This window comes from Manis pentadactyla, chromosome X, assembly GCF_030020395.1.
Source record: "Manis pentadactyla isolate mManPen7 chromosome X, mManPen7.hap1, whole genome shotgun sequence".
In the NCBI taxonomy this organism is placed as follows: Eukaryota; Metazoa; Chordata; class Mammalia; order Pholidota; family Manidae; genus Manis; species Manis pentadactyla.
In genome coordinates, this window is record NC_080038.1 from 142,704,039 (window position 1) to 142,820,176 (window position 116,138).

At 39.0% G+C, this 116,138-nt stretch overlaps 1 protein-coding gene and 1 pseudogene across 1 annotated transcript; one reads left to right on the forward strand and one right to left on the reverse strand.

Annotated features, from left to right (window-relative positions):
* Positions 1 to 5,595: 5,595 nt before the first annotated feature.
* Positions 5,596 to 84,205, forward strand: LOC118923998 (ATP-dependent RNA helicase DDX4-like). Its single transcript, XM_057495665.1, has 14 exons — positions 5,596 to 5,792; positions 6,371 to 6,456; positions 15,078 to 15,138; positions 56,959 to 57,006; positions 57,639 to 57,781; positions 58,355 to 58,507; positions 59,763 to 59,917; positions 63,037 to 63,166; positions 64,535 to 64,701; positions 74,386 to 74,531; positions 81,396 to 81,495; positions 82,263 to 82,533; positions 82,688 to 82,795; positions 83,490 to 84,205. Exons 2-14 carry the CDS (start codon positions 6,385 to 6,387, stop codon positions 83,574 to 83,576), a joined length of 1,641 nt encoding a protein of 546 aa, XP_057351648.1. The 5' UTR covers positions 5,596 to 5,792; positions 6,371 to 6,384; the 3' UTR covers positions 83,577 to 84,205.
* On the reverse strand, positions 70,823 to 72,787 carry LOC130681898 (protein downstream neighbor of Son-like; annotated as a pseudogene).
* Positions 84,206 to 116,138: the final 31,933 nt, after the last annotated feature.

Consider the following 116,138-nt stretch of genomic DNA (forward strand, 5'->3'; position numbering starts at 1 on the left):
CAGGAACAGGGGTCACAAACCAAATATCTGTTTCCTATTATAGATCACATATCACTGGCACATATTTGTCATCACTGATGATGAGTCTCTAAGCTCCTCAGTGAACCGTATCACCAAGTTTCATGGCTTCACATATTCCTCTCATTGAGTGCCCATTGGCTTTGTGATTTTTTGGTAACTGATAGAATGAGGCATATGTGACCATGTTTCTTCTGCTAGGCTTAAAGAAGCCTTGCAGCTTCTGACTTGGTTTCTTGGAATGCTGTCTTCAGAATGTTTGTTCCTTTGAAATGCTCCCTCTAGGCGTAGGCAGCCGCCACAAGAAGTCTGACTGAGACCTGCAACCTGTAAGGAAGCTCAGGTTAGCGGCTTGGTGAGAGATGCCTGGCTACCACCCAACCGTTCCGGCCATTCCAGCCCCCAGGAAACTGAGTATGAAGCCATGTTGGATATTTAACCAAACTGATACTGAACCTTCAGATGAAAATAAGTCCCACACAACATCTGACTGTAACTGTGTGGGCGATCTCAGCTGAGCCCACTCAATCTGCAGAACCATCAAACATAGTAATAAATTGTTTTAAGCCATTCCCTTTTGTAGAAGTTAGGCAACAATAGATAACGAGAATACTGACTTCAACACTGATCCCTTGGTTACGATAGTATCTGCCAGGTTTCTCCACTCTGCAGTTACTACTTTTTCCTTCTAATTGATATATAATATGTGAGGAGATGATACTTTAAGATCTCCTTAATGTCTTTTCTTTCATCAAAGTTTGAGCTACTAGCTTTAGTAAGCCAGAATCAAATGTTACTGTTTGATGGTTGCAAAACCGTGATAAAAGTTTCATTTGGTTTTTCTATATGAATTGGCATTACGTAATTAGCGTTCTGCCGCAGGAAGAAGCTTTGTCTGATTTTCTTTTTTCTTTTCAGTATATATGCGTGAATTCTTATTTTAGTAAACGAGTTGTAGTCTGTTACTAGCATCGTTTATTCTGATGCCCAAACTGTCCCAGAGTTGTCCAGTGGGCGCCCATTTCAGCTGGCTCCTTGGTGCTCTGGTAGTTTCTGAAAGCTTCCTTGCTTTTTGCTATGGACTGATGTTTTAGGCTCATCTTACATATTTCCTGCCCCAGACGTGGTATGTTTTCTTCCCAAAGATGCTGGTTTCTTGTAATAGGAAATGGGATTTAGAGACCACAGTCTGTGCCAGCATGCCCATTGCTAATGGGTTGGTCATTGTTTATAGGCTTTTGTAATGGACAGAGCTAGGAAATCTTTTTTTTTTTTTTTTAGATAATTTATCATGAGTTCATAGTGATATTTCTAATTCAAATTTAGGAGTATACTGCTTTTTTCCCCTTGTTTAAAAATATAAGTATCACTGATACACAATCTTTCAAATGTACAACACAGTGGTTCCAGTCACCCACATTATTAAATGCTCACCTCCTCTAGTGTGGTTACTATCTATCAACATAGAAAGATTTTGCAGAATCATTGACTATATTCTCCATGCTGTACTACAGTCCCATGACCAACTTATACTGTGATTGGGAATTATCGTGCCCATTTATCCCCCTCAACTTCCTCACCCACCCACCCCAACCCCTCTCCCTTGGTCACCACTAGTCACTTCTCATTGTCTGTGAGTGTACTGCTGCTTTGTTCATTTTATCTTGCCTTGTTTTTATATTCCAGAAATAAGTGAAATCACATGGTATTTGTCTTTCTCTGCCTGGCTTATTTCACTGAGCGTAATACCCTCTAGATTCATCCATGTTGTTGCAAATGGCAGGATTTCTTTTCTTTTGGTGGCTAAATAATATTCCATTGTGTCTATGTGCCACCTCTTCTTTATCCATTCATCTATTAATGGGCATTTAGCTTGCTTCCATATAAGTGAAATCACATGGTATTTGTCTTTCTCTGCCGGGCTTATTTCACTGAGCGTAATACCCTCTAGATGCATCCATGTTGTTGCAAATGGCAGGATTTTTTTTCTTTTGGTGGCTAAGTAATATTCCATTGTGTCTATGTGCCTCCTCTTCTTTATCCATTCATCTATTAATGGGCATTTAGCTTGCTTCCATATCATGGCTATTGCAGATAGTGGTGGTAAACATAGGGGTGCATATGTCTTTTTGGATCGGGGATGTTGTTTTCTCTGGGTAAATTCCTAGGAGTGGAATTACTGGGTCAATTTGTATTTCTGTTTTTAGTTTTTTGAGGAACCTCCATCATACTTCCCGCAGTGGTTGCACGAATTTAAATTCCTACCAACAGTGTAGGAAAGTTTCCCTTTCTCTACATCCTCACCAACACTTGCTGTTTTATGTCTTTTGGATAGTTGCCCTTCTAACTGGTGTGAGGTGATCTCTCATTGTGGTCTTGATTTGCATTTCCTGCTAATTAGTGATGTGGAGCATCTTTTCTCGTGCCTATTGTCCATTTGTGTTTCTTCTTTAGAGAAATGTCTGTTCAGGTACTCTGTCCATTTTTAATCCGGTTATTTGTTTTTTGGGTGTTGAGGTGTGTGGGTTCTTTATATATTTTCGATGTTAACCTCTTATCAGATGAGTCATTTACAAATATATTCTCCCATACTGTAGGATGCCTTGTTGTTCTGCTGATGGTGCCCTCTGCTGCACAGAATTTTTTTTGTTTCATGTTCATTTTTGACGGAGTGTACTTTAAAACAAATCTCTTTGATATTCTATTTTGATCTCTTTTCTCACACTGAAAATCTTATTTCATAAACAACATTAACTATATACCATTTTATTACTAACAATATGATTACAGAATTGGTTTATTTTTTGCAGTTGTTTTTTCCTTATTATATATTCCAGTAGGGACGTATGGTTAAATTACTATATTTTAAATCACTTGAAATGACTCTTCTCTTTTGTGGTTAAGCCACTAACTGAATAGATATTTATTTATGTGTATTTGTTTCCTTTTGCTTTACATTTTCATATTGCTTTCTAAATTTTGATTTAATGTTGTTTTATAATTTTGCAGAGCAGTCGCATGGCTTCACACTCAAGTACATTCACTCAGAGAAGTGTAACATACATACTTATTCTTCTTAAGCTCTTCCCTCTTTTCTTTCCCATAGGTATTCATTTTATAAATTTTTGGTTTATCCTTCATTTAAAAAAATATGAGCAAATGTGTCTCTCTTTAGACATAGAGCACTGGACACATTACTCTGCACCAGGCTTTTTTCCAGTAACATATGCTAGTGATCACCGCGCAGCAATACATGGAGATAATCATCTTTCCTTTCTACAGCTGCAGAGTACTCTGAAGGGGAGCAGAATATGCCCTTCCAAACTATGCCACTTTGGCATATTGATTATTTTGAATTAAAGGTACTTGAAAAACAGTCAGTGCAAGAAGGACACTCAGCCTCCTGGCAGCCTCTCTAACAGAGTGCATTATCAAACATTTGCCATTTTTGTAAGCAAAAAATTGTGCTTTAGCACAGTTGTAATTTGCATAGCTCTTGAATGAAATTGAGCGTCTCTTCATGTATTTAAAGGCTGTTTGCTTTTCTTTTTCTGTGATTTCTTTGTTCATATCTCTTGTTATGTTTTAGATTTGCTGACCTTTTCCTTTTTCACTTTTAGATGCCCTCTCTGTATTACAGACATTACCACATTTTCTGGATTATGTTGAAAATAATTTTTCCCAGTTTGTCATTTTTCTTTGGCTTTATTATTTTTTTGTTTGTCTTGAAAAGTTTTCATTTTTAATCTTTATGTAGTTACACTATATAAAATTATTGCTTCTGGATTTTGAATCATAGGTAGAATGTTTCTCCAAGTAAAGGACAGTTCTTTTTTCTTCCAGTGTTTTTTTCTAGTACTTCTAGTAATTCTAGTATGGTTTTGTTGTTTTCACATTTGAACATATCCTGTTATATGATGTGAAGAACAGATCCAATTTTATCTTTTTCCATATGGCTATTCAGTTACTTATAGAGTATTTTTGTAAAGAATATGAATCAACAGTATCAAGGGCTGTGAAGAGATCTTCTAGATTAAGAATTGAAAACTGCCAATTCTGTTTAGAAACAAGGAAGTCAGTGTTATTGAGCTTGCCAATAGCAATTTCAGTGAAGCAATGAGGCAGAAGCCAGATTTCAGTGGGTTCAGGAATGAAAGAAGGTGGGGAAGTGGAAAGAGCAAGTGTTGGTGACACCTTGTGAGGTCCTAAATAATAAGGTCTTTTTATTAGGCGTCATATAAAAGAATCAGAGTTCTAAAAGACAGATTGCAGACAAAATTATTTTCAGTAAAATCCCTGTGTCAGTCAGGAAACAACCAGGACAATAGAAGCCATTATGAATATTTAAAACAGAGGGAATTTAACCTCTGTGAGAATTAGAAAATTGAACCTCCTGTAGGCACATGTGACTTTGCAGGAGCACCACTTGGCAAGTGGAGTGCAGGCTGAGTTTAGCTCCTTGTTGCCTTTTGGCTTTGTGCCTTTGGGTAGGACCCAATCTTCAGCACTCTATCTGGTAGCCCTGTTTACTCCCATTTTACAAAGCGAGAGATTAAATAACTTGCTCAGGGTCACATGGTTAATAAATGGACAACCAGAAATTACAAATGCTGACTTGTCAGCCGATTGCTAACTATTTGAAAGCTTCCTCTCTGTTTGAAAGCTCTTACTCTTCAGTCTTAGGAGGGGTAGACGAAATGAAGTTCATCCCTGGTCGAGGTTCATTGGCAGGACCTGCTCCTTACTTCTCCTCTTGAGGTGAAATGCTTCCCTCTTTTATAACCAGGATGACTGACAGTGATGACACTCACAAAATCAGTTTTCCTTTGCCATTTGGGACACAGAAGAGTCAGTTTTCTTTGTTAGGTATAGCTAGAATTATACTATGCTTTCGTAGTGATTATTCACCACCTTCCGTAATTCACTGATAAAATATTCTTTTGAAACAAAGGGCCAAGAAGACCCCTTAATTTTAGGAAGAATTGTCCAAAGTACCCTGGCACGGTATCTGACTTTTCCTCCTTCACCCATTTTACGTTGACATTAAAGGTACTTGTTAGAGTGCTCTGATAAATGACCTACCCAGCACAATTCTTCTTCCTTCTGGATCAGAGGGCTTCTCCTTCCCCAAAAGTTGGAACCCCTACTCTACAAGACAGGCTAATTTTCTTTACCACTAACTGGGTACAAGTGGGAGAGTCTCATTCCTGCCCTCATCGGGAGCAGAAGGAAACGCACCATCTCCGTGGGTGCCAGGGGCGCATCGAGACCCCGGGGAAATCCCTGAAGTGAAGCAAGTGCTCAGAAATAAAGAACCAGAGGGGCCCACTTTGAGGGATTGCTGTACGGAAAGAGGAGAGAACTCTAAAGGGGTAAGAGGGAGGGCAGTACTGCATTTTCGGCTTACTTTTATTAGAAAAAGGGGGTGGATATCGTTGCAGGACATGCACAGGGAAAATCTACAGCCTCTCAAGATTGAGGGCGCCATACAAGAAGGGAGAGACAAGAGGCCCACGGCCAGCCTCTTACCCACAGGCTCATCGTGCCACTTTCAAAACAGGCACGGCGACGATGATTGCTTGTAGGGAATGAGCGCTGGAGACAGGGGCGGGACGATGCTGGTCTTCTGAGCGCTGATTGGCTGATGGCGCTCGTCGCCCGTGCCATTTGTTGTCGGAGCTGAGCTCCTGACGCAGTCTGCGTCGCCCTGCACGTGCAGCCGTTGAAGCGGCGTTGGCGCCATTGAGAACCGCCGGAGAACAAGCCGCGGAGAGGTGAGTAAGCCGTCTGCTTTATCTGGGAGACGGGCCTCAACCCAACTGTGTGGGCTTCCCAGAAGCTGGAATTTTGGGTCAGTGAAGAGCGCGAGGAGCCGCCTGGGTTTTGAAGCCGTGCTTTGGGGCCTTTCCGCCTCCCGGCCGAAGGTCCTGAAGCCCGCTGGGCGACCCAGATCTGGGCTCAAGGCCTGAGGAGGAGGGGAAGGCGCCTTTTCGCCCGGCCCCCGCGCGCCCTTTTCTCTGAACAGGGAAGGCTGTAGTACCATTGGTGTAAACGCGCCTTGGTGAGACCGCCCTTTATTGGAAGACTTTGGGCCACCTAACCCGTCGCCTTTACTCGCCAGACTTAAAGGCCGCAGTCCCCAGCTTCTTGTGCTCCCAAGAAACGATACAAAACCTCAAACCAAACATTTTTACCTTTGAAGGAGGGGCGCGAAGGGAGAAACCTCAAACAGTCCCTGAAGGACTTCTCCCCTTACTATCCAGGTGTATGTGAAATGATGATAGTTTATGCTTCTAAAGGTATGAGTCTGATCTAATTGATTTGTGCGTCTATTTTTTTTTTATAAAAATAGAACTGGAAGCCACAATGGGAGATGCAGACCGGGAAGCAGAAATGATCAAATCTTCTATGTATTCTCATGTTCCTGTATTTGAGAAGGTAGTAAATTTAAAGTTTGCAAACCTAGAATTTAAATGTTACAAATTTGATCGAAGTTGAAAATCACAGTGGTGGCCAAGTTTTTAATTACAGTTTGTTTCCGTGTGCCGTGCTTATCTCCATCTGATTCTTACTAGTTTATGGGGAATGAAGAGGAGGCACTCTAAGCCTCAAATAGAATAAAATAGTCTGAGGTAATTTGATAATTAAAAACTAAAATGTATGTCATAATTAACTTGATTTAAACGTAAATGGTTCAGAACTTATTGTGGGTGAAGGCAAGCTTGTACAAATAGAGTTGAATGTGTCTGAGAAACATACTGTAAATTGAAAAATGTAATTTGGTTCTGGGTGAGATTTAGAATCCTGAACACTGGTTTCATATAAGGGGGCTTTCAAGATAAGTATGTCAGGCTGATTCAGATGGTATTACCAGTTGGTGTTCAAATGTACAAATCATCAGACCTTTTTCCTTAATGTCATTTAGAGAGGTACGTTATACTTCAGAAGGGGCCCTGGAGCAGGTTTCTGGGTTTCTGACTGGAAAATTGACCTAACAGAACAGTGAGGATTCTACTTTAGAAAATAATATATTTGAGGGAATGTTTTTGCATGTTATCGGCCTGCAAATGTCTCCCAAGAGATTTATTTTTCCTTTAGACTTTACAGTTTGCGTTAATGTTAGTCAATTCTAGCACTTTTTGATTCCAAGTGATGTCTCAGTGGAAGTTCTTATTCACACACAAGTAGAAAATATGCAGTCCTTTGTCTTACTTGGATTTCATGTGTATGTAAAGTTGACATTAAATTACCTAAGATGTTAATCTGAATTTATTATGTTTCTTGTTTTGGAACTTATTTTAGGAATAACACCTTTTGTATGGATTTTTTAAATAGTTGCCTTCCCATCATAAAAGTATTATAACAGTATCGGGAAAAGAGGAGAAAAAAAGCACCTGAGAATCTTGCTCACTAGGAAAAACACTGCTGTTAAATTCTTATTAAATTTTCTTCTGTTTCTGCCAAAGATAATAAACAGTAGTTTTTAATTCTGGCCTTTTCACTCTTCAGCACTATTCCATATTCCAACGGACTTCCTAAAAATAATTTCTTACAGTTACATAATATGTATTCGACTGGGTCTACCACAATATTGCTTTCCAGCTCGTTGGGAATTTAAGGTGTTGTTAGCTTTTCACTGTAATGTTGTCATACATATCTATAGCTTATTTGTTTTAATTTGGGAGTATTTTTTCAAAAATGTAATTAGTTGGTCAAAGGATATTATATGGTGGTACACCCGATTCTAGTTCTCCATAGATTTGTTATAATACAAAGTTTAATCACAGATACAGACTTTCTTCCACTTGGCCTTTAATAATCAATCACCTGTCTGAATTTTTATTTTTTCTTAGTCTAAGATTTTTGACTTGTTATTCTTCAAGTAGTACACTGCACTGTTTCATATGGTACATATTTGTTGCCTAAGGTGTTTGAAATTGAGGGTGGCCAATTATAAAATCTTTAAAATTAACTTGTTTGGAATCTTTGTGCTACTCAGTAATATGCCTTGTTTTGTGATATTGGGAATATGAATATTAATTTATGTTAACAATTCTACATTATGACTCTTAATACATATTTGTGTAGGCCCAATGTGTAAATTTTTTGCATTTGTCTCCAACCTTAGCACTTGGCTCTGGTTGTCCACTTAGTTATTTGGCTTATTTGACTTGAAGGAACAGGGTCCAGTCAACAGCTTTGTTTGTCTGCTGTGGTTGAATAAAAAGGACAGAAACTAAGGAAGAATACGTGACATTTTTACGTAGGAGAAATTTGGGGTCTTTTAAAGCGACCATTTTGGTGGGTTGGTCCAATAGAATTTCCACTTCAGGGGACTGCTGGGCTTCTGCAGTTGTGTGGCTCTGAGACTGTCTTTGATCAGTATAGCTTAAACAATTACCTGTCACAAGCCATTTCTGAATGCTTTTCAGGATCTTTATTTAGAGATTTAATATTTTTGACTTATGTGTACATAATTTTGAACTAATAAGCCATGTCTCTGGTAGCTGCTGGAACCTCCTAGTTCTAGATTTTGAAGTGAGTTCACAATCTACCTAGGGTTAGAGCAATGAAAGATGTGTGGTTAAGAAACATCTCATGATCAACAATTATGTAGTGCAGACATCCCAGTGTTGAGGCATTTGTACGTTGCATCAAACTTGCTGGGATGGGTATTGGAACGGGTGAGTATGGTGAGTGTACGGGGTTTGCTCACTAACTGTAATGTGTCTTCTTAGACGACCATGAGACTAAGTCTACACAGCGATCACTTCTGACCTGACCTGTTTACCTTTTTTTTTTGGTGGCATTTTTCAGAAGGTAAATACTCTTCTGATGAAAGTGGCAACAGCTTGAGATAACTAGTCCATCCTGAACTGTAATTATTATTATTATTTTGTTACCATTAATCTACAATTACATGCAGAACATTATGTTTACTAGCCTCACCCCTTCACCAAGTCCCCCCACAAACCCCATTACAGTCACTGTCCTTCAGCATCAGCATAGTAAGATGGTGTAGAATCACTACTTGTCTTCTCTGTGTTGCACAGCCCTCCCCATGCCCCCCCCCACATTATACATGCTAATCGTAATGCCCTCTTTCTTTTTCCCTGCCCCTATCCCTCCCTTCCCACCCATCCTCCCCAGTCCCTTTCCCTTTGGTACGTGTTAGTCCATTCTTGGGTTCTGTGATTCTGCTGCCGTTTTGTTCCTTCAGTTTTTTCTTTGTTCTTATACTCCACATATGAGTGAAATCACTTGGTACTTGTCTTTCTCCGCCTGGCTTATTTCACTGAGCAATAATACCCTCTAGCTCCATCCATGTTGTTGGAAATGGTAGGATTTGTTTTCTTCTTATGGCTGAATAATATTCCATTGTGTATATGTACCACCTCTTCTTTATCCATTCATCTACTGATGGACACTTAGGTTGCTTCCATTCCTTGGCTGCTGTAAGTAGTGCTGCGATAAACATAGGGGTGCATCTGTCTTTTTCATACTGGGATGCTGCATTCTTAGGGTAAATTCCTAGAAGTGGAATTCCTGGGTCAAATGGTATTTATATTTTGAGCTTTTTGAGGAACCTTCATACTGCTTTCCACAATGGTTGAACTAGTTTACATTCCCACCAGCAGTGTAGGAGGCTTCCCCTTTCTCTGCAACCTCGACAACATTTGTTGTTGTTTTTCTTTTGGATGGTAGCCATCCTTACTGGTGTGAGGTGATATCTCATTGTGGTTTTAATTTGCATTTCTCTGATGGCAAGCAATGTGGAGCATCTTTTCATGTGCCTGTTGGTCATCTGAATTTCTTCTTTGGAGAACTGTCTGTTCAGCTCGTCTAAGAATTTTTTAATTGGATCATTTGCCTTTTGTTTGTTGAGGTGCATGAGCTGTTTATATATTTTGCATGTCAACCCTTTATCAGATCTGTTATTTAGGAATATATTGTCCCATACTGTAGGCCGCTCGCAGATTTTACTTTTCCATTTCTCTAATATCCAGCACACTATGCAATGTGTGTCTGCGCTCCAGGTGTGGATAACTGTAGCTGGTTATTCAGCAGTCCTGCACTTCCACTCCCTGCCTGCTCCGACTCCTTTCTTCCCTCCAGGAAGCTGGGGTAGGGGAAGTGCTCGGGTCCCGCTGGGCCGCGGCTTTTCTCTTACCCCCTTTGTGAGATGCTGAGTTCTCGCAGATGTAGATGTAGCCTGGCTGTTGTACTGTATCCTCTGGTCTCTCTTTTAGGAATGGTTGTATTTGTTGTATTTTCAAAAATATATATGGTTTTGGGAGGAGATTTCTGCTGCCCTACTCATGCTGCCATCTTGGCTCCTCCTCTCTTCAGTATGAGTTTTGATGGTAAAGTGTTTTTGCTTGAGGAAAAGAATGTAACACTTTTATTTCAAGAATGCTCTCACATACAGAAATTTTGGCCTAGGATGTAAACTCTTGGAGCAGTCACATTTGTTCCTGGCTTTAGTTATATCTGAATTTTGAGGTGCCTTGCTCTTTTTTGTGTGACCTGATAGCTTCCAGGGTTTGTGTGTGACACATGTGACTCAGAGGTGGAGTTCTGCAGCTCTGGAGGTGCTGAAGGAGTTCCATTAATTTTAGAAGAGGACTCCATGCAGCAACGCTGGAGAAACTGAAGAAGGGACCAGAGTTCAGCTGGTGATCTGAATAGGGCTGATTTCTAGCTGGGACTAGCTACTCAAATGAAGGGATGAAGGAAGATACTGTTTGCATTTTAGGACTTAAACTTCTGGGTGGGACTAAAGGAGGAAAGAGCGATTTTCCTCATAATTCTAATTTTATATGACTCACTATCTCATGTAAGCTGTCTGATCAGTTTATTTGGACAACCTAACTCAGTTTTATTTGACATGGAGCCTAGAATAGAAGACGAAATCTTGGTATTCTGTAAAAGTTGATGAAATACTCTGATACATTTCAGAGGATTCTGAGCATAAAATGAAAGAGATATTAGTAAAATCTTTTAAGGGCTAGGGAAGGAAAATGTGGAAGTGTCCGAATGGTACCCTAAACTGGACAGTGAAGAGGCATTTTCAAGGTTCATAAATTGTCCAGTAAGTTCATTTGAATAGCAGACCTGACAGATATTTGAGCAAATCCCTACCATGTTAAAACAAAAAAACCTCTACAAGTATTCATTTCCTTGAGAAGATAAAAGACCAAAAGAAGTGTATTCTAGTATACCCTAACCCTAACCCTAAGACCTTTCTTTTGTCCCAGAGCACCTGGATGTGGATCCCTGTTTTCCACAAGCAGCTGGAATCTCAGTCTCTCCCCGTATTCCACCTGTCTTAGCTTTCCAACCCCACTAATCTCCAGAGCACCATGCCATGTAGGTTCCTGCTTCCAGAGCAAATCTCTAGGGCTGAGTTTTCAGTAGTCCTAGGCCTCCACCCCCTCCCCACTCCGTTTCTCTCCTTCCTGCTGGTGAGCTGGGATGGGGGAAGGGCTTGGGTCCTGCCAGATCACAGCTTTGGTATGTTACCCTGTTCTGTGAGGTCTGTTCTTTTCTCCAGGTCTATGCAGTCTGGTACAGCCTTCTTTCCTGTTGCTCTTTCAGGATTACTTGTATTAACTATATTTCCATATATGTGGTCTTGGGTGGAGGTTTCTGTCTTACCTCTCACACCGCCATCTTTAATCCTCCAGAACAAGCACGTTTTTAAGAACCAAATAATAATATAAATAGTGAAAAGGGCTGTGAAAAAGAAATTAGAAAATGTGTGTGTGTGACTAGGGTGACGTGGATTTAGATTAGGTAGAGAGGAAAAGCTTCCCTGAGACAATGACTAATGATCCCAGACCTGAAGGAAGCCCAGCCAGACATCACATGCTGAGGGCCTGAGTAGGGAGCAAACTTAAGATATCAGGATAACAGGAAGAAATACAATGTGTTAGTTTCTTACTGTTGCTGTAACAAATTACCACAAACTAGGTGGCTAAAAGCAATAGGAATTTGTTCTCTCACAGTTCTGGAGGTCAGAAATTAGAAATCAAGGTGTCAGTAGGGCTGTTCTCTTTCTGTAGGCTCTAGGAGAGAATCCATGCCTCTTCTTCTAGCTTATGGTGGCTGTTAAGTATTCTTTGGCTCATAGCTACATCTCTTTCTGCCGTCTTCATCTGGCCTCCTGTGTTCCAGTTTTTACTGTATGCCTGTCTTAGAAGGGCATTTGTGATGACAATTAAGGCCCATCCAGATAATCCAGAGTAACTACATTTCAAAATCCTTAATTGTATCTGTAAGACCCCTTTTTCCAAATAGGATAATATTTATAAATTGCAGGACTTAGCGTTTCCTATCTTTGGGTGACATTTTCAGCCTACTACAGTTAGTACGGCTAAAAAGCAGGGAGATAAGATGAGTGGTAGACAATGAAGGCAGAGAAGGAATGGGAGAAGGAGAAGGAAAGGAACCTGGAGGCAGTTGTGGACAGAGTTAATAGGACTGGATGTACTAGGTAAGGGCGGGGGAGTAAGAGTAATCAAGGGTGATTAACATAAGCAACTAGATGGACGATGGTGCCAGTAACTGAAATGGGGCATCAGTGGAAAATGAACAGATTTGGGAGGGAATAAAAAAATGAAGAGATCTGTATTTGCTATGTTTGAGATGCCCATGAAAGCAAGTGAAGATGCCAGTCAGTAGGTTATACGAATTTTTTGCTTAGGAGAGGGATCAGTGCCATAGATATAAATTTGGGAGTTTTCTGCATGTTAATGGATTTAAAGTTATGGGATTAGGTAAAGTCAGATGGTATAAAACAGATTTAGAGGGCTTTGCCATGAGTTCTGGGACACTCCACCTTAGAGGTCCACTAGAGGAGCTAGCAAAGGAGTTCGAAGAGGGGTTGGCTGATGGGGAGTGTTTCTTAAGCCAAAAAAAAGAATGCTGTAGAGAGGAAGGAAATAGTCATTTCTAATGTGGCTGAGAGCTCTGGTTGTATGAAACATAAAAGTAGTAATTCTATTGCATGATTTCCTTATTAAATGCGTTTTCAGTGCAGAGCTGAGGATAGAGGCTAGACTAGAGTGCCTTGAAGGAGAAATGGGATATGAGAGAGAGGAGGGCAGCAACTATAGACGTTTTGTTTTCAGAGGGGCAGAGAAGTGGTGCAATAGCTGAAGAGAATATAAAGTCATTTTTAAGGTAATGAAAAAGGTTAAGAATTTTTTTATGGTGAATTGTGAGAAAAAAATTCAGATGTTTTATTTCAAAATTTGACTTGGAATTTATAAATTCCATGTACGTGGGTTGTTAAATTCCATAGCTTGAAGATCATCTAATAATAGTAGGTTTTCATTTTTTTAGTGCCAAAGTGTTTCGTTACCTTTTGTCAGCTTTATAACACTTAACAAAACCAGCCCTTTTTGGTTCTATTCACTCAATGATACTTTGGCTACTAGAAAAGAGAAAGAAGTCCTCAGGGTTTCACTTTAAATAGGGAAACTGGGTTACTCTTCTTATTTGTCTTATTAATGTCTATGGTCACCATAAATTGGAACTTTGAACTGTAGTAATTAACAAAATCCCAAGGCATTTTAAGGATGCACTTTCTGTTTTTAATAACAGAAAAGTAATTGGGTGACTCTAAACCTTTATAAAAGTGGTGGTGAAGTCATTTTAGTGTCTTTTGTGAAAGAAATTTTAGAAAAAAATCTTACCTGAAGATACCTACCTTAGTGCACTCCCTCCAGCTTTGGGTTTATTTAAAGGAAATTATTTGAAGGAATATCATGACCATTGTAATGCAGTCAGTTAATTATAAGGTATCATCTGTAAATTTTAGGTCACTTTTCATTCTTAAGTTATTGAATTCTGATTTTCATGTGCAAAAATTTCAGAGTTCTATTCTGAAAGTTTTGCCCTAAATAGAAGCTTATGTGAAGGGAAATAAAGGAGTAGATTAATGATGATAAGGACACCGTAGGAGGTAAAAGTGAGAGAAGAAAGTTACTCAAGGTTTGTTAACCCAGACACACCCTAAGAAATGTTGGAAGAGTCCAAAATTAAGTTGACATTTAGCTGCTGATGCTATTCAAGTTGAATTTTCTGAGTCCAACAGCCATTTTACTATTGTAAAATGCATAAGCAATAATAACAAATAAATTTGGAGGGGGGACTAAAGAAGAGAAAAAGGGCCAGTCAGTATTTAAGATCAAGGGCAATCTCCAGCTATTGCTGCAAAAATTTTGATTGAAATTAACCATGAGTATCCTGACCCTGTAGGTGACATACACCACTTCACTGCATTTGTAGTGCCCCTGCAACATACATGCACACACTCAAACACACATGGTTTTTAGTGCATGTGTGAGGTTTTATTTTAGAGTGAATTCCTTCTATAAAAATGTGAACACAATTTGTTTCACTTTATATAAACACAACTGAAAAGTTTTAGGAGTAGATTTCTGTAGTACTTTACTATAGAAGTTGTCTGCTATTCTCCTGTGCAGTGCTGATGAGTATACTGTGAAACACCAAACTCTGTAAACTGTGTTGCATATTGGCAGGCATTGATTTATTCATGTATTTCTTTGGTCATATTTTATTTAATAATAGTATTTGCTTGTACTTTTCAGGTTTTTGGGTGGCTAAACCTAAGTCAAGTGTCAGCAAACTCTTTCCAGAAGGGCCAGATTAGATTTTGCAGGACTTCTGGTGTCTGTTGCAACTTTGCTATCGTAGTGAGAGAGCAGCCGTAGGTATACTGAGGGTGGCAGTGTTCAAGTAAAACTTTATTTACAAAAACTTGTGGCCCACCAGATTGAGCTCATGGCTGCAGTTTGCCGACCACTGTTTTCAGTGATATATGAATATGCTATACATACAATGTTAAAGTTAATGAATGTTAATTTTAAAGTTATTTATGTTAATAAAGGAATATCCAGTGACCCAGAAGATCTTCACTCTGCTGTTTTGTTTTGAGTAAAACCCAGTTGTTAAATTTTTCTAGTATTTGTGAGTTAGATGACCCATTCTCATTATTCAAAGATATACTGGTATTTCCTTCCTTGTTACAGGACACATATTCTTCTGGAGCAAATGGAGACACTTCTAACAGGACTCCAGCTTCATCACCAGGTATGTGTTAAGCCAAAAAGGTGGAACCCTTTCTAGGTTAAGGCTTCATCTAGTTAGTGAGCAGAGTAGTAGACATCTTGTCGAGGCTATTTAAACAATTTCCTAGTGAGAATTCATTCTGACGTGGATATTTAGGGATGGGGGCCACTTGTAGCTAGAGAATTGTACAGTGGAGAGAGTGTAGTACTATGAACTATGTTATTTGATTTAGTGGGTTTCCTGTAAACCTCTTTGCCCAGCTAGGAAGTTGCGTATTTGGCTTTCAGGTTGCTAGGGAAATGTTAGGGTTCCTGACACAAGGGAGGAGGAGATTGAACTCTAAGTTTGATGAGGCAGTGGTAGTGACCTGTCAGGATACCTGTTATTTAAACCAAACCTGCCATACCATCGAGATTTCCTGACTTTGGGATCTGAACACTGATTTGGGAAATGTCCTAGGAGAATAAGAGAAGCAAGTCAGGATAAGGGAGCCACTGGTTTTCCCCAGCCTGTTTCCACTGGGTTGCCTCAATATTTTATAGAGTTGATGTGGATGGGAAGAAGGGTGCAGGTGGTAAAACTTGGACTAGGAAGTTAAACTCATGGCTTAGTCTTCCATTTTGTTGAAGTCCAAAGCAGGCTGAAATGCTAGTTCTAGTATATATTTTCAATTTTTTTTTGCTGTGGCAAAATACACGTAAAATTTATTAACCATTTTTAGGTATACAGTTCATTGGCATTGTTTATTCACATTGTTGTGTAACCATCAACACCATCCACCTGTAGAACTTCTTCATCTCCCCAAACTGAAACTTCACACCTGTCAAACAATAACTGTCCATTCTCTTCACTCCCCAGCTCCTGGCAAGCCGCCATCCTACTTTCTATAAATTTGAGTTACTGATGAACTTACTACGAGTCTCTGAATTTGAGTCACTACTACTATTAAGTCTTCCTAGTGCAAGAGAGAGGGCCTGGTACACCAGGTAGTTTCATCATTTCCTTCATCCAAAGGTAGTGAATGAAATAAAACATTTGATACTCCGGGGAGCTACTGGCTCACTGAAGCCTGTCTTAAAGTGAAAAAACCTGTGGAAGGTAGTTTCTAAATGTGAAGGGGGGTTTGAGAATAGAGTTCATTAGGTTAAAGCAAATTTCATTCCCGTGCTCACCTTAATTTCAGAGTAATTCTCTTGATAGAAGTTAAGTTTACAAGAGATGCTTTTGCTATTGTCAAGATACATTTAACTTTCATAAACACTTAAATGAAGTGGTTTAATATGGAATATTAAGATTCTGAAAAGTTCCTTCAAATTGCTGCCTGCTGAAACCTCAGTAAAAGGCTAAAAACCCTCAGTAAAAGGTTCTACCATGTGAACCACATGCACATGTGTGTAGCTGAAATACATATGGGTGAGAGTAATCCACACCTTTTAACATGTTTATCTGTGTCAGGAGAAACCTTGTTCTTTGAGGTGTCAGAGGCCAATTTTTGTAAAGGAATGAAAGTTTAGGTCTATAGTATATTAAAGCATAACATTGTTTTGTGGCGAAATCTTCAAGAAGCTAGACTGAAATTGCCACCAACCAAGAGCCAAGGCTTAGCATTAGATCTCTGACTGTTCAGGCTAGTGAAATGAAGTCAGGTAATGAAAAATGTAGATTGCCTGCTTACCTTCTTCTGGATAGCAACTTCTTTAGTAGCTTGATTGATTAATTGATTGACTTATATTTATTTATATATCTATTTATTTATTTATTATTTTTATTAAGGTATGATTGATATACACTCTTATGAAGGTTTCACATGAAAAAACAATGTGGTTACTACATATACCCGTATTGTCAAGTCCCCACCCGTACCCCAATGCAGCTACTGTCCATCAGTGTAGTAAGATGCCACACATCCACTGTGTGCCTTCTCTGTGCTTGTAGCTCTTTTTTAATTAAAAATTTTTTCCATGGAAATAAATTTTCTTATTAAAGAAATACATGGGAAAGCCACAGATTTCTGTGTGTTAATTCTGTATCCTGCAACTTTGCTGAATTCTGATATCCGTTCTAGTAGTTTTGGAGTGGAGTCTTCAGGGTTTTTTATGTACAATATCATGTCATCTGCAAATAGTGACAGTTTAACTTCTTCTTTACCAATCTGGATTCCTTGTATTTCTTTGTTTTGTCTAGTTGCCGTGCCTAGGACCTCCAGTACTATGTTAAATAACAGTGGGGAGAGTGGGCATCCCTGTCTTGTTCCCAATCTCAGAGGAAAAGCTTTCAGCTTCTCGCTGTTCAGTATGATGTTGGCTGCGGGTTGGTCATATATGGCCTTTATTATGTTGAGGTTCTTGCCCTCCAGGCCCATTTTGCTGAGAGTTTTTATCATGAATGGATGTTGAATTTTGTCGAATGCTTTTTCAGCATCTATGGAGATGATCATGTGGTTTTTGTCCTTCTTTTGTTGATGTGGTGGATGATGTTGATGGATTTTCGAATGTTGTACCATCCTTGCATCCCTGGGATGAATCCCACTTGGTCATGGTGTATGATCCTCTTGATATATTTTTGAATTCAGTTTGCTAATATTTTATTGAGTATTTTTGCATCTACATTCATCAGGGATATTGGTCTGTAATTTTCTTTTTTGGTGGGGTCTTTGCCTGGTTTTGGTATTCGGGTGATGCTGGCTTCATAGAATGAGTTTGGGAGTATTCCCCCCTCTTCTATTTTTTGGAAAACTTTAAGGAGAATGGGTATTATATCTTCTGTGTATGTCTGATAAAATTCCAAGGTAAGTTCATCTGGCCCGGGGGTTTTTTTGGGGGAGTAGTTTTTTGATTACCGCTTCAATTTCTTTGCTGGTAATTGGTTTGTTTAGATTTTGTGTTTCTTCCTTGGTTAGTCTTGGAAGGTTGTATTTTTCTAGGAAGTTGTCCATTTCTTCTAGGTTTTCCAGCTTCTTAGCACATAGGTTTTCATAGTAGTCTCTAATAATTCTTTGTATTTTTGTTGGGTCCGTTGGGATGTTTCCTTTCTCATTTCTGATTCTGTTGATGTGTGTTGATTCTCTTTTTCTCTTAATAAGTCTGGCTAGAGGCTTATCTATTTTGTATATTTTCTCAAAGAACCAGCTGTTGGTTTCATTGATTTTTTTCTATTGTTTTGTTCTTCTCAATTTTGTTTATTTCTTCTCTAATCTTTATTATGTCCCTCCTTCTACTGACTTTAGGCCTCATTTGTTCTTTTTCCAATTTTGATAATTGTGACGTTAGACTATTCATTTGGGTTTGTTCTTCCTTCTTTAAATATGCCTGGATTGCTATATACTTTCCTCTTAAGACTGCTTTCGCTGCATCCCACAGAAGTTGGGGCTTTGTGTTGTTGTTGTCATTTATTTCCATATATTGCTGGATCTCCATTTTAATTTGGTCATTGATCCACTGACTATTTAGAAACGTGTTGTTAACCCTCCATGTATCTGTGAGCCTTTTTGCTTTCTTTGTACAATTTATTTCTAGTTTTATACCTTTGTGGTCTGAAAAGTTGGTTGGTAGAATTTCAGTCTTTTTGAATTTACTGAGGCTCTTTTTGTGGCCTAGTATGTGGTCTATTCTGAAGAATGTTCCATGTGCACCTGAGAAGAATGTATATCCTGTTTTATTTGTATATAGAGTTCTATAGATGTCAATTAGGTCCATCTGTTCTAGTGTATTGTTCAGTACCTCCATGTCCGTCCTTATTTTCTGCCCAGTGGATCTATCCTTTAGAGTGAGTGGTGTGTTGAAGTCTCCTAAAATGAGTGCATTGCATTCTATTTCCCCCTTTAGTTCTGTTAGTATTTGTTTCACATATGCTGGTGCTCCTGTGTTGGGTGCATATATATTTATTTTGGTTATGTCCTCTTGTTGGACTGAGCCCTTTATCATTATGTAATGTCCTTCTTTATCTCTTGTTACTTTCTTTGTTTTGAAGTCTATTTTGTCTGATACTAGTACTGCAACACCTGCTCTTTTCTCCCTATTGTTTGCATGAAATATCTTTTTCCATCCCTTGACTTTTAGTCTGTGCATGTCTTTGGATTTGAAGTGAGTCTCTTGTAAGCAGCATAGAGATGGGTCTTGTTTTCTTATCCATTTAGTGACTCTATGTCTTTTGATTGGTGCATTCAGTCCATTTACATTTAGGGTGATTATTGATAGGTATGTACTTAGTGCCATTTCAGGCTTTAGATTCGTTGCTACCAAAGGTTCCAGGTTACTTTCCTTACTATCTAAGAGTCTAACTTAACTCACTTAGTATGCTGTTACGAACACAATCTAAAGGTTCTTTTCTATTTCTCCTCCTTTTCCTTCCTCCTTCATTCTTTATATATTAGGAACCAAATTCTGTACTTTTTGCCTAATCCTTGATTGACTTTGGGGATAGTCAATTTAATTTTGCATTGCCTCGCAATCAGCTGCTCCACCCTCCCTACCGTGGTTTTACTACCTCTGGTGACAGCTATCCAACCCTAGGAACACTTCCATCTATAGCAGTCCCTCCAGAATAGACTGCACAGATGGTTTGTGGTAATAATGTCTAGCTGCTTAATAGCTACAAGCTGCATGTGATGGTTGAGCACTTGAAATGTGACTAGTAGAACTGAAGAACGGAAGTTTTAATTTCATTTTAATTAATTTAGTTTGGAATTTCAGTAGCCATAAATTTGGGGAGAGCCTTGCACACATTAGAAGCTAGCATTTGGAGAATTATTAATTTTTCTGTCTGTGTCCTTGCCTGGAATGTTCTTGTCTTTGTAATGTCACTTTCCCCTTCCTCTCTACTGTTTGCCACAAGCTTGGCTCCTTAGTGATAGTGAAACTGATCCTTCCTTCATATTGGGATCCCTTGAACGTTGGATCAATTACATTTTGAGTAGATCTTTCTCAAGTTGGTGTCTTCCCAATGGGTTTCACTCCTGGACAAGTTTACCATGGATTCAATGTGATCAAAGAATTGACAGCAGAATGTTCTTGGGGTGAAAGGGTTATACCCAACTTTATTTCCACGGTGGCACATCAATCACTGGAATCCCGTCCACTCAGAGGGAGTCTGCATGCAGCAAGCCGGTCTTTGCCTCTGGGCCTCTATACCCCCGCAGCCGCCTCAGTCTCTATCCTTGTGGCACTGCCACCACTCCAGCCTCTGCTCCTCTGTCCTGCAGCCTTGCAGCTGTACCACTCTGTCGCCCAGAGCACTGGACAGAGCTCTTTATATAGAGTCAATAACCACATATATCGCCCACGTATGTGTAGTGAGCTAGCCAGCTACAGCTCGGTGAGAATTCTGGCTACAGGAACCTTCACTCTATCCAAGTTGGTTTGGGCTTTCCATGATCTGAGAGCATTTCAGTGTAACCTGATTACTGCCGCCTAGAACTCAGCATGCTTTAGGTTACTTGATGAAATGTGTAGCCTCATCAAGGGAGAAGGAAACTGGTATGAGTTATGATGTGAGAATCTAGCTAGAGGAGGACCGTATAGAAGAGAGGGATATGTCACTTAAATATTTTTTAGCATTTTTTATTTTTGGAGAGTTTTCTTACCCTGTTAAATATGTGGCAACTAGTAAGAGTTAAGAATTCAAAGAATAATTGTTGTCTTGTGGTTTTATTGTGGAACGTTTATTGAAGACCTTTTTATAAAAAGAAATACCTACTATATTTAAAAATGTCACATGCATAAATTATAAAGCTTTGTAAATATTTTGAACCACCACCCATTCTAAGAACATTACTAATATTGTTAGATAGATTATGTACTCTTAATCTGTCCTGTCCAGTCCCCATCTTGCACTGTTTCTTTCCCTTCCGTTTTAAAACGTTATCACATATGTATATCCTCCCAAACACTGTATTTAAGTTTGCTTCTTTGAGTTTTATAAAAATGACACCTTAATAGTCTTTGTTTTGCAATTTGAATCTTTTATTCAATATTGTTACTAACGCTTATGTATGTTTCCAGTTAATCATACTCTAGTGTGCAAATATACCACACATGTATAATGTATATAATACTACATGATATAGAACACAATATAAATAGTACTCTGTTGTGCAACTGTACCACATATTTTTATTCTCTTCTTGATGCACATTTGAGTTTTCTTTTTTGCTGTTATGAGCAAAGGTGCGATGAATATTCCTTTTTTTCCGAGCTTGTGTGCTTCTGAGTTATGAATGGTGTTGAATTATATCATATACTTTTTTTTTTGAGAGGGCATCTCTCATATTTATTGATCAAATGGTTGTTAACAACAATAAAATTCTGTATAGGGGACTCAGTGCACAGTCATTAATCAACCCCAAGCCTATTTCTCAACAGTCTCCAATCTTCTGAAGCATAACAAACAAGTTCTTACATAGTGAATAAGTTCTTACATAGTGAACAGTGCAAGGGCAGTCATATCACAGAAATTTTCGGTTTTGATCACGCATCATGAACTATAAACAATCAAGTCAGATATGATTACTCGTTTGATTTTTATACTTGATTTATATGTGAATCCCACATTTCTCCCTTATTTTGTTATTATTTTTTTAATAAAATGCTGAAGTGGTAGGTAGATGCAAGATAAAGGTAGAAAACATAATTTAGTGCTGTAAGAGGGCAAATGTAGATGATCAGGTCTGTGCCTATAGACTAAGTATTAATCCAAGCTAGACAAGGGCAACAAAACATCCACGGATGCAGAAGATTTCTCTCAAAACAGGGTTGATGAGGTTCTAAGCCTCTCCTCTGTTGATCCCCAATTTCTCTCCTGATGGCCCCTCTGTGACTGTGCCTGTCTTAGGCTGTTCCTCCCTTGAGGAATCTTACCCGTCTCTGGCTAACCAGCCATCTCCAGGGGCCATACAGAAAAATGTAAAGTTGGTAAGTGAGAGAGAAGCAATATTGTTTGAAAAGGTTAGCTTTTTACTTCTTTGCAGATTTATGCCCTGTGGCTTCTATGCCCAGCATTTGTCTTGAGGTATCTTTACCACTTGGAAGAATTATGATACTCGGTAATTTTCGATATGAGACACGAATTCTACTAAAGGGTTGTAATTAGGAAGGAAGAAGAAAAGCTATAGAAGTAGCATATGGAAGAAAACATGGGAAGATTGATTGTTTCTTTGACATATCTTCTTGTAGAGAATCATAAGCATGTATAGTTTTTAAACTACTAATTAAATTGCACACACACATTAACATAATAGGAAAACAACTACATAACAAAAGCAGACCTACAATTACCAGCCATATCCAGTGAAACCAAGAAAACCAGTTAGGTACCCTAGGCATTTGTGAAAACTTATCAATGATATGATGGATATTGTCTAACTGAATTTGAATAGTTTGAGAAAAATCAGACAAATTAAGACAACACATTCCTGGGAACTCTTCACATCCAGTATGTTCTTTTAACAGTAGATAGTCTATAGTTGCACGATTTTGGAGCACTGCAACTTGCACTTCTCCAAATTCTTGGTTGAGTTCCGACAGTATAGATCCAGTCAAATTTGTTGTTTTACTGTATGCACAGGCCAGCTTAGATATCTCCTTCTTCATTCCAATGGCAAGTCCAGGAACCGGTGGGATGAATGCTGCTACAACTGCAGCAGCGCCAGGATCTTTGTTGAAGCTTTTTGATGATCATCTTCTGGAATGACTCTTCCAGAAGATGTTGATGTTGGAAGTTCTTCTTCATATCGTATCTTAATTCGTTTTCTGTGTAGCCAAATTAGGCTTTGATCCTCCGTATAGACACAAACAAACCCTTTGCCCACACTTTGATATGACCTTTATACCATTGTGAAGAACCTATTGGAGATCACCACACAGGAACTGCCTTTTTTTTTTTAAGAGAAAGGAATATTATCAGAAAAATGTACTTCCTTAGCTGATCATCTGACACCCTTTAAAAGATCAAAATTAAGGATATGTAAAGCATGCATTACTCGTTGATTTGCAGTTAGTTTTATCCATTCAGGGAGTAATCCCCCTTTTCTTTCTCTTTTTTTTGTTTTTATTAATCTACAATTATATGAAGAATATTATGTTTACTAGGCTCTCCCCTATACCAAGTCCCCCCCACAAACCCCATTACAGTCACTGTCCATCAGCATAGCAAAATGTTGTAGAATCACTACTTGTCTTCTCTGTGTTGCACAGCCCTCCCCTTTCTCCCACCCCCAACATTATGCATGCTAATCATAATACCCCCTTTCTTCTTCCCCCCCTTATCCCTCCCTACCCATCCACTCTCCCCAGTCCCTTTCCCTTTGGTACCTGTTAGTCCATTCTTGGGTTCTGTGATTCTGCTGCTGTTTTGTTCCTTCAGTTTTTCCTTTGTTCTTATACTCCACAGATGAGTGAAATCATTTGGTATTTCTCTTTCTCCGCTTTGCTTATTTCACTGAACATAATACCCTCTAGCTCCATCCATGTTGTTGCAAATGGTAGGATTTGTTTTCTTCTTATGGCTGAATAATATTCCACTGTGTATATGTGCCACATCTTCTTTATCCATTCATCTACTGATGGACACTTAGGTTGCTTCCATTTCTTGGCTATTGTAAATAGTGCAGCGATAAACATAGGGGTGCATCTGTCTTTTTCAAACTGGAGTGCTGCATTCTTAGGGTAAATTCCTAGGAGTGGAATTCCTGGGTCAAATGGTAAGTCTATTTTGAGCATTTTGAGGAACCTCCATACTGCTTTCCACAATGGTTGAACTAATTTATATTCCCACCAGCAGTGTAGGAGGGTTCCCCTTTCTCCACAGCCTCGCCAACATTTGTTGTTGTTTGTCTTTTGGATGGCGGCCATCCTTACTGGTGTGAGGTGATACCTCATTGTAGTTTTAATTTGCATTTCTCTGATAATTAGCGATGTGGAGCATCTTTTCATGTGTCTGTTGGTCATCTGAATTTCTTCTTTGGAGAACTGTCTGTTCAGTTCCTCTGACCATTTTTTAATTGGATTATTTGATTTTTGTTTGCTGAGGTGTGTGAGCTCTTTATATATTTTGGATGTCAAGCCTTTATCGGATCTGTCATTTACAGATATATTCTCCCATACTGTAGGGTACCTTTTTGTTCTATTGATGGTGTCTTTTGCTGTACAGAAGCTTTTCAGCTTAATATAGTCCCACTTGTTTATTTTTGCTTTTGTTTTCCTTGCCCGGGGAGATATGTTCAAGAAGAGGTCACTCATGTTTATGTGTAAGAGATTTTTGCCTATGTTTTTTTCTAAGAGTTTTATGGTTTCATGACTTACATTTCAGGTCTTTGATCCATTTCAAATTTACTTTTGTGTATGGGGTTAGACAGTGGTCCAGTTTCATTCTCTAACATGTAGCTGTCCAGTTTTGCCAGCACCATCTGTTGAAGAGACTGTCATTTCCCATTTCCCCATTGTATGTCCATGGCTCCTTTATGAAATATTAATTGACCATATATGTTTGGGTTAATGTCTGGAGTCTCTAATCTGTTCCACTGGTCTGTGGCTCTGTTCTTGTGCCAGTACCAAATTGTCTTGATTACTATGGCTTTGTAGTAGAGCTTGAAGTTGGGGAGTGAGATCCCCCCCACTTTATTCTTCTTTCTCAGGGTTGCTTTGGCTATTTGGCGTCTTTGGTGTTTCCGTATGAATTTTTGAACTATTTGTTCCAGTTCGTTGAAGAATGTTGCTTGTAATTTGATAGGGATTGCATCAAATCTGTATATTGCTTTGGGCAGGATGGCCATTTTGACGATATTAATTCTTCCTAGCCAAGAGCATGGGATAAGTTTCCATTTGTTAGTGTCTGCTTTAATTTCTCTTAAAAGTGTCTTGCAGTTTTCAGGGTATAGGTCTTTCACTTCCTTGGTTCAGTTTATTCCTAGCTATTTTATTCTTTTTGATGCAATTTTTGAACAGAGTTGTTTTCCTGATTTCTCTTTGTATTGGTTCATTGTTAGTGTATAGGAAAGCCACAGATTTCTGTGTGTTAATTTTGTAGCCTGCAACTTTGCTGTATTCCAACATCAGTTCTAGTCGTTTTGGAGTGGAGTCTTTAGGGTTTTTTATGTACAATATCATGTCATCTGCAAATAGTGGCACTTTAACTTCTTCTTTACCAATCTGGATTCCTTGTATTTCTTTGTTTTGTCTGATTGCCGTGGCTAGGACCTCCAGCACTATGTTGAGTAACAGTGGGGAGAGTGGGCATCGCCGTCTTGTTCCCGATCTCAGAGGAAAAGCTTTCAGCTTCTCGCTGTTCAGTATGATGTTGGCTGTGGGTTTATCATATATGGCCTTTATTATGTTGAGGTATTTGCCCTCTATACCCATTTTGCTGATAGTTTTTATCATGAATGGATGTTGAATTTTGTCGAATGCTTTTTCAGCATCTATGGAGATGATCATGTGGTTTTTGTCCTTCTTTTTGGTGATGTGGTGGATGATGTTGATGGATTTTCGAATGTTGTACCATCCTTGCATCCCTGGGATGAATTCCAATTGGTCATGGTGTATGATCCTTTTGATATATTTTTGAATTCGGTTTGCTAACATTTTATTGAGTATTTTTGCATCTACATTCATCAGGGATATTGGTCTGTAATTTTCTTTTTTGGTGGGGTCTTTGCCTGGTTTTGGTATTCGGGTGATGTTGGCTTCATAAAATGAGTTTGGGAGTATTCCCTCCTCTTCTATTTTTTGGAAAACTTTAAGGGGAATAGGTATTATTTCTTCTCTGTATGTCTGATATAATTCCGAGGTAAATCCGTCTGGCCCAGGGGTTTTGTTCTTGGGTAGTTTTTTTATTTCTTTGCTTGTAATTGGTTTGTTTAACTTTTGTGTTTCTTCCTTGGTCAGCCTTGGAAGGTTGTAGTTTTCTAGGAAGTTGTCCATTTCTTCTAGGTTTTCCAGCTTGTTGGCGTATAGGTTTTCATAGTAGTCTCTAATAATTCTTTGTATTTCTGCAGGGTCTGTCGTGATTTTTCCTTTCTCGTTTCTGATACTGTTGATTTGTGTTGACTGTCTCTTCCTCTTAATAAGTCTGGCTAGAGGCTTATCTATTTTGTTTATTGTCTCGAAGAACCAGCTCTTGGTTTCATTGATTTTTGCTATTGTTTTATTCTTCTCAATTTTGTTTATTTCTCCTCTGATCTTTATTATGTCCCTCCTTCTGCTGACTTTAGGCCTCATTTGTTCTTCTTTTTCCAGTTTTGATAATTGTGACGTTAGACTATTCATTTGGGATTGTTCTTCCTTCTTTAAGTGTGCCTGGATCGCTATATACTTTCCTCTTAAGACTGCTTTCGCTGCATTCCACAGAAGTTGGGACTTTGTGTTGTTGTTGTCATTTGTTTCCATATATTCCTTGATCTCTATTTTAATTTGTTTGTTGATCCATTGATTATTTAGGAGCATGTTGTTAAGCCTCCACATGTTTGTGAGCCTTTTTGTTTTCTTTGTCGAATTTATTTCTAGTTTTATACCTTTGTGGTCTGAAAAGTTGGTTGGTAGAATTTTGTTCAATCTTTTGGAATTTACTGAGGCTATTTTTGTGAGCTAGTATGTGGTCTATTCTGGATAATGTTCCATGTGCTCTTGAGAAGAATGTATATCCTGTTTCATGTGTATATAGAGTTCTATAGATGTCTATTAGGTCCATCTGTTCTAGTGTATTGTTCAGTGCCTCCATGTCCTTACTTATTTTCTGCCCAGTGGATCCATCCTTTTGGGTGAGTGGCGTGTTGAAGTCTCCTAAAATGAGTGCATTGCATTCTATTTCCCCCTTTAGTTCTGTTAGTATTTGTTTCACATATGCTGGTGCTCCTGTGTTGGGTGCATATATATTCATTTTGGTTATGTCCTCTTGTTGGACTGAGCCCTTTATCATTATGTAATGTCCTTCTTTATCTCTTGTTACTTTCTTTGTTTTGAAGTCTATTTTGTCTGATACTAGTAATGCAACCCCTGCTTTCTTCTCTCTGTTGTTTGCCTGAAATATGTTTTTCCATCCCTTGACTTTTAGTCTGTGCATGTCTTTGGGTTTGAGGTGAGTTTCTTGTAAGCAGCGTATGGATGGCTCTTGCTCTTTTATCCATTCTGTTACTCTGTGTCTTTTGATTGGTGCATTCAGTCCATTTACATTTTGGGTGACTATTGAAAGATATGTACTTATTGCCATTGCAGGCTTAGATTCGTGGTTACCAAAGGTTCAAGGTTAGCTTCTTTAGTATCTTACTGCCTAACTTAGCTCGCTTATTGAGCTGTTATATACACTGTCTGGAGAGTCTTTTCTTCTCTCCCTTCTTTTTCCTCCTCCTCCATTCTTTATATGTTGGTTGTTTTATTGTGTGTTCTTTCGTGTTTTCGTTAACTGCTTTTAGTGGGTAGTGATTTGATATTTTGCCTTTAGTTAGTATTTGGTTGGTCTGCTTTCTTTGCTGTGATTTTGTTTTCTCTGGTGACATCTGTTTAGTCTTAGGAGTGCTCCCATCTAGAACAGTCCCTCTAAAATACCCTGTAGAGGTGGTTTGTGGGAAGCAAATTCTCTCAACTTTTGCTTGTCTGGGAATTGTTTAATCCCTCCTTCATAGTTAAATGATAATCGTGCTGTATACAGTATCCTTGGTTCAAGGCCCTTCTGTTTCCTTGCATTAAATATATCATGCCATTCTCTTCTGGCCTGTAAGGTTTCTGTTGAGAAGTCTGATGATAGCCTGATGGGTTTTCCTTTATAGGTGACCTTTTTCTCTCTAGCTGCCTTTAAAACTCTTTCCTTGTCCTTAATCTTTGCCATTTTAATTATTATGTTTCTTGGTGTCGTCCTCCTTCGGTCCTTTCTGTTGGGAGTTCTGTGTATTTCCGTGGTCTGTTCGATTATTTCCTCCCCCATTTTGGGGAATTTCTCAGCAATTATTTCTTCAAAGACACTTTCTATCCCTTTTTCTCTCTCTTCTTCTTCTGGTACCCCTATAGTACGGATATTGTTCCTTTTGGATTGGTCACACAGTTCTCTTAATATTGTTTCATTCCTGGAGATCCTTTTATCTCTCTCTGTGTCAGCTTCTATGCATTCCTGTTCTCTGGTTTCTATTCCATCAATGCCCTCTTGCATCTTATCCATTCTGCTTATAAATCCTTCAAGAGTTTGTTTCACTTCTGTAATCTTCTTCCTGGAGTCTGTAATCTCCCTCCGGACGCCTGTAAACTCCCTCCGGACTTCATCCCTTAGCTCTTGTATATTTCTCTGCATCTCCATCAGCATGTTTATGATTTTTATTTTGAATTCTTTTTCAGGAAGACTGGTTAGGTCTGACTCCTTCTCAGGGGTTTATATCATATACTTTTATTTATGGAGATAATTTTTTCTTTTTAATGTTAATGTTAAATACCTTTTTAAAATATGTTCTGATGTTATAATATTTTGCATACTGGCATAAATCCAACTTGGTCATAATGTTTCATGTATTCAGTTGTACTGTTGGGTTTTGTTTGCTAATATTTGTTTTTGAGATTTTACATCCACTTGTACGGAAGAGAGGTTTTTGTCTGTCCTTGTCACATGAAGGTTATGTTGGCCTTGTGGAATGAGCGGGGTATAATTCCACTGCCAATTTCCTGGAAGATTTGTATGACGCTGGAATGGTTAGTTCTTTGACTGTTTGGTAGAACTCACTTGCAAAACTGTATCTAGGCATGATGCAGAGATTTAAGTACTGATTCAATTTCTGAGGACAATTTGGTTTGGTTTGTGTTTATTGCTTCTTGAATCAATTTTCAGTTAATTTTCTTGGAACATTTCCTCTAATTTTGAGGTTTAATTTTCGTAGATTACATTTGTTCATGGTAATTTTGTTTTTACTGTAGTACTAAGCACATAACGTGAGATCTATCCTCTTAACGTTAAGTGTACAGTACAGTTTTATTGTTAACCACAAACAGCGCATTGTTGTGCAGCAGAGTTGTAGAACTTTTTTGTCTTATATAACTGATGCTTTATACCCATTTAACAGCAGCTCCCATAGTTTTAGAGGTCATTTCCTTTTCCTTTTTTTCATTCCTAATAGTGTTCATTTGTGTCTTTTCTGTTCTTTTTTTCCCCCTCCCTTGATCACTCTCTTCGTGATTTGTCACTCCAGCAAGTCTTTATTGTTCTCTTCAAAGAACTAGATTTTGCCTTTGTTGAGCCACTTCATTTTGTTTCCCATTTGATCAATTTTTGCTCTTTTCTTTTTTCCTTCCTTTTGTGTGATTTATTTTGTTCTTTTTCTAACATTCTTACTAGTTGGGATGACTGTTTAGCTCATTAATTTTGAGTTTTTATTTTCCAGTATAAAAATCTTAGTGCTGGTAAGTAACATTGTTGTCAGACAATTCTGAGTATTTTTCAAGTTCCATTGTAATTTTTTTCTTTGATCCATGGTTTATAAGAAATATTGTAAATATGCATTTCCAAATGTAAGAGGATTTTTAAATAAGAATTTTTGTATTTAATGACTTCTAATTCACTGAATTATTTTGATTAGAGAATTTTGTGGTTTTGATAATTGATTTTTGAAATTTGTATTTGCATTGTGGTCTTTCGTGTAGTTTTTATAAACATTCTGTCTGTTGTTGAAGAATGTCAGTTCTTTAATGTTGGATGCTATATAGTTTTGTGAAAATCCACAGTAATTTAAGGATACTGCAGTTGACTTATTCTCCTTTGATCATTTTTTTTGCTATTAGAACTAGTGCTTATAACAACCTCTTTATGTGTATCTTTGTTACTGTCTCAGTATATCCAGAGGAGAAATTCATTTGAGTATACTTAAAAAAATATGTATTCTTCTAAATTGTGTTCAAGATCCAGCTTTTATTTCTTCTTTTAAAATAATTGGAAGTTGGTACCTTTTTATGCCTTTACCTACTCCTCCCTTCTCTCTGCCTTCACCCTTCAGGCAACCAACAGTTTGTTCTCTGTATTTATTATTAGTCTGTTTCTATTGTTTGTTCACTTGTTTTCTTAGATTCCACATGTAAATGAAATCATATGGTATTTGTCTTTCTTTGTCTTATTTCACTTAGCATAACACCCTCTAAATCCATCCACTGCAATAGCAAATAGCAAGATTTCATTCTTTTTTATGACTAATATTCCTTTGTGTATATATGCCATATCTTTATCCATTCATCTACTGTTGGACACTTAGGTTGCTTCAGTATCTTGGCTATTGTCAATAAGCTACAGTAAGCATAGTGATACATATATCTTTCTGAATCAGTGTTTCCAGTTTCTTTAGGTAAATACCCAGAAGTAGAATTACTGGATCATATGGTAGTTCATTTTTCATTTTTGGGAACCCTCCATACTGTTCTCCATAGTGGCCGCACCAATTTGCATTCCCACCAACAGTACACAGGGCTCCCTTTTCTCCACATCATCGCCAACACTTGTTATTGTTGTCTTTTGAATACTAGCCATGTGACTGATGTGAAGTGTTACCTCATTGTGGCTTTGATTTGCGTTTTTCTGATGATTAGTGATGTTGAGCAACTTTTCATGTGTCTGTTGGCCATCTCTGTGTCTTCTTTGGGAAAATGTCTATTCAGGTTCCCTGCCCATTTTTTAATCATATTTTTTTGTGTTTATATATTTTGGATATTAGCCCTTCATTGAATGTATCATTCACATGTATCTTCTCCCATTCAGTAGGTTGCCTTTTCATTTTGTTAATGGTTTCTTTTGCAAAAACTTTTTAGTTAGTTGTAGTCCCACTTGATTATTTTTGCTTTTGTTTTCCCTTCCCTGGGGAGACAAACCTCCCCCACCACAGTTCCCTGTGTAGGCTTTTTTTTAGGAGTTTTATATTTTCAGGTCTTATATCTACGTCTTTAATCCATTTTGAGTTTATTTGTGTGTATGGTGTAAGAAAGTGCTGTTCTTTTTTCTTTTGCATGTAGTTAACTGTCCAGTTTGATGATACTGTCTGACATGGAAAAGTATATATATATATCTTGCCTCCTTTGTTATAGATTAATTGACTATGTAAGTTTGGATTTATTTCTGGGCTCTCTACTCTGTTCCGTTGATCTGTGTGTCCTTTTTTTTTGTGCTGAGATTGATCCAGTTTATAGCTTCAAGGTAGTGTATGATTTATTTGTGCTTGTTGTCCTATATCCTCACTATTCTTGGTATTAGCAAATTGAAAACTGCTTTCCTAACAATCCAAGGTTCAAAAAAGCCATCTCCTTCTTTTGATTTCCAGTTTCTTTACCTATGAGTGACATTTAGTCATTTATTTTTCTTTTGGCGAAATACCTATTCTTACAGCCCATTTTTCTACTAGAACTATTTGTTTTTCTTATTGTTGTGTAGCATTTCTCATTTGCCATGTGGGTGGCACATTGAAAAGGTTTAAAGTTCGCATACCATCAAGATACTGTTATTTTGATCTGCTTCAAAATGTTATTTGCTATGTTTAGAAATGGATGATGGACCTTCTCAAAGAGATCATTTCATGAGAAGGGGATTTGCCTCTTTGAGGAGTTTGGGAAACAGAGGTAAGTATCTTTGTCTTCTCAACTGTTGAATAGTGGAATGACTAGAGGCTTTTATGGCTCTTTACTGCAAAGCTGCATCTCATACAACTCAAAGCATTGTAGACTTTGGGATGAGTTCATCATTTTTTTGAATGGTGGTATTCTTTTTGCTTTTTTACTCTAGTAAAGAATAGGATAGTAGGAAATAGTTAAATTGATTAGATTGGTCGGTTAAAGATAGTTGCTTCACAGAGCTGCTGCTTAATGTGTTTTTGATTATTGATTTCCAACAATTGTGATGGGAAGAATGTAAAAGCCTCAGAAATTAGGGTGAGAAGGACCTCTTTTTTGTTTTGTATTTTTGAAGAAAAGGCAGAACAGGAAGCTTTTTTCTTAGCTCATTAGTATTAAAAGGTTATTTTCCTAGGCCTGGAATTTTTTACTTTTAGAAGAACCCAGCCCTTGATTTGACTGGATAATGGCATAGCAAAATACTTTCTACAGTGCATTTTTAGATTTGATACTAAAAGGCTGAAAATATTCTGCACTATGTTTTATTATAATGCAATCAAATGTTATATAGAACCTCAAATTAAATTTGAAAATACATATGACCATTTGTTTCTTTTATGGGATGTCATAAGCTAGGGCCAGCTGGTAGTTTTAAGCATATATAGCAGTTATTCTTGAATTTATTAGATGTTATTCTTGGAAGAATTTTATTTCTAGATATTTTTATTCATTAGAAACTAAAGGTGTTGATATGTGGTATTTCATTTGATATTTGGAAAACTTAATTTCTTGTTTAGAGACAGTTGATACAAATGTGAATTTTGTATTTTGACACATTCCTGCTTTTTTCAGTGTGCATATGCATTTTGTTTTTTAAGCCTGCATATTAATAACTAAGAAGCATTAATGATCTGGATCATGTAATTGTGCTAAGAGCTTCAAGTGTGGGTTTGTTTGCTACTACTAACATTAGAAATAATAAATGTCTTAACATTATACTTAAAGGAATGTTTAATATTTAGATATATTCCTGTTTTAGAATAGGTTAAGTGATTTTTCTTATGTGATACGTTTTGTTACAGACTTGTAATAAACATTGTTGAATTACAGTGAAAATTATTTCTTTTTGTAATAGCAAAAAGAAAATGTAATTTTTAAATGAGAAAACCATCACCGAAACAGATTTTACTGCAAATTGTTAATTTCATATGTTATAGGTGAAATACATATTAAACTTCTGATCAAAACTCTGTTGTAAGTTAACACTTGAGAAAGTTATCTTTATATTGCATATAATCCTGGAAATTCACAGACCCATGAGTGTAACTTCTTTCCATTATGATTCATCCAGCATTTTAGTTTCAATCTCTATGATATTTTTTCTTAAAACTTGCATAGCTGGTGATGCCTTTTTGAAATTGATTCTTAATTGCTTGTAACATAATCTTGATTAGCAATTCATGTTCTGTGAAGTATGGCCTAAATAGCCTTCGCTTCTTGAATCGCACACAACTAAGAAGCTGATGAAAATACTGAGAGTTGTTCATACACAATTTTGCATGTGACTTTAAAGTGTCACAGAGTCCTTAACTCCCCTGTATTAGGATATTACAGAGATAATAAGGCAGTTTATGAGGATCACAAGAGTCTCATAAATTTGCTTTACTTTTTTGTAAAGGACGGTGTTAAAGTGGCAGTTTATGCCATTTTGGATGTCCGTTCTAATTTTTTGTTTTAAATAACCATGGCCCTTGCCATAGCTACTATGCCCTCAAATTCTTAAACTAATGGTAGAGAAACACACGGAAAGAAATACTACCTAAAAGATAGTGTGCTGTGGGATTGTGAGGAATAATTGATGAGGACTGGAGGACTGAAGGAAGACGTCAGACAAGAGGTGGCCTTGGAACCCGGCTTTTTGAAGAGTGAAAAGAATTTTGATGGGAAAAATAGGAAAGTAGGGAATGCCATTCTGAAGGAACAGCTGGTAGGAAGGTACAAAATGTTACAAGTTCACAATGTGGAGTATGGGAAGTTATTTGTGGTGAATTAAGATACTGGGTGTTCAGAGTTGTGTATTTGGAGATAAAGCTCAGAAGGATAATTTGGGGAAATACCATGGAGCGGTGGGGCGGTGACTAGGGGAGCGGCATTCGTTTTTTTTCTTAATTATGTAATTCCTTCTGAATTTTAGTTTTAAAAGTGGAAAGGTGGAGAGCGACGTAAGTACTAGAAAGATGAATAAAAATAAGTAGAATAATTAAAAAACAGGACAAAAGTATAAAGTTTTCAACAATGACTTTCACACAGGGGCATAGTGTAAATAACTGGCTCTATCAGGGTGAGGTTTTAATTTACAGAAAACCACAGAGTTGAATTTCCTGATTACAGGTTGCTAGTAAAATAACAACTAATAGGAAGCTATGTAGTCCACCAGTAGGATATTTATGCTTTTACTTTGGTATCAGAATTTAAATGAGAGGTTTATTTTTTTTTAAGAAATTGCAGGTATATCTTTATATAAATTCCTATACTACTCTGTCCCCATCCTTGGAATTCCGCTTACCCCAAAGATTCATTTAATTTCTAGTTTTTTATGACAGATTAAATTTTGTGTTTTAAATAGTTTTTACTCTAGCTGAACTTTTTCAGATGCTGGCACGTTTAATAAGAGAGAGAATACATCCACAGTGGGTGGTTTTGGAGTTGGAAAGAGTTTTGGAAACAGAGGTAACCTGCTTGTGATATCTTACAATCAAAACTTGAGCGACCCCATGTTTCCTGAGTTTATATTTCCCTTTAAATATACATAGAAAGTATGTGCCTTTTCCAAGAATTTATGGGGATCACAAGGGAATGCTTCCACTTTCCTAGTCAGTCAAGTGCAGCCATTTATGCTGCTTTGGGTGTGTCTGCTATTCCATTTAGTTTTTTCTCTTCTTTTAAATAGCCACATTATTTGCTGAAACACCTCTTCAAATTGATTTATGCCACAGGTGAACCCCAGTTTTCTTCTGTACTCAAGATCCTCTCTTCCCTCCCCAACAGGAGATCCATCTTATATTTCCGAAGATGAATTTGAGTCTCCTTCTTAGTTGCACAAAGAACAAGTAGAGTCTTTGAAATTACGTTTTTTCCCTTAAAAATTAACTGTAGATCAGAACTTAGGCAGAGACCAACAGTGTGTATGTAAGTGGAAGACTTTCCTAAGCATTTTGGCAAACTGTCACTTGGCTACTTTGGGGAGGGTAGAATGGACAGAAAGGGGCAATTGTAGAGGACAGAATGTAATCCTTTTCTGAACCATCTTCAAAGATTGCAGATATTTAAATGAAGTAACTCAAAACTTAGTTTTTGTGATAATACGCTTTCTGTACAAATTATCTTTATTTTGAAATTATATATTGGCTCAAGGAAAAGCTTTTTTGTCATCCAATCATATATTGAGGTAATAATATACTTATTTTTATATCCTAATTGTGTTCTAAGTTTCTATGGAGTTTTATGTTAGAAGGGATGTTAGATTTTTTTGAACCTGAAATGTTAAGTGACTTTATGTATACATTTTACATACAAATTTAACAGCTGTCAAACTGTAATTCATTAGTCTCTGTATTATATAAGGGATAATTTAATATCTTTAATATTTTATAATTTAGGTTAAGTAATGATTGACAGGCATCCTATATTAACAATTAATTTTAAGATATATTACTCCCTGGTTGCCTTTTTAATAAAGATCATTTTATTGAGTAAGATTCAGCATTTACAAATATTATGAAATATTACTGATAGATGCTTTTAAACTTAATTTTAGGGGTATGTCTATATGCTAGAGAGATGAATAAATCTATACATAGGTTTTTATTAAATTAGAAATTTGAAAGCACAGCTTGACAGAAGATTTTTAAAATATTTTGTAAACAAAAAAGTTGCAAGAATTTCCTTATTTCTGAGAAGAGAAAATTTATTAAATATTGGATTATAATTTAATGACGAGATAATTAGTTTATAAAATTTTTTAATTATCTGATATTTTGAATAGAAAGTACATACTGGTTATACTGACATTGACATATTCCTCTGTTTTGCCCCCACACATACCGAAGAATATATATGACATTTGAGGTCATATAACGTTGGCTGACATTTTAACCTTAACACAAGGCAGAAATTGTAATACAACCTCTATACGTTCTCATTCAGTACTGATACAACTTGTATGTGGTTTATGTTATTTCAAGGGGATAACTGGTAGTCCCTATAAGTTTTTGTTTTTTAAACTACACAGGTATAGGAAATAGTTGTTTTCAGAAATTTTCAAGTCTGAGTTTATATTTTGTATAGGCTTCTCCAATAACGAATTTGAAGAAGCTGATCGTTCTGCTTTCTGGAGAGGTAAGTTCAGTGTTTTTTGTAATGACTTTTAAAATTTAATGTCCAGAGAACCCTAAAGAAAAACTGAGGTTATCTCCGTCCATTCCAATTCCTTTTTTTCCTTTACACTCTCATGAAGGTTTCACATGAGAAAAGAATGTGGTTACTGCATTTACCCATGTTACCAAGTCCCCACCCAGACCCCAGTGCAGTCACTGTCCATCAGTGTAGTGAGATGCCACAGATCCACTATGTTCCTTCTCTGTGCTTTGTAGCTCTTTTTTAACTAAAAATTTTTTCCATGGAAATAGATTTTCTTATTACAGAAATACATACCAGGCCAATGAATGTATGTATACTAAGCGAATAATCTAAACATCAAACCCGTAGGCAACAGAATACCTTTAAATGTAGAGGTAAAAAGAAATAAAATGATTTGAAAACCTACCCTCCAGATTTAGTCACTGAGAGTCTATTGACTCTGTACAACGATCCCTGAAACCATCTCTTTTCCCAAATGTAGCTTTGCTGAAATCTTCTAGAAAGCTTAAAGTGATTACTGAAAGTTATATTAATAACAATTTTTAAATTTTGTAAAAGTATTCATTTCTTGCAATTACTCTATACTTCTAAAATCAATATCTCTCGTGGTGGGTTCTAGGAATTTATTTTTAACCAACTTTCCAGATAATTCTTAAGCAGTCTTCAGTGTAGTGATTCTTACACCATTAGTTAGAAAACCTGGTAATGTTACCTGATAATGTCATTAAAAACAGAAAAGCCAGGATGTCCCCAAATTCTTCCATTAGGATGAATGGGGAAAAGTTTGCATAGTTTAAAAAACTACTAATGCTTCAGGTTTATGAAGAAAGGCAAATTTTAGAAATAATGGCATTATAAAATCATGTGGTTTGTGGACCGTATTTAAGAACCATTTGACTACTTAGTAGTATAGATACTTCTGAAACTATTTTTAGTGAAACTGAAATTTATGAAATTATTAATTTTTGTTGGAGTTTAGATTTGGCAAATAGTGGGTTCCCAGTTCAACACTTAACATTTAGATATATTAGTTAATTTGAATAGGGTGTTGATTGGATAATGTCTATATTTCTGCTGCTAAATTATTTCAAGAATTTAAAAATTCATATTTTAACTTAGGAAAATATTAATTTTTCTTACCAGTCCATCTTGTGAAAGTGCTATTCTTTAGATATTACATTTTTAAAGTTAATTATTTAGGTAATATTCACATGTTAAGTTTTTATTCGAGTCTAATGATGGCAGTGAAGATAATCAAACACAGAACAGAGGGTTTTCCAGGAGAGGAGAGGCAGTAAGGGCCATGTTTTTAAACAATTTGTACTTAAAACAGAGATACTAAAACTGACAACTGATTTTGGAAGGTGAAAGAAAAATTGTGGTGGTGAAAACGTTTGAGGAAAAATATTTGGCTTATGTTTCATGCCGTTAATACGTGAGTGAAGTTCAGTTGGTATCCCTTCTTCCACTCTCTAACGTCACTGGATTTTTTTTTCTAAAATCTCCAGTCTGTGCTATGTAGTACAGAAGAGAACTGTGTGAATCTTGGTGTCAGTCACCAAACACATGAACTGGGATGTTTTTGTCTCTCTGACTAGGGTCATAGGCAGTGTCGGGGAGGGAAGAAATTGCTTGTTGTTTTCTGTTCAAGTCTAGCAGTAGTCTACCATACTCTGCTAATCCTGTCTCTAATGAAGGTGAGGTGAGATGGTACAAAAATTATCATGCCTAATTATTGATAATCTATGGGCCACTGTGGAAAATAATAAAACCCACAAAAATCATACTGAACTTAAAAAATTGCTACAGATGTACAAATCTGCTTACGATAAGAGAGTTTATTGTTTGGAACTGTATGGTAATGAGATACATCAGTGTTTCTGCTGCACGTTGGGGATATACTTTTCCTTTGCTCATTAGCTGGTTAGCTCATTGAATAGCAGGTCCCCCATCCCTCCGGTGAAGCTGGGACTTGCTGTGAATTTCAGTGTAGCCTTCTTAGGGCTGTAAGGTGACGAGGACTTTGGTGGTGAAAGAGGAATGGCCTTCATCTCATAAACCGAGCCTTTATATGATAATGTCAGGGAGCCATGTAATGATGGGGAGGAACTTAGCTGAGGAAAAGCAGATTCCTCTGTTAACATTGCATGTTCCCCCCTTAACAAGCAATTTTTGGCACTTAGTGTTCCTCAGACATTGCTCTTATTTTGAAAGTTTTGGTTTCCTGCAGAACAACAAATACCTTCCTTGCTGTTATATTTTTAAACTAAATTTAATTCAAATTTGAGGTAGTCAAAAGCCAGTTGCAGCTCTGTGTGCTTGATCCTGGCTTATTGAGTAAGGTAGGATGACTAGCAGAGAAACAGTCATTTTTAGGGTATCCCTGATTGCTGTTCTCTGCATTGTATACATTTGCACAGAGTGGTCACTCAGTAAATATGTGTATCATATATATCTAAGTTTGCATTGAAGTCTGACATGATATAGTACTGGAAAGGAACATATATCAAATCTATAGCTATGGCTTTTCACTTACTGAACTTGTGTTCAGTAGGTTGACAAGCTTCCAGATCAAGAAATAGAAATTACTAGCACCTGAGAAGTCCCTTTCATGTTATTTTCACTAACTTGTCCCCACCTCCATGGTTAACCTCTATTCTGACTTCTAGAAGCATAGATTAATTTCATCTATTTTTGTATGTTATATAACTAGAATCATATAATACATACTCATGTCTGGCTTTTGCTTAATGTATTTGTGAGATTTGTTGATTTTTGGTTGCAGTTGGAGATCATCATTATTGTCATATAGTGTTCTTTTATTCTGTTCTAATGATGGTTATTTGGTTTCTTTCAGTTATGGGCTATTTAAGAATTGCTGGTCCGGATATTCTAGTACATTACCTTGCTGACACTGGTATGTATTCAGATGTAGAATTGTGTAGTCATAGTTTTGTATATTTTTGGCATTAATAGCTGTTGTAAAATATTTTCAAAGTAGATATACTAAGGTACACTCCCACATTTGCACCAATACTTGGCATTTTCTTTTTCTTCAGTTTTAAGTTGCTGAGTATGTGATAGTGTATCCCATTACGGTTTCAATTTGCACTTCCTTGATGGACTAATGAAATGCGCAGTGTTTCATATATTTATTGGCCATCTGGACATCATCTTTTTTGTAGTGCCTAGTCAAATCTTTTGTCCACTCTTCTGTTGGATGTCTGTAGAGAAAATGGAAGTTCCATGGCCAAGATTCTCACCCTGGTCTACGTGCCCACTGTGCATGTAATGCTCTCAGGTGCAATCTTGCACACGTGTGGGCAATAAGTTAGTACTGACTCTATATAAAGAGCTCCACCTAGTGCTCTGGGGCTGCAAGGTGGTGGCGAGGCGCAGAGGCAGAGAGCAGCCTGCTGCCTGCAGACTTGTCCTGAGGCAGATGGGATTCTAGCGCTTGACCTGCCACCATGAGAATAAAGCTGGGTATGAACCTTTTTACCCCAAGAACTTTCCATTGTCATTTCTGGGTCTTACTGAATCCAGAGTGAACTTGCCCAGGGCTGAAACCCTAAGGTGAGATAATGTCTATTTTTACCTTTCATTTATAAATAATTTTAAACTTACAGAAAAGTGGAAAGAATAGTACAGACAGTTCCTGTGTGACATTTGTATTGGAAGTCTTTTAATGAATAAAAATTACTCATTTTAATCAGTCTCAGTTTACTAGTTTATGTTTTATGGTTAGTACTCTTTTTCATTTTTTTGATGGGGGTAATGATCCTGTGCAAGAAACACTGTTTCCTCTGAAGACTTGAAGATACTCTGTTTTCTTTTTAAAACTTGGCTTTAGGTTTCCACATTCAGATCATAATTCACCTGGAATTTATTTTTGTGTATGGTATAAGTTAGGGATTAAGGTATGTCTTTTTCTTCATAAGAATGTCCAGTTTCATCTGTATCTTATTGAAATGATTGTCCCTTCTACTCTACACTATAAGGCTCCGTTTATCCTAAATTAGGTGGTAGTATATATGCGAAAGTGTTTTTGGACTCAGTTCCATTCCATTGGTAAGTTTTTCTAGTTTTGCACCATTGCCAGATAGTCTAATTAGTACAGTTTCTTAATAGGTCCTGGAATCTGGTAGTGTACGTCTTCCAAGTTAGTTGTTTTTCAGATTTTGTGGGTTATCCTTAGTCCTTTGCATTTTCATGTGATATTTTGGAATCAGTTTATCAGTTTCCAAAAGAAAAACCTAATGGGATTTTTATTTGAATTGCATTTAATCTGTAGATTAATTTGAGGAGAATGAGCATGCTTACACTATTGAGTCTTCAGTCCATGAATATCCCTATTTATTTAGGTCTTTAATTTTTCCTAGCTATGTTTTATGGTTTTCACTAGAGTCCTTATACTTTCTATACTTGAGTATTTGACATTTTGTGATGCATATTTTTTTCATTGAGCTCATACATCATATAACAAATGTCACCATTTTAAAGTTTATAATACTTCAGTGGTTTCAAATATACTGATTCTGTTGTATGTCTATCACCTCTGTCTAATTCCAGAACATTTTCCTTTCTCCAAAAAGAAACCCTGTGCCTATCAGCAGTTAGTCACCTCTCACCCCTCACCTCAACATTTGGCAACCACTAGTCTACTATAGCTATGGGTTTGCCAGTTCTGGACATTTCGTATGTATGTGACTTATATAATATGCAGTCTTGTGTCTTACTTTCACTTAGCATGATGTCTTCAATGTTTGTCCTTGTTGTAACGTGATAGTACTTAATTCTATCTTATGGCTGAATAACATTCCATTTTGTAGGCATACCATACTCTGTTTATTCATCAGCTGACAGACATTACATGTTTTCTGCTTTTGGCCTATATGACTAATACAGCTATAAACATTTGTGTACAAGTTTTGTGTGAACATATGTTATTTTTCTAGAGGATTATATATTTAGGAGTGGGACTGCCAAATTGTTTTCCACAATAGTTGAACCAATTTACATTTCCATCCACAATGTATAAAGGTCCCAATTTTTCCACATCTCCAGCAATACTTGTTATTTTCTCTCTGATTTTAGCCATCCTAGTGAGTGTAAAGTGGCATCTCGTTGTGGTTTTCAATTGCACTTCTGGATGACTATAATGTTGAACAGCTTTTCATGTGTGTATTGGATATTTGCATATTTGCTTTGGAGAACTGTCTATTCAGATCCTTTGCCCATTTAAATGAATTATTTGCCTTTTTATTATTGTAAGAATTCTTTATGTCCTCTTGATACATGTGGCATCAGGTACATGATTCACAAATATTTTCTGTTGTCTTTGCACTTTCTTGATGGTGTCCTTTGAAGCACAAGTTTTAAATTTTGATGCAATCCAACTTACCCATTTTTTTCTTTTGTTGCTTGTACTTTTGGTGTCATATCTATAAAACCTTTGCATTTTCCAAAGTCATTGCAAATTTCCACCTATGTTTCCTTCCAAGAATTATATAGTTTTTGCTCTTCTGTTTAAACCCTTAGTCCATTTTGAGTTCAGTTTTGTAAATGGAATGAGGTTGTGGTCCAACTTAATTCTTTTGCACATGGTTATCTAGTTGTCCCATCACCATTTGTTCTTGTTTTATATTGACGTGTGTTGGTGTAGATCTCAACATTTATCTTACTTGGAATTTAAGTTTCTTGGATGTGTAGATTAATATTTTTCATCAAATTAGGGAAATTTTCTGCTTTCTTATCTTATTGTGGTAAAATAACTATGATATAAAGTTTGCCATTTTAACTGTATCATTCAGTGGCATTAAGTATAGTTGACCCTTGAATAACATGGGTTTCAACTGTGCAGGTCCACTTACAGAAAAAATTTTTCAATAAATGAATTGGAAAATTCTTTTTGAAATTTGTGACAATTTGAAAAAACATTTTTTTCTCTAGCCTTATTGTGAAGATACAGAATATATTATATATAACATTCAACATAAGTGTTGTTATGTTATTGGTAAGGTTTCTGGTCAGTAGTATGCTATTACTAGTTAAGTTTTTGGGGAGTCAAAAGTTATACATGGATTTTCAACTGCATGGGAGAGTTGGTATCCCTTCCCTAATACATTACATTGCTGTGGTCAGCACTGTCTATTTCCAAAATGTTTCAGCACCCAAGCAGAAACCTGTATCCATTATGTGGTATACCTTCTTCCTCTCAGTTCCTGGTAACTTCTGTTCATTGGCCTCTCTGAATCTGTCTATTCTAGATATTTTGTATATATGGACTCACACAATAATTGCCCTTTTGTGTCTGGCTTAATTCACTCAGCATAACATTTTCAATGTTCATTCATGTTGTAGTACATATCAGAACTACATTCCCTTTTATGGCTGAATAATTGCCCTGTGTGTGTGTGTGTGTGTGTGTGTGTATACACCACATTTTATCCATTTATTTTTTATGTACACTTGAGTGTTCTTATTCCTTTTGGCTATTAACGCTTCTATGAATATTCATATACAATTATCTGTTCGAGTCCCTGTTTTTGCTTCTTTGGGTATATGCCTAGAAGTGGAATTTCCAGGGGATGGGATTGGGGTATGTTAAAATATGCCACAGACTTCACTGTTCTTACTGACACTTAGTCTTTAAAAAAAAATTCTCTGGGTTGCTGCAAATCTGACTGATTTTCAGAGTTGGAAAATGTTAATTCTGACAGGTTTTGTACAATTTTGGTGTAGCAGATCTTGGAGATCCTTACTCTGCCATTTTGGTGATGTCAGTGATCCGTATCATAAAAATATTTTCATTTTGTATATCGAAGTTACAGTGACCTCACTAAGTTTGTGGTAAGTACTTTAAATGGAATAAAGATGTTCATGTTTCTTTTACACAAAGTTTAAATGAGTTATAAACTCATTCCTTCCTGTAGATTGTTACTGGACCTCTAAGGAACTGTGGGAGGTTATCAACTTTCCCTTATGAAATGCAGAATATACCTCATGGAAGGACTCAGTCTCCTTTAAAAATATGTAAATGTTATTTTGTGAGAGGTGACATTTAAAGTGGTGAAGTTTGAAATTTCAAGGACTCAGAATATTCTATTACCTTTATATTACTATCCAGGCATAAGAGCAACATTTTGTCATATTAATTCAAAAATAGGAAAAAATTTAGAGAATTGTTAGAAGACCCATCCTCCTTTATATTTTGCATCTTCCCCTTCCCAGAGGTAACTTCTTTTGACCTTAGTGGATATACTTCATATTTTTATTAAGTTTAATATCATATCTATCCTTTTGTGACTTTTGTTCAACATTTTTTTAAGATTTATATATTGAAAGTATAAGTCTAGTTCATTCATTTTAATTTCTGTGGTGTTTCATACTTTAACTCATTTATTTAACAAAAATCATTACTTTTGAGACCATGTAGGATACATGGAGTTTCTGCTCCTACCTTCAAATCAGAAGATCATGCACACTTTTGATTCATGCATGTTCTTTTCACTTATAATTATTAGTCTTCTTCTATCACTTGGAATTGACATGAACTATGGGAAAAGAAGACTGTTCATTTAAATGTTTGAGTTTCTCCTGTGTATGGAGTCATTAAGCTAGATAGTAGAGATACTGAAGCATTGTGTATAGTCATTGGCTCAGCAGAGAAGGTAGATGTGAAAAGGAACCAAATTGAACTTATAGAGGAGAGTAATTGAAAACATACTGGAATTAAACAGATTAAACACAGATGAAAAGAATAAATTAAAGCTAGATTTGATGAAATTTCTCTAATTCTGACGTGGAAAACATGAAAGCCTTTAACAAATATGAAATGAAAGATAGAAAACATCTGTCTAAATATTTCATGAGGAGAGAACAGAGAAAATAGGAAAGGAGGGGAAAGGAAACTATTCAAAGAGAATAGATGGGACTTTTCCAGAGTTAAAGAGAGAAGAGTCCTGAGCAAATGAAATAAAAACAAATACATACCCTTATGCATACATTGAAATTACAATATTACAAAGACAAAAATAAATCTTTAAAACTACCAGAGCAAAAAGATCCACATGTAAAAGAACAATAGGTTGATAGCAGACCTCTTTTTTCAGAAAGGTAGAGATCAGAATATAGTAAAATTTAGAATACTGAGGGAGAATAGTTCTGAACCCACATTGCTTCATTCAGATAATTTGGGTGTCACAAATAATACCATTCAGATGAGGATGGTGTGTATTTGTGTGTATATGTATATATTAGAAGAAACTGAATGCAGGAAGGAGTAGGAAGCAGTGATGAGCCAAAAATGAGTGCAGATTTTAAAACTGGTAAACATAATGGTAAATCTAAGTATTGAGTATAAAAACTAGTAATAATGATGATGGTTAATTTAAAGGTTTTAGAAACAAGAACTAAAATACTAGCAAGTGAAAAGATTTAATGAAGTTTTTGCCAGCTCAGTAGGAAGGAGAATAGATTGAAACTAACATAAAGAGTTCTTAAATATTATAAAATCGAAGGGCAATAAGTAAAAGGATAAAAGTATAACAGGTGGAGGGAATACAGTAGGATAGGGTTTGAAGGAAGGGGACTAATTTGAAAATAATGTAAATATTTCATAAATATTCATGGTGAACTTGAAGGATATAACTAAAAGCATTAAAAGTAGCATTTGGGGGAATATAATAAAAGAACAAAGGAAAACCAAAAGCACTGAGAAAATTCAGTAAGGAGAAATGTAAAATAAGATGGTAGAAATACAAAAAACTATCAGTAATGATACGATATTTACAGTAAACATTTCAATGCAAGTTGAAAAGAAAAAATGTCAGTCCAATATTAAACAAAAGTGGAATAGAAGTAGACAAAATAGACTCTACGGAGACATATTAGAGATAAATAATTAATAATAAAAGGCATATTCACTGGGAAGATACTACAGTTCTGAACATTTGAGTCTAATATGTTCTTTAAATATATAAAGCAAAAACAGACATAAGCTAAAATATACAAATCCTAGTTAAACCATTAATCCTAGGCTTAAACCATTTTCCTCTTAGATACTGAGAGACTGAGCAGATCCAAAATGAGTGAACTATAGAAGATTTGAATAACAGTTACTAAGCTTGATTTCGTATTTCTGTTTGGAATAATTAATATGCCCCCATTTTATAAGTTACTCTTTTCCATTATATGGAAAATATAATTTGGCCATCTGTTAGAGCCAAAAGGAAGTCCCAAAATAGACCATAAAATTTATGTCATAGACATGTCCTATTGTTAAAGTACAGTAGAAGTCAAAATCAATAACAGAAAGTCCAACCTGACTCTCTCAATTTATGAATAACAATTCAAATGGGAATAATGAAATATTTAGAACTGAATGACAGTAAAAACACATCAAAACTTAAGGGACACAGCTAAAACAGCTAGCTTTTCAGGGAAATTCATAATCTTAAATGCATCCATGTAAGAAATTAGTTAAGTATTCAGTTTCATTAATTTAAAAAGGAGGAAAATGGAGAGGGGCTTAAAGATGGTGGCATGAGAAGTGAGACAGAAACCTCCTCCCAAGTATAACAATGAAGCAAAACTGAAGAAACAAAGTAGCAGTAGACTCAGGGACTCCAAGAAGGAACTAGTGGTTACCAAAGGGGAGGGGTGTGGGAGGGCGGGTGGGGAGGGAGGGAGAAAGGGATTGAAGGGTATTATGTTTAGTACACATGGTGTGGGGGATCACAGGGAGAACAGTGTAGCACAGAGAAGGCACATAGTGAATCTGTGGCATCTTGCTGCACTGATGGACAGTGGCTGCATTGGGGTATGGGTGGGGACTTGATAATATGGGTAAATGTAGTAACCACATTGTTTTTTCATGTGAAACCTTCATGAGAGTGTATATCAATAATACCTTAATAAAAAATAAAAAAATAATAATAATAAACAAGACAAAACAACAACAACAAAAGGAAACCTCCTCCCCAAACCACATATAGTATGAAAATATAGCAAATACAACTAATCATGAAAGAGCAACAGGAAAGAAGGCTACAACAGACTGCCTACATCTGGGGAAAACAGAAGACCTCATGGAAAAGGGTAAAAGTAGCAAAGCCACGATGCAGTGGGACCCAAAGCCCTTCGCCCACCCCAGCTCACAGGCGGGAGGAAGAGAAACGGAGCAGGTAGGGGGATGGAGACCTAGGACTGCTGATAATCCAGCCCTGGAGATCTGCTCTGGGAGCACGAACCTACATTACAAGGTGCTCTGAAGATTAGTGGGGTTGGAAAGCTAAGGAAGGCAGAACATGCAGAGTAATGAGATTTCAGTCACTTGTGAAAAACAGGTACCCACAACTGGCCGCCCTGGGACAAAAGAAAGGTGGGCACTCTGAGAGACTTCCTAACAGTGAAGAGAGCTGCTAAAGGGGCAAGGATTGCACATCAATCTCTTGCTGCTCAGGAGAAAGGACCAGTGGAAAAAATTGTCCCAGTGCACTGAGCACAGCAGGTTGGGAACTTTTGGGAGCTTCAGACACTCTGTCCCCCTGGCTGGCAATGCAGCCCTGCAGCCACCCATCGTGATAAGCAGCCTGCTGCTCCTTCCGACCAGCACCATACGCAAACCTGTTGCCCCCACCATTGCGCCAGGCCAGCCAGAGGGTGGCCCTGCCTAGGGCAGCTAGAGGGGAGCAGCATAGAGGCTGCTCCCTGCATACTCGGCCCACTGGCCCTGCCAGTGGAAATGGGCACTGCAGCCGGGAAGCAGGAAAGAGCTCTTTCCTCCTGGCAGGCACCAGCGCTGCTCACCTGCAACCCCCGCCATAGCTCCAGGGGCTGAACAGCTCCAGAGAGTAGAGCTTCTGGTCACTAGAGGGCACCATCTACACAAAGTTATTATTCCATATTATTCATTACAAATATGAAATGTCAAAAGAACCTGGTACAAACCAGAATCCCACAAACACCAGAAAGAGGGCCTAATGAAACTGAAATCACCAATCTTGATAAAGATTTCAAAATAAAAATCAAACATGTTCATGGAGCTACAGAAAAATATTGAAGACCTCAGGGAGGACTTCAAGAAACTTTAAAAAATAGAGTATCTGAAATGAAACATACCATGGAGGGATTTAAAAGCAGATTAGATAAGGTAGAAGAGATGGTCAATAAAATAGAAATTAGAGAACAGGAATACAAAGAAGCTGAGGCAGAGGGAAAAAAGGATCTCTAGGAATGAAATAATACTGAGAACTCTGTGACCAATCCAAACGGAACAAATATGCATTATAAGGGTACCAGAAGAAGATAGAGAAAAAGAGATAGAAAGTGTATTTGAAGAAATAATTGCTGAAAACGTCCCCAGTCTGGCAAAGGAAATAGTCTCTCAGGCCATGGAGGTACACAGATCTCCCAACACAGGGGACCCAAGGAAGACAACACCAAGACATAATAATTAAAGTGGCAAAGGTCAAGGATAAGGACAGACTACTAAAAACAGCCAGAGAGAGAAAAAAGGCCACCTGCAAAGGAAAACCCATCAGGCTATCATAAGACTTCCCAGCAGAAACCTTACAGGCTAGAAGGGAGTGGCATGATATATTCAATACAGTGAAACAGAAGGACCTCGAACCAAGAATACTCTACCCAGCAAGATTATCATTTAAATTTGAAGGAGGGATTAAACAATTCCCAGAAAAGCAAAAGTTGAGGGAATTTACCTCTCACAAAACATCTCTACAGTGTATTTTAAAGGGACTGCTATAGATTGAAGTGCTCCTAAGGCTAAATAGCTGTCAGCAGAGAAAATAAGACCACAGTAAAGGAAGTAGGCCAATTAATTCCTAACCAAATGCAAAACTCAGCTACCCACAAAGTCAAGGTATACAGAAAGAGTACAGAATATGACAGCTAATATATAAAGAGTGTAGGAGAAAGAAAAAGAAGGGAGGACAAAAAAACCCTTTGGATTGTGTTTGAAATAGCATACTAAGTTAAGTTAGGCTGTTAGATAGTAAAGAAGCGGCCCTTGAACGTTTGGTAGCCACAGATCTAAAGCCTGCAAAGGCAATAGGTACATATCTATCAATAATCATCCTAAATGTAAATGTACTGAATGGACCAGTCAAAAGACATACAGTTACAGAATGGATAAAAAAAAGCAAGACCCATCCATATGCTGCCTACAAGAGACTCACTTCAAACCCAAAGACACACAGACTTAAAGTGAAGTGATGGAAAAAAATATCTCATGCAAATAATATGGAGAAAAAAGCAGGTATTGCAGTACTTGTATCAGACAAAATAGACTTGAAAACAAAGAAAGTAACAAGACAAAGAAGGACATTACATAATGATAAAGGGGTCAGTCCAACAAGATATAACCATTATAAATATCTATGCAGCCAACACAGGAGCACCTACATATGTGAAACAAATGCTAACAGAATGAAAGGGGTAAATAGAAAGCAATGCATTCATTTTCGGAGACTTCAACACACCACTCACTCCAAAGAACATATCAAACAGGAAGAAATTAAGTTGACAGAGGTACTGAACAACACATTGGAACAGATGGACCTAGCAGACATCTACAGAACACTCAAAACAAAAGCAGTAGAATACACATTCTTCTCAAGTGCATGTGGAACCTTTTCAAGAATAGATCATATACTAGGCCACAAAAAGAGCATCAGTAAATTTTAAAAAATTGAAATTGTACCAACCAGCTACTCAGATCACAAAGGTATGAAACTAGAAGTAAATTATGCAAAGAAAACAAAAAAGCCCACAGAAACATGGAGGCTTAACCACATGCTCCTAAATAATCAATGGATCAATAACCAAATTAAAACAGATCGAGCAATATATGGAAACAAAGGAAAACAGTAAATCAATCCCACAAAATCTGTGGGATGCAGTGAAGGCCATACTATGAGGGAAGTATATTGTAATGCATACTTACCTCAAGAAAGAACAGTCCAAAATGAACAGTCTAAATTGACAATAAATGAATCTAGAGAAAGAAGAACAAATGAGGCTGAAAGTCAGTACAAGGAGAGACATAAGAACGATCAAAGCAGAAATAAATAAAATTGAGAAGAATAAAAGAGAAAGGATCAATGAAAGCAGGAGCTGGTTCTTCGAGAAAATAAACAAAATAGATAAACCCTTGGCCAGACTTATCAAGAAAAAAAGAGCATCTACACACATAAACAGAATCAGAAATGAGAAAGGAAAAATCACTATGGACACCACAGAATACAAAGAATTATTAGAGAATATTATGAATAATTGTATGCTAAAAAATTGAATGACCTAGCAGAAATGGACAACTTTATGGAAAAATACAACCTTGCAAGACTGACCCAGGAAGAAACAGAAAATCTGAAAGGATCAATTACCAGTAACAAAATTGAATCGGTAATCAAAATCTAGCTAAGAAGAATTTCCTTGAACCAGATGGCTTCACTGCTGAATTTTATCAAACATGTAGTGAAGACCTAATACCCATCCTCCTTCAAGTTTACCAAAAAGTAGAAGAGGTGGGAATACTTCCAAACTCTTTCTATGAGGCCAGCATCACTCTTAAGACCAAAACCAAGCAAAGACACTACAGAAAAAGAAAATTAAAGACCAATATCCCTGATGAACATAGATGCAGAAATGCTCAACAAAATATTAGCAAACTGAATTCAAAAATCCATCATGATCAAGTAGGATTTATTCCAGGGATGCAAGGGTGGTACAATATTAGAAAACCCATCAACATCATACACCACATCAACAAAAAGGACAAAAACCACATGATCATCTCCATAGATGCTGAAAAAGCATTAGACAAAATTCAACATGCAATCACGATAAAAAATCTCAACAAAATGGGTATAGAGGGCAAGTACCTCAACATAATAAAGACTGTATATGAAAAACCCACCACCAACATACCTAACAGTGAGCAGCTGAAAGCTTTTCCTTGAAGATCAGGAAGACAAGGATGGCCACTCTTTCCACTTTTATTTAACATAGTACTGGAGGTCCTAGCCATAGCAATCAGACAGCACAAAGAAATTAAAGGCATGCAGATTGATAAGGAGGAGGTTAAACTATCATTGTTTGCAGATGACATGGCATTGTACATAGAAAACCTGAAGAATCCACCCCAAAACTGCTAGAACTAATAGCTGAATTCAGCAAAGTTGTAGGATACAAAATTAATACACGTAAGTCTGTTGCGTTCCTATATACTAATCATGAATTAGCAGAAAGAAATCAGGAAAACAATTCCACTCACAATTGCATCCAAAAGAATAAAATACCTAGGAATAAACCTAACCAAGGAAGTGAAAGGCCTATACCCTGAAGACACTCAAGAGAAAGAAGACACCAATAAATGGAAATCCATCCCATGTTCATAGATAGGAAAAAGTAATATTGTCAAAATGGCCATCCTTCCTAAAGCAATGTACAGATTCAATGTAATCCCTATCAAAATAACAATGGTGTTCTTTTAGTGAACTAGGACAAATAGGTCTAAAATTCATATGGAACCACAAAAGACTCTTTGAATAGCCAAAGGAATCGTGAAGAGAAGGAATAAAGCTGGGGGAATTATGCTCCCTGACTTCAATTAATCCAACCATTGTGGAAAGTAATGTGGAAGTTCCATTTTGACTCAGGAAGTACCGTTTGACTCAGGAATTCCACTCCTAGGAATTTACCTGAAGAAAACAAGATCCCAGATTCAAAAAGTCATATACACCCGTATGTTTATCACAACACTATTTACAATAGCCAAAATGTGGAAGTGTCCATCAGTAGATGAATGGGTAAAAGAGGTGGTACATATACACAATTCAATATTATTCAGCTAGATTGGATTAAAGATGGCTGCATGAGAGGAGAGACAGAGGCTTCCTCCTAAAACTGGATACAATTAGAAAATTTAATTGGCGCAACTAATCCTGAGAGAGCAACAGGAAAGAGGACGGCGCCAGACTGCACACACCTGGAGAAAAGAGCAGACCTCACCAAACAGGGTAACATACCAGAGCTGTGGCTCCGCGGGACCCGAGCCCTTCCCCCACCCCAGCTCACCGGCGGGAGGAAGAGAAATGGAGCACAGAGGGAGTGGAAGGCTTGGGACTGCTGAATACCTAGCTCCAGAGATCTGCTCTGGGAGCACAAACCTACATTTCATGGTGCTTTCATGAGACTCGCCTGACTACCGGGTTGGAAAGTTAATACAGGCAGAGTTCCTGGGGAGACTGGGATGCCGGCCGCTTGTGGAAAGCAGGGATCCATAGCCGGCTGCTCTGGGACAAAAACTTATACCTGTGTGCCCGGCCCACTGGCTCAGGCAATGGAGACAGGCACAGCAGCCCGGAGGCAGGGAACAGCTCTTCCCTCCCCCCAGGCACCAGTAGCACCCCCCTGCGACCCCCGACATTGCTTCAGGGGCTGAGCAGCTCCAGAATAGAGCTTCTGGGCACTAGAGGGCGCCATATGCAAACATGAACCACCAAAGGAACCTTGTCCAGAGTAAAATTACTAATACAACTCCAGAGAAAGATTTAAATGATATGGACCTCGTGACTCTTCCTGAAAGGGAGTTCAAAATAAAAATCATCAACATTCTAATGGAGGTAAGGAAAGACATCCAAGAACTCAGGAATGAATTCAGGTCAGAGATCCAATCATTGCAGAGCACGATGGAGGGTATTAAAAGCAGGTTGGATACGGTGGAGGAGACAGTAAATGAGGCACAGAGAGAAAAAAGGATCTCTAAGAATGAAAGAATATTCAGAGAACTGTGTGACCAATCCAAGTGGAACAATATTCGCATTATAGGGATACCAGAAGAAGAAGAAGAAGAGAGAGAGAAAGGGATAGAAAGTGTCTTTGAGGAGGTAGTTGCTGAAAACTTGCCCAATCTGGGGAACGACACAGTCTCTCAGGCCATGGAGATCCACAGATTTCCCAACACAAGGGACCCGAGGAAGACAACACCAAGACACATAGTAATTAAAATGGGAAAGATCAAGGATATAAGGACAGAGTGCTAAAAGCAGCCAGAGAGAGAAATAAGATCACATGCAAAGGATAACCCATCAGGCTAACATCAGACTTCTCAGCAGAAACCTTACAGGCCAGAAGGGAGTGGCATGATGTATTTAATGCCATGAAGCAGAAGGGCCTGGAACCAAGATTACTTTATCTGTCAAGATTATCATTTAAATTTGAAGGATGGATTAAACAATTTCCAGATAAGGAAAAGCTGAGAGAATTTACCTCCCACAAACCATCTCTGCAGTCTATTTTGGAGGGAATGCTATAGATGGAAGTGTTCCTAGGGTTGAATAGCTGTCACCAGAGGTAATAAAACCACAGTGAAGAAAGTAGAACAGCTAATTACGAAGCAAATGCAAAATTAAAGTAACTATCCTCAAAGTCAATCAAGGGATAGACAAAAAGTACAGAATGTGATGCCTAATATATAAAGAATGAAGGAGGAAGAAAAGGGAGAAATGGAAAAGAACTTTTAGATTGTGTTTGTAACAGCATACTAAGTGAGTTAAGTTAGACTCTTTGATAGTAAGGAAAGTAACCTGGAACCTTTGGTAACCATGAATCTAAAGCAGGAAATGGCAATAAGTACATACCTATCGATAATCACCCTAAATGTAAATGGACTGAATGCACCAATCAAAGACATAGAGTCACTAAATGGATAAAAAACAAGACCCATCTATATGCTGCTTACAAGAGACTCACCTTAAACCCAAAGACATGCACAGACTAAAAGTCAAGGGACGGAAAAAGATATTTCATGCAAACAATAGGGAGAAAAAAGCAGGTGTTGCAGTACTAGTATCAGACAAAATAGACTTCAATATTATTCAGCTATAAGAAGCAAACAAATCCTACCATTTGCAACAACGTGGATGGAGCTAGAGGGTATTATGCTCAGTGAAATAAGCCAGGCGGAGAAGGACAAGTACCAAATGATTTCACTCATCTGTGGAGTATAAGAACAAAGAAAAACTGAAGGAACAAAACAGCAGCAGACTCACAGACTCCAAGAAGGGGCTAGCTATTACCAAAGGAAGGGGAGGGGAGGGGAGGGTGGGTGTTGAGGGAGGGAGAAGCGAATTGAGGGGCATTATGACTGGCTCACATGATGTTCGGGTGTCATGCGAAGACAGTGTAGCACAGAGAAGACAAGTAGTGATTCTGTGGCATCTTCCTACCCTGATGGACACTGACTGCATTGGGGTGTGTGGAGGACTTGACTATATGGGTGAATATAGTAAACACAGTGATGCTTATGTGAAACCTTCTGAAGAGTGTATATCAATGATACCTTAATAATAAATAAATAAAGGAAGAAAACTCAGAAGCAAGTGAAAATAAGAGACACGAATGGAATAGATATAGTGGAATGTTATTTAGCAGTAACAGTGAATGAAGGACCTTTCACACAAGAACAGAAACAGTTGAATAAAAGAGGCAACTGGAGACTGTTCTGTATGATTCCATCATATAAAGCTAAAACACAAAACAATATGCTGTATAAAAAATGTACATAATTGGTAAAAATAAGAGCAAGGAAGTGAAAACCAATTTAGGATATTGGTTATGTGATGGGGAGGTGCTCAAGGGTTTGGAAGGAACCACGATAGAGCAAAAAGACGACGACTGCAAAAGTGTTGGGAACATTTTAGTTTTAAATTGGGTGGTGGGTCCATGGGTTTTCATTTTGTATTTTAAACTAAAAAAAATATATATATATATATTTAAGTATTTTGTAATCTTAAAAAAAATCGAAAAATAAACTCTTTCTTGAAAAAAGATAAAAACCTGGCAAGGTTTCTTAAAAAATAAGCATACGCAAATAAATAATTTAGAATAAAAATTAGGTATAAATATTGATAAATTATTCCTACATTGAGGGGTGCTCTGTAATGTTTAGGTAAAATATGTGTAAGTATCATGAATCTACTTTGAATTCATTCTGCTTCATTTTATAAACAGGCTTTACTAGTGTATATAATCTAATATCAAGAAACAGCATGTAGAATTTTTGCCTTTATTGATCGATCAGTTTCTTTACATGTAGATTGTTGCAAGTTCATAAACTAAATAATCTCAATAACTTTATTTCCTGCTGGTTGGCTTTTTGGTTTTGAATTGATGTTGTTCCATCCAGATGGGATGAGATTTCACTTGAACTGTTTCACTGTTTCTACTCATTTTTTTTGTATTCAGTTGAATGAAAAATATGTTTATAAAGGAAATCAGACTTTGTGTGTGCATCTCCATGTCTGTGCTTTGAATGAGATGTGTACTATTTTCTAGAGGGAACAAACGTGAGCCTAGATTTATTTAATCCCTCTGTAGGTTGCGGAAATCCTGTTAATGGTGCAGATGTGGCAACTTGCAGTGTTTTACAAGTGACACTTTTTCCTTTTAGTCATTTTTAGTTTTAATTCCCAAAGCAAGCAGTGGGTTTTAAAAATTGTATCCATACGTATTTATGTTAGAAAAGTTGAACATTTATTTTTAGTAACTATCTGTTAATGCTTTAAAATGTTTACCTAAAATCATTGAATTAGGCAAGGCTTAAATTAAATTTGGCCGTCATGTCCCCAAGATTTCCTTGTTGTTCTGTACTATTCTTGTATGTGTGTTTTAATATTACATGCTTTCAAGGTGGAAATGATTCAGAAGCTTCAGGGTCATCCAGAAGAGGTAGTTTCCGAGGTTGCCGTGGAAGATTTGGTCTAGGAAGTCCAAGAAAGTAGATTATTGCAAATGGTGTGCTTCATTTGATAAGAAAGAAATAATAAAAAATGATACCTTTCACGTAAGGCTGTAATGAGGACTATTGAGAATACTTTAACACAGTGGCTAGTACATAATCACCTACATTGTATATATTATTTTTTAGATACATAATGTAATTGCATAGATAATAAGTTGGAATATTATTAGAAGTTTGTGGGACGCAGTTCTTCAATGTTACATACTGTTGTTTTAGAATCTTGATAATGATGGCTGACTTTATAAATAGGTGGCCTTCTCCAAGGCTCTACCCCGCAATATACCTTCCTGTACCAGTATGGCTTTCTACCTTAAATTCCTACAGCCATCATCCCTTGGAGCTTAAGGTATTGTCTTCAGAAGTCACTGTTGGATTGCATGTATCTCTTAAGAGAGGAGGGCAGATCAGAGAGTTTGAAAGCTAAAACTTAATTTATAATAATGATTTAATATATGTGTAGCCGATTGGTGAATTTTCACTTCTAAAAACTAGGGATCTGAAGGGTCACTGTTCGGAACTGGTAAGGTTTGATTTGGCAACAGTGGGAGTGAGGGGTTCGGCTCTGGAGAAAAATGAGTGAGTTGACACAATGTGAAGTTTTTGGGGCAGTAATAGTGCTACCTTTGGGAGGTGATTTAACTTTGGCTTTTGTCATATTTTGACATAGCATTGGGCCTAACGTCTCTTATAAAATAATGTTAATGAAGTAAAAATACTGAGGAAGGAATTTGAAATTGAAGAAAATAATTTGTGGTGAAATTGTTTGTGCAGTACTTAGAAAAATACTCATTGTGACTTCTTTTAATTACACTATTTTACCCTGAATATTTAACTTCAGATACCACAACTTGATTTCTTCTCTTTATTATTTAAAAACTTTGCAAAAGTAACATAATCTAATTTTACTGTTTATGAATCTAGATAGTGAATATGAACAAGATGAGGGGACACAACGCACTGGTGGCCTTTCTGTTTCTAGAAGATCAGCATTAAGTGGTGCAGATGAGAAATTGAATTTATTACTGAATATTAATCATTTGTATATGCTTTTAGCTCTAGGATTAGTAAGCCTAAAATATATTTAAGTATATTAGATTGGCTCCTGATTTTCTCTCCTTTTTGTATCTGTAGGCAAAAACACATGAACAAATTTGCCTCTGTTGCATAATTTGTACACTGTTCTGTTCTTTCTACCAGTTAATTTGGGGTATAAATCATAATTTTAATTGGAGGAAGGAAAATGAGGTTTGCGCTGGTTTCAAACAAAGGGATTTTGAGGACACAACGAAAAAACAAACAATTGATGAAATGTGTACAAACGTGGATAAAGTGTGATTCATCCAAATAATAGAATATTACTCAGCATTAAAAAGATATGAGCTATCAAGCTGTGAAGAGATATGGAGGAACCTTTATTTCATATTACTAAGTGAAAGAAGCCAATCTGAAAAGGCTACAGGCAGTATAACTCCAACTATATGACATTCTGGAAAAGCCACAACAATGGAGAAGGGTAAAAAAAATCAGAGGTCGCCAGGGGAGGGATGAATGGGTGGAGCATGGAGACTTAGGGCAGTGAAAATACTTTGTATGGTACCATAATGACAGATGCATGCCATCATAAATTTGCCCACATCCACAGAATGTACAATACCAAGAGGAAGACCTAATGTAAACGATGGACTCTGGGTGATGATGCGTGGTGAGCGTAGGGTCATCAGTTCTAGCCAGCGGACTACCATGGCGGGGGATGTTGGTAGTGGAGGAGGCTGTGCAGGTGTTGGGGCAGGAGGTATATGGGAAAGTTTTGTACCTCTGCCTCGAGTTTTCTGTGAGCCTGAAATTGCTCTGAAAAAGGAAGTCTTTAAACAAAACATTCAAATGAGGAAAAGGTTTAAGTCAAATGTAGAATTAAGAGATGGGTGGATGAAGGGACTAGGAATCCTGAGTAATTACTCAGTATTTGAAGAGAAATAGCTATATGGTTTATGTGCTTGGGGAGGAGCTGTGTTTTCTCTTAATATTCTGCAAAACAATGCTTTACAGGTCACGGTGGCACTTACCAAAGCAGAGGTAGCGGAGGAAGTCGACGAGGTGCGTTCTCACTTGGTTTACCTTTAAGTGATCAAACTTACTGTAATCCAAGTTTAATTTTTGAAGTTAAAGGTAGCTGTTACTGCTTCTATACACTCTGCGGAGTGTACGTATTCACAGCCTGCTTTTGAGAGTTATTTAACTCTCTTCAATCCAGCAATTGCAGTAGAGGAATGACATACTGTACATGTATTTGCTCAATACATGTATGAGGGGTATTCACTGAAGCTCCCATTTATAATAAGTAAAACCTGAAAATCGCCTATAATTCATCAGTAAATAACTGTTTAATTAATATAACCATAAAATGGGAGACTGTGCAAATGTTAAAAACTGAGGTATACCCATATGTATAAATTCTTGTATGAAAGCAGTATGTCCTTTCTGGTGAGATAGTTATTTGATTTGATGTAAGGAATAAAGAAAATACAGTATATATGATTTTGTATTATGAAAATTATTTTCTATGCAGAATACATAAAGGCAGAGTTAACTTTTTTAAATTTTAAGTAAAAACTTTAAGCAAGGGAAGTTCTACTGTGATAAAAATTGGACTTTGTCAGGTTTTTGTTTTTCCTCTTACTTTTCTTCTCGTTCTTATAATGTATATTGTTTTTTATTTAAATTCCGAGGACCAAAAGTAACCTATATACCACCTCCTCCACCTGAGGATGAGGACTCCATCTTTGCACATTATCAACCAGGGAGAAACTTTGGCAAATACGATTGTATTCTTGTAGACGTATCCGGACCCAATGCACCACCACCGATTCTGGTCAGTGTAATAATTATTTCTGAATTGACTCTGTAGCAAACTTTGGTTTTCAGACATATGGTACTTTAAGTTAATATTAAAGAATACAAAAATGTCATCTTTAGTATCTAATGACAGCTTGGAAAGTTAGAGCCATGTCTACCATCTACAGTAGAATTAATTGCTATGTTGAAAGAGAAGGTACATCCCTACCTCCCCAAACCAGGATGAGAACTTTATTTAAATTTCCTAGGATTTCTGAGTATGTGACAAAGTATGTCCTAGGGGACTGATTTTCTAAGTGCGAGAGCCTACAGTCCCCTGTTGTTAATGAGTGATCGTCACTGATCAGAGTTATTTGTATCTCACAGGTTCTAAGCGGGCAGAAAAAAGTGCTTTTAGATCCACTGTCCATAGGGAACACTCCTTAATTCTACCAAGTAATAATACACAGGCTCTGGGTATTACTTTTGAGTGAGGGCCTGTTGATAAAGTAACTTTAGTGTGTAAAGTGTAATTAGCAAAATCCTGAAACTAATTCAGATGGAATATGTTTATGATGTATGGAATTTAATCACTGCTTTTTTTTTTTAGACTTTTAAAGAAGCTAATCTCTGTCAGACACTGAATGACAACATTGCCAAAGCTGGTTATACTAAGCTTACTCCTGTGCAGAAATACAGTATTCCTATTATCCTAGCAGGACGAGATTTGATAGCTTGTGCGCAAACAGGGTCTGGAAAGACTGTAAGTCATTTTGCCACATGTGTCCTGCCCCATATTCAAACTATTGAATGTTTCGAACTTTGGTTCCTCCCAAGTAGCTTGACTATCTTTTATTGGATAGAAGCTTTGTACATAGTTTCAGTGAATTGTCGTAAATAATCGTGTTTTTGCTCCTGATTTCTGGTTTTATTGGGGTTTGTGTACTCCTGAAAAAAAACTTTTGAACTATTTCTAGAGTAACGTTGCAGTTCATAGATGTTTAGTCTGTTTCTAAGTGTGTTCAGCTCCTTCTGGCTCATGGTAGTGTATCTGAAACAAAATAGTTGAGGGTCGAAGCACCAGAAGTTATAAAACAGAGGAAGAAAGTGATTTATGTAATACAGTTGATACAGTTTTGGAGTCCAAAGAATGATAAATAGCCATACTTGTTGTACCTGGTCCTTAGTATGAAGAATAATATATAACATTATATATGTATATGTGTGTGTGTATATATAAATAACATAAGGATAATATAAGAGTACTCTCAGTTTATGCTATCTGAAAGAACTCTGATGAAACCAGGTAGGTTTTAGGACTAATCTGTGGCATTTGTCTACTAAACATAAGGTTCCATGAGATGAGTAATAGAGACTGTCATTTCCAGATCATAGAGTTGTGGTTCATACTATTTTAGTCTTAATCGGCCTCCACAGTAGAGTTGAAGGGAAAATAGGTGAGTTGTGTAATATAGCAGCTAATATGTGACTTAAACATTGTTTTAGAGGTAGACTTTAGCGTCATATTAGCTTAAGGAAAACTGTAGCACTAAATTTCTCTTGCCAGACAAACTTCAATAAGGGTGATGTGGTAACAGTCCAAATGAATGATTTCCCAGTTTTTGTTCTTCTTGTGGGCCACCTCGTCATGCATTCTGAGTAATGATTGTGTTACTATCCCAAAAGGATTCATTCAGAATAACTGCTAAGTGCAGTAATTTCCTTAAGTTATACCTTCTTTTCCCTCTATAAATAAGTTAATGGAGTTGATGTATTTAGAATTCATGGATCTGCTTTTTAAACCTAAGAACTAAAAAATACTTACCTAACGTCTTGTATTGTATAACTGCATAAAGACCTATGTGTTAAAAACCCAAGTTGTTTTGCTCTCTAATCTTAAATTTACCAGCAAGATGGAAGAAAAACCTAAAGGCCATAGGGCAGGAGGAATAAGTAGAAGGATAAAGGGAGAAGGACGATGCATTAGAAATTTGTAAATTATGCGATTTAACTTCTAGGCGGCGTTTCTCTTGCCAATTTTGGCTCATATGATGAGTGCTGGAATAACTGCCGGTCGTTCTAAAGAGCTGCAGGAACCCGAGTGTATTATTGTAGCACCAACTCGAGAATTAATCAGGCAGATCTATTTGGAAGCCAGAAAATTTTCTTTTGGGTAAGTATATCAAGAATGCTAGTCATGAACAAGTTTTTCTTAAGAGATTTTTTTTTAGCATTTTTGGGAAGGACTCAGTAATACTGCACTCATGTAATTGGTATTGCTTGGTTGAAGTGTATTTTTTCATAATCTTGTTTATCAAATCCCTTATTTTTATTTCTAACAAGAACTATGCTTATTATAAATTAAGTGATAATAGAAAAAGATAAGAAAATAGTGAACATAAAAACTTAACATTTTAATGCATGTTTGAAAAATGAACTTAGGGTGCTCCTAATAATACTCTCTATTCTTTTACACATAACTTTATAATATGGATAACAGCTTATTTCATAATCATACCTAATTTTTTAAGTGATTTTTAAGATTATTCATGTGTATCTATTTTATTTCTCTAGTTTGGGGCATTCAGGTTGAATCAAATTTGGGGCTACTATAAATAAAATTACAATGAACAGCTTGCTGTATAATGCTTTTCTATTTTTCTGTTTTACGTATTAGGGTAGATTTTTATAAATTTAATATTAAAGAGTATGAGCTTAATTTAAAGCCTGAGCCAGTGTACTATCAGCAGAATATAAGAATGCCAACTTCACTGTACACTTTGCCAACATTTGGTATTGTATTAGTTAGGGTAATTTGTTAAGCAGCAATAGCTAATACCTTTTTTTGTTCAAAAAAATAAATATTAAACAGTTTCTGAGTTCTAGGAATTGCGCAACAGTTTAATGGGGGGATTCTGGCTTGGGTTCAAGAGGTTGCAGATGGGGCGTAAGGCAGGATTGCCATCATGTGACTGGACCTCTCCATGAGGATGCCTGTTTGTCCTTACAAAATGGCAACTGGCTTCCCTCTGATTGATCAGTGAGAGAGCAAAGAGCAGCCACAATGGCCTTTATAAAATGGTCTCAATGACTTTGGCCATATTCTTTCCATCACTAAGCGAGTCGCTAAGTCTGGCTCAGATTCAGGAGTGGTTATGTGATTTGCTGAAACTAGTTCAAAATGAACATGCAGGGTCTTTGGTTCAAAAAGTACTACGAATTTTAAGATAGCAAATAGCACAGCATGAAACCAAGCTTAGGGATCTTCTAGCCTTGGGTCCCTTTGTGACTGCATAGGTTGCACACCTATGAAGCCTGCTTTGCACATAGTTAAGGGGAAGGCAGTGAGGATCCATGTTGAAGGAAGGAAGGATTTGTGTACATATTTTACTTTATTTATTTTTTTCCAAGGCATTTTTAAATTTTGATATCATTAATATATAGTCACATGAACAACACTGTGGTGACTAGATTCCCCCCATTATCAAGTCCCCACCACATACCCCATTACAGTCACTGTCCATCAGTGTAGTAAGATGCTACAGAGTCACTACTTTGTCTTCTCTGTGCGGTACTGCCTTCCCTGTGACCCCCATGTTATGTGTGCTAATCAGAATGCCCCTCCCTTCCCATCCAGTCCCTTTCCCTTTGGTAACTGTTAGTCCATTCTTGGGTTCTGTGAGTCTGCTGCTGTATTTTTCCTTCAGTTTTTTCTTTGTTCTTATACTCCACAGATGAGTGAAATCATTTGGTACTTGTCTTTCTCCGCCTGGCTTATTTCACTGAGCATAATACCTTCTAGCTCCATGCATGTTGTTGCAAATGGTGGGATTTGTTTACTTCTTATGGCTGAATAATATTCCATTGTGCATATCGGAGGCTGTTTATTGCCATGAGGGGCCTCCAAGCTTCGCTGCAGCCCAGGGGGTTAGGGCGCCTAGAGTTCCCTGGGATTCCCAGATGCTGGGCTAAGTATCCCGGGACGCTTCCATCCAGCTGTGTGGTCCCTGTCCCTTTAAGACTTTCAAAAATCACTCTCTTTTCTTTTTCCCAGGGGCATCAGCTGTGGGGACCTGCTCGCAGATTTTACTGTCCCGTTTCCCTAGTATCCAACACCCCACTCACTGTGTTTTTGCGCTCCGGTGCGGATGGCTAGGGCTGGGTGTTTAGCAGTCCTGGGCTCCCTCTACCTACCCGCTCCGACTCCTCTCCTCCCGCTGGGAGCTGGGGTGAGGGGCGCTTGGGTCCCGCCGGGCCACGGCTTGTATCTAATCCCCTTCGTGAGGCACAGGGTTCTCGCAGGTGTGGATGTAGTCTGACTGTTGTCCTGTATCTTCTGGTCTCTCTCTTCGGATTAGTTGTATTTGTTGTATTTTCAGAAATATATATGTGTTTGGGAGGAGATTTCCGCTGCTCTACTCACGCCACCCTCTTGAGTTCCCTAACCCTCAGTTCTTTAACTCTCCTTTTCAGAGATACCCATGATCAACAGTTTTCTATGAATTATCATGGAAATAACTGATGTACATGTGTGCACTTTAATTTTCCTCTTAACAAATGGTAACATACTAAGTTCTTGTCACCCTATTCTTTAATATGGTGTATGTTAGACATAATGCTTAATTTAGAACTGTTCCCCCTTTTAAGAATGCACTATACCTTTTTTATGGGTGGACTATAATTTTAAGTCTTCTGTTGTTAGACACCGAGTTTCAACCTTTTTGGTGTGAGCAATAATGTTGGCAGTGAATACTATTGTACAGGTATCTTTGTCCATTTGGGGGACATATCTGAATGGTGAGTTCCTACATATGAATTTATTGGGACAAGAGATAGTTTTTATATTTTAATAGAACTAAAATTGTGAAAGAGATTGTATCAGTTTACCTTCTTGAGTGCCAATTTCTCTATACCTTGGCCAACTTGATATTATTATACTTGAGGGAAAACATGTTAGTCTTCATTTTTCTTCTCTTTTAAAGTAATGTTGAACTTAAAAAAAGGTTTAAAAGTCATTTGTATTTTTTATGGGCTATTTTTTGTATTTCTGGCTATTTTTTGGGGGGAGTGGTAATGCTAATAATTGCTTTTGAAAAGCCTTATCAGATAGTTAGCAAAATTTTTCCACAGTTATTTAATTTGTTTTTTGGTTTCTTCCTGGGAAGAATTAGATTTTTTTATAGATAATTCCATGTATTAGGATTCTTTACTTATTTCATTTTACATCTTGTTAGAAACAAATGTCTAGTTTGCAAATAAGCTGACAATGGCTTTTGTTTTTCCTATGAATAGGACTCGTGTAAGAGCTGTTGGTATATATGGGGGAACCCAGTTTGGGCATTCAGTCCGTCAGATAGTGCAAGGCTGTAATATATTGTGTGCTACTCCTGGAAGACTGATGGATATCATAGGCAAAGAAAAGGTAGGCCCTAGAGGGAGAAAGTTGTGGGATTGATTAAAACTTTTTATGTATGAGAAAGAGAAAGAAGGGCATAAAGGTGGATATGTTTATTAGAGCACCATTTATATGTTAGGTTCCCATCAGATTCTTTGAATGTTTTCTTATGTAGTTCTTAAAATAATTCCAACAGTAGATAAGTAGTATTTTCCATTCTGTACTTGGAAAAAAAATTCAGTGAGATTATGTAAATTATTTAAAATCCCTCAGTTAGCTCAATAAAGCTACAGTTAGAATCTGGATCTGATTCTAGGACCTATATCATATACCCCACCACACTTGGAGAAAAATGCAGTAAGTGCTTTTATGTAGTTTCATATATATGTCAATGAAATAATTTTTTTCCTGGAAGAAAGCCTTTGTGGCATCAGTAATTTTGTCTCCTGTCTAACCATGAGAGTGGTATGAACTAGGAGGTTAACTTTCTAAGTCTTTAAAAAGAGATGTTAGAGGCCATGTACGTTAGATATTCACATGGCACATTATTACATCTCTAAATCAGTACTCTAAGTTCACTTTCATGAACCTGGTTTGCCTTTTTTAGGCTCTTCTTTAAAGGGGTTACTCAAAACATGCTTTTTCTGCATAAACGTATTTTTCTCAGGATCACATTAAAAGTATCTAGATAATGGCACCTTGATTTTTCACTAAACATCTTCCACAGTGGTACCAAAGTCACTTGTTTTCCTTTTGCAACTGTGTGCTTCTGTTTAAAGCAGTAAGTGTTCATGCAACGGTGAGAGAAGTTTCCCACTTGTTCCTGAGTGATTAGAGAATAGAGAATTTATTAAGGGTTTAAGGTAGCTAGAAATAAGTTTACCAGTTATAAGACATTTGAATATGTCATTTTGTTAGAAAATTTTTTTGTACATTGTAGTCTAACTGTATCAGGTAAAATACAGTCTAGATCTGTGCTGTTCTGTATGGTAGACACTAGCCACATGTGGCTATTTAAATGGAAAATAACATAAAATTGAAATTTAGTTCTTAAGGCACAGCAGCCACATTTCAAGTGTTTAAAAGCTACATGTGGATAGTAGCTAACACGTAGCAGGTAAAGAATTTTTAAGTAATTGAAGAAAGGTCTGTTGTGCAGCATTGATCCTAGATGTTTTGGTTTCTTTTAGTCTTTAACTTACAAAATGTTTTATAGCAGAGAAAAACTGAGAACAGAAATAAATAGTAATAGTACTTTCTATGCATAATTCTCATCATTTCATGCATTGATTTCTAATTTTTGTCCTTAATATTAGTGGGAATTGTGGAGAATATTTTAGTTTAATATATTAAATACTATGCATTCTCTGCTCTAACCTTTAAATATTCCTAAAGATTGGTCTCGGACAAGTCAGATACTTAGTTTTGGATGAAGCTGATCGCATGCTGGATATGGGCTTTGGACCAGAAATGATAAAGTTAATTTCCTGCCCAGGAATGCCACCAAAGGAGCAGCGTCAAACCGTTATGTTTAGTGCAACATTTCCAGGAGAAATTTGGAGGTAAAAGTTTTTTCTTCTTAATAATGATTGTTATGTACAGAAATACTTTTATGGAAGGAAAAGCAATGTGAATATTCTTATTTTTGAGATACTTGATTTTTTTTTATTTAAGATTTTTAAATAGGTAGTTTAAAAAGTAGATGTATTCTGAAAAGCTTACCATATTTTTCATTGTTTTGCTTTAATTCCTGGCTTTGCATTAGCATTAGATTTTATTTAAAATGTGTACTGTGTCTATAATAGCATGCACCTAGCTAGGATTAAATAAATGCTTAATAAATTCAGTTAATTTTTTTTCACTAATGTTATTTTCTTTCAGCAAAGGATTGTCTTAGTTTTCATTCATTCATTTTCTTCTTTCTTGCCTGGAATTATACATAAAGGACACTAGGAAATAGACATTTATAAACACAACCAATATAATTCAGTAGGGCAGAAATGAGTATTGACAGGATGCTAGAAGTACTGGAGAAAGAGATATTTGTTTTCCTTTCAGATGACTGTTTACTTAGCCCACTTTTTTACTAGAAAGAAAAGTTAAACAAAAAAACAGAAGAATCAGCACAGATTGTGGCTTGTGATAATAATCGAAAGCTTGTAAATGACTCAGTATTTTATGTGTTGTTCCCTTGTAGGCTAGAAATGAAAATGTCAGCAACACGTTAGTAGAACTTTCTAAATGTAGTTACTTTTATATTGATATCTTCTCTTCAAGCGAAAATTATAGAGCTTGGGAGAATTGGGCCTTTGGTAGAAAACTGACATACCGATCGTTGACAAATATTGAGTATCATACTGTATACCGTGTTGTCTGGTGAATTCTGAGATTAGTATGACACATCGCTGCTAGCACGGTGAGTCTTCCGCCTGCCTGCTGCTGTCTTGGCTACAAGGAGTCTCAAGAGTGCGGACAGCAACGTTAGCTCGTAATTCAGTAAGATTCGTGCTGTTTTCTCTGGCAGAACTCTTCTGTCTTTGGGACTCAGGACCTCCAAATCTGTAGAACCTAGAGTTGTAGGGGGATGGGAAACACAGATTTCTCATGTGGGTCACTGGGAATGGTGGTAAGTGGGCCACTCTTTCTTTCACTTCTTGGTTCCCAGACCCATGTTCCATGTAAAGATCTTTGATTCAAGGAGTTACTCTGCCTCGTTGCATGATACACAGTCCTCGTAAAGAATCACTCCAAGCTGGCCTGTTAGGTGTTCTTTAAGTGGGCTTTCCAATTTTTGTCAAGCTGACAGCATCTAGGTATTGTGATATGACCTATGACCCCATGGTTAAAGGCCTGTTCCAGTGACTCCTTTGAGGTAAAGTGGCTTCCCTGGTCTGACAGGATCAGACACTGGTGCTGGCTGTTAATTTATTTTACTAGATAGATGATTTGAAGAGTCTTCTTGTAAAGTTCAACAGAGCTCTTTACTGAGGAAAAAGTCTAAATCATAAGAAAGCAGTTAGTTGGCAGGGTTTTTTTTTCTTAGTGCTTCATAAAGTATAATTTCTTATATTTAAATGGTGTCATAAATTTGAAATGAGATGTCCATAGTCCCATTATCATCTTTGGTGATTAATATTAGGTAACTGCCTACCTAAACAGTAGGTAATATTCCTGCTGCCTATCTACTTTTTGATTTCCCCTGAAATAGGGAAGTATTTGGATATTGCCCAGCCACAATGACGAATGTGTACTACCATCAGTCAGTAATACTTGTTGAGGACTTCTTATGAGCCTTACTTAATGATAAGCCCTGGGGATATATGGTAAACAAGGTAGAGTCCCAGATCTTGAATTGCTTATATTCTTGAGTTCCTGAAGACTCCTTTGCTTCACTGTCTGCTTTTAAATGTTACAAGTTCCCTATTATTGGGTCTAAAGTCCCCTTTTCTCATTCTCCATGTTCATTGAACCATTGCAGCATCCATTTATCTGGCGGGTACTTCGTCTTTAACACTTCCGAATGTATTACCTGTATATCCCTAATCTCTCTCTTGACTTCCAGACTTTGGGAGTGTTTCTCCTTTTAGATGTATTATCAGTAACTCTTGTCCGTTATGTCCGACACTCAATGTGTTCAACTCTCCCTGTCCTTTATAGTTTTCCTTTTAGGCATGATGATCTTTTTTTTTAACTTTTTATTAAGGTAGGATTGATATACACTCTTATGAAGGTTTCAAATTAAAAAATAATGTAGAAAAAAAAACAATGTGGTTACTACATTTACCATATTATCAAGTCCCTACCCATACCCCAATGCAGTGCCTGTCCATCAGTGAAGTAAGATGCCACAGATTCACTATGTGTTTGGCGTCATGATCTTTATAAGCCAAAAACCTTTGAGTCATGTTGATTCCTCCCTCACACTACATTAACTCTCTGCCCTTCAAAAATATCCAACTTGGAAGTAACCTCTACAATATTCCAAATCTGTTAGTTTCTTCTGTGTTTCCTACCTTAATTTAAGTCCTTTTTAGTTTCCTTCTACTTGTTGGCAGTTTTCTAACTTCTCTCCCTGCTTCTAGTCTCACTTTTGCTTTGCAATTCCAAAATAAAGTCTGATCCTTTTAGACATTTAATAAAAATAAACCCTTCCAGGCAGAATAAAGCAGAGGAGATTATGCTCCCCAACTTCAAGCTCTACTACAAAGCCACAGTAAGCAAGACAATTTGGTACTGGCACAAGAACAGACCCATGGACCAATGGAACAGAATAGAGTGTCTGGATATTAACCCAAGCATATATGGTCAACTAATAAATGAAAAAGGAACCATGGATATACAATGGGGAAATGACAGCCTCTTCAACAACTGGTGTTGGCAAAACTGGACAACTACATGTAAGAGAAAGAAATTGGATTACTGTCTAACTCCATATACAAAGGTAAACTCGAAATGGATCAAACACCTGAATGTAAGTTGTGAAACCATTAAACTCTTTGAAGAAAACGAAGGCAAAACTCTCTTGAATATAAACATGAGCAATTTTTTCGTGAACATATCTCCTTGGGCAAGGGCAACAAAAGCAAAAATGAGCAAGTGGGACTATATGAAAACAAAAAGCTTCTGTACAGCAATGGACACCATCAGTAGAACAAAAAGGCATCCGACAGTATGGGAGAATATATTTATCTGTAAATGACATTTCTGTTAAGGGGATGACATCCAAAATATATAGAGAGCACAAGCACCTCAACAAACAAAAAAGGAAATAATCCAGTTAAAAAACGGGCAGAGGACCTGAGCAGACACTTCTCCAAAGAAGAAATTCAGATGGCCAACAGGCACATAAAAAGATGCTCCACATTGCTAATCATCAGACAAATGCAAATTAAAACCACAATGAGATATCACCTCACATCAGCTAGGATGGCCAACATCCAAAAGACGATGTCCAAATATCCAAAATAACAAATATCCAAAATAACAACGAATGCTGGTGAGGATGTGGAGAAAGGGGAACCCTCCTACACTGTTGGTGGGAATGCAAGTTAGTTCAACCATTGTGGAAAGCAGTATGGAGGTTCCTCAAAAAACTAAAATTAGAAATAGCATTTGACCCAGGAATTCCACTCCTAGAAACTGACCCTAATAATGCAGGAGCCCAGTTTCAAAAAGTCAGATGCACCCCTGTTTATCGCAGCACTATTTACAATAGCCAAGAAATGGAAGCAACCTAAGTGTCCATCAGTAGATGAATGGATAAAGAAGAAGTGGTACGTATACACAATGGAATATTATTCAGCCCTAAGAAGAAAACATCCTACCATTTGCAACAACATGGATGGAGCTAGAGGGTATTATGCTCAGTGAAATAAGCCAGGCAGAGAAAGACAAGTACCAGATGATTTCACTCATCTGTGGAGTATAAGAGCAAAGCAAAAACTGAAGGAACAAAACAGCAGCAGACTCACAGAACAGAAGAATGGACTAACAGTTACCAAAGGGAAAGGGACTGGGGAGGATGGGTGGGAAGGGAGGGATAAGGGCAGGGAAAAAGAAAGGAGGTATTACAATTAGCATGTATAATTTGAAGGGGGGGCACGGGGAGGGCTGTGCAACACAGAGAAGACAAGTAGTGATTCTACAGCATCTTACTGTGCTGATGCTGATAGACAGTGACTGTAATGGGGTTTGTGGTGGGGACTTGATAATGGGGGTAATCTAGTCACCACAGTGTTGCTCATGTGATTGTATATTAGTGATACTACAACAAAAAATACCCTTCTATGTCTTCCTATGTCCATGGACTAACCAACTTTCAAGGTGTTTTACACATGACATAAGCTCTGCCTCATCTGCCACTTTCTTACCTGGAATCATGTTTCTGGTGTATGAAAACTCTTTCCTATTGGCTGAGCAAGCCAATTCTGCCCCTTCTAATTATTTGTTCTTGTTCACCTCTCCTTCTGTGTTGTATGCCTTTCCTGAGTCATCGCTTTTCCTTGCTTGCTGCTCCTTAGAGATGCTGCAAACTTGAAGACTTTGCTAAATAGACATCATTTTGTCTATTGCATGCCTGTGTATCTTGGGAAAAAACTATTTAAAAAACTTTGTACATTCTTGGAATATAATTAGTGTTCAGTAGATGTCACCTATTGTAACACTAGACTATTGTATTAATTTTTTAAATACTTAATATATAATTAAAATATGTAAGTATTAAAGTATATTAAATATTTTTAAATTATGGTAATTGTTTTTATACATTTATCCTACTTGATTTGAGCACCTCAGAGGCAGAGGCGATTGTATTCGTTTTTAAATGATTTTTTTATTGAGATACAGAAATCTTAACGTACAGCTTGATGAATTTTGCCATATGTGTACATACATGTTACTATTACCAACATCAAGATATCAAATATTCTCAGTTTTTTCTCCCCTTCAGCTATTTCACTTGTCCTTCCATTTCCCTCCCCTGATGGCAACCACTAGTCTGTTCTCTATTTTTATAGGAACATTACTGGTTGGTTGGTTGGTTCATTGGTTGGTTGGTTTTAGATACCACATATAAGTGAAATCATATAAGGTTTATATTTCTTTTATTTCCCTTAGCATAATAACCTCTGGTCCCATCCATGTCATGTTATAAATGATGAAATTTCATTGTTTTTTATGGCTGAGTAATATTTCATTGTATGTGTGTAGCACATCTTCTTTATCCATTCATCCATTGATGGGCACTTAGGTTGCTTCCATATTCTGGTTATTGTAAATAATGTTGCAGTAAACACAGGAGTGCATATTTCAGGTTAGTGGTTTTGTTTTCTTTGGGTAAATACCTATAAGTAGAATTACTGGGCCATATGGTAATTCTATTTTTAGTTTTTTGAGAAATCTCCATACTGTTTTTCATAGTGGCTTTGTACCAATTTACATTCCCACCAGGAGCACACAGAGGTTCCCTTTTCTTCACATCTTTGCAAACACTTTTATTTTATTATTATTATTATTATTAGTTTGTTATTTATTGTCCTATGGGTACTAGACATTTTGACTGGTGTGAGGTGATATCTCATTGTGGTTTTGATTTGCCTTTCCCTGATGATTAGTGATGTTGAGCATCTTTTCATGTGTCTGTTGGCCACCCCTCTGTCTTTTTTGGGTATATATCTGTGTAGATTCTCTGCCCACTTTTTAATCAGATTATCTTTTTATCAGAATGGACTAACAGTTACCAATGATTCTCTTTTGGTGGATGAGTTATATGAGTTCTTTACCTATTTTGGATATTAGCCCTTTATTGGATGTACCACTTGGAAATATCTTTTCCCATGGTGTAAGCTGCCTTTTCATTTTGTTCATGGTTTCATTTGCAAAAGCCTTTTACTTTATTGTAATCCCACTTGATCACGTTTGCTTTTGTTTCCCTTGCCTAGGGAGACATATTCAGGAAAAAAATTACTAATGCCAATGTTCAAGAATGTACTGCCTGTGTTTTCTTTTAGGAATTTTATGGATTCAGGTCTTAGAGTCAGTTCTTTAACCTATTTTGAGTTTTATCTTTGTGTATGGTGTAAACAGTGATCCAGTTTCATTTTTGGGGGTGTAGCTGTCCAGTTTTCCCAACACCATTTACTGAATAGACTGCCCTTTCCTCGTTGTGCATTCTTTTTTTTTTTTTGCATTATAAAAACAAGTTTAATATATTTGAGAATAGAGGAATTGTAAATCAGTAGGAAAGCAACTATGGGTAGAAGCATCAATAGCCAGCTCCGTACATGTTGACTACGTTTGTTTTCTACCTTCATAAAACTAGAACCTACAAAATCGTTTTGCCCTACAAATACACTTTTGCCCTAATGCCATTAGTCAGAATGCCATGAGACAGTTGATACTAAGTTAGCCTCAATTTCCCATTTGCAAAGAAACAGTTTTCTGCTTGTTTTATAATTACGTTCTAGGGAATCTAAAATTCTCATTGAGTTTTTAAAGAAGTTGGAGTACTTTCATATCAGACTCTTACCAAAATGGTAAAACTTTAAAACCTCAATCCTATTGCTTAATGCGTGTAATAAAAGTTAATGTCATAGATTAACATTTTAAACATTTTAACACTTTTAAGGTAATGTTCATTTAACTTCCAAAATGAACTTTAAAGCCAAAGGTATAGGAATCTTGAATTTCCTTGCTAGAAGGCTTTTTTCCTCAAAGATTCCTTTTAGGCTTACTTTGATGTTCAGGATCTCCAATTATAGATGTAGTCACTCATTTCCACATGCCGTAATGATGATTTCACCAATATTGGTACTTGACTAAGTTGATCCAGAGTTTTAGGGTGCAATCCACAGTTGGCAAGCTCCTCAGGAGTGGTCTCCTTATCCAGTACTTTTTCTATTGGTGGGCATATATTAAATACAGCAGTTGACTCCTGTGTATACAGTCGTGCAGAAAATGACCCACTCTGTGAAGATTTGAGTAGCATGGTCACTGAATGTAGAGAATGAGGCATGATAGGACCTGTAATCTCCAAACTAAATTGATCCTTGTATGCAGAATAAGTTTGTGTCTTCACATTTACACTTCGTGCCTTCAGCATTTGCATTGTGGCACCCCGAAAAGCTATAGGGGATAAGAGGGTTGGTGGAAGTCCTGCCTGTGGACCCGAGGTAGCAGTTAAGCTCATCTTGATAGACAGCATGTCTAGTTTCTAAATTTTATCTTGCACACCCATCTCTTCCAGCCAGGAAAAACTTTCTTATTCATCCTCATCACTGATTACTTGCTCCTCCTCATGTCCCAGGGCTTGTTCCAGATGCTTTTTTCTTCTCATGGCCATTTTCTTTTAATAAAAGCGAGGAAAATTCAATACCTTCATTTTTCATAGCTTCTCTGATGCCTCTAGTTGTAGGAGATATGAGAGCTGTGATTACATCATTTCCTGTGAATCCTGCTGCATGGAACAGGACAGTAAACTGATAGGTACAAACGTAGAAATAGGGGCAAAATTTTGTCTTCAGAAGATTATATAGAGAAGTGAAGCTCACAGACCTGGATACTTTGAGGCATAGTAAGTTCTGTTGCCCTACAACGCTGCACCACACCTTGAGCCTCTTCCCGTTCTTTCAAATGATCTGCCCAGGTAAAGGGTTGAGGAGAGGTGAAAAGGAGTCGAGTTTTAATACTCCAGTCCGCAGGTAACTCAGTACTTTCTGAGGATGGAATATCAGATTCGGAGGATGATATGTGGGGAGTCTGGAGTAATTCAGTAACGTCTGTTCTTTCAGGAAACTTCTCTTCCTATAACAAATCATTCTCTTGATTAGAATCTAAAAACGGGCCCGGCACTGCCTGTTCGGCGCAGGGTGGCCCGTAGCGGGGCTCCGCGGAGGCCCGCGGACGGGTGTCCAGGTGGGCGAAGGGGTTCCTCCGGGCCGCGGCCAGGCCGCCACCGCAGCCTCTGTCCGCCGCCGCCGGGAAGGGGCGGAGGGGCAGCCCGGCTGCCAGGGCGGCGTGGCGTGGCACCGGCTCGGGCAGCTCCCTGGGCACAGCGGCGGCCCCAAGGCTCCAGGCCGTCTTCCGTCAGAGCCGCAAAGTCTCCGGCGGCTTTTTGAAACCGGGCGAGCATCCGGGAACCGAGAGGGCCATGACCCACGCAGCCACCCAGCCTTTCTGCTGGCACTTCCCGCGGTGCCGACCCCGCCCCCTCATTGTGCATTCTTACCTCCTTTGTCACATATTAATTGGCCTTATATGCATGGGTTTAATTCTGGGCTCTCTATTTCTGTTCCTGGTCTATGTCTCTACTTTTGTGCCAGTACCATACTGTCTTGATTACTGTAGCTTTGTTGTGTAGTTTGAAATGTGGTCCTCCCCGAGCTTCATTCTTTTTCAAGATTGCTTGGTCTTTTGGGGGTCTTCTGTGATTCCATACAAAATAATGGCCTTTCACCTGCTTGGTTAGATTTATTCCTAGGTATTTTATTCTTTTTAATGCAGTTGCAAATGGGATTGTTTTCCTAGTTTTTCTTTCGGTAGCTGGTCAGTTTTATACAGAAATGCAACAGATTTTTGCATATTGGTTTTGTATCCCGTGACTTTACTGAATTCATTTATTCCAGTAGTTTTTTGGTGAAGTTTTATCGTATTTATCTTTGTGCCTCCGGTACCTTGTAGCCATATACGCCCTTCACAAGGCACTCACTAAATGTTTTAGTGAATGAAAACGATGATGGACAACGAATTGTAGGTAATTTCAAGGTTTGTGCTTGGATGAGAGTATGCTTGACTTAGATGGAGGTATATAAAAAAGCAGCTTTTCTTTCTCCTTTATGGTAAGAATGCAAGTGAGAGGAAAGAAGCAGTGATTATTAAGATTCTGGATAGCCTGAGTTTAAATTATTACAATGATATTTTAGGAGGCAGCTAGAAAATAAGGGGCCTCTATTTAGGAGAGAGGAGGACTGATGATAGATTTGGACCTCATCTTTAATCCCAGAAAGAAAGTTCTGTAATTGGAAGTTCCCCACCTCTGGGTGATATAAACAGGCCTTAATGGTGCACTGTCAGTGAGTTTTATTGTGTGTCAGATGCTGTTACCCTTAACCTTTGGAGTGAGCATACACAATCGGGTGCGGGCCTAGCCCCTAGGCCTTTGATTTCTTGTTTCATTTTTTTTGCCCATTTTTTTGCTCTACAAATACCATTTTCTGTATGTTTCATGACATGAAAAACACTGACCTAAAATCTGGTTAGCGCGTAATAGTTGATTCCTAAAATCTGGTTAGCGCGTAATAGTTGATTTCAAGTATACTAATTTAGTAAGTAGTGTTTTCGGAAAACAAGTTTTGGGAATAACATACATAAAAGCAGTGAGCAAAGAACAGAATTTTTTCATAGGCTTACATTTCGATTTTTAATAAAAATTCCTGTTTGCTGTAGTCTAATGCTTGGTTTAGCATACTTTTTGTTATTACATACACATTTTATGTAGTTTTTACACGGTCAGCACATCCACTTGAAATTATATTCATAATCTGACACACACTTTTTCGCTAGTAATTGTATTTTGCAAAATCTTAACATTTTATACTGACTTTTAAGAATAGCATTAGGATGACATAGTATCCACCTAATCTTATTATCTGCTATAATCTGTCTGATATTGAAGTAATTCTTGCAGGAATTCAGTGAATATTACGAGTATTAATGGAAGAGGATAAAGGAATAATCTTTTGTCTTTCAAGGTTGGCTTGTAAGTTTTTGAAGCGGAATTACTTGTTTGTTGTGGTTGGACAAGTGGGGATAGCATGTAGAGATGTTCAGCAGATCATTCTCCCAGTTGGCCGGTACTCAAAAAGAGAGAAACTTGTTGGAATTCTACTAACCACAGGTATCTTATCTTTATATAAATATTTTTTGCATGATTTTGATGCTTTTAAAATGACTAAATTTTAAAAATTAAGAATTCTTTGGCATGAGTATAAGTTTTCATTGCTTCTTCTTTCTCTAAAGCTCTTTGTATAAAATGTTTTATGATTCAGTTTTCTGTGTAAATTACGTAGCAGTATAATTCTTTCTCCTCCATAGAGATTAAAAATGGGAAGGATTTGAGACTTACTTGAACAGTATTTAACTAAAAACTATTTCTAGAGAATAACATATGTATAATTTTTAATTTCAGAAAATGGAAAGGCTTAGTAATGTGTATTTACATGAAACTAATCCTCCAAAAGTGGATTCTTTGTTGTATTTCTGGTTCCTGGTTGTTGCTTCATAAGCATCATATATTCATAGATTCAAAGACTTTTAGAGCTGGAAGGGACTTTAAATATCTGGTCCCTCTGTTCATAATACTGTTAAGAAATCTACTCCTTTCCCATACAAAAAAACAATTTTTAAAGGAAGTCATATTTTTTTGTTTGATTGAGGTAGACTTAGTTTGTACCTGCAAATAAAACTTTCTGATATGGCCATTTTAATACTTTGGTACCTCACAGGTTAAGTGTTCTTACGTGTTGTACATTTTCCCCATCCCTCAGTTTTCTTACTTCTGTTTCAGTTTGAATGTCATTCTTGGGATTTTCCTGGGGTTTATATTTTCCTGGGGTTCTCTGGAAAATCTCAAGGTAGTTTAGGTGGATTTCTTTTTCTAAATGTATGACCTGATTTTAAAAGGGCAAAAGCAAGAGCTGTCAGGGGGGAGCCGTAACATTTGATTAGTGTAGGATCATTGGTGAATGAGAAACAATAGTTGGTTACCAGTTTAAGTGAAGTGACAAGCGAGCATTTAAAAATAAATGTAGACAGTTGGAAAAAAGATGGCAGCGTGAGAAGTGAGGCAGAAATCTCCTCCCAAAACCACATATAATACGAAAAGACAGCAAATTACTAATCCTAAAGGAGTGGCGAGAAATAAGATGGCACCAGCCAGTCTACATCTGGGGAAAGAGAACATCTCACAGAAAAGGGTAAAGTAACAAAGCCGCAACCCAGCGAGACCTGACCACTCCCTCACGGAAGCTCACCGGCAGGAGGAAGAGAAACAGAGTGGGGAGGGAGTAGAAGCCCAGAACTGCTAAATACCCAGCCCTGGAGATCTACTCTGGGAGCGCAAACACATTGCATGGTGCTCTGGAGATTAGAGGGCTTGAAAAGTAATGTCGGAGACTGAGATTCTAGCTGCATGTGGAGAACAGGTTCCCACAACCAGCTGCTCTGGGACAAAAGAAATGTGGGCGCTTTGAAAGACTTCCCAACAGTGAGAGGGCTGCTGAAGGGGCAAGGATTACACAGAGCTAACTGCCCAGGAGAAGGAACAGGTGGATAAAATCATCCCGGCACTCTCAACCCAGCAGGTTGGGAACTTGCAGGAGCTGCAGGTGCTCCATGCACCTGACTGGCAATGCAGCCCCAAGGACCCCCACTGCAATAAGCAGCCTGCCACTCCTTCCTCCCTTCCAGCACCTGTGCTCAAACCTGCATCCTCTGCCATTGTGCCAGGCCGGCTGGATGGCAGCCCTGCCTATGCACCTTAGGGGCTTAACACAGAGGCTATTCCCTGTGTTTGGCTCATTGGCCTTGACAGTGGAGGCAGGCACTGTGGCTGGGAAGCAGCAAAGAGCTCTCTCCTTTGGGTAGGCAATGGCACTGCTTACCTGTGACCCCTGCCATCACTCAAGGATTATGAAAGGGCAGAAGAACATTGTTCAATCCAAAACCCCTCAAACACCAGAAAGAGGACTCAGTGAAATTGAAATAACCAATCTTCCTGAAAAAGAATTCAAAATAAAAGTCATACACATGCTAATGGAGCTACAGAAAAATATTCAAGATCTAAGGAATGAATTCAAGACAGAGATAGACACGTTGGAAAATAAAGTAGCTGAAATGAAACATACCATGGAGGGATTTAAGAGCAGATTCGATGAGGTAGAGAAGATGGTAAATGGAATAGAAATCAGAGAACAGGAATACAGAGAATCAGAGGAAGACAGAGAAGAAAGGATCTCAAGGAATGAAAGAATATTAAGAGAGCTATGTGACCAAGCCAAATGGAACAATACTTGTATAATATTTTCTCTCTATTAGTTACATGAAATATCTTTTTTCATCCCTTCACTTTTAGTCTGTGTATGTCTTTGGGTTTGAAGTGAGTCTCTTGTAGGCAGCATATAGATGGGTCTTGTTTTTTTTTAATCTATTCAGTGACGCTATGTCTTCTGATTGGTGCATTCAGACCATTTACATTTAGGGTGATTATCTACAGTCATGTACTTATTGCCATTGCAGGCTTTAAATTCGGGGTTACCAAAGGTTCAGGGGTAACTTCCTTATTATCTTACGAGTCTAACTTAACTCACTTAGTATGCCATTACAAACACAATCTAAAGTTTCTTTTCCCCCCTCCATTCTTTATATATTAGGTGTCATACTCTGTACTCTTTGTCTATCCCTTTTTATTACCTCTGGTGACACCTACTTAACCTTAGGAACACTTACATCTATAGCAGTCCCTCCAAAATACACTGTAGAGATGGTTTGTGGGAAGTAAATTCTCTCAGCTGTTGCTTATCTGGAAATTGTTTAATCCCTCCTTCCAATTTATATGATAATCTTGCCAGATAAAGTTTTCTTGGTTCAAGGCCCTTCTGCTTCATGGCATTAAATACATCATGCCACTCTCTTCTGGCCTGTAAGGATTCTGCTGAGAAGTCTGATGATAGCCTGATGGGTTTTCCTTTGTAGGTGACCTTTTTTCTCTCTCTGGCTGCCTTTAATACTCTGTCCTTGTCCTTGATCTTTGCCATTTCAATTACTATGTGTCTTGGTGTTGTCCTCTTTGGGTACCGTCTCTCGGGAGTTCTGTGTGCTTCTGTAGTCTGAGCAACTATTTCCTCCCCCAGTTTGGGGAATTTCTCAGCAATTATTTCTTAAAAGACTCTTTCTATCCCTTTTTCTCTCTCTTCTTCTTCTGGTACCCCTGTAATGCAGATATTGTTCCTTTTGGATTGGTCACACAGTTCTCTTAATATTGTTTCATTCCTGGAGATCCTTTCATCTCTCTCTGCGTCAGCTTCTATGCATTCCTGCTCTCTGGTTTCTATTCCATCAATGGCCTCTTGCATCTTATCTATTCTGCTTATAAATCCTCCAGAGTTTGTTTCACTTCTGTAATCTCCCTCCGGACATCGTCCCTTAGCCCTTGCATATTTCTCTGCAGCTCTGTCAGCATGTTTATGATTTTTATTTTGAATTCTTTTTCAGGGAGACTGGTTAGGTCTGTCTCTGCAGAACCTCTCTCAGCTGTTGTCTGGACTATCTTGGACTGGACTAAACATTTTTGCCTTTTCATGGTGATAGCGGTGGCTGTAGGCAGGTTGTGGGTGTGTCAGCTGGGAGAAGAAAATCCTTTCCTGCTTGCTGGATGCCTTGCCATTCTCCACTGCCTGTGTCATTTACCCGCACTCCTGGAGCAGCCACCGGGTTAATCCCCTAAGGTGCTGTGGGCTGGGTCTCCGTCAGAGCAGTGCGGAGCCCTTTGGTGAGTGGCAGGCATGCCAGGTGCACTCCTCCGTGATAGAGGCACCCCTGCTGGGTGGCTGTGTGTTGGGCTGGGATTCTGGTTGACTGCTGGGAGCTCACCTGCTCCCTCTGGTTCCACTGCTGCCGGTGCATGTGAGCCACACCCGGGCTGTTTGGTTGCCTCCGCTACAGACTCGCACTAGCCTCTCCTGGTCCCCTCTGGCACCGTTGGTGCACGGGATCCACTCCTGGTCACTTCTGGCACCGCTGCCCCCAGCATGCGCTGCCACTCTCCCGCTATTGGGCTGGTGTGTCGGGGTCCGCCCCAGTTGGAGGAATGACTGGCAGGCTGCTTAGTGTCGTGAGGGGCTTCAGAGCTGCACTGCCTCCCCGGGGTTTAGGGCGCCTAAGGTTTCCCCGGGATTCCTAGCTGCTGTCTAAGTGTACCGGGACGACTTCGTCCAGCTATGCGGTCCCTGTCTCTTTAAGACTTGCAGAAAGCACTTGCTTTTCTTTTGTCTCAGGGGCGCCGGTTGCGTGGACCTACCCACAGGTTTTTCTTTTTCGTTTCTCTGATATCCAGCACCCTGTGCACCTTGTGTCTGCGCTCCAGGGGCGGATTTCTAGATCTGGTTGTTTAGCAGTCCTGGGCTTTCCCTCCCTCCGCGTTCTGACTCCTTTCTTCTCGCCGGGTTCTGGGGTGGGGGATCATTCGGGTCCCGCCTGGCCGCGGCTTGTACCTTACCCCCTTCGTGTGATGTTGAGTTCTCACAGATGTAGATGTATCCTAGCTGTTGTACTGCATCCACTGGTGTCTCTTAGGAATTGTTTATTTATTGTATTTTCATAAATGTATATGTTTGGGGGAGGAGATTTCCTCTGAACTACTCACGCCACCATCTTCCCGTAATCCCCCTCCCACCCCTGCTCCTTTGTAACTGCTAGTCCATTCTTGGAGTCCAAGTCTGCTGCTGTTTTTTTCCTTCAGTTGTTGCTCTGCTGTTACACTCCACAAATGAGGGAAATTATTTGGTACTTGTCTTTTTCTGCCTGGCTCATTTCTGGAGGCTAGGATCTCCAGAACTATGTTGAATGGAAGTGGGGAGAGTGGGCATCCTTTGTCTTGTTCCCGATCTTAAAGGAAGAGCTTTCAGCACCTCGCTGTTCAGTATGATGTTGGCTGTGGGTTTGTCACATATGGCCTTTATTATGTTGAGGTACTTGCCCTCTATACACATTTTGTTGAGAGCTTTTATCATGAATGGATGTTGAATTTTGCCGAATGCTCTTTCAGCATCTATGGAGATGATCATGTGATTTTTGTCCTTTTTGTCGATGTAGTGGAGGATGTTGATGGATTTATTTATTAAGGTAACATTCATATACACTCTTATGAAGGTTTCTCAAGGAGAACAATGGTTATTACATTCACCCTTATTATCGAGTCCCATACCCCATTGCAGTCACTGTCCATCAGTGTAGTAAGATGCCAGAGTCCCTATCTGTCATCTCTGAGCTACACTGTCTTCCCCTTGACCCCCCATGCCATACACCATGTGCACCAATCATAATACCCCACAATCCCCTTCTCCCTCCCTACCACCAGCCCTCCCCCACCCCTCCCCCTTGGTAACCACTAGTCCCTTCTTGGAGTCTGTGTGTCTGCTGCTATTTTGTTCCTTCAGTTTTGCTTCGCTGTTATACTCCACAAATGAGGGAAATCATTTCATACTTGTCTTTCTGTGCGTGACTTATTTCACTGAGCATGATACCCTCTAGCTCCATCCATGTTGTTGCAAATGGTAGGATTTGCTTCTTTCTTATGGCTGAATAATATTCCATTGTGTATATGTACCACCTCTTCTTTATCCATTCATCTACTGATGGACACTTAGGTTGCTTCCATGTCTTGGCTTTTGTCAGTAATGCTGTGATAAACATAGGCGTGCATATGTCTTTTTGAAACTGGGCTCCTGCATTCTTAGGGTAAATTCCTAGAAGTGGAATTCCTGGGTGAAATGGTATTTCTATTTTTTGTTTTTTTGAGGAACCTCCATATTGCTTTCCGCGATCGTTGAACTAGCTTACATTCCCACCAGCAGTGTAGGAGAGTTTCCCTTTCTCTATCCTCGCCAGCATTTGTTGTTCCTAGTCTTTTCTATGTTAGCCATCCTAACTGGTGTGAGGTGACATCTCATTGTGGTTTTAATTTAATTTGCATTTCCCTGATAATTAGCGATGTGGAGCATCTTTTCATATGCCTTGTTGGCCATCTGAATTTCTTCTTTGGAGAAGTGTCTGTTCATACCCTCCATACATTTTTTCACAGGGTATTTGCTTTTTGGGCGTTGAGGCATGTGAGTTCTTTATATATTTTGGATGTTAACCCCTTGTTGGATATGTCATTTACAAATATTTTCTCCCATACATTTCCCCATTGTATATCCATGGCTCCTTTATCATATATTAATTGACCATATATGCTTGGGTTTATATCTGGGCTCTCTAGTCTGTTGCATTGGTCTGTGTGTCTGTTCTTGTTCCTGTACCACATTGTCTTGATTACTGTGGCTTTGTAGTAGCTGTCTCTAACATTTTATAGGGAAATTTCTTGTGTAGAAAAATCTCTGACTTATGCTTGAATTTCTATCAATTAAATACTAAGCTCACAAGTAAATGTTCTTTGATGTGTTAAGCCCAGTTATTTCATTTTCTTTATATATGAGATACTTTGGGGATAAAAGGGTTTTTGAAATAAAAGGTAATGTTGGAACATGGAATATTGTAGGGTTTATCAGCCCTGTTTGAATGTCAGTATGATAGCTACCTTGGGCAATAAAAGCAGGTGAAAGATTGCCTTATCTTGGGAAGTAAACAAAGGCATTTGTTTATAGAGAGGGAAATAAAGGGCCTGAGAAGAATTTGGAATCACTAGGAGCTGGCAGTTAGATATCATCTATCCTTACCTAAGTCTCTTCTTTCTGATGTTGGCTGGGGAAGATAAGGGGCAAGGTGATTTTTTTTGTCCCTAAAGTAGGAAGACAGTCCCTTGTCTTTTTATCTTTCATTCGTTCAGGAGATAGTTGAGTTCCTATTAGCTACCAGGCTGCGTCAGAGTGCTGGGAGTACAGTGGTAGATGAGCTTGTTTCCTAGTGAGCGCCACCCCCCACCTTTTTATCCATTTCCTGATTTTGTAGTTTGAGTGTTAATCATTGTTGCATTGTCTTCTAGGTGATGAAAGAACCATGGTTTTTGTTGAAACTAAGAAAAGAGCAGACTTTATTGCCAGTTTTCTTTGTCAAGAGAAAATATCAACAACAAGTATTCATGGGTAAGTAGATTGATATGATTTCCTAGTCGGGGGGGACTTCTATTTGTCATTTGTTCAAAAGCATCAGTGTATATAACTAATATGACATAATCCTAGGATTAGGGTTCAGAAGCTTCAAGATCTAAACTTGCCCTTCATCTTCATTTTAAGTTTCTGTAAGGACTAAATGGTGGGAATGGATGGGGGCAAGTTCTTAGACTCATTATGAGTAGTGATACCTTCTCAACAGATCTCACTTAACACCCTCTTGTCCTTACATCTAAATTTGTCCTTTGCTCACTCTTATCTTTCTGTTTCCTGACAGTTTTGTATTGGCACGCTTAAAAATGTCATATTAACACAACTTTATTGACACTTTACTAATGGATCTAAGATAGTCACTGAACAGGTAGAAGTTTGAGATTAGTACTTAAAAAAACCTTCTGTTTGTGAAGCATTCTCATCATGAAGCGTGTATTTTTTTGTTAAGACTAGAAAGAGATTATTAATAGGTAAGCTCTGATGTTTGTCATATGTTAGTCTGCACTTTGGCTCTCTGCATTGCCTGTGTGGAGATCATTGTTCCACCCTCAGAGTGTCATTCTGAGAATTAAATAAAATGATGGCTTGAAAGCAATCAGTATAACACCTGGCATATAAGAGAGAGACATTGATATTAAATGCTGCTATTCTTACCATTATTAAAAAGAAATTAATGTGAACTTTACTGGTTCTCTGTAATATTTTTTTCGAGTACTGTCCATATGCATGGTCTCTTTTCTTTCCAGTGACCGGCAGCAGCGAGAGAGAGAGCAGAGTCTAGGGGATTTTCGCTGTGGAAGGTGCCCGGTTCTTGTTGCTACCTCAGTAGCAGGCAGAGGGCTGGATATTGAAAATGTTCAACATGTTATCAATTTTGATCTTCCTTCTACCATTGAGGAGTATGTCCATCGAATTGGACGTACTGGTCGTTGTGGAAATACTGGCAGAGCTATTTCCTTTTTTGATCCTGAATCAGATAACCATTTGGCACAGCCTCTGGTGAAAGTATTGTCAGATGTAAGTTCCAAATTTTTAAAACTGAAGTGATGGTGTTCTTTATCATTAAAAGTAGACATTTTATATATACATATATTCAGGAAGAGTAATCTGTGCCATCCTTGAGATTTTCTTAAGCATGGTATAGTATATGAAGTAAATTCTCTTTTTTAAGGCTCAACAGGATGTTCCTGCATGGTTGGAAGAAATTGCCTGTAGTACACGTTCGGGCCCCAGTGGTAGTACAAGAGGAAATGTGTTTGCATCAGTTGATACTAGAAAGGTTAGTTGAGGGGAAGAATTCGGAACTTGGCTTACAGTTTCTCTTTGTGAATGTCGTACTTAATAATGGGAAGTAACTAAACATTCAATAATTTAAGTCATTATTTTCTTACCTAGAAGATTCCTGTAGTATTTCTAAAATTCTGTGTACATGTATATTTTTGGTCTTAAAGGTGAGGAATTGACTTTGAATTTTATGCTCAAATATCCTCTTTTCCTAGGTTTGCTGGCATTTCAAATTCTGATTTCGGGTCTTACAAATTTTCCGTAGGAATTCTTTACTTTTGGAATTGTGACTACATTATTAATCAAGATAAAAGACTTGAGATAATGAATTACACATCTTTTCTGATGTGTCAGTTTATAGGCATCACTACTTTTATACAGAGATAATGGGCATATTAGTCATTGAATATTTATGCTTAATCACTGAAGTGTAGAGCTTTTAAGTTCTTTTACTTGTCAAAACTATTGGATTAAAAAAGTTTTTTCCTGAAATATTTTGTGCACAGTTCAGACCTCCAAGGTTATATGGTCCTTTTTTCAGATGGACTGAATTTAGTGAGAAGAACGTTTTATATATATGTATATGTGTTTTGGGAAGACGTGGTAGAAAGCTTGAGTCCCTGCTCTCTGGGCATTGTAATTTTAGAGATGTCATAAAATTAAATGTTTCCTTCTTCCTTTTTTTTAAGGATTACCAGGGCAAGAGCACTTTCAACACAACAGGGTTTTCTTCGTTACAAGCTCCCAATCCAGTAGGTGGTGAGTCATGGGATTAAAGCTGAAACAGCCTTCAAGTTTGTGGCACAGTTTTGATGCGGAGAAGACAATAGTTTTGATTTTTGAGCTTTTAACAGAACTGTGAAATCTGACACTTGTATCTCTTCTCTTCTGTTCTTACTCCCACCCTTAAAGAAATATATATCCTGACTAGTTATGTGAAATGCTGAAAGTTACAGCGTTGCAGTTACTGATATAAATGGTGTTACCTGGAAAGATTAAAGCATTATAGATGTCTTGCTTATTTTTAGAGTATTCTTCAGAGGTTTTAGACATGTTTCATGTCTAAATGCTAAGTCTTAGTATAGTGTTTACGGATCCTATTACAAGCAATAGCATATATACATTTTTGGTTAAAAATTGTTAGGTCTCATTTTTACTCAAAAGGAAACCTTAAAGCTAGATAGAGTGTTTCACTAAAATATGGTAACGTGATTGTCATGAAGCAGTGAAAGACATAAGCCTGTTAAGACAATTTTGATTCTAGATCATCCGATATGATAAAAATGGTGAAATGTTTGCTATGTGAGCTCTGTACTCAATGATATAACAAATGCTTGTTTTCATAATATGTAGACTTTCCTTGAAAATAAAGGATGAAACACTCTTCCCCTTAAGTTTTCCAGTAGCGCTTTTAGTTCTTCTTTGTTACCTATCATAGTTCTGTATTTTAAATTTTGTTGCATCGGGAAACCGATGAAGTGAACAAAAGAGTCTAAACAAATATTACGGTATAATGTACATTAATACATATCTTAAATAATGAAAATCGTTCTTTAAACTCAGACTCTTATCAATAAGAAACAATGCTGCTCACTCTTGCCATCATTATTTCAGGGGAATCTTTTTTTCATTTACCATTACATATCTTCAACTTAACATTATCTACTAGAATGGAAGAAGTTCTTAAGTCATTAAATGAATGAACCAAAACACTAAGACATAAAACAAGTGAGGTGTAAATATTGGGGAGACAAAAAATGATCAGTGTTATATATATGTCAGTGATCACTTAAAAAAAATCCAAAGCATCTTGTCCCCAACATGTATCTTATTATAGGAATTTGCTTCGTAAATGAAACATCACATATGAAAAGATGTTGTTGGGATTAGTTAGATAACCTACCCCATGCTATATTCAAAATTCTGTGTGAATTATCAAAATTAAAACTATAAAACAATTAAATATTAAGCCTTTAAAGTCTGATGTTAAGCTGACGTTAAACTCAAAGATCATAAATCATGAAGGAGATGAACAGATTTGATCACGAAAGGATTTAGTTGCTCATATCAAAAGTGAATAGCAGATGAGGAATACTACTGTCACTGCCATGGATTATCAATGTGTAGTTCTTTATATGTGTGTGTGTAGGATAGCAATAGGTGAATGCTTAAAGAACAGACAATTCAGAAAGAGGAGTTCAACTAATAAAAATATGGGAAATATTTAACTTGATCTCCATAAACTCGTTTTTGGGAAAGGCTGAATGAAGGTGTTTGTGCATATGTACTATCTATGTGTCTTAATTTTCTCCTCCATTTTGTTCATAGAGAACATTTATAGGACATTTCTGTCTTTTTTTTTTCTTCATATCCTCAAAGAGCAGCTTGCTCATAGCTGGCCTGATTGCTCTGAAAATATTTTTGAATTTGATTTGTCCAATTATCATAATAGTATTACTGAATCAAATGTAAAAAGGGAAAGGTAATAATACATAATCCTATCATTTCAAACCAACTGTAAATGTCCCTTTGTTCAATTACCTCATTTCTAGGTATAGATACGAATGATTTGTAAAATCATCAAAGTAAGAGATACACATATGATTGCTGTTGTACATCCCACACTTCAACTGCCTTTAACTGTTTCTGGTGGTTGCCATCACGTATTTTATTTTTGTCTCACCAAGTTTAGACTTCTTTTGACTTGATGTACCGTAGGTAAGGATTTAACTCACCTCACTCTTAGTTGCTCGGTAACTTTAAGTAATCTAGTTGGAAGTATGTTTTGTGAGCTGATAAAGGCACCTTTCTCCTTCCTTCTGTTACAGATTTTCACATTGCAACTTCTGCAAAGTAAACATTTTCATTCTATTTTATAAAGTCTCCCTGGTTATATTGCAACTTCTGTACAATGTCAACATTTTCATTCTATTTTATAAAGTCTCCCTGGTTAGATCAATTCTAAAATTGATAATAATAGCAGGGTTTACATTATGTAAATATTGCTTGCTAAATGGGCCAATGAACCAATTCTGATTACTTTTACTGTTTTTCCAATTTTATGACCTCTTTGTTTCCAGGGAGAATTATGTATGTCGGGGTCAAATGAAAACTGATCAAAACTATTCCATATACCAATTTGCTTTATTTAAACTTGGATCATATTCTTTTAGCACTTTGTTCACCTTATAGTTTTCTTTTCTTTTTTCTTTCTTTCTTTTCTGGAAGAATAAACATGCCCTTTCACCATGTTATTACATTTCTCGATTCAAAGTTAGTATTCTCTGGAAGCATGATCTCAAAAGATATTGGTGTTCTGAACAAATGAGTGGGCCTTTTAATTCAGGCTAGTACTTGGTGTGTTTTGCACATCATCCTTTTCTGGTCCTGGAGGTGTTATATATTATTTCTTTGATAATTTTTTCCAAGTTTTCTCTGTCCTTTATGGAACTTCTAATCGATGCTAGAACTGCAGAATTCCATTTATCATGTCTCATGTTTTTCATCTTTTTGCTTGTTATGTTCTGGAGGGATTTTTACTGTCTTTCGTTGTTTCATTTTTTTTTCCAGCAATTGTTTATTTCCGAGAGCTATCTTATTTTCTTTTTTTCCCAATGTTGCTAAATAGTGAAATTTCTGCTTTTTAATCATTTTTTACATTAAGCATTTGTTTTCGTGCTGCTTAGCATCAGAAATCTTAAGCCTTCAAGAGTCTGCTTTCAAGTTGTTTGTATATTGAATGCTCGCTTTAGTAAAATTCAGCCATCTGTCCCGTTTCTGTACCCTCCCCACAGCCCCTGTCTGGTGCCTTTTCCTCTCTCAGGTGTTCCTCAAGAACTGTTGTCAGGAGAAGGCATGTATAGGTTGAGATTCAGTATATAATAAAGCTTAGCTTTTCTTCCCTTGGATCCTTGGCTGGCATTTTAATGGGTCTGGCCTAAGCCAACGCATGAAGCTCAAAATGTGGACTGTCAAGCATCAGCTAGACATGTGAGGGTTTGGGTGCAGTGATGGAGAAGCGAATGAAGGTGAGAAGTGGTCCTGATTTCACCCAGGGCAGATGACCTGCCTACTCCATGTGTCCCTACAGCCTTGGTTACAGTAGAGTAGTAATGACTTTGTTGATTTAATTGTTACGCATTGCCCATTAAAACCTCAGCCTCTTGCCAGCATGCAGGACGCTGTGGCGGGCAGAAGCTGCTATGCCCTCTGTTGGCTTTAGATGCCCCCATCACGCCCCACGCCCAGCTGCGTACCTAGTACCCATTTGTGAGAGGGGGTCCACGATGGACTCCCATTTCGCCCCGAGGCGCTGGCGGCGCGGAAGGGCGTCCTTCCCTTTTGATCTGCTGGCAGAGAACCGCGCCTCGGCAGACAGGCAGCTGCGCGCGGCTGGGGCCCCCGCGAAGCTGCGGGTGCTGGGGAGCGGCTTCCGCCTGCGTCCGGACTCGCGGAGGCGGCTCCGACGCGGTGGTCCTTCCTCTCCTGGCGGCCGGGAAAGGACAGCTGGTGAGGGCTGGGGCGGCGGGGCGGGGAGCCTTCCCCCAGGGCGGGGCGGGTGAATATGGGTGAATGTAGTGACCACATGGTTTTTTCATGTGAAACCTTCGTAAGAGTGTATACCAATAATGCCTTAAGAAAAAATGTGAAAAAATTTATAATACCCAAACAAGCCTAGTTTGAAAGTAAATTTCCAGGGGCCATAAGGAAAAAAGAAATCAGAGCCAGAGCCGGGGTCACCGTCTCAGGTTTAGCATGGCAAGTCCTGCATCCAGGGCAACCCCTCACTTTTAGGCAACCAGGACAGTGGCCATCCTTAGCCAGAACAGTAAAAGGAAGCTGACATACAGTGGGCTTGCAGGCATTTCAGGTCAGATACGGACTCTAGGGCCCGAACCTAGCACTCGTAACTCTATTATTGGTCCCAATTATTTGTTAATTTTATTGAATTTTCTATGTAAATCTTAATATTATATGCAAATGACAGAAGTTGCCTCTTTCAATCTTTGCAAGTAACTTATTTCTCTTAAATGATGTCTTTGGCTAGATCCTCTAGTGTTGTGTTAAATAGTGACATCAGTGCTTTGTTTTTTACCTTCTAAATTTTCTCCAATAAATATGTTCATTTTTGTTTCCTTTTGTAAGGTTAGGGGGAGTTCCCTTCTACTCCTAGTTTGCTAAGATTTCTTTAAATCATAAATGGGTGTTGATACTTATCAACTGTTTTCTTCTACGCCTTTTCAGAAAATCACATAGTTTTTCTCCTTCAGCACATTAATGTAATTATATTTCTATGCATTCCAACATTAAAACATCCTTGCACTCCTGAAACAAAGCCTACTTAATACATTCTTGGATTCAGCGCACACACACACACACACACACACACACACACACACACACACGTAAGGTTTTTATATTTATATCCTTAAGTTAAATTAACCGCTAAGATTCTTTTCTTGCACTGTCTTCTCCTGGTTGTGGTACCTACAGCATACTAGCTTCATAAAAGCGATGGGCAGCTTTTCTACCCTACTTTCTGGAACAGTTTGTGTAACATTAGGGGTATCCATTTTTGAAATTTCAGAAATATTCACCTTAAAAATTGGGGTCTGACCCTGAGGATAATGAAGGGGAAAGCAAATAGTGCAACTAGAAGCCCTTACCCTAACCACTCTGCCATCTTGTAGGCCCTGGCCATCTACATTTCTAACCCCCTCATTTCTTCCCCCACAAACACAGATCACCGAGTCCTACTGATGCCACTTGCTCTGACAGCCTTCAAATGGATTTACAGTTGACCCTTAAACAATCCAGGACGTTAGAGGCAATGACATCCCCTGTCCCCCACCCTGCAAAGTCAAAAATCTGTGTATAACATTTGACTCCCAGAAACTGAACTACTAATAGCATATATTCAGAAGTCTTACCAACAAAATGGCTGATTAACACGTATTTTATACGTATGTTATATGCGTTATATGCCATAGTCTTACAATAAAGCAAGCTAGAGAAAAGGAGATCTTTTCTCAAATTGTTGCAGATCTCAAAAAACTTTTCCAATGTGTTCATTGAAAAGAATGCCCATATTAGTGAACCTGCGTAGTTCAAACCCGCGCTGTTCACACGTCAACTGTACTTTTATCCCCAGTGCCACTGTCCTATTATCCCCAGTGCCACTGTCCTAGTCCAGGACACCATATTTTCTCACCCGCATTAACCCAATAACCTCATTATTGGTTCCCTTGACCCCAGTGTTGCTCACTTCCAATTCTCCGTACAACAGCCAGAGTAACCTCTCAGGCTATAAATCTAACCACATCATTCCTTTGCTTAAAACCCTTCATTGGTTCCCTTCTGTCCACGGAATAAAATCCAACTCTTCAATGTAGGTTATAAAGGTCTGCCGATCCAACATTTAATTCAAAGTAGCTGCCACTCTGAACAACTTGCAGGGCTCCAAGTACTCCATGTGCTTGGGCCTTCACGCCCGAAACATTCCTCCCACCATGCGGTGATTACATAACAGAAGCCTGCTGACCCTTCTCACCTTTTCTTTCCTGTCTCTTCCTGAAGTCCGGGCCAGCGCTCCTGCTATGTGCTCCCACAGAACTGGGCACTCCTCCTATCGTAGCCGCATCGTTACTTCTTTATCTGGCTTCTCTTCAGCTGTACCGGGAGTCCCATGAAGGAAAGGCCAAGTCTACCTTGCTCATGACTGTGTCCCCGGCACATAGAAAGTACATAGCCCATAGCAGGTGTTCAATCAGTGTGTGTTGAAAGAATGAACAACAAGCTAAACTTGAGCCCTGCACATTTCAAAAAGGAAAGCAATTCCCAAAAAAAGATAAAACTTCTTTAAAAAAAACCAATGTATGTGTGTCACAGAATACAATTGTTTTCTTTAAAAAGTAAAGAAAACATAACAATAGTGTTCAGCTCTGGCTGGTGGAATAAGAGTTCACTTTTTTTCTTTCTCCTACACAATCTTATTTACCAAATTTTCCATTATGAGTGTCTCATTTTATGGTGGAAAAAAATGCTTTAAAGTATAAAATAAAAAAAGAACCGTACTACAAAATATTTTCACATCTTTTCCTCAAAATAAGCACTATGTGGTGAAATACGTTCTCCCACTTTGCTGGAAGGTGCATAATATGAAATTTGTGCCTTTTTTAACACCAACAAAAGTGTACGTTGATGACATAACCCAAGTTGCATAAAATCGCACAACTGCCTGGGACCTGAAATGCCACCAGTGCTTTTCATATGGATTTTTAAATTCTGTAGAAAATATTTTTAATAAGAAGAATTCACAGTCTGCTTTAATGCAGAAAAACAGAACTATCAACTTTATTTTATATTTGGAATTAAACATGACAGCAATAAGAACTAACTTTTTTCCTTCTAAGACGCTCCATCATGTTTAGATGACTGGGACAGTCTCCTCTGCTCTGAAGGATTTGCATTCTTCTCAGTAAGAAAATAATGCTACAGGAGGAAAGTAGAGTAGGGTTAACTTGAAAGGACTAGTATACATACATCACACTTTGTTATAAAAAAAATGACCGCAACAGAGTTCTCAAATTCTATATATCGACTGTTACGATTAACTCACATAAAGGAAACTTTCATGGCCCCTGAATGGCCCATAGAAATCAAGTTCTGTTAGTCTAGTTATGTCATATATGTGTATGCTTACATATGCACACATATGTACTGCACTAAACCTATACAAATATACAGGTATGTCTAATATGCAAGTATGATTACACTTACATATGTATTACTTTATATAAATAATGCATGACTTGTATACACATACATAAAACTTGAAATGAGATGTTTTTTGTTGCTACTTCTGAGATGAGTCACTTTCCCTGTTCACCTAGTCCAAACCTCTCAGTTTGCAGCTTGCTGAACCGAGGCCCAGTAGTTAAGGGACTTGCCCAAGTTCCCACTGTAAATAATGGCAGAACTTGGACTAGAGCCAGCGTCGCCTGATGCTAAGTTCAATGGCTGTTATTCTACCCTGCTTCTCTGTAACTGAGGCTGGAAATTAACACCTTAAATTTGAGTAACGCATCCCAATTTTCAAGGCATTTTTGCACACATTACACTGCTCAAGCTACGCACAAAATCTCAGCGGAGGGTATGAAGTTGCTGAAAGATTCGTTACCTGCCCGTGGAAACACCACAGTTAATGGCCCGAGTATCCTGACTCCCGGTGCAGTACTCGCTTCCCTGAAGTATACTTTTTTTCTCACCGACCGTTTCATTCTTACTTGGCCCTCTGTAATTATTTCACGAGGAGGAGGCCCAAGTCAAGACTAGGGGATCTGTAAGCCTGTGCAAGGGAAGCCCAGACAGTCCCTGGGCTCCCCAATGTCAACCTTTCCTGCTACTGCATTGTGTAAGCCTGGAGAGCAGGTAGCTGACATGACAGCGGGGACTCAGGATTCAATTCCAGGTCTGTCAGACTCCTGAGGCTACGCTCCTTCCCCTGGATATGTGCTGGGGCCACCACACACGGGGGACTCTGGCCATTATTATTTAGCAAGGGTGTCTACCATGGCGCCTCAAAATCAGAGTGAGCCGAGTCCATTTCTGTTTCCCCTGAAGGGCTGAACTGAACTATGTATGCCAAATAACGTGGCACCCCACTCGGGCACAGTTCTTGTCTACCTTCCCACCATCCAAACATCCCTGGTGATATCGTTTCAGAAACCGATATTCCTGTGGGCCAAACATAGACAGGGTTAAAAATAAGCACCAACTGAACCATGATTAACAAGAACCAAATATCAAACACTCCAACCTCATATCCTATTGTCAGTTACCTGTGGTCTCTGGTTCTCCGTCATCGCCTAGTCCCTCCTCATCTTTCATTGCTGTCTCTAACATTTCAGCATTCCTCTGCATTTTCTTTGTTTCTTCAAACCCTTGACATTTCTGTTGACTTTTCTTCGTAAAGGATTTAACCGTCTCCTGTAATATTAAAAGTTCAATGCGAATACTCATTTCTCAGCAGTGACAGAATAATAACAATGGCAGATTACAAAGAAACTCTCTCTGCCCACATAGCGATCTTTACACATTCCCACCTGATTGTTGAACTCAGCAGATTTAATAAATCTGATAGAAAGCACTATCAGATTTAATAAATCTGATAGAAAGTATTAAGAATACTCATTTTTGTCACTGTAACCATTGTTATTACTCTGTATAGCATCCTTTTGATCCTTTGATAGTTTTGATTCCTCCACAAAAGGAATGCTGTCTTACTTCCCTCTGCTGACATCAGTGCTACCTGCCCCTCAAGGCTCAGCTTGGACACGTAGTTTCTTAGGAAGCCCTCCCTTTCCCTCCTGGCCTGAAGGGGTCCCTCCCACCTATGAACTTCAAAACTAAACAGTAATAGCCCACAACACATTATCAGCTACAATTTCACAATTCTGCACTTTCATCCACTGTTGCTCTATTTGATAGTCAGTCCTGAACTTCCTTGCATTTGTGTGGACAGTGGGCAGAGGGGGGCCCTTGAGAGCCTATCATCAAGAATTAGGCCAGATGCTTTACGTATTTAATCTCATTTAATCCTCACAACAAACGGGTAAGGTGTATTTTGTTTCCTATTTTGCAAATGATGAAACTGGAGCTTAGAGAAGTAAGAGAGCTCACTCAAGGCCACACATAGTAGTAAATGTAGATGCTGGCATTTAAACCTAGGTCTGCCTGACTGTACAGTACAGACTCCTTCCATTAGACCACACTGCAGCACTAGTGAATAATGGCTAATAATGACAAGTATGAAAGACTTCCTATGTGCCAAGGCCTGTGCATAAGCACTTTACGTGCATGATTTTACTTAGTTTTCGTGATGACATGGGAAGGCAGGGACTGTTTCTATCCTTTCCATTTTTCAGATGAAGAAACTGAGGCACTGTGAAGGAAAGTAACTTGCCCAAGGTCATCAGACCACTCAATAATAGAGCCAGGATTCAAATCCAGTCCTGCCTAAATCTGAAGCACAATCTCTCACCCACTATACTAACCTGTCTTTTTTCCCCTCAAGCTTGGAAATAACTTTAGGCTAGAGAAATACCTTGTAACTTTCTATACCCCACAGAGCCTGGCACCCCATGAGGGCTCAGAAAATGTTCGTTTATTTTCGTCTATAGAGCTTCTACTTTCTGGAGACCTAAATACAAGCCAAGGAGAAAAAAACAGGGTTGCTCAAAGCAGAGTTTAAGAATGGAAACCCAAAAGAGAAAGAGGGGAAGCTATGCACACAATATTATCAAGAGGTAGTGACAGATACATGTGCTTATCCTCAGTTCAATGTCTAGGTAGTGTACAGAAGAGGATGCCTGGCCTCTGTCAGTGCTACTTAGCTATACAGAGCAGCCAGGTGCTGAGCATGTGGGGCCCAGAGACAGATAAGCCTGCTTTGAAATACTGACTTTGAAGGTAACACTCACTTTTCTCTCCTAAATCTGCATTACTGGATTGTCACTGAGCTCCACTAGGTAAGACAGACTTGTAGCATATGAACACCTCTTTCTCAATTAATCATCAGAAAGTCTCCAGGCATAAATGAAATAGTGGGTGAAGGCCCAAAATATATTTATGATTTACCTTTGGCCTCTTTATGTTGTAGTGCTGTTAACTACAGTCTCAAAAAAAGTAACTGAAACAACTATGTAGTTCTCAGTCTCTTGGGGGCCAGATGCATTTCAGAATAGAGAATATTTTGGGTTTTAGAAAGACGGTATGGCATGATAACTGAATACCACGTGACACTCCCATGGGGCCAGGGACAGCATCTCATGATCAAACGGAAATATGTTTACAACAAAATATATGAATATTCACTGTAGGCATTAAATAATGACTAGAAAGTGTCTCGGGGTCAGGTCAGATCAGATTTTACGGCCAAATGAGTAAGGAAAAAATCTTCAGGTTTGCACAACTTTTTAAATTTCAGAACTTTTGTTAAGAAATTTGGGACTTACACTTTTTTGTAATGCTGTGACTTCAACGTATCTTACTTCGCTTAGTTAAGATGACTGTGTCATCTTTATCCATAGATTTTACTATGAATTTAATGGTGTTCATTTCACCTTAACTAACAAAGAAGAATGCAACACGGTCTTAGGATTTTTAAACCCACTGTGCTCCACTAGGTAAGACAGACTTGTAGCATATGAACACCTCTTTCTCAATTAATCATCAGAAAGTCTCCAGGCATAAATGAAATAGTGGGTGAAGGCCCAAAATATATTTATGATTTACCTTTGGCCTCTTTATGTTGTAGTGCTGTTAACTATAGTCTCAAAAAAAATAACTGAAACAACTATGTAGTTCTCAATCTCTTGGGGGACTTACTTGGTTTGAGGTTTAGCCTTCCAACACTCATTACTAAGATCTAAAGTGAGATATTCTACCCAATATCTAATGAGAATTCCCAAGGAGGAAAGTAGGGATGAAATGATCTGTCCAGTGTCCTAGAGGGGATTTTCTTCTTTTCATATAAAGTACCATATATTGTGGCCAGCATACTAACACTTGAAAGGTACAGATCAACTTATCCCATGCTCACTCACTCACTGATACATTTGCTCATTTATGAAGTGAACACTATTCTAGACACTAGATACATAAAGATGAATAAGGCTTGGCACCTTCCCTCAAGCAGCTTAAAATTTAGAAAGAAAGACAGATATATAAGCTGATAATTGCATCACACCGAGATGTCCCAAGTAGAGGCAGGTGGAGGCAAACAAGAAGAAGCTTGACCTGGGCAGGAGGTCTGGAGAAAGCTTCCTAGCAGAGGTGGCATCTAAGCTGAAGCCTGTATCCCGGGTGGAGTGAGCCAGACAAAGAAGGGTGGAGAGGGGGAGAAGTAGAAGAGCATTTCAGTCATTAATATAAATATGAACTCTTTAAGATATTTAAATAATATAACATCAGTTTTATAGATGGGAAACTTTACAAGTTTAATACCATTTGCAACATCATGACGAAAGTCAGAAAATCCACAGAAATGACTGACTAGATTATTCCATTCATGTGCTGAGCTGCTTACCTCATGGCGTAGAGAGACCTGTGGTCCTCAGACCTACGTGTCCGTGAGTCACTTGTTGGGACTGCTAATACACAAACTGCTGGGCTTTAAACCTAGAGTGACAGAGTCCGTCAGTCTGGAGTGGGGCCTAAGAGTACATTTCTTACGTGTTCCCAGGGGATGATGATGACTCGGGTGCAGGAACCCCATTTGGGGAACCACAATTCTAGACTCAAAGATGTATAAAACTTGGCTCCTTGTCCTCATGGAAGTTACAATTTAACCAGAGAAAGAAAACTAATAATAGGAAACAAAGGATAATTACGTGTTACATGTGGATAAGAATACAAGCGCAGGAAGAGGTCCCAGGGAAAAAGAAAACATCGGGATCTGAAGCAATTGCAGAGCACTTCATGGAAGAGTTGGGGCAGCTTCAGTTTGAAGGTTAGGAAGAATGCAAATACACAGAGATGAAGGAGAAGCACAATTCCAAGATCTGGGAACAGCATGGGCAAAATAACAGGAACAAATGTGGTATGCCAAGGAAAGTACAGACAGCTCCCTGGCTGGAGCAAAAGACAGATGGAGGGTTTTACGAAATACTGGAATTATAGAATGAGTCCAATATGAAAAACTTTGAAAGCCAAAGCTTTTTGAGTGGCCTTGTGTTTTTACATACCTTTTCTCCGTTCCTATTCCCTCTAGTAGAAGAGGCAAGGCACTCCGAAAACAAGTTGGAACTCTTGCTGTGTCACTATGTAAGTTTGAGCAAAAGGCCAAACCTCCCCGCACCTCTGTGTTTCGAAGGTCATATAAGACAATGTACGTGAAAACTTCACATAAACTGGAAAAGGACAGACATGCTGATTTTTTTTGTCTGTACCTTTTTTACAGAGTGTGAATTTCTACCTTGGATACCTGTATATATCCCTTACTAGACGGTGTCCCTTACGAGCACAGAGCATGATCTGAAGCACATTCTTGTCCTTTATCCCACCTTAGACCAGAACTGGAATCCAGATGTTCTTGAATGTATTAGAAGTTCTTAAGTGATACAATGAAATGAAATTGTACTATTTTAGGAAGGACATAATAGGCTGGATTACAAGGAGAGTATATTAAAAAGTCCAGGTGTAAACCCAAATTGGCTTGGCAAGCATCCTGACTCACTCTCTATTGTAAGGGCACAGCCATACATTCCTACTGACACGCTAGGAAACTTCTCCAGGACCCAAATCCTAGCCATCTTCCAAACCAACCCCAGTTGCAGCCCCATCCTAGTTATTATTTCTCTTGTGTGAACTCTTTGGATTGGCCATCTCATTCCAATGACCTCCTCAGTTCCCAGTCCTGCCTTTGCATATGGATGCTAGTTAGCCTTGTGTTACGGACTAAATACTTGTGTCCCTAAAATTCGTATGTTGAAGCCCTAAGTCCCACTGTGACTGTACTTGGAGATGGGGCCTCTAAGATAGTCATTAAAGTTAAATGAGGTCATAAGGGTGAGGTCCTGATTGGTTAAATCAGTGTCATTATAAAAACTAATGTTTTTGTTTTTTTACTAAAAACCAGAGTGCTTGCTCTTTCTCTCCCACCTCTCACATGCGTCAAGGAAAGGCCATGTGAGCGCACAGCAAAAAACGTGGCCATCTGCAGGCCAAGAAGAGAACCCTCATCAGCCACCCAATCAGCTGGCGTCCTGACCATGGACTCCTAGCCTGCAGAACTGTGAGAAAATAAATGTCTATTGTTTAAGCCACCTGGCCTGTGGTATTTTGTTATGGGGGCCCTAAGAGTCGAGTACACCTTGGTTCCCTTCTGTTCCTCTCCTGAAAAACCACTTACCCAGGAAGCAGTTGAGAACATACAAGGCCTGGACGAAGCTGGGACAATAAAATGGGAAAAGAGGAAAAGCCCAGACTCATTCCAAAGGAAACCAGACAGGGAGACGAAGAATAGATCACGTACCAAGGATAAAGGAAAGTAAACAGTCACAGATGACCCCAAGGTCTCTTTCTAGCCTGGGAGACCAAATAAATCACTGACAGAAATGGACAGGTGTCAAGAGGAGATGATTGGGGAGAAAAAGAGAAGTCAGTTTTGCATATGTTGCATTTAAGGTGCTAACAGAACAACTAAATCACGAGGGCAGCTGGAATATGGAACATGAATAGGCAAAGATTTCAGAATTCAAACTTAACAGTTTCACTCACTCAGGGAAGCCCAGAATATTATGGTCAGAAAGAACCTGAGAAATGATCTAACCCAATCCTTTAATATTTTTTCATGAGAAAACCAACACCAAAAGAAGTTAAGCTCATTAGAAAAATGGTAGTAAAGGAAGAATGAGAGCAGAGATCTTTTTAACTGTTCTTTCTGCTACATACTTTCAATATTCTCTCACAGATGAAATTAAGGCTTTGGAAACAGCCACAGCTGGAAGAACAAAGGAAAACAAACAGAGATGGACCAGAACGGTAAGGGGAACAATGAAATCCAAGGAAGGAAAGTGTCAAGAAGGGGGAGTCAAGTGTGCTATGTGACAGAAAGGTCAGGCTGGATGGGAACTGAGGAAAGGCCGTTGCATTTTGCAATGAGCTTATTAGTTACTTGGCAACAAGCTGTTCTTTCTAATTGTGCCTATCATTCCAGAATTCTCTAAAATGTTTCCCTTGACGTCCTTGCAATTGGAACACCTCAGACATATAATCCACATGCAATGAGGTTCTCTTATTTCAGTAACTAAATTACCTTGTACTGAGTCCAAAAACAACCAGTTTACGTGAATTTCAAATCTAGAGTGACTCATGTTAGAGCAGGGTTCCAGTTTGTTCAGGCTCTCATCTGATTCTATTTTATCAAAGTTCTTAGAGCCTAGCCACACTTTTAAAATTTATAGATTTTATAGAATTCACATGTATATAATCCTAGGAATTTCAAGCCTTGCAGCAGTTGGCTAATTGCTGCATAAAGCTTTCCAAAATAACATTACTAATTATATTGCACAGTATAGTGAAACGCACAAACATGGGGACTTGAAAGTATAAATGCCTGTTTTCTCAAGTCAATGGGTGATGATTTGTAGGCAATTTCTGACACATTTATCCCCAGTTCTGTATCTCCCATTCTAAGAAAGTAAGTGGCATTAAAACTATCTGCATAATGAAAACCACATTATAATACAGAGAAACACGTAGCAGGATTTGTCTAAATGTAGAAATTTTCAGTAACAGCCATCTGGGAAATAGGAACACTAAGAGTGGGGGGGGGGTGCTGTTTACATCATCTGTATATCAGATGACCTATAATCTTAAAAAAACAGGGCTTTTCTATTAGGTAAAAGGAAACATAGTTTTGTCATTTTCGGACTGAGTTTTGAATTTCTTTTTAATTCAGAGTTACAAACTGCATCTGGTAGGAAGAAAAAGAACATGAAAATGGCCTTCATCTGAGTTTTATAGGCATGGTATTAAAATGTTTGAATTTTCCACTTTAACAAAGCTATGTTCACACAAGTATCATATCACTATACAACACACAGATGTTTAACTGGCATATGCATACAGGCTAAACTTTATCTAGAAACAGATAAAGATTAGAAACTGAATTTGGCACTTGAGACTACCCTTCCTGGTACTCTATTACTGTAACAGGAACAATTCAGCCACCCGCCTTCTCCCCTGAGGGCGGGCCTCCCCCAACTTCCTTTTGTTCCCTCTACCTGATCTTTTCCTTCATTTCTGCATAAGTCTTAAACCCACCAATGACACTTAAAGCTAACGAGTCTTCTCATCCCTATTCATGAGAATAAAAATAGATCTTGTATAACCTTGAGGACATAATGAATGTGAAAACTCACATGTGAGTTTTGTAAGGCTATTAGTAGCAAATTCTTAGAGAGCTTTCCATTAATGCTGTCTACTCCCTTTTGTATCTGTGCAAGCAGTTCAAGCTGGCTTGGGTTCTCTGTGTACCTTGTTCAAATCACGCCTAAACTCAAGTCAAGTAGAAGTAAACTGGATATTCCGTTATAGATTGTTCCGGGGACAAAGTTCAGCCACCTCTGCTTAGAAATGACAACAAGTTAAAGGGTCTATCGTGAGGAGACTCCATCTGAATGTAATGAATGCTGTGGGAGAGCCCTGTTCCCACCTAACCCAAATCGTATCCTCCCTTCAAAACTCAGCTCAAACAGCACCTCCACCATGGAGCCCACCCTGCTTTCCCCCCCCTCATCCTGACACCTACTGCCTCAGAACTTTCATCAATTATTGCCACTACTCATTTTAGTCCTTAGTTATATTCCATCTTATATTGTTATTTAATATATCATCTTGGGATTTATTTTAAGGTAGCCTTAAGCTCATTAAAAGTAGGGCCAATGTCTTAGATGGTTCTGGATCCTCCACAGTACCTCACACAAGCAGTGACTGAATATGGTCAATTGTGGAAAGCATGAATTAGGCACCAAAAGAATGAAATAACATTTAGCTCTGGAAAGTGGTTATCCTCTTCACCTAAACTGCTTTCATTTCCACCACCTGCTCATATTCTCCCTTTCCATCCCTCCAGCTCTTTCCCGTTGTGAGCTCCTTAGGCACTGCCCGAACTGCAGGAGCGGGGGGATGTCAGAACATCATTGGTTTGGGCTTCCAACTAAAGGCCAAGAGGGGACAGCTACAGGGGCTTTTTCCTGAAGGAATGCGTATTGCATGTACAGGGCCGACCCAGCAAGGGGAGGAGCTGCGGGGTATCTTCCACAGCCCCAGGAGTTCTGCCAACAGAGAGGCCCGGATCAGGGTAGCGCAGACCTGCATTTGGCTTTTAGTCTCTCTGATTTAGAAAACTGTGTTTGGCTTCTTTCTTTGCTATTTTAAACAGCTACATGCTGATGTTATTGCCGTGTCTATTTCCCTTTTATGGGGTCATTTACTTTACTTCCTGTAATATTTTATCTATTGCTTTATTCTTGGAAATGAAGAACAGGGAGTGAGTTAAGGGGATAGTTCTACGGAAATAGCTTGACCCCAAAGAGGGGGGCTGCAGCGGGTTTTGCCTCCACTTAAGCTCCTTCCCTGGTATCACGGGTAGGACCTTCATTCTGCCACAATGACTCCCCTTGCCTCAAAAATCAGCTTGCCGGGAAAAGCTGACAGCGCCCCATCCGCCCTCAGTCACCCATTCTTCCTGGCAGTTCAGCTAAGCAGCAAACTGAAACTGACACCTGTTCTGGAGTTGCAACAAGCAGCTCAGGACGACTGAAGGAACATACCACCCTTACGTAACACAAATAAATAAATAAACAAAAAGTTACAGTAACCCAAAATTCATGATGCTCAGTATATATACTATTCATATTGTTCAAGTCTCTCAAGCAGTTTGTATTATGTCGAAAAAAGAACATATATTCGTATCAGGGGATAATCCTTTCTAATTCATTTTAGAGCAAAACTCAGTGTACCTGAACATCCCCATAAAACTCCATGGCAGGGGCGCCACAGAGAGCCTTAATGAAGTGGTTTACCAGTCTTATTCTACGGGACACTCCAAAGTGCGTGGCATAATCCTATGGCACCAATTTCTAGCAAACGTTATTTCCCCTTTGTTCATGGGTTATCTTTAATATGAAATCAAGCTTTGGAGGGAAGAAGTTAGAGTCAAAAGTTCCACTCCTGTTCCCAATTACCTGGGAAAAGAAAGAAAACAAAGAGGCCTAAGAGAGAGATTACACACTCAGTATAGGAAACTAAGTTAAAACTGAGAAAACAATCAACCATCATATGCAAACTGGACGAGTTAAAAGGCTGTGACCCTACAGTGTCTTCAAAATGGCCTGAGAAAGGGACGTAAGCAATGAGAAAGTTTACATTAGTGTAAGACTGCCTTCCAGGCTAGCCAATGCCACCACTACATTTTTTATTTCTGAAACCACTCATTTAATCAACAAAAATATATTAAGCATCCAGTATATATGAAGCATCTTGCTATGAGCTGAAAATACAATGATTAGTATGACACATCCATCAGACTCAAGGAAAAGATACAGAAAAAAAAAAGACTTAATGATCTTTACAGAAAACACAATATATGCATAATCTAAAATCTTCCAGTGAAATTTCTTGGTAACAATTTCTTTTGGAACTCAAATACCACTTTATTATTACTGGAATAAAAACATCAAAGATGCTTAATTCTCAAAAGACACCTTCTCTTTACTAGGGAATTTAAGGAGGTACTCATTCTCAGGGTCACGCTAGCACTGGCTCTGCACTTGCACACACCTGAGAACACACGCCTCCTTAAATTCTGTGCCCCAAGGGCCTCATTCCCTTCACCCTGGCCCTGGCCCTGCTCTCCACCTCTACACTCAATGTCCTCCCGGTAGACAGCGAGCTACTTAAAAAAACAAAAAACCTTAAAAGCATCATGCTAATAGCACACTGGGATTTTCTATAAAATGCTAAGAAGAAATCTGACACAAATGGCTTGAAGACAGAACAAGACTTTAAGACCCAATGGTAGATGACCATATACTAGACGCAGAACACTTCTAGACATCTTTCTGATTTGCAGTTAATAACCACCTCAACTCCATACACCCCCAGCCCACTGATTTATTTTTTCTTCTCATTAGGATTTTGTTGGATGAGAGAAAATGATTAGACTATGCAAGAGATAGTTTTAAAATTATAGGAAAATATAATAACATGCCTCTTAAAAAACATTTTAAAAAAATTTTTAAATAATTCGCATTTTTAAAAAACCTCTACTTTAAGGTTTTTCCCAAGCTACCTTCTTTTAAATAAAAGAGATCCAAACATAATCCCCATGTTTCCGAAGCATACAAATAAATGTGTCTACTCAGAAATATCCAAGTACACTCAGCAATTAGCAAATAAGAGTTTATGTTTTCCTACCTCTTCCGGCAAAAATAACAGCAATAAATGGGCAGGCATCCCAGGATGATCATGCTGGTCACACTAAGCACAAACATCTGGAACATCTGGATATCCTCTGTTGGGGTAATTGTATCCTGTTACTTTTATGACTTAAGCAAGAGAGGCAAATCTGAGCTCTTTCATACAGTCTTTATTTAAAAAACTATTAGTTAATAAAGTAAAATAAGGGGGTATACTTATATGACAGGTAAATATCACTGCTCCTCTGTAAGTAGCAGACGTTTATGACATGTTCTTGATTACACATCCTCCAATGGAAGTCTTGTTATCAGATTATTATGATTCATACTATACATTTCTTCCCATGGCCCAAATGTGTTTTCTTCTCTGCACATATGTTATACATCCTAGAGCACTCAAGGAGTGAATTTATCTATGAATAGTTAACTTGATGAAGGAATGGCTTCTTAACTGTTCATTTCCAAATTATAAAACATTAAATTAAACCAGAAATCAAAAATTTGCAGGTGAATAAGCATACTTTATTCTTATATTAATTTGGAAATACATTCTAATATGATGTGGGAATTGTAAGTCACGGTTCAATTTTTACCTCTACAAGAACCAAATGTGTCTTCACACATAACATAAAGACTACACTGATGAATGAATTATAAATACCATGTGACAGTGTTAACACTGTAATACTATATTCATGATCAGGTTTCAGTTTCCATTTTTAATACTAGATGCTCAACACAGAGCTGTAATTGAATAGGGACTTTATTAACCTAAGGCATTGTTTTGCATGCATCCTTTTGTCATATTTGTTAGTGTTTAATCATATCAACTAAGTCTATCATGGAACCAACCGGTAATACATCCCCACTATCCAAATGAAGGAGCCAAAACAGATGGTCTAGTTCTCAAAAATTTGTGGAGGAAAAAAGTTTTAAGAACCTAATTCAAAAACAATAGAAAAAAAGAGAAACTAATAAACAGACTTCAAGAAGAAACATTCAAGTCTACAGTCACATACTGACATGCTGAAGACAAGTTAAATAGGAAGACTTCTCCTCAGGAAGAGAAGATGGGATAAGTAGAAGATGAGATAAGGCATGCCCAATGCTGTCTTCTCCCAGGCGTTGAGAATTACATTTCCTAGAGCCTGGAATCTTTGGGATGAGAGAGATGATAAATAAAGCAAGAGAAAAGAGACTAATTTCAAATTGCCCAAGTCACATTTAAGGGCTAAGCAAAAAGTGCTCATGAATAGCGGCCTAAGCACATCAGGACTTCCTACAGACAGCATTGCTGTAGGGCTGGTGGCCCCCTTTAAGTGGTAACCTGGGAGATATGAATTTAAACGTAAGCCACTGTGAGCTGTTCGTCAGATTTTCTTAAATAGAACGATAACAAATGTAAGAGGATGAACTTATCATCTTTTAAAGGGGCAAAACATCTGAAGCTGCTGGTCTGGGATGATGAATAACAGCATTTCTCTCTCAAACAGTCACAGTTATTAAGATCTTTTCTCTCCCTGCAAGGCTTCGCCGCCTGACTCCCCTTTGGAATGCATGCTTTTGGAAACAGAATCCAAGAAAGAGAATCAGCACAGTTAATAAGTACTTTCCCTAATGAAATAATTACTGCAGGACAAAACACAAAAGAAAGAAAAACATTTAAGCTGGGCACACTTAAAGAAGTGATTGAACGGCGTATACAAACAGTGATGAACGCTGAAAAAATACAAGCTAAACAAGAAATTACCACAAAGTTATTTAACATAACATTTTCAATTCTAGATGAACCGCAGAAAAATATAAATTGTTAACAGATCACTGGTAAGTTAGTTTTAAGTGAAGGGATGGAAAAAGATATTTCATGAAACTAATAGGGAGAAAAAAGCTTGTGTTGCAGTGCTTGTGTCAGACAAAATAGACTTCAAAACAAAGAAAGTCACAAAAGACAAAGAAGCACATTATATAATGATAAAGGGGTCAATCCAACAAGAGGATCTAACCATTAGAAATATCTATGCATCCAACACAGGAGCACCTACATATGTGAAACAAACACTAACAGAATTAAAGGGGGAAATAGAATGCAGTGCATTCATTTTAGGAGACTTCAACACACCACTCACTGTAAAAGACAGATCAATCAGACAGAAAATAAGTTAGGAGACACAGGCACTGAGCAACACATTAGAACAAATGGACCTAACAGACTTCTACAGAACTGTACACCCAAAAGGACCAGGATACACATTCTTCTCAAGTGCACATGGAACATTTTCCAGCATAGACCACATACTAGGCCACAAAAAGAGACTCAGTAAATTCAAAAAGATTGAAATTCTACCAACCAACTTCTCAGACCACAAAGGTATAACACTAGAAATAAATTGCACAAAGAAAGCAAAAAGGCTCACAAACATGTGGAGGCTTAACAACATGCTCATAAGTAATCAACGGATCAACGACTAAATTAAAATAGAGCTCAAACAATATACGGAAATAAATGACAACAACAACACAAAGACCCAACTTCTGTGGGACACAGTGAAAGCAGTTTTAAGAGGAAAGTATATAGCAACCCAGGCATATTTAAAGAAGGAAGAATAATCCCAAATGAATAGTCTAAAGTCACAATTATCGAAATTGGAAAAAGAAGAACAAATGAGGCCTAAAGTCAGCAGAAGGAGGGACATAATAAAGATCAGAGAAGAAGTAAACAAAATTGAGAAGAATAAAACAATAGAAAAAAATCAATGAAACCAAGAGCTGGTTCTTTGAGAAAATAAACAAAATAGATAAGCCTCTAGCCAGATATTAAGAGAAAAAGAGAATCAACACACATCAACAGAATCAGAAAAGAGAAAGGAAAAATCACAACAGACCCCACAGAAATACAAAGAATTATTATAGAGAATACTATGAAAACCTATATGCTAACAAGATGGAAAACCTACAAGAAATGGACAACTTCCAAGAAAAATACAACCTTCCAAGACTGACCAAGGAAGAAACACAAAATCTAAACAGAACAATTACCAGCAATGAAATTGAAGCGGTAATCAAAAAACTTCCCAAGAGCAAAACCCCCGGGCCAGATGGATTTACCGTGGACTTTTATCAGACATACAGAGAAGACATAATACCCATTCTCCTTAAAGTTTTCCAAAAAATAGAAGAGGAGGGAGTACTCCCAAACTCATTCTATGAAGCCAACATCACCCTAATACCAAAACCAGGCAAAGAACCCAACAAAAAAGAAAATTACAGACCAATATCCCTGATGAACATAGATGCAAAAACACTCAACAAAATATTAGCAAAACGAGTTCAAAAATACATTAAACGGATCATACACCATGACCAAGTGGAATTCATCCCAGGGATGCAAGGATGGTATAACATTCGAAAATCCATAAATATCATCCACCACATCAACAAAAAGAAGGACAAAAACCACATGATCATCTCCACAGATGCTGAAAAAGCATTCGACAAACTTCAACATCCATTCATGATAAAAACTCTCAACAAAATGGGTATAGAAGGCAAGTACCTCAACATAATAAAGGCCATATATGATAAGCCCACAGCCAACATCATACTGAACAGCGAGAAGCTGAAAGCTTTTCCTCTGAGATCGGGAACAAGACAGGGATGCCCACTCTCCCCACTGTTATTCAACATAGTACTGGAGGTCCTAGCAATGGCAATCAGACAAAACAAAGAAATACAAGGAATCCAGATTGGTAAAGAAGAAGTTAAAGTGTCACTACTTGCAGATGACATGATATTATACATAAAAAACCCTAAAGACTCCTCTCCAAAACTACTAGAACTAATATCGGAATTCAGCAAAGTTGCCAGATACAAAATTAACACACAGAAATCTGTGGCTTTCCTATACACTAACAATGAATTAATAGAAAGACAAATCGGGAAAACAATTCCATTCACAACTGCATAAAAAACAATAAAATACCTAGGAATAGACCTAACCTAGGAAGTGAAAGACCGATACCCTGAAAACTATAAGACACTCTTAAGAGAAATTAAAGAGGACACTAACAAATGGAAACTCATCCCATGCTCCTGGCTAGGAAGAATTAATATTGTCAAAATGGCCATCCTGCCCAAAGCAATATACAGATTCGATGCAATCCCTATCAAATTACCAACAGCATTCTTCAACGACCTGGAACAAATAGTTCAATAATTCATATGGAAACACCAAAGACCCGAATAGCCAAAGCAATCCTGAGAAGGAAGGATAAAATGCGGGGGATCTCGCTCCCCAACTTCAAGCTCTACTACACAGTGACAGTAATCAAGACAATTTGGTACTGGCACAAGAACAGACCCACAGGCCAGTGGAACAGAATAGAGACTCCAGACATTAACCCAAACATATATGGTCAGTTAATATACGATAAAGGAGCCATGCACATACAATGGGGAAATGACAGTCTCTTCAACAGATGGTGCTGGCAAAACTGGACAGCTACATGTAAGAGAATGAAACTGGATCACTGTCTAATCCATACACAAAAGTAAATTTGAAATGGATCAAAGACCTGAATGTAAGTCATGAAACCGTAAAACTCTTAGAAAAAACCATAGGCAAAAATCTCTTGGACATAAACATGAGCGACTTCTTCATGAACATATCTCCCCCGGCAAGGGAAACAAAAGCAAAAATGAACAAGTGGGACTATATTAAGCTGAAAAGCTTCTGTACAGCAAAGGACACCATCAGTAGAACAAAAAGGTACCCTACAGTATGGGAGAATATATTCATAAATGACAGATCTGATAAAGGGTTGACATCCAAAATATATAAAGAGCTCACTCACCTCCACAAACAAAAAGCAAATAATCCAATTAAAAAATGGGCAGAGGAGCTGACCAGACAGCTCTCCAAAGAAGAAATGCAGACAGCCAACAGACACATGAAAAGATGCTCCACATCGCTAGTTATCAGAGAAATGCAAATTAAAACCACAATGACTTATCACCTCACAGCACTAAGGATGGCTACCATTCAAAAGGGAGGGAAGACAGGGAGAGAAGGCCTTCCTGGGGGATCTGAGGGAGGAAAGGCCTTTCTGGGGTCACTCAGGGAGGGAAGGCCTTTCTGGGGGAGCTGAGGGAGGGAAGGCCTTTCTGGGGGAGCTGAGGGAGGGAAGGCCTTCCTGGAAGCGCGGAGGGGAGAGAGGGAGGGGCGGGGAGGACTGGGGGTGGCGCCCGGGCAGCTCGAGGCCCCCCTCCCCCCTTCCCGCAGAGGCCGCCCGCCATCCGTCCTGGGCCCACACTCACCGGGTCCCAGGGAGTAGCCCAGCAGGGAGACGCAGATGGCGGCCACGAGCAGGCAGAGGCGCCTGCGGGCCCACATCTGAGACAGATGGCGTCGCGCCGAAGCCCTGAGGCCCTGCCGTGCGGCAGCCAGGACGGCCTGGCGCCGGGGCCCCTTGCGCCCTACGTGCGGCCTGGGGCCGGGCTGCTCGGCACTGCCGATCGCCTCAGGGTTCATCTGCCTGGAGTGCACTTCTGCCTGGGCGTCCCACCAGGAGTTGCCCTTCCACAGCTCTCCGTCAGAAGGCATGGCTCAGGGGCCCCTGGGTGAGGTGCCGCCTCAACACTAACGGTCGACCTGTAACCCAGAAGCCCCCGCGGCTGGGACGCCTACGTGGCCCCACCACAGCGGCACGTGCCAGCAGTCAGCCCAGGCCCCGCCCTTTTAAACTGTCACCTCGTTCTCATGCTCCCCCGCCCCCACTCAAGGCCCGGCCCTTCTAGTGCTTGTTAAATATCGTTGAATGAATGAATGGGGCCTGAATGAATGAGCAGGCCAGTAGCCCAGTAGGGTGACTTCTTGTCACAGACCAATAAAAAGTGCTTACTGGAATTCAGATGTAAGCCATGGCTGCTAAATCCTCCTCAGATTCAATCCTACGACAGGAACTGTAGCGCTATGGTCACTGCAGTCAGTCACTGGGTGCTTCCCACAGGAGGCTCTAGCCAAATGTGGTTAGTTAGATGCAAATTTTAGGTATACTTAGATGGAGTTAAGGAATCAGTTCCTCAGTCACACATGTCAAGTCCTCAACAGCCATAAGTAGCTCATGGCACCACATTGGACAGTGCAAATAAGGAGCACTTCCACCGCGGCAGAAGGCTGTGTTGGGCAGCACCGGATGTGCACAGTGACTAGGAAATGTGGTAGATGCTCAAATGTTATGATGAAGTAGGAGCTTTTAAGTGGATCAAAATGGTATTTGCCTTCACAGACCTTAAGGTTGAGTTACAGTTAAATGACACAATAGGACACTCTGAGAACAAAGAGCATGTGAGGAACACTCAAGAGTGACTCAGAACATTTAGGTTGTGTTCCCATCATTTGCCAACAATGAACTGGAGGGGCCTTCAGTGCTTTCCTCCTGTTGAGTGTTGGGGCTGCATGGGTGACATGAGAGTTAGCATTAGCTGACTACAGTTAACTAACTTTATTCTAGTGTTCTTTCCATGTGAATTCCACAGGGGGAAGGAGGAAGATTTCCTATGCAAATAATTCTTGAAACTTAGCACACTCCACCCCATGCCCACATCCAGAAGCAATTCATAATGCTCTTGAGTTTATTAAAGGATCTGACAGGAAAAGAACCTACTTCCCTTTCCTTTCCTTTTTTTAATCATTCCTTTTTTTTTTTTTTTACCTCAGCTTTTTCAAAACTAATTAGACCGAGGACACCTGTCCCACAAAACACTAACAGCGTCGGAAACTACTGCTTGCCACCGTGAGAAACTGTGAGGTATTATCTGAGATTTTACTCTACTTGCTGGTGACAAAGTAGCCTGCTGCAGTTTCATAGATGCTGGCACTACTGCGTCAAATGCAGGACTACCAGGTCAGAGACAAAGGACAGAAGCTCCCTGGAGACATGCAAAAACTTGAGAGACCCATGAACAATTGCCTCCCCACAGCAACCTTGTTCATGTTCATAGCACATGTGGAAAATGCTCACGGTCGGACACCATGCAATCACCCCGAGGGCCCATGGAATTAAGCCAGAGCACAGGAACTGGGGACTCAGCTTCCAACCACCTCATGGGTTGTACTCTCTGAGCCTTAGTTTCCCTTTCTGCAAATTGTGGACCGAAGAACCTGACAATGAAGGTTCCTTTCAGCTCTGGCTTTCTATGACTTACACTTAACTGTGGCATTTGGGGTTGCTGTAAACAGGCAAGGCACGGCAGTCTACAGCAGTGCAATAGTCCTGAGCAAGCTACATTATGCCATTGGAAACCCAAAATACTAACAGGAACTCGGGGGCACAAAATCCCTAAGGTTAGACCTGAGCACTCCCTGGATTACACAACACTAATTTGAGATTGCGGCCGCCAAAAGCTCTGTGAAGTGTTCATTGGTAGATGAGCAGATGCAGATTTAAAATCCTGCACTGGCTGTCTTCTTTTATCCTATATCCTTTAAGGGAGCTAAATTTGACACTGACCAGCCTAGACCTAATTCGGGAGGAAAATCTGTTGCATGGGCATGAATGCAAGAACTGCTTCATGAGATGGTACATAGCACTGTTCAGAATGGAACTACTGTTTATGTGAAAAACTGGGAATTGACAAAATCTTTTACATATCGTTACAGACAGACATGAAAAGGTGCTCACCCTCAGGTAATCAGGGGAATGCAAAGTAACCAAAAATGAGGTGTTTTATGCTTGTCAGATTGGCAGAAACTACTAAATATTTACAAGAATGTGCAGAAATAGGAATTCAATCACTGTTGGTGGATGTGCAAATGGGTGTAAACACTTTGGGGAGCAATTTGACAGCACTTTATAAAGTTAAATATCCACATACCCTGTGACACAGAAACTCCACTTTTAGGTATCTTGTCACCCACGAGTACAGGGAGACATGTGCAAGGATGCTCATTTTTCACCATTATAGTGAAAACAGTGTAAATGATGCCTCCGTAGAGAAATGGAAACAAACTGTAGTTCATTCCTATAGTGAACTAATACATGGTACTTAATCATGCTCGGGACCCATCACTCTAACCAACATAATAACTCTTATTTTGTTGATTTGCGTGCAGCGGCATGAGGTGGCCGACTCAGCTTCTAGTTCAGTTGTTGTGTCCCCTGAAAGAAATATTCTTCTCTTGGATAATAAGTTTCCAAAATAGCAGAAACCAGAGTTATAAGAATGAGAAGCAAAATGAAGGATGTCTGCAAGTGGGTCATTACCTATCATCCTCCCCATGGCCTCTTAGTTCTTAGCCCCATGTATCGTGGCATGGGAGAAATTAGTTTGACCAAAAGACACCTGTCCCACAGAACACTTTTTAACAGCTTTGCAAACTACTGCTTTTAACTGTGAGGAACTGTGAAGTGTCTGAGATTTTACTCTACTTGGTAGTCACAAGGTACCCTGATGCAGTTTTGTGGATGCTGGCAGAAAATGCAAGACTTTACATGCTTTATGCTGATTACTGACCCGAGTTCAGAGTGCACAACACATCTTGTGGGACAGTACCCCAAACTCATAGGGCGTTTTCCCTTCGTGGTCTCATAACTAGGTTATCGACAGAGGGTTTCATCATTCTATTAAGTCAACCTCCTTTGAGTTTTGAGGTGTAATTGACAAATAAAATGGTAAGATATTTAATGTGTATATGTAGTGATTTGATATGTGTATACATGGTGAAAAGATTCCCCCCACCTCATTAGTTAAGACATCCTCCTTAATTAATAGATAAATATATTCACTCTTTATGAAAACATTTAAATTCTACTCCGCTAACAAGTAACCATTATACAATACAGTGTTATCAGCTAGAGTCACTATGTTTTACATTAGATCCTCACACTTTATTCATCTCATAGCTGAAAGTTTGTATCCTTTTACCAACCTCTCCCTGTGTCTCCCATCCCAAACTCTGGCAACTACTTTTCTATTCTGCTTCTATTTCTATGAGTTTGACTTAGTTTTCTTTTTTTAGGTTCCACATATAAGTGTATTTGTCTTTCTTGGTCTGGCTAATTTCACTCAGCATAATGCTTTCAAGGTCCATCCATGTTGCTGCCAATAACAGGATGTCCTTCTTTCTAATGGCTGAATAATATTTCACTGTAGCATATATACACATCCTTTTATCCACTCATTCCTTGACGGATACTTCGGCTGTTGCCATGGCTTGGCTCTTATGTATAATGCTGCAATGAACACGGGGGCGCAAGTATCTCCTCAATACTCTATCTTCACTTCCTTTGGATATGTACCCAGAGTTGGGATTGTTGGATCATATGTAGCTCTGTTTAGGCCAACTTTTTCTGGGTGCTGTGGCGCATGGTAAAACCAGTGAAACCAGCTGGCCTCAGTCCCCTGTTTTACTTCTACTGGAGTAATGTGAGTCCCCTTCATGGAGGCCATGTTATGTGACATACAGTGGTGGCACATAAGGTATTCAACAAACCTATGGATAGTTAGGCTAGCAGAGGTGTGGGGGGCAGGAAAGCAAATCCAATCCAGAGGGAGAATCTGTTCCAGTAAAGAAATAAAATCACTGCCCATTACACAATAGAAGGGATCCAATGTGATCCGCCTGTCTCATGGCGTCTGGATGCTACCTGTAGGTCATGATACCATTTCAGGGACCAAGGGCTGGAGGCTGTTGCTGGCAAATTGGGTACTCACGCAGCAGTGATCATCAGTAGCCCGTATTATCGAGCCCTACATGGCTTTCATCACTGCCCCCGTGGCCAGGACACGTGGGCCCAGCAATCAAGCACAGGATGATGGGGAAAGTCTTACGGACCTAATTATTTAGCACCTCTTCTATGAAAAAGAGAAACTTTCAGTGAATATTCACATGCAAGACAGATGTTATCAAAAGCTATTTTATGTCAATTCACCTACTTCTTTCCCAAATTTCCTTGTTGTCAATCCTGCAAACCTGCTCCTTCCAAGACCCTGACCATCCAGCTCAACAGCAGCCTCTGCCAGGTATCAGCATAGAGCCTTGCCACAGCCTCCCTTTATTTCTGGGCAAATGGAATGACTTTCAGGCCAAGGGGACAGTCAGTTCTGCTGCTCAAAGTTCTGCCCACTAGGAAGACTTCCCTTGCCTACTATCCTGTTCATCACTTGTGAGTGGAGCTAGAAAGCTGCAGCAGTCCCCTTACTCTGAAGAGAGAAATATTGTCTTCTTTTCCTCAGATCACTGATGCTTCTGGAAGAGCTGCAGGCTTTTCGCTACCAGTATAAGGATGAAGTCAATACAGAGGACGGCAGAAGAGGGGCACAGGAAAAACCTGGGTTCCCCAATGACATCACTGAGCCAACCACAAACTTGACCCATATTTGAACTTCCGATTATGCAAGATAATTACTTGCCTGATAGTTTTAACTGCTTTGCATTAGCGTTTCTGTTTCTAGTAGCAAAATGCCTCCTGACTAATACAGTTGTCCATCCTGTCTCACAATGAAGGATAACGCAACGTGTACCATTTGATCACATAGCCCAGATTCAATGCTAGCAATAGAAAAAGCCCTAAATTTGAACACAACACAGATATAACTATATTACAGAGATCCATGTTAAGCATTTGTTGAACGAATGAATGAGCAAATAGGTAAATAAATGTTTTCAACAGCTATTGCTTTAAGCACATATCTCTGTTCCTCACTGTGTTAGTTAGGGATTAGCTGTAGATAACTGGAACTCATTCTAGTCAATTCAAGCAAAAACGAATTAAATACAGGGGAACAGGTGAGTAGGAAAGGCTGGAGGAGCAGGATCTCAGCTGGGTCTGGTTGGGGGGGAAATATTTTCCTCTACCCATCAAGGTTCTACTAAGTAGGCCTAAAAATTAAATCGACGTGAGACGGATGAACCAGAGAAGGTCAAACTGAATTACGTAGAAGGGGGAGTCCACAGACAGTGGGGCACAAGGAGGCCTGGCTGCCACCCCGGGCTAAGGAGCAGGTGGTGGGGCCTGGCCCTTCACAGGGAAGGAGGGCAATTCACCGGAAGATGAGAAAGAGAAAGAGTAAAGGTCTGATGAGCAGGTGCTCGCGGGGCCACACGGCAACAACGGGACCTGTATACAAGAGGAATTTCAGCAGAATTTGCTGGGCTCCTCCCTGTCTACCACCCCAGTGCTTCTTGTAATGGAGTCTTCTAGAGCAACAGCTCTCTTGCAGGGGCAGGTCCTCTAGCTAAACTCTTTTCAGGCACTCGGGGAAGGTCAAAGGTTCTTTCTCAATATTCTGGGCCTTCCTGTTTTCAGCTCCTAAATAATCTGCATGCCAAAGTGGCACATTTCAGGGCGGCCTGCCCTCGGCCACTCTGTGACTTCCTAGATCACCCCATTTGGTCACAGCAGCCCGAGGGACTAAGGGAGGGGGGCAAGGGCGCTGCCGGGAGGCGGACACTTGGAGAGGGTCTCCATGTCCAAGCGATGTCGCCCAGAAGCTTGGGGAGCGGCTTGTGCTCTCAGAAGCACAAGGCTACACCTGACCTCATTGTGGCCGGCGTGGGGTGACGTTCGCTGGGGTACCCAGAGCAGGCAGGCTCTAGGTGGCCAAACATCTGCTAGTCTGTTTGGAACACTCAGACGTGGGAGAATGTGAGGTGGGTGCCGACGGTCTCTGATACAATAGGACTCAGCCTGCAGTGAAGCAGCCAATATATGCCGCAGAACAATATATGCCGAAGCCCAGAATCCAGTGATCAAAAGGGAAGGTGCCAGAGCAGACCGAATCAGGAGCGGGAGGTCAGAAACCCGAGGGAGCAGAAGCCAAACTACTCCACCACAGGGAGGAAACTGGGCTCCGGGATGGAGGCAGGCCGCCAAGGGGTGGGGGGGCTGGAGCCGAGTGTCTGGGGCAGCTGTATGGAAAGGGCCAACGCAGGTGGTCCCCAGGCCAGCACGTCTTGGGCAGTGAGAAGAGGCTCTATGGGGAGGAAATGGCAACTAAAGACAAGTGCGTTGTGATCTGCAGAGGGACGAGATCTGGAGGCAAGCAGAGCTCAAGGGGAGCGTGCTAAGCACAGCAGAGGCACGGGGCCACCCGAGCACACGTCGGCACTGGGGGCCACCGTGGGTCTGAGGGGCTGTGGCTAGCACCGAGGTCGAGGAGCTGCAGGAGCTCTCCCGCCCTGCTCGGCACAGCCCGACTCTGCGGACAATGTGACCCCAGGGGCAAGACTACAGGACTCTCTGTTTGGGCCCAACTCTGGTGTGAGCAGCACCGACCAAGCAGCAGGAGCAGATGAGCCGATGGAAGAGACCAAGCGGGGTGGCTTGGCGGGGGAGGGGCACACGGGGAGAACGGGCGAGAGTAGGCTGACCTGCTCGTTGGGACCGCCACCCCCGGGAGGCACAGGACCCCCGGGACCCAACCGCCGTGGGCGGTCTTGGTGGTAGCCACGCTAGGACTAAACAGGGCCTGGCCCTTGAGCAAAGCAGAGAAGGCAGCAACAGTACTCCCCCACCTCTAGGGGTGGGAGTGGGCACGGGATCATGGATTCCCAGCCCAGCTGGGTCCCGGCCTGTGAATGAAACTGGGTGCCTGGCAGCACATGGGAGCCCCCTCTGGGAACGCCAACCACACCACGCGAGGCTTCTCCCAAAGACTGAAGTGGGGCGCCCCACACCCCTCCCCTCCCCCACTCAGGGCCAGGGCTCCTCTACAGGCCGGCCGGGAGCCACCTTTGTGACATCACGTGGCAGCCAGAGGACGATGACCTAAGCAGCGGGTTGCCCCCCTACCAAGACTCTAGAATGTCGTGGGCAGTATTCACTGGGCATCCCCGCCCTGAGCCAAGGCATTTCTGACTCAAGCGTTCTGGGGTTAGGTCTCGGGTAGAAAATGCTCCTGATCTAGATTACTTCCATGGCTAGCCAGAGTACCGACGAGGTACACAAAGCCAAGCCGGCCCTGGTAGGTGACGGAGAGCCGGACACAGGGGTCCCCCGATTCATGCCCGGATCCACGTTTGGGTTCCAGGGACACTGTGGAGCAGCACGGCGACCAAGCCCTAGGCCCACACCCAGGCACCACCAGCATGGGAGACATCAAGGACATTCTCAGGCTGCCCTTGCCAAGAAAGCTGTGGCTGATAGTGCAGGATGACGCCTTCACGTCTGTGCACTGGAACGACCATGGAGATGCTGTGATCATCGAGCAAGACCTCTTCCAGAGGGAGATCCCTCACCGGAGTGGCTCGGACAGAATTTTTGAAATGGACAGCCTGACGACTTCCATCCGCCAAAAGAACCTGTATGGATTCAGCAAAATACGCCCCGACGACAATTGTGCGTGCTCTCCAGGGAACAAGAGGATGATGGTAAAGTAGAAAGTCCTTCCGTTCCCCGTGTTGTGTCACTCCCACCCCTCCCGAGTAGACCCGGGGGACCGTCACGCTCAGAGGGTTTAGCTCCTGAGGGTGACTTTTTTTCCTCGTGAGACGTTACTTACCGAGAGATGAGACGGTATGGATGGATCCTCAGGTTACACTACAGCCCCCTTAGAGATGACCTGCAGGTGTGACCACAGGCTGAGGCCAGTTAACCCCAACTAGTGACAGTAGCACCTTAACTGCTGCATTGCTGATCTTTAGCGTACTCAGGCCGTAAAGCCTAATCCAACTTGCCAGCAGTTTAAAAAAGATGTCTTCTCCAGAGTGAAATGAGACCATTTGGACCGGGGGAGTGGGGGAGGTGGTGCTGTGGGGATGGGGGGAAGGATGGGGAGAAGGTGACGGTGGGGGAAGGTGGGGAGGGAGGGCAGATGCTGGGGGAAGGTGGGGAAGGAGGGAGTGGAGAGAGGGGGTTGGAGAAGAAGGAACATTCTCTCCTGGAATGACTGAAATAATTTTGTTTCAGATCTATTGCAACTCCAACATTCAGAGAGACAAGCCTCTGCTGGTGGAGAATATGGTCCAGAGAAAAGATTACCCGAGGAGCGCCACCCAGTCAGGGAGATGCGCTGCAGCTCCAGAAAAGCCGGTAGCCGCTGTAAAAAGTGGGATTAATCCCAGGGATGCAAGGATGGTACAACATTCGAAAATCCATCAACATCATACACCACATAAACAAAAAGAAAGACAAAAACCACAAGATCACGTCTAGAGATGCTGAAAAAGCATGCGACAAAATTCAACATCCATTCATGATAAAAACTCAGCAAAATGGGTAGAGAGGGCAAGTCCCTCAACATAATAAATGCCATATATGATAAACCCACAGCTAACATCATAATGAACAGCAAGAAGCTGAAAGCTTTTCCTCCAAGATCAGGAACAAGACAGCGATGCCCACTCTTCCCACT

Bases quoted from the DNA above. Each gene is read 5' to 3' on its own strand.
- LOC118923998 (XM_057495665.1), top strand. From the start codon at position 6,385: ATGGGAGATGCAGACCGGGAAGCAGAAATGATCAAATCTTCTATGTAT. The intron at 6,457-15,077 runs GTAGTAAATTTA...TCCTTGTTACAG, and splicing joins ATGTTCCTGTATTTGAGAAG to GACACATATTCTTCTGGAGC. The intron at 81,496-82,262 runs GTAAGTAGATTG...TTTTCTTTCCAG, and splicing joins TCAACAACAAGTATTCATGG to TGACCGGCAGCAGCGAGAGA.